We start from the raw sequence: 102,748 nt of genomic DNA on the forward strand, positions 1-102,748 counted from the left end.
GGACCCGTAGCTTAGACTTGTTGTAAATACGTCCTTTTTCAGTGGTAATATTATGTAGATTCAACGTTGTGCCAACGTACAAAATATTAATCCTTTTGAGAATGAAAATATCTCTCTACTTATACTTAATATGTTAAATTCTGCGACTGCGAGACTATTCACAATTTCTGATTTATTGGTAAACGTTCGGCGCGGCGCAAGTCTATTGGCTATTGCGAATAAAATGTCGAATCCGAGTCGAATTAGGCATTGTGAATCAGGCTTGAATTTGTTTAAAAACTGTTCTAACGTTTACTGTTTGTATGTAGTGTACTAGCTTCACCGTCCGTTGTTTTGATAAATGGACAACTATTTTGTAATTTAAATTTGACTAGTTCACAAAATTTTGAATCGTTTACCACCTAGAGTGAAGTAAAGTATATTTCCACTGAAAAATGTCTACTCTTAAAACTGTTCAGATCAATAGATATGGTTGTTGTTAAATATGTAATGTACAGCGTTTTTGTATTCGTCCTGTTGTTTGCTAGTGCTATATGTTGTAATGTATATGTAAAGCTGTGGATTCCCAGTGGAGCGTTGGTTCAGCCTTGAATTGTATCTGTTACTATTAACCTTAGATAATTGACAACCGTTTATTATAAATGTTTATGTGCAATAAATAGAAAAAAATTATTGCTACTTGTAATAATTTTTGTTATCTCCAGTTTTGTTAAGAAAAAAAAAAACATTTGTGTTCGGCGCCATCTAGCGTGTGCAACATTAAACGCTCCACTCGGCGAATCCACAGCATGAGAACGTACTTATTCTGTAAATCGAGAATGATCGATTAAACGTGTATTTCAACGTTAAACTGTTTTTATTTTTATGATTCCTTTAGTAATTAATATTTTATATTTTACACACTTTAAAGTGGATATTTCCATAATCCTACCGGTACTTACCCCAGGATGAAAATGTCAATAACATGTTTGTGTATAAGAAACTATAAGAAATTATATTAAATCGATAATTCGTATGAAAATATAATCATGAAAATATATTACAAGAAAAAAAAATGAAGATACAATATTATAATATTAAATTTTTCCATAAATAGATAAGGAGTCCTAAAAAACAAAAGAATTTATATTGCACTGAATAATTGAGTGGTACTTATTTAGGGTTCATCCAGATATTATGTCATAGGGAAAGTGGAGGGGGAATACATGTTATAGGTATATAAATTACAACTTATAAGTTACAACGCTTAACGCATTGTGAATGAGACTCCAGGTTTAGGGCATAATGTCTTAAGCTTGGCAGTGGGGATGGGGTAAGGGGAAAAAGACGTAATATATGGATGCCCCCTCAGCGTTTTATAGATGTATGTATGTTCACTATCTCACAATTGATGTGCTAACTGACACGGTTTTGGGTTTGTACGAGGTAAGCTGTGCACGTCTTTTGTACTTGTTTTAAAAGGACGATTCTACTTATTAAACCTGTTCCGAATGTAATTTTCAATCTCTCCTATGGAGTGAGAACGAAACGTGATTGCTTTCACTTTAACTGGAATCGGCCTTCAGCAATCATCTTTGTTCATACAACAAACTAATTATTTTTTTTAATTTTACAGACAAGACTGTAAATGATATAGCACGTGATGATTTACCAAAGAAAAGGTGTGTATAAATTTGTATAATTAAGATAATATTTAGTACGATCAAATTAATAAAATCAGCGGAAATATTTCGTGTAGTTTTGAAAATCGCTACAGTTATTCCTTGTGATATCCAGATGAACATGTCAAAAGTCCTCAAGGGTGGGGGGTGAGCTAAGAGTGTAGGGGGGGGTCAAAGGACCCTTTTTTTAGGTTTTTGCTCATAAGTAAAAAACCTGCACAAATAGCATTACGGTTACTTCTAGGAAAATTTTCTACTTAAAATTTCCTCTAAATTATGTCCTATAAATTTTTTTGTACGGTCGATACTTTAGGAACTACAGGGGGGGTCAAATTCCTCAAAAGTGCGAATCTCGAAAATAACACGCATCGAACGTCCGAGACTAAGAAAACAACTTATTCTGATTCAAATACCTGCTATTCACAGATAATTATTATTTGTCCTAGCTGCTATTATTACAAAACGTTAGACTAGTCACCATGGAATTAGGAAGTACTATACAGCTGGAAGGCTTACTTCATCATTTTGAAATATTAAAATGAACCTTACTTCCATGTGCTAAAGTATTATTTTTATTAACTAATATCTCCTTATAGTAGCGAGCACGAGCGAGAAATCGATTTTCTTGGTTTGTCCCTTTCGCACAATTGCCATGTAAAATATACGATAATACATTGGTAGTAAATTGAAAAAAGCATTTTTCGTAGAAAACGATAAAATAAGGCATAAATATTATATAAACGACATGTTTTAATACTGCGCTTTCCTGCTTCAGTTTAATATTATTTAATTTCAATAATTGTTACTAAACTGAGCTTCTCAGTTGTGCGATTTTCTTTTAAAATGTCTTAAGATTTACACATAGGCAAGAAGCATGGTTACACTAGTTTGAAAGGGACAGACCAAGATTAATGACCTCTCGCTCGTCGCATGCTTAATGCACAGTAAGCTTTCCAGCTGTACGAAGTTCTTACTAATTCCATGCTAGTCACTCTTTCCACACGTTTTGTATGTGTGCCTAATATCGAAGAGCTACGAGCGATAAGGACGACGCTATACGTAAGCAGTGCAAATGCTTCTCTTTCCTTTCTTACCTGGCGCGACACAACTTCAGCTATTTACAGGAAAGGCAAAGTGTCAGTTGTTAAGCTATTTGATCAAAAACCAAAAATCAAGGATATTGCCGCCATCTTCTACAATCCAACATCAACATCTGAAGAAATAGCAGAGTCAGGAGAAAGGATGTTTTTGACGATGTATCGTGCAGCCACTGATCAGCTTGATCTTAACAGACATCGATACTCAGTTTTTGTCAAATCCAGCACCAAATCCAAACCAGATCTTTCCTCTCTCCCACCTACAAAAGGATCAGCAAAATTTCACTCATTCCGAGTGTTCCACCAAGTACAAGAGTGGTTAGGTAACGCACTGCCTCCTGAAATGTGGGGATGGAAGCGAGGAGCTGATGGAAACCTCGAGCCTGTTACCACTCATGATCCTCCAGCTCCTGACACCGTGCTGAAGTCAATATTTTGTCGCTGCAAAAGTGATTGCACTGGTAATTGTGGATGCCGAAAAGCTGGTATCACGTGCAGTCTAGTATGCAACGGCTGCTTGGGTTCGTGTACAAATGGCGTACCTGTAGATTTGGTAGATATAGAAGGTGAAGATGATGATGATGTAGTAGAAGAAAATTATTGATTTAATTAAGACTGTCTAATTATTATTTTCTAGTTTTGAATACATTTTGAAAACATACCAATTTTATTTTATTTATAAAACCGTCTCATTTTTTATACCTATATAAAGTTGAACACTCTGTAACTTCTAAAGTGTCGACCATACAAAAAAAAATTATAGGATCAAATTTAAAGGAAATTTTATGTAGAATGTTTTCCTAGAAGTAACCGTTACGCTATTTGTGCAGGTTTTAGACTTATGAGCTAAAATCTAAAAAAAGGGTCCTTTGACCCCCCCCTACACCTTTAGCTCACCCCCCACCCTTGGGGATTTTCGATATGTTTATCTGGATATCTCAAGGAATAACTGTAGCGATTTTCAAAACTACACGAATTATTTCCGCTGATCGTCCATTTTCGGCTTAATTTTCTTAGGCTAATTACCAACAATACTTAGTTTATGTTATTCTCATTAGGGGTGTTAACTATTAGCATAGTAAATTAAAAATGCAACTATAAAATGAAGTGGCCAGTCAACTACAAATAAATTTTAGCTTGTTAGAGAAATGAGGTCTATTTTTTTTTCATCCATTGAACGAAATTGGCGGCGAACACTCCAAGAAAATACGTAAAAATATACTTATGATTTTTTATTGTTACGATTGTTTGGATGGGAGCCGGCCATATTCTTTGTATTGCATTTCGTTCCTTCTAAATGGCCTTTCCGTCAATACTCAATGCACACCCCGAGCTTACGTCTAGATGTAGCCCTACTTGCCTTACCTAACCATCAGACTGAATCTGAATCTGACTGAACACAAAAAAAAAGTAAAAACTAAGTTCTGAAAATAGCATCTATTACTGCAATGTTTTCACGCTAGACGTCAGCACAAGCGTCAAGCACAGACATTAAACAAAAAGTTTTGTTCGACATTAACGACAATTCTCTATACGAATATTCTATAACATGTCGGATTTTGGTCGGATTATTTACCGTATGTCCTAGTAGCGCCCTCTACTCAGACCTTTGCCTAATATTCTCTATTGTATCTGAGAATTATTACCTATTCATTTTTATTTTGTTACGCTTTAATCTTCTTTTTTTTTCAGATTAATATATTTAATGGTGTAGAAAGGGATGGAGTTAGAAAATACCTACTTACAAAAAAAATATAGTCCTAAATATACTTATAGAAAAATTATGTTAACTTATTATTTACTTGGCTTATATACTACGGGCATAAAGGTAAGTTAAAAAAAACTAAAGCATGGTAAAATAGTCAGGTCTGTAGTTTTAAATAATTATAAGTTTATAATTGTATCACTAATACAAAATTGTTAAATTGGTTTTATAAGGTGATTTTGTACTTTTGTATATTTTGATTTAAATAAAAAGATGATTGTTATATCAAGAACGAATTTTATTTATATTTCCATATAACACAACCAAAATGACAAAAATACACTGACATTTTTATGAACGTTATCTTTGTTAGCCATAAATTCTTATAGTGGGCTAAATATCTATTTGATGGCTTATGGTTGAGGTGCCCGTTGTCTATGAGATATAAATTTTGGGAGTTTAATAATAGAGTTCGATATTCTTCTTTGGCAATAAATTTTTAACACCGCCTTCTTGGTTTCTCTTAGCTGCAGAGCGTGTGCTGACTTATTACACAGTTTCCTATTAATGTTTTTCCTTATATTATCTTTTGAATCTGATAGAAAGAACAAAACTTTATCGCTCGCCAAGTATACAAACTCTTTTTCTTTCTTCTGCCTTGTATGGTTCAAAGGACTGCAAATATTTGACACCATTTTAGTAGAACCGCTAACTACCCTCGATTCCATTGTCGTAGACACCTCTGTCATAATAATTGATTCCATTTTAATACTATTTGAATCTTGTATTACCTCTGCCTTTAAATTTTCTTCTTCTTGAGCACTTATACCTTGTTCTATTTCGCTGGATTCTTTACTAACATCAACTTTTTTGTAGCAAATTTTTTTATCACTTTCCACATTTTTACAGCAGCAGTTTTTTGTTTCAATCTCAATTTGATTGCAACAGCAATTTTGCTCTTCAACATTAACTTTTTTGTTATAACAACATCCAGTATGATTTAATGTATTTTTGGACGGATTATCCAAAGGTCTCCTTGTACTTTTTATATCATTTTCCTGATCGTGTTCGCTGTCAGATGTTAAAACTGCCTGCATAAGATGTTTAATTCGTTTCACTTTTTTTCCTTTTCTTTCACAATTCATATTACCTACGATCTCCAAAATTTGTTTCAAAACTTCTTTCTTTTCATTTCTTTGAAGTTTTTTCAAAATTGATACAAGTTTTCGATTTACAATGTCTTTAATGGATTCATTAGCACTCAATGCGTCCTCATTCTTTTCAATCTCTTTCTGAAGGTCGTTTATAACTTCTATTTTATAATGTGAATTAAAATCGCTAGTCTCAGAATTATTTTCTGTTGTATTATTATTATTCGAATAATTTTCCGTAACGTCTTCATTGATGACAATGGAAGAATCAGTTGCTTTTGAAGATGCAAAGTCTGTACCACATGTCATTTCAAAATTTGCTATTTGCTCGTTTGCAAATGTAACTTTATTTATGGAATTTGTGAAATCTAGAGTTGGGCGATGATCATGCAAGAAATGTTCACTATAATTTATTGAATTATCTGTTTTGAACATTCTTGCATTGCTTAGACTATTATTATTTGACGAATTGCAATTCAGTCTCACAGATTGAATGTTTATAGTAATGTTCATATCTTCTGTTTGACCTTTTATTTGGCAACCTTCGTTTTCGTTAGCTGGGCAGGTTTGAAAATAGTTTGTGCTTATGTTTTGGATGTCTGACTTTTCGTCAACATTGTATGCATATTGAGGTTTGATTCTGGATTTGCTGGCCCCTGTATTCTTAAACTTCAAACAGATATTAATTTCAATAATATCTGATATACTTAATTTACGCTGTATTCCACTGTTGTCTAGGCTTTTTTGTTCCTTTATCATCTGGGTTGGGTCCTTATACACGTCGTTTAGTATTTCGTCACAATTTGGTTTTTCAATTTTATTTGCTTTTTCTTTGGAACCTTCTTTTTTCTTCGGAATCCCTTCACGATTCACTCCTTCAATTCCATTAGTTTCTTGTTTTGTACTTTCTATTTCGTCACGATTAATTCCTTCAAATTTATCTGTTTTTTCTTTGGTACTAAATTTTTTGTTACTATTCATACTTTCAATTTTATTAGATTTGTCTTTGGCACTCTCTGATTTAGTCAAAGCAGATTTTTTGTTGTCTTTTCTTTCTTCTTCGTCTTTCTTCGCCTCTTCTGAATTCCCATCCTCTCTAGCACGCATTTCAGAGTCATTTATCTCTTTCTTTGAAGATGATTTTGGTGAAAGCTTTGTATTCAACAAATTACTTGAGTCTTTTTTAGTATTCATATTTGTATTACAATTAGGATCATCTGGGGCACATTTACTAGTTACTATATTTCTTTTGCCTATACAGTTACATTTCTTTCTGTTACTTATGTTAAGCGATCTCTGATAGAATGTTGTAGTAATATTTTTTGGGGACGATATCGTTGCTTTGCTTCTAGAAGTAAATGAACTGCTATTTGGCTTGCAGCAACAATAACTATTAGGATCTAAAGGACATACAGGAGGCGGAACATAATGTCCAGATGGCAAAGTTTCTTTAAGAGGGTCTGTAGATTGAGATGTCGGTAGGACATTTTCTTCACCAGAACAAAAACAGTCAATTTGAGAAGTCTCATCAGCTGTTTCACGTTTCGCGTCTGATTTTTTTGCATTCAAACAAATTGCGTGAGAGCTGCTTGGCGTGACCTGGTGTGACTTTGTTTGGGTCACTTTGGTTTGTGATGGCTCTGTCTGAGAAACTTTAAGTTCTTGTGATAAACATTCAGGTGAACGAGCGTGGCATGTCGGTGAATTTGTTTTAGTACAAATTGGATTTCGTACACTTGAACATTTTTCTAGGCATGGTGGTTGTGGTATTTGACAGATTGAATCAGGATTAACTGTAGCAGCTTTTCTGGGCAGTTTTTCATTTTTTTTGCAGTTACTACAATCAGATACTCCTTTGAATTTTAATATTCCATCTAGAGGTCTTTCATTAATGTCGGTGCATGGATCGGTACAATTTTCGTCAGTTTCAGTACTATATGCAGATATCTTGCCATCGGTATTGGGCTTTTCATCTATACTATTATTTCCCCATTTCGATTTATTACTGCACGCATATATTTTTCTTTTCTTACACACTTCTATTGAATCCTTAGGGCATGTTCGAATATTGCAGGGAGGGAGAGGACTGCAAGTTTTTTTTCTGATTTTGCTAAAGAAATGGTGTGTATGGATTTGTTTCCAGTCCTTTATTTTACTTACTTCACAGCTTCGTTCTGTTGATGATTTGGATGACATTACATTAATAAGGTCTGTGCATTGACCACTATTAGAATAGTTATCCGAACTATTTAATGATATTAACTGCCATTGGGATTCGCTAATTTGAGATGTGTCTAAGTCCAAGCCATGAGGAATTACGTTTCTGCAATAATCAAGTAAATAATTTTCAGCCAGATCACACTTTCTCTGTGGTTGACGATTTTGCGATTCATTTGGATTATCTTGAGATTTCCTAAAATTATAATATCTGCTTTATTTTTTATTAATTTTTTTTTTATATTATTGTTTTACTTAATAACAATAATTGTGCATAATTATGATAAATTTATTTTATGAAGCTCATTTTCTTATTATATAAAATTCGTGTTACAAATGAATGTTACTTACATAGATTTTTCTAGACAAGTTATATTATCTCTGTGTGTTATAACACCAACTTTTATAACTTTAGGTAAACAAGCATTACTTTGCTGTAAAACGACTCCTCTACAGGCTTGAAATATTTGTCTGTTTTCCTTTGTGTCATTATGCAAATAATCTCCTGTATGAAATTTCTGAGCAATTTTGTCATCTTTCAAAATGTTGAAAGATGACTTATCTGACTTATTAGACTCATATTCCACTATGTTATATACTTCTTCATCGGTATATTGATTTTGGTCTTCACTATCTTCTGAAAAGTATTCTTCAGGTATGTGAATCGTTATGTATTCTGAACTTTTATTGGAGTTCCTAGAAGAGGCGGGTAGAAAGATTTCAATATGATTCTTTGATTTAGCTTTAAACTTCTTGCTGTTACTTGGAAATATTTTTTTATTATCGTGTGTGTGACAGTTTTTATTGACTGGAGTTTGACAAATAGTCTTAGGTATCATACAAGCTTTTATGTCTTGTTTAAAATTCACACTGTGTTTTGGATGGTTGTCGTCACGCGAGGTGACTTTCGGACTTAGTTTAGTATTTGATTGTAAAATTATTGAAGCATCGTGGAAGGTATAATTTTTAAGTTCTGAAATAGTATTGCTACTTGTGCCATAAGTTTTGTTGTCCCATCTCAATTGAACACTCTTTTGTGAATCTCCTGAATTCGTTACAAATTTCTTAAGCCAAGAATGTTGCAGAATATTTTTTTCGATTTTTGTGTCATCAATTTTCTTACTTGATGTAATTGAACTACTATCGTCTAGAGCTATTTTGATAACAATGCCATCGCCTAACTCACAACGACCAGCAGTTACCTTTTTTCCTTTAAACGAGCTTTTGTCTTTATTCTTTTTCCTAAAGAATGAAAATATATTTTTGCTCTTTTTGTGGTCTTGTGCTTGTGTATCTTTTAAGTCATTATTTTTTGAGATATCGATATCTTTCTCCTCTAAAAGTGACGCATTGCCAGTTTTTGGTGCATTTGGAATGTTACTTTCGTCTTCAAAATTAAATTTTTTCTCCCACAACTTAAACATTGTTCGTACGTCTTCTGCTTTTGTCTCTTCTTTTAAACTCTTTTCTTTTTTATTGGAGTCTTTGAGTCTTTCCGTTTTACTAGGACTAACTACAGATGCTTTTGGACTAAGAAATTTAGTACTGGATACAGACCGGGCTGTTAAAGAAGGAGGAGAGGAGGTTACTGAAACTTCCTTATTAATCGCTTTGGTGAAATTTTCTCTGCCTATTAAGTCCTTAGAAGATTCTCTTATCCAACTTAAACCTTGTTTTAAAATTTCATTAGCCTTTTCTATAATCGTTGGGCGTCTTAATTCAGATTGAGGCTCACGTCTACAACTTTTACTATTATTCTTTAAGGACAAGCTATAACAGCCTTTTAATTTATCATCGTTAGAAATTGACAGAATTTCAGAAGTATCTGATGTTGAAGATTCTAAATTGTATATACGTTCTATTGAAGAATCCGACGACAATTTGTCACGATTTTTTGTTTCAATAGGGTAATTCTTTATTTTATTAGTTTCTTTATTAGGGTTTGATATTTTTTTGATACCATGAATGTCCCTCTGAACCCTCGTTTGTATATAGCCTTGTTGAGTATTTGGATCACTTCTTTTAATTTCACGTTTATTGAATTCGCAACTTTCCTTTAGCGTGTGTTTATTCTGAATATTTTTTAAAGTATCACCTGTATTTTGATCTGACACCGAGCCTCCTACACACTTTGATGATATGTTTTTTGTCACGTTCAGAACTCCTTTGTTTTCTGTGGACATATCAAAAAACGTTATCAAAAAAGCAATAAAATGATATCGAGACTTTTTTTGTATTAAAGACTAGCTTTCCCTTTGGAATAATTAATTAGTAATTATACTGCTGGTCATTGAATAACGTACCTGGTAAATATACAACAATTTTCTTTTTATGCACTACTTTGATTCTTTCAACGCCTAAATCAATAGAGCTTTGTTCAGAGTTTGTATTCCTTTTAAATATTTGTGTTTTCTTATGTTTTCTGCATGTACAAATAGAACTTCTATAACTCTTTTGACTGGCTTGACATGAAAAGTCCAATGTCTTTATTTTATTCCAACATTTACTGTTCAGTCCATGAAACGTTGCGTCTTTCATTTCGTCCAAAATCTTTCATCGAATGATGTCATACTTTTTTTTACCTAATATTTTTACATAAGTAAATAATACTTCAGTTCTTTACCTGAAAGTTAAAAGTTTTGTACAGTGTACATATGTATAGTTATGGTTTGTATAGCTTTTAGGTATTGAAAATGAATCACCTAGGTAACTTACGTAGGTAAATAAAAATGCTCTACCTATCGTATTTACCTTTAAATATAGGCAATAATAATAAAACATGGCATAAATGTGAAAGGGTTACTAATTACTATCTATCGTCTTACCGTTCGTACGTGGATACTGGATACGTCCCGGGAATTAAGAAAGTAATAATTTTATGACGGAAATATATTGTAGGTAACGTTCTCCGCATCTAGTATTAAAATTATGATTTTATATTACTTTAAAGTTTAAACCTAAATTGAAATTAAGATTTCAATTTTCATCATTGGATCCTTGATTAAAACTTAAAGTACTTATTGTTTATTATCGGGAATAATAAAAGGGCTCCGCGACAAAATTCGTGGACGCCTAAAAGTATTAACAATATTCACTAAACCCAAGAAATTATTATAAAAAAAATTAAAGCTTACTGCTACGATCTAAGTTCCTGAAACTCAGAATATTACATTACTCATACTTACTGAAAATTTATTTAATAATTTTTAGTTTTTTTCCAAAAATTCACTAGAATTTTTCAGTTACTTTTTACATGACAGATGTTTAGATAAATGTCATGTTGAGACTTACGTGAAGAAGTTTAAGAATGATATTATTCTCCTTCCTGTATAAGTACCATAGAGCTTATAGGCAAGTTTGCCTGATAATAATTGCATGAGTGGTTAGGGGAAGAGGATAGAAGAGAGGAGTGGTTATAATATTGTACATTCCCCCCCCCCCCCTCAAAATCTAGATATATAATTAATATACTAGTGACTTGTTGTTTTTGAGGTTAGTAGGTAGCCAATAATAATGTAAAGGGTTCAAAACGCACACCGTCATTATTTTACCGCCATCGCGCCATACTCAGAGACATTTAATTATGATTAACCTTCAATTTAATGAAGAGTTTGACAGATAATGTATGGGGCTTATGTCAAAATTTTGAATTAATTGCATTTAAGTAATTAATGTTCCACTCTGAGTGCGGCAGTTAGACTTACTTACACACGGCCAAAACTCTGTGACTTCTTATTTAAAAATAAATACGCCAACATTTTTATACGAAAACAATAATATAATTTATAATATAGTATTATATTACAAACAGAGTTAGGTTTAATAGAGTTATTCATAAAAATATGGATTGTCTTCAAATCTTTGCTTATCTCCCCCAAAACCTTCATCCAACCGTGTTCTTGGCTCCTGGCTAGAAACACAAAAACAATAATTAAAAAAAGCCTTTTCATTTGTCCTACTTTTGATCAGATAACAGATTCAAAGAGGATATAAGCTACGTCGTAATAACAGTAACAAATGATTGTAAAATGTTTGTGATTCCGACCAAATAACTACCTACCATATCTGTTTGTCTGTCTGTAATGTAATGGCTGCCATACACGCTACGGTCCACCGGAGAGGTCCACCTGTGCAAGTATGCCTGCGCAGGTAGACCGGAATGTGTGTGGGAATAGACCTGTGCAGTTTTTTGAGCCTACGCAGGCGGCGACCGGCGGCGCAAAATCGAAAATCAATTCTTTCGAGTAACTCCTCCGCAGGCATTATTTCACAGGTGACCTCTCCGATATACCGTAACTTGTATGGCAGTTATAACCTCCTCACGCCCAAACCGCTAAACCGATTTTGTCGAAATTTGTTATAGTCGAGATACTTTGAGACCCAGGAAACGACATAAGATACTTTTTATCCCGGAAAAATGTAGGGTTCCCTCTCGCGATAAACATCTAGTAAGATTATTATAAGAGGTTTTGATACTCACTCTCCCAAACCCATTCGTAAGCCTCTATCGTTTGGGCGACTTAGGTCTTTGTGGCTTAGTTCCTTAGATAACACCTTATTCAATGTTTTCGAAGAGGTAAGGAATCTGCTCATATACTCATTTAGTGTTCTCATCTTTTCAAATACTTCCCTATTTTCATTCCCGGACACATCAAAAATATCTTCTATTTCCTTCAAAGCGTTTGTGGACTCGTCTAAATGTATGTCTGTCCACTTCAAATCTGTATTTGATGCTGCCTCTTTAAACATTTTAGTATGTCCAGTATTCATTATTTCATCCGATAGCTTGTAATAAGATTTTCGTTGTTCGTAATTTTGTCTTGAGTTATCATCAGTGAGCCCATCTCTAGTTTTGTCCATGACTAACTTGAGGAGATTGTCCATGCCAATTTTATGATCGTTCAGTAGATGCCTATCTAAAACAGTTATTCTGGAAACAAATTGATATCGTGGTAACTTCTATAACAGACAATTATTTATGCAGCCCTCACCCAACACGTAGAATCTTGCTATTTCTTGCGAATTCTCTTTAATATTTAACTTTCTCATTGCATAAGGTACGCGAGATAGTGATAGAATATGAATAAGTAGTTATAGGTCAATGGCCAAATTCCTACGTGTTCGGTAACCGAGCTACAGTTCTTTCGACTAAGTTAAGTTATATTAAAAATCAACACACCTATCAGCTACTAACGAGCATAGATGGCAACCGAAAGATTCATTAGGCTTTTCCGTCGAAGGAGCTTCTTTTACCACCGCCTCAGGTTTTACCTCTAATATTTTTGAAGGGTACTTGTAATGTGTATTTTCACTCTGAAAACAATATAGGAAACATAATATTATTAATACCAATAACAACCGGTGGTAGGCAACGTAGTTTCTTCGTTCGACTTTTAAAAAGTGTATCATGATACCCATTTTGAATAAAAAGATATTTTATTTAACTCAACAGTAGTACATGGTGAGTACATGTTTCTATCATCTATGTATAGGTATGACGAGTAAGAACAAAACTATTCCCATTAGGTTATTAATTATTGTAGGCATGTTACATGTATGTATAACTTATATTAACAAGAAACAGGTGTGAACAAAATATGGTTTTCCCGCAATGTATAAAGTTCAGAAAGAAAATAATTTATCCTTAGGTATATACTAAGTATATTCTTTTTGAACTCTGCGCAACGCGGAGTTTACTATACAACAAAATGTTTTATACCCGACTACATTGAAGCCAAAATTAAATTAAGAAATTTAAAAAAACCCCCGCCAAACAACTTTAAAAAGTAATGAAATAATATTTACTGCCTTTAAGTTCAAATAATTCCTAACTTGTGTAAAGTAATAATATTTTAGTCCATAATTGTTGTCACGGTGTGTCGGGGGACCGCCAAGTAAACACCAACCTACAACCGCCAAGTCGCTGATTATCTCCATTCGGTTCGCTGTGAACTGATCCCTATAATGTTATGTTAAATCTCAAATCAAACATCTACATTAGCGGTCCCCCGACACACCTTGACAACAATTATGGACTAAAATATTATTACTTTACACAAGTTAGGAATTATTTGAACTTAAAGGCAGTAAATATTATTTCATTACTTTTGAAAGTTGCTTGGCGGGAGTTTTTTTTAATTTCTTAATTTAATTTTATTTCATACTTTTTAAACTTGTGTTGGTTAAAGTGCAGAATAATTCCTATCAACGTAATTACCATCCATCAATGTCCTTTTTACCTCCTCCACTTTGGGTTCATACGGAGCTCGGCTCCTATAGAATCCAGGCGATGCTGCAGCAGCAGCATGTAAATATTTACTGTCTATCTACTTCCTACTGGTTGTCGCAATTAAAATGAGCCCAAACACAAAACCTCTGCTCTAAGTTGGCGAGGAGTTGGATATCCTATTGATTACCAGGTGATGCTGCAGCACCTGGTCAACTTTCCATTAATATGTGTATACGTATATTGCATATTCACAAATGTCACGAACTAGAATGAAATAAGAAACCCATTAAACGAATACAAGTTGCTAACGGCCTTTCATGAACCAGATAAAACCTGATTGTCCAGCACTGAGCAGGCTGACGATGATGAATTATTGCTAAGAACACTCTCGATCATGTCAGCTTTCAAACAAAAAAAACTAGATCAAAATCGGTCCATCCGTTTAGATGCTACGATGCCACGGACAGATACACACACAGACAAACAGACAGACAGACACGTCAAACTTATAACACCCCTCTTTTTTGTCGGGGGTTAAAAATAGGCAATCAGCTACTAACTAATCATAAATGAATTTGGCCGTCAGTGTAGGTATGCTGGACCGCTCCTCATTCCCCAATTTTCCGGAGACTTCATGGAATGTGCTTACATTCATGCACGTAAATGACGTAAATTTTAATGAAAGAGATTTTAATAACATTTTAGTAACGGGTTACGGGACAGTTAAGTACTACAATGTTATCAAAATATCTTTATTGATTACATTACTTGTAAGAATAGCTTGCGTAAGGTGCTAAAGGTAAGGTAAGGTAAAGAAATGAGACCAACAAGTAGATGAATCACCTGATACGAGTATATACCTCCTACGGACAATAGTAACCCCAGAGGCCTACATCCAAATATGTTTGACCATGTCCGTTACCTTTTTGCCAGTGTTTCAAAAACTTACGTCTATGAAATTCTGCTCTTCTGTCGCTTCTTCTGGATGGGAGAAGAGTTTGCTCTTACACAGTCGCATGCGGATCTTATCCAGCAGCCGAGTGGCTGATGGTGAGCGGGTAAGTGCTGCAAGATGAAGATTTCAGTTTTGAATGCAGATTTTGTACTGTATGGTATGTTGTGCTGTGGTGTTATCCTCAGTTTTATTGGTACGTAAGTATTCAATACAAAAAATATTGTATTGAATACTTACGTATTTATTACTCGAGAGACAAAGAAGACAGACTTCGGGGTCTATGTCTAAAATAATTATGACTTCTGCCATACGTGCCAAAAAAAAGCAAGCAAACCTTGTAAGTTGTAGGTTACCTATCAAAAACTTCGTTGTACTTTACCTACCAAACTAAGTTTATTGAATAACTATTAAAAAAAAAGAAGTAGCAGTACAGTATAGTTAAATAAAATTATTGTTTTTCACTTACATCTCAGACTTCTTTTCGGTTTAATTGGAAATACTTGTTCTTTCTGCGACTCTTTTGGTATGGTGTAGAATTTCTGAAAGGTTCGTATTAAAAATTAGTCAAGTCAGATCAGTCCATAAGTATTTTCATTATTAGTAAGTACACACGACGAGAGAGAACGTTAAACGACTACAGTCTACACGTGGTCTACACTCTACAGATGGTCTTAAAGGGGGGCTGATATTCAATGATACACAAAAATGCGTGGGAGAGCCATGCTTCGGCACGAGTGGGCCGGCTCGACCGGAGAAATACCACGTTCTCACAGAAAACCGGCGTGAAACAGCGCTTGCGCTGTGTTTCGTCGAGTGAGTGAGTTTACCGGAGGCCCAATCCCCTACCCTATTCCCTTCCCCCCCCCCCCCCCCCATTCCCTTCCCTTCCCTACCCTCCCCTATTACCCTATTCCCTCTTAAAAGGCCGGCAACGCACCTGCAGCTCTTCTGATGCTGCGAGTGTCCATGGGCGACGGAAGTTGCTTTCCATCAGGTGACCCGTTTGCTCGTTTGCCCCCTTATTTCATAAAAAAAATATACAAGACTTATTAATAAGTAAGGGAGATCCCTCAATAGTAAACAGTATTATGTATGTATTAAATTTAAAAATCGGCCAAGTGCGAGTCGGACTCGCGCACGTAGACTTCAGTACCGTTATAGAGCAAAAATGTGTTTTTTGTATGAGAGCCCCCTCAAATTTTTATTTTGTTTTAATATTATTATAAAATATTAAAATACACATATAATAAAGGCCTTTGTGAAAAATTCAAATGCCTACCTATTGCCATTATTGATATAGAGCAAAAAAAGCCAAAAAAAAATCACGTTTATTGCATAAACCTATAATGCTATATATTAAGTCTATGGTTTATTGTATCTTATGTAGTCAAAGTCAAAATCACGTTTACAAAATAGATCAAATATTTAAGGGGGGCTCCCAAGCCCCCCTTGAATATTTGATCTATGCCCCTCTTGAATATTTGATCTATTTTGTTTATAGTATTTGTTGTCATAGCGGCAACAGAAATACATAATCTGTGAAAATTTCAGAAGTCTAGCTTTAGCGGTTCTTGCGATACAGTCTGGAGACAGACAGACGGACAGACATCGAAGTCTTAGTAATGGCTAACTGAACCCTAAAAGGCTCGCTGAATCCTAAAAGGCTATGTCTAGCAGCGTCAACCATTTCTATAGACTTTTCTATATTATGTAACATATGAGATCATATTGAGAAGAAAAACAGATATCTATATTGAAAAGAAAAGGAAAGTCTCCTAAAGCGAAGTCGGTGAAGATAGACTGCCTTTGACTCATGTCTAGATAAGATCTGGTACAGTACTAACTTTAGTAGATTTTGGAGTTCCGTCGTTGCTGCAGCCGCTGATGTCATGATGCAGCTGCTTGTGCATCTTCAGAGCACTTTCGAAATTCGCTGTGAACTTGCATTTTGAGCAACTGGAAGTGATGACATGGTTAATACTGATGTTGTTGTGTCAGTCTGTCGACTCTTCGCTTCAATTGCTGAAGCGATTCTAAGGAATTCCTTGTTTATGCTATGCGTCTCCACAATTGATGAGACGCAAAGCATAGACGGATACATTTGAAATTTTCGGGTATTGAGATAATATGCCCGCGTAGTTGACTAATCTTTGTCGCGAAAAATGTTCGGTTCCCACCACGATAAACGAACTGCCCAATGTGGTTGTGGTCGCCATTCTATAGTTAGTTAAATTATATTGTTGTTGCTGTATTGTATCTCATAAGTAATAACCTCACTTTGCTTTCTAGCTCTACAATATACCCACCTATACGGCATGCTAAATAGAATTTATCAAAAGGGATTTTATTATTAACATTAGTTTGACGTATTCTGTCTTGCCTCGTCAAATATCTATCCGAATACAGATAAAAATTGGTAATATTTTTAAGTGATTGCATTAAAGGCGAAGATTGTAAGGACTACTATCACTGACCTCCATTATACAAGTACTATAATGGAGATCAGTGACTACTATAGACCTACTTAAAACTTTTTGGAATTCTAAAATGTGTAAAGAATCCCTTTTCAGTATCGTAATTATCATTGTACAGTACACAGCTATTATCTAATATCGATGACCATGCAAAACATAAAATATATATGCGTTATGTTACAGTTTATTGTAAAAAGAGTGAACTCTACCACTTAAATTAATGAATGCTCTACCTTCATTCAATTAATGTTAAATAAAAAAAAATAACCCCAAGTTAATGGAAGAATTAACGATAGTTATAAATTAAATAATAAAGTAGATAAAAGATATAAGGCTAGATTTTCATTGTTCTTATAATATTTCCTTAACAAACAATCTTGCGAACTCTACAATCCCATTCAACTTTATCATTAGAACGTGCGACAACTTCGTACAAAAAAATCACATTCAATTATGATTTTAGGGTTCCGTACCCAAAGGGTAAAAACGGGACCGTATTACTGCGACTTAGATGTCTGTCCGTCTGTCCGCCCGTCTGTCTGTCTCCAGACTGTCTCAAGAATCGCTACAGCTAGACTTCTGAAATTTTAACAGATTGTGTATATCTGTTGCCGCTATTTAACAGCAAATATTAAAAACAAAATATAATTAATATTTAAGGAGAGCTCCCATACAACAAACGTGATTTTTTTGGCATTTTTTGCTCGATATCGATAATGGCAATAGATAGGCACTAGATATATTCACATGAGGCTTATTTATATGTCTACTTCAATAATTATTAATATTATTAAAATAAAATAAAAATTTAAGGGGGACTCCCATTCGAAAAACACAATTTTTGCTCTATAACGGTACGGAACCCTTCGTGCGCGAGTCCGACTCGCCCTTGGCTGATTATTTATTCTTTACGCCGATAAATACGCCATTGTACAAGATTTATCGTGATGAGGTCGCGCAGCAAAGTTAGCTGTGCTCGCGTCGAGCGGGGAGCGCAGGACATTCCACCTTACGGGGACACCATAGAGGTAGGCTCCGGCGCAGAGCTACCTCCGTCGACTGCGCACAAAGCCTCTTTTAAAACCAGTCAACGTTTCTCACCTCTGCGGTTGCGACTCGCGAGTCGCGCCACAGCCTAGCAGTACAAAACCGACCGGCCCCCCGCGTGCACGGCTACCTCGACCGTTTTAAGTATTCACAAAGGAAATTAATAAAAGTTAACACCTTCATGTCTATATAAGTCGCAGTACGAGTGAGTTTCATAATAGAAATTATAAAAACCGGTTAAAGAGGCAGGTAACGGTTATGTAAAAAGTAATGGTGGATTTTCTTTCGCAGGTCGCATTGTTTGTGTAAAAAACGAAGTTTTGTTTTAAAAAAAAGTGTTTAGTAGTCGTCAGTTTAGTGAAATCGACTGTGGTTTGAGTTTATCAGGTAAGTTTTTATTATATAGCGGCCGCTTTCTCTACGATCGCGCTGAACTGTACTCGGCATTTTGTTGAGTGAAATGAAACGTTTTTGTTTCCTTTCTACGTCAGTACATTCTAAATTTGATTTCATTTAAATGATAGAATACGATTTCGTCCAAAAATAGATTTGTAAAAAAATGGTCATCGCAAAAACATGTTGTCCCTTAGTAGTTGTTTTGCTAATGTATTAAAAAACAAATTTATTTTCCGTCGTATTAGAAATTATTTGTGTCAAAATTTTATGATTTTTTTAATGTTGTGGAAATATAACATTCTGCTCTTATTACATGTATGTAATTGAATACGTAATTGGTAGCCGGTTAGGTATATAAATAACTGCGAACTAGTATATTATTATTGTTGTAGCGATTGTTAATATTATTCAAATTAGTATTTGCCACCTAGTGCTCTCATACTATATTAGGTATAATAAGACTCTATCTATCTATAATAGATAAAAGTCTACTGCTAACAATTATTAGAACCGAGCCTTTCTCCCTCTAAGGTATTAGTTTACATGATACATCCTAAAAGCCAATAAACCACTTCTAATAATAACGTAATAGAGGCCTAAAAAGGCCTTTTTAGGCCTCTAACGTTATTATAGTCTCTACTTTTTTGTTTCTATATAAAAATATACAGAAACAAAAAAGTAAAGCCTAGGGCTTCAACAATATTAAGTAACAAGTATCTTTAAAACTTGTAATTGGTAATTGAAAATGGAGAAAAATTAATTGAATTAAGGTAATGTAGCATCATCGTTTTCTGGTTGAATGTATTTAAGTATAAAGGTTTCTTTATTTTTCTGTATCATTTAGGCACTCATCATGATCTCATCAGTTTGTTGTTATACACTATAATAATATTATACGTAACCACTAACCATAGAAAACCCTGCAAAAACCGCTTTTTGTTATGCAACCAGTTGACTGATGTTTTCGGTAATTTTTCGCATCATAAGTTCATAACAAATTATGTTTAGTTATGTTAGCTGGCAATAGATGGCGTTGTACTATCTATTACTAGTTACTACTAAGGGTGGGTTGCACCAACTAACTTTAACTGTAACTTTAATTAACTATAACTTTAACTACAATGCAAAATGTCAAATCTTTGGTCCAAGTTAAAAATGGACGCCATCAAGACGCCATGTTCAACCATAACCATAGAGCTCGACAAGGTTTTAAATGCACGTGGCGAAAAAAGGAACTAACGCTGTCATCATACAAAAACGCCATTTTTGCCCACATTCATTTATAACCTTGTTGGGGCAGCTGTCATCTGTCAATTTCTCCGGTCAAAGTTAATGTTAAAGTTAAATTTAGCCTTAACTATAACCAAAACTTTAACTTAAACCACGCCTCTGGTGCAACCCAGCCTAAGTATATCATTGCTGGAGATTACAATTAAATATTTTAAATAATTATATAAAAAAATCAGGCGGATAAAATACGTCATACATAATGATACTAAAAAGGTAGGTATACCTCACAAAAATATTGTTTAATAAAAGTAAATAATCGGCCAAGTGCGAGTCGGACTCGCGCACGAAGGGCTCCATACCATTATAGAGCAAAATTAGGCCAAAAAATGTGTTAGGGAGCCGCCCTTAAATATTCATTTTATTTTATTTTTAGTATTAGTTGTTATAGCAGCAACGGATATACCTACACAACTTGTGAAAATTTCAACTCTCTAGCTATTACTGTTCTTGAGTTACAGCCTGGAGACAGACAGACAGACGCGCGAGACGGACAGACAACGAACTCTTAGTAATAACTAATAGGGTCCCGTTTTTACCTTTTGGGTACGGAACCCTAAAAAGAGAAGGTTTTCTTCAATCTTTTTTTAGTTTTTCATTTCGAACAACAAGTTGAAACAAATTGAAAAACTTTAGATAATATGTTATATGTTTAGATAGAGTAATAATTCTCTCTAAGGAGAGAATTATTAAGGATAAAGTAATAATTCTCTCTAAGGAGAGAATTATTACTTTATCCAAAAGATTAATTATTATCATTATGTACTACAAACTGCGAAGCTGAAATCGGACGCCATTTCATCATACTCTACGTTTTAGAGAGTTCTAGACGTTAAGTGCATTGACGCACTTTTGCAATTCCCATAGGTAACCCTAAACTCTTCATTATCTAGTGTTTAGTGCAACAATGGAAACCTAATCCTTCTGACCTTGAAGAACAAGTCCACAAAGGTCCTTTATGATGAGCAGGGACAAGACATAGTCCTTGGTCTTAACCGGCCTTGAAGTTTCTTACTATTACATTATAGTTTATATACATACAGGCAAAACATAGTACCGAATAGAGGCATGGTTCTCTGAGTCTAACTGAACTAACACAGTCACACTAACAGGTCGTATTTGCCAGAAATACTAACTCTTGCTTTTAGGCGAAGGAAATCTAAAGAATATTTTTAAAGTTTAATCGATACGAAAAAAAACCTAAGCATGCTACAAAACGCCGATTTTTCAGAAAATACAATCTAATAGATCATAGATGTTACAGGTATGTGTAGCCAACTAAGTAACTATAATATGTTTAGCCGATTCTATTTCGGTTTCATACTTGATTAGACTGATTAGGACGGAGCCCTAAACCTGTTATAAAATTTTATAGCCAGTTTAAGCAATTCCTACTTGTAAAACGTTTTATTTTTATTGCATCTCATAAGGTTCGCCATTTAGGTCCGAAGCATATAAGTACTTATGCTAAACATCCAAGGCATATGACATTGGGTACGGTATCCATTCTAATATTTTAAATGTGAAAGTGTATCTTTCTGTTACCTCTTCACGCCCAAACTGCTGAACAGATTTTGTTGAACTTTTGAGTCCCGGAAAAGGACACATTAAGATTAATCTTATCTCAGAAAAATGTGCGGTATTCGCCCGATAAACGAATTTTAGACCAACGGAGTTGCATCTAGTATTCAAATATGTGATGTTTTGATTCGATATATGTAATATCTATATACATATTAAACACTTTAGTGTGAGTAGTGTAACCAATTGAAAGCATGTAAGCCGAGAAAGTGCCACATTTCTTTTTATATTGATTTTAAAATACCTACTAGCTATTAGGTCCGCAACATACATCCAGTATTTGAATCTTTGGATTTCCACGTCAACTTTTTCGTGATTTCAGCCGCACGTATAAGGTGACCAATGACCATATAAGTAGCTAGGCTAGGTTACTATAGGCAATATTTCCGACGAAAACGATTAACGCTATTCGTCAAACCCATTTAAATTCCGCATTATTGGATTGCATTGTTTTCTATGTCTTTTGTTCTGTTTTTGCCGTTTGTTTACTAATACACGATACATTCTTTTGAAAATTGCACGCGTTTTCCTGAGAGTATTTTACATGAGTGCATTGCCTTGTAAGAACTAAGAGCAACACAGGTGAATGATTCATCTGAGATAAATGTAGAGATTGCGTGAGTGTACAGTTGACAACGTGTGCTGACTACTGGGCGTTGTCAATTGATAGCGGTTGTAACTTGGAGAAACGTGAAGGACAATGTCTTATCCTCTTCTTGAAAGGGACCACTTACTATGTTGACTTCTTGCCGTGAAACTCAATATGAAAGCACAGATATAAATGGTTACTAGGTAAATGAAAGTCCCGGAAACTTTGGTCGTCGAGGATATTCTTTTGTAAAAAAAAAAAAGATATACAGCCTAACATAGAACCTCCTCTTTTTTGGTAATCGGTTAAGAATAGACGAAAACAATACTTAATCGATATTCTTGTTACTCAGATAAAGTATCTGAGTAGTGATCTGCTAAATTCCATCTAAATCCCAAACGTAGTTTTGCGACTCTCCAAGTCACAAAACTACATAATATCAAATACATATATAAGTACCTATGAAGTTTTACAACCAGCCTCTTGGTTTAGAATTTAGCTAGTATTAGACCATTGTATATTAGAATTGGTGTAACAGTTACAACATTTATAATTTATTCCACCCGATAGAGCGGTGCACAGTAGTTAGTATAATGGTTTTTGCACGAACAATGATATCAGAGACTTTCGTGCCTGGCCTTCTATGAAAATGTCTGATTTTGTCGCCGTTGAACGTCAAAGGTCGCTTCAAGGCTTTTGCTGCAACAGCCGTAAGTCGAAGCCATTTTTAACCGACTTCCAAAAAGGAGGAGGTTATATGTTCGTCTGTTTATCCATACTAATATTATAAATGCGAAAGTGAGTCTGTCTGTCTGTCTGTCTGTTACCTATTCACGCCCGAACCGCTGAACCGATTGGGCTGAAATTTGGTATGGAGATACTTTGAGTCCCGGCAAAGGACATAGGATACTTTTTATCCCGGTAAAATGTACGGTTCCCGCGCGATAAACGAATTTTGGCGCAACGGAGTTGCGGGCGTCATCTAGTTTTTGTATTACTATAATTGGTAATTTGGCCGCCTTTCTTTGGTCTCAGGTATCGCATTTCTGTTATATGGTTATTAACATATTGTAAATTGATTTACCCATAATTGTAAAGATTTACTTACTGTTAGTTACTGTTTAATGTCGTGCCAATTTTATAAAAAAATCTTAAAATACTTTAGTTCTATCTATTTGTAAGTATGTTATAAACGGATTCTTCTAAATACAATGCCTAACTTTTGTATGGTCTAAAATCCGTTCTTCTGAATTTAACAATATGGCGTCAAGATTACCGTTACTTTCGGTTACTTTGGTACTACTTACATTGTCATTGTTTTATTACATTACAATGCCTGTACACAATTGTTAGGGAAATGCACATATATGCATTGTATTGTACATTGTATTAGTCATCATGTAGGCTTGAGAAACTCGACAATAACTTTTGAAATTCGCGTAACGGTTTCAAGAATCCTGAACGACATATTATTTAAATGTTAAATTGCCAATTGTAGAAATACAGTTATCCTTATAGAAATTGGTAAAATTAACATAAACCGGTATGAACCATCTTGTTTCATTTGCAAATTCTTCGGCGTTACACATTTCGTCTTAGACATTTTCTATCTCTGTTCTTTTTAAGTAATTTATCACCTGTCTCTGTTGCACGGGACCGTTAGTAAAGTGCTGTTGATTTATTGTCGTAATTTAAAGATCTTAATTCAGCATTTTGGTCTTATACAGTTTTTATATACCCTTTTTAATATTAAGTATACCTAAATCTTAATTATTATTAATGTCCTCAGTTCATGGCACTAAACAAATAAAACATGTACTTATACTTAGTCAGCTTTTTCACGTATTATACCTAAGTTGTACGGCTACAAACGTGAGATTCAATGATTATTATTTTAATTATTAATAATTTTCTGAAAACGTTATGTATTATTCGCCAGTTTCTGGGTTTACTGACAGAAAGATTAGCTATGTCCACACTATGCACTTTCATCTTCAATTTTCGTCATCTTCTTTCATTCAACTTTGGTGTTGGCGCATTCAATGCGTCGACGAACGCAACGCCAATATTGTCATTTTTGTTCAGTTGCAGTGTCTGTCTGATTATTGTAACAGGTGCGACGAGAACATTTTACTGGGTGGAATATGTGCAACTTATTTGGTCATAAGAAGTTCCAGGAAAAAAGAAGAAAGCGAAAGTTTTGGATACGGTCAGAGCGCATGCGTCGCGGGCATGCCTCACGTGCGCTGTTGACTGTGCTATATGCCCTTGATGAACAAAAAAAGGCACAGTTTGGATATAGCTATTTGCTAATTATTTTTCATATCAAAGTGAATTAATAAACTCCTGTCAGTCAAAGTCTCACAGAAACTGAGTGATTCTCCCTGAATCCTGTTAGCCGTTAGGTACGTATTAGCTATCGAGTTATGAAGTTCTCAAGGTAACATGTCATGAATATTTACCGCGTTATTCAACCTATGAAAATAAAGTAACACCTAACCCAGCTAAACCTTTAATTTACATATGTATGTAAACAATCAACCAAATACTTGACACGGTCAGCCGTGATTGCCGTGAACCGAGGACAGAGGCGGTTCGCCCTGAGCCGGCTCTATTGATGCATTCAATGAGTATTTCAATTGATTCCTTACTTCAATAGTATAAAGGCTGTTTTGACGCAAAGTCATACTTAAAATCTCTGTGGCTATACCCACAATTTTTGCCACATTCCTGCATCGCGCTATCGAAGTCTTCTAACGGCCATTCCCAATATTTGATCTATCTCTGGTTTTGCCCTACTAGAGATAGGAATAGCTCACATTAGACATTAGATACATATATTTTATGTCAATTGTGAGCTATTCCTATCTCTGGTAGGGCAAAACCAGAGATAGATCAAATATTGGGAACGGCCGTAAGTGCGTCGGTATATAATATGTCGCAGTCATCTAAAATTCGATTGAATGACTAGCGCGTTCATTGAATGACAGCTGAAATCAATCACGTGGGTTTCGGCCAGGCCGAGAATACCACCTCGCTAGGTCGGAAGATCTTTCTTTGCGGCCACCACGCTTATTGCCACACCGCTATAACAGTATTACACCCCCCCACTGGGTTCAACGTCCTATTAAATTAGCCTAATTTTAGGCAGTGTTATAGGATTTAGGGAGTAAAGGCAGGTTTTGACGCATTTATAATGGGCCATCTCTAACTTCAGCGTCCTAAAAATGACACTTTGGAGACGGCAGTTTATATTTCACTCATTGGAAATGTAAACGACAGTTGAGGTACAAGAAATTGGCTTCAGGATCAAGCATGCACTAACTTATGCTATGGGTCATGAAAGCGATATAGTTTAGGCGCTTCTAATAACCGATATCCTTTTATAACTTGATTAGAAAATAAAGGAAAGTATGAAAGTGAGCGCCGGTAATTATAGGACTGTCATTAGAATGCCGGGCGCGGCGCAGTGAGGAAAGTGTAACAGTGTCGGGTTACGCCGTGCGAACGTCGGAGAACAAAGTAATCTATACCGGAGGTAAAATGTACTGTAGAAATTGATTCAAACAAATGGTGGACCTCATTTGCAGGCTTAATATCGCCACCACAGAAAGGTTTCTTACGGTAGAGTAAACAAAGTGATGGATTTACAAAGGAGTCAGTTTGTTCGCATAAAAAGCTGTCAAGGATTCTATCTTTTCGCATTTCTAATGTGGCCATGCTTCTTTCTTTGATCTTTGGTCGGGTTATGTCGATAGGAATTAGTATATTTTACTGCAATGTTTTCACGCTAGAGGCAGCACCAGCATAGACGGTAAAAAAAATTTTGTTCGACGTTTTACAACGTTTCAGTCAATATTTTGATATGACAACTTTTATATGTGCAGCATGCCGGATTTTGGTCAGATTATTTCTGTATGCGCGAATAGCGCCCTCCTGGAAGCTTTGCGTAATATTCCCTATTCAATTTTATTCGTGATCTGTCTGGGCTTGAAATAAAACGACAAAATTACATAACCCCCCCTAAATTTAAACATCCCCTAGTGGCTTACCTAACATATCTGCTAAGATTCTATCAACTGTTACAAACTGGGAGAGCCATGCTTCGGCACGAATGGGCCGGCTCGACCGGAGAAATACCACGGGCTCACAGAAAACCGGCGTGAAACAACAAACTTGCGCTTTGTTTCGCCGAGTGAGTGAGTTTACCGGATGCCCAATCCTCTACCCTTTTCTCTTCCCTACCCTCCCCTATTTCCTTCCCTACGCTCCCCTATTCCCTACCCTACCCTCCCGTATTAGGTACCCTACCTAATAGAGGAGGGAGTTTACCGGAGGCCCAATCCCCTACCTTAGTCCCTTTCCGAGCCTCCCCTATTTCCTTCCCTTCCCATGCCTACCTCCCCTATTACCCTATTCTCTCTTAAAAGGCCGGCAATGCACCTGCAACTCTTCTGATGCTGCAGGTGTCCATGGGCAACGGAAGTTGCTTTCCATCAGGTGACCCGCTTGCTCGTTTGCTCTCTTATTACATAAAAAAATATATATGTATATACTACATATAAATATATTTAAATATATATGACACCTATAACTTACTAAGTGCCATGTAGTGCCAGTCCTTAAAACCTGCGCACACACAATCTAAAGTGAAAACGTTTTGGAATTAAGGGATGCACTGAAATAGTCTAGGAGTCATACAGGGGGCGGTTAGTGAAAATGAGGATCAGACAGAACGTAATTTAAATCAAAATAGTACGTATTATGATCTCATTACAGCATCCTTGTTCTAAAATGTACAATCAGAAAGGAAATGCACGCGGCGGTCGGATGTATAAAAATTGTTGCTTGTTGCTAAATATTGCCACACAAGTTTACTAGCTTCGTAAGTTGTCGCCACAAAGCAGCTAAATGTCTAGACATTTAGTTACTTTGTGCCTGTGGCGACAACTAGGAGATAGGGAGTGGAGCACCATGGGGGTAGAACCTACTGGTTATAATGTTCAGTTTCTTAGGTTTTTTGACTGGAGTTAATTTTTTTATTAGTGTTGTTAATAAACTGTTAACAATTCGCGTTAGCCAATCAAATTGATAAACGCAAGTAAATAGATAAAATTCGTATTTTTCCCTATCTGACTACAAGCCTAAGTATAAGTAAGAGTAAGTATCTATATTATCTATTTTTTTAATGAAATAAGGGGGCAAATGGGTCACCTGATGGAAAGCAACTTCCGTCGCCCATGGACACTCGCGACATCAGAAGAGCTGCAGGTGCGTTGCCGGCCTTTTAAGAGGGAATATGGTAATAGGGGAGGGTAGGCCGTAGGGATGGGAAGGGAAGGGAATAGGGGAGGTTCGGGAAGGGAATAGGGTAGGGGATTGGGCCTCCGGTAAACTTACTCACTCGGCGAAACACAGCGCAAGCGCTGTTTCACGCCGGTTTTCTGTGAGAACGTGGTATTTCTCCGGTCGAGCCGGCTCATTTGTGCCGAAGCATGGCTCTCCCACGTCACGATCTATTTAAAATAATGATCATAGTCGACCCTTACATCAAAATAATCTGAACTTGTATCAGATCATCAGATGACAGATACTCAGACGTCTGACGAGAAACGTGGGTCGAACAAGGAAGAGACCAATAGATATGCTTAGTACAAATTATTGTACTTATTATTGTATTGTAGGGAAAGATTAGGTCAAATTGTTTACTCAATTCCAGTAGGTAAGACGACACAGTCAAGTTATTTTAACAATTTTTGTTTATGTTCTATCTAAGTCGTAAAAGTATTTAACAAAAACAAATGAGTAATGAGATAAAACGTATTGACAATACGCCCCGGTAATTTATATTATGACGTGTTGTGTGTGGGAATTTTAATCAATATTAAATTTTGTCTGGATTCCAGTAAAAACAAAAGCACAACTGCGTAATTCGCGTGTTGTTTTGACGTAGCGTTGGGAAATTGGTCGACAGTCTCATGTGAGAATGCACCAAGAAAATCTGGATAACATTTCTAATTCCTATTTCGCCAATGCAATTGGTTTATTATATAATCCTCTATTTTTAGATATTTGTAAATACAAGTAACCTATATGTACTTTTAATTTCCATTTGGTGCTTAAATTTAGGTGTTTAAGGTAATATTTTTATGCATTCATAATTTTGGTAATTTCATACAAACCTTTAGATATCGGAATTGAATTAATAAATAATTTTCAATTCGGATTTAAATAAAACGGAAGGATATTTTTGGTGAGGAACAAAATGACGAAGAAATCACGCATAATATCTTTGCCGAGCTATCGACAGTCAACAATAGATTTTCCGGCTTGTTCTTTTGAATTGATTTTATGGCGAATTTGTTAATGTTGATAATTGTGAATGCCAAGGCCAAATTCAGTCGCTAAAGAAATGTTTTTCTTTAATCGAAATTTCAGGTAAGTAATAGAAACAAGAGGCAAATACGAATTACCACAAAAACATGTTTCCAAAATTTTCTTTGAATTTTATCTAAGTAAGTACCTAATTTATCTACTTACACATTTTATTAATTTTCTAAGTGCTTTACTTAGAGAAAAAGTATGCACCCGACACGTGTGGTATGATAATTTACAATAATATTACAACAATTGCAATTGTAATAATTAACAAGATTGCCATGTAATGATGATGTATGGAAAATTGTATTCCACCTGGCATTCGAGTTACGCGATGTCCGGAAGAGCGAACACGGATACGTTAGCAGCATGTTAGTTATTCAATATTTCGCATGTTTATTGGTATCCTTAGGAAATTGGACCTTTAATGATCATCAGCTTAGGCTGATGTCCCTTTTATGGAAGAAAAAACTAACAGTTTCGCCAAAAATCGTGAAAAACTAATTTTTTGGACCTTTAACATTGAATAAAAAATTTTGCACACATGGAAATTATGGGAAACTTTCAAATTTTATTTGTAATAAAATTCTTAACAATATTACCCATTTTCAGCTTGGTGCGAATTTATGCAAGGTTACAGGGGTATTTTGGTCTAACTTGAGTGTACTATAAGCCCATATTGCAATTCTATTTTAGACTATGGATTTTATGTTTGGACTGATTCAATATTTATTGCAAACCGACTGCAATTTTCAAATCGGTTCAGTTCAAGGCGACGGTCTGAGTCATGTCAAAGCTTATGGGTCTATACAACATAAACGTATTGACAAATTGCCATTACATAAAGCACCATTTGCCCGTCAAAAGACCTTCATACAGTTCAAGGATTGAAGACAATCTAAAAGAATGTTTGCGACATAGGAGACGTTGAATTGGTCAAGTTAAAGTTGTTAGAATTTTGTATCTTTTCAAAAAACCTGCTAGGCTTGGTGCCTGCGTCCCACGTACGTCTGTCTAATTAGTTTACTGGTTTGAGCTATAATTTAAGTAAGTACCTAAAGCTTAACTGCTAAAATATCTCTGTACAGAATAATTAAAATATAAGTTGCAAGTATGTAGTAGTTGTCATATACACGGATGACACAGCTGTCACACCTTGCCTATATACATTATACATAATTAAAACATATACATAACATAACTGACCTTGTACGAGACATAGCAGAGCCTGACAAAGAAGTATTTACTTTTATGAGTGACCAGGCAATCAATCAAACGAAACTCAAAGCTCGCCAAATGATTAATGATTTTGGTTTAAAATAGACACTTGGTGCGCTTTGAGTATCTATATATAAATTGTTCAATACCTTTAAGTCGCAGATAGCATTTCAGATAAATGGAGAATAAAGATGAACTTTATGAATTATCCATGTACTACGTCATATAATCACTATTCACTATTAAAAGTACCAAGCATTTAAGTACACGTTTACAGGAGAATAAATTATTAAAGATTATTACGTTGAAGTAAAACCAATTTATATGCGAATACAGAATATAACTACTAACCTACCCATCCTATTAGATCCAGCGAATAATAGATAGGTTGGTAAATATGTACCTACTTCGGTCGAACAAAAACTTCAGTTTCGTAACGGATGTAGTTTTTGCACACGAGTAGAACACCTTTTTTTCTCATTTATGTACTCCATTCAGAGGAATTGTTGAAAAAAGATAAGATTCATTAAGTTCCGTAGCTAAATGCATTCATGCATTAGATTCATTGGTAAATGCATTTAGTAATGTTCACAATCCGAAATCCGAATACTCAATTATGCTTTTACAGGATAAAAAATGCATGTAATGATATTTTGGCACTGCCATCTTCCTACTTAGCGGTTGACCTTAAAGTCGATGAACACGATTTATTTACTGCTCATCTCGACTTGAAATTTAATGAGTGAGAATCGTTGGATAAATATACACCTAACTATAGATCGTAAAATTAAATGACTGTTAAAAGAGGAGAATATTAAAAATAATTTCAGAAACGTGCTCTGAAAATATTAAAAGAATCTAAGCAGCTCCAAAGAAGAAAGTCTAGTAAAGGTCTGTGTAAATTTAAGAAATATTGTTGACATAACGTCCAGGTTAACCAAGACACAGTACAAAAGATATTCTACCGGGCTGCACAAAGCGTAGGAGTCGCCGGTGGTAAAAAGTAAAAGTATTGGCACAATTCCATTATTGTATGGATTGTTGTGGGAGGCGGGAGTCTACGGTCGGAGTTACAAACAATTTAGATCTAAATTAATAAGTTAAGCGACCCTAAATACCGGAGGGCGGAAACGCTGGTTCATTGTTGCGTAAAGCGATTCATTATCAATGACACAACACAACGAGAGGCGGTCACATGTTATCTGTGTGCGAGCGCTCATCATTTTTACATTAATAATCGGTCAGTCCAACAGTGCATTCGTGGTCCGCAGACGTGCGCGGTGCTATGAACATTTCCTTTGTGTAACGTGTCGAGACTCGAGTACGCAACGATTAGTCCGCTTAAAAAGTGAACGTAGTGAATTTGAAAAAAAATATGGCGGACGGTGACGTTCCATTGGTTACGAGTTTTGGTAACAGTGAAGTTGAATTTGGCGGGAATAAACTGTCAAAGCCGACGTCAAGGTTAGTTTTTGTACGATTGCTTGGATGCGCAAATTTGTTTGTTATGAGTAATTCATACATCATAACAAACAAAATGTTTTGTATGAGGGGGTTTTGGAAATTCATAATAATTTTAAGAATCGCTTTTAGGATATCTTAACAAAGAGTACAGACAAAGAGTATATTTACGTGCCTAGGCGTCGTAGCGTTATCAAAATTTTAAGATTCATTGTAGTTTAGCAAGACCCTATTAAAATAATTAGCATTTCAAAATAATAATATGTTAATTGATAAGACGTGTAGAACAAAGAAATAATCGTACTAAGTGCAGATGCAGTTTGTAGCAGATTGGCAGACACTCGAAAGGATTATTTTTAGGCTTCAGTGTATCATTACAAAGCAATCTTACTACCATCCCATCTTAACTAACGTGTGGGAAGAAGTACGGTTCGAATAATCAGGGCCAATTCTCTGTATACTTAATATCTGCTATTGAGGAAATCTGGAACAACAATTTAAACACATACGAGGAAAATTTAAATTTAGATTTAATGCCTGTCAGAGACAAAACCAAAATGAAGGAAAACTAACCTAGGAAAATTAAAAATAAACATTACAATTAAGGCAGTATTTGCAGCCAAATCAACAACATTAATGAGGAAATTATAATCATATAATGCTGATGGATGAATGTTTACTATCCAGGATGACTGTTAACAAAACGTATTGACAGAACCATTGTATGCTTACGGCGAATAGTACATAAGACCTTAGCTTTGTGTGTTTCAACTTTAATTTTACAAAATTCCGCACCAATATTTACGGAGTCTGACAAATAATGCTGTTTCCAAAATGAATGTAAAAATGGTGATCATAATAATGATAACTCCTCCTCACAAATTTGTAGGACCTGACTCTTGAGACAAGAATTTTAACGACATCGCATTCTTGGCGAACTTGGTTTAGATTTTTTGTAAACATTACTTACTTCAACGAAATGTTTCATATTCATATGCTACATGTTTTCTTGTTATCATTGTATTATCATTTTCAAATGTAATATAATCTTTACAATGTATAAGATTATTATGATTTAATTATATATCTGGTAAAGGTATAAAAATTATATTTTAATTCTTTTATTCAGCCAGATGCTCAATCGCGGTATATTAGTCTGATATTGTTTTCTATTCAACCAGTACTTTTGCGTGTCTAATTCAAAACATATTGTAATTTTGTTATTGTATTTGTTAATAAGGCCGTCAGTGTAGACTTAACTAGCATTCATCTTGATCTTTGAACCTGTGGCGGCGTGACCTGCAAGAAACACTAGGTGACTAGGAAAACAGCTTTAAACAAATATGTATTTTGTTTAATGATGTTATCCTAGTTAGGTGGGGAGGCGTTGATTGTTATTTGTTGCATTTAAATCATCAAAATATTTTAAATTAAAAAAAATAATTTTAAACATATCGTAGGTAATTTCGTATTCTATATTTTTCTAAAATATGTTCGCATTGCATGAACTCGTCCTGTTATTTTTTGTTAGTAAAATATTATTTTTTCACATTTTAATAAGCAAACAATATACTCTATTTATCTTAAATATTTACAGACTAGTTATTTGAATTCCTTTCTCGAACTCATTTTAAAACTTTTTATGGTTAGTTTCAAAGTATGCAATGTACTAAAGCAAGTCCAACAGGATCGAATCTTGGACTTGGCTATTCATCAATCATACGCCTTCTACACCTTTGTAGTACAGTGCGTGGTATTGTATACAATTAAAGTATACGTCATTATGTTAATAAGCATAAAGAATGCGATAAAACATACAACGCACCGCTAATAGTAGATGCTAATATGTTACAGTAGGTATGTTTTATGATAATTTTCCTGAGATGAGACAAGCGACAACGACAAAATCCTGTTGGTATTGCGCTGTTATTATTAAAAACAATAAATAGGTTCAAAAATAGAGTTTCACAAGTGAAAATAAGTAAGGCCTCACGTTGCCTCACATTGACATAAAATATATGTCAATATATTTTATTATGTCATATAGTCGTTTTACCTGAGTGGACTCCATTTCAATGGCTTGAGCATTACACCTCCTACCTTCCCATAACACTCTTGCTTGCTAAGTTATAATTGAAATATTTGTTACTTGCTACTTTTCTTATTTTTATTTTTTGTTCATTCTTAGTTAGGCTAGTTAGAGTTCAAATTGAGATCACTACAAACTCCAATAACAATACCGAAACTCCATCAGAATCTTATAGACCTGAAAACGGGGAAAGCCCCTGCAGAAATTCAACATCTGTGTTTGCAGGGCTGGAAGGTTCGGGCTGGGCCAATTGGATTCGATCATGGTCAGATGACAACAAAAAGCTTTTAGAATCTTCATGGCGTAAGTCAACTTTAAAAACTTACCAACCAGCTTGGAAGAGATGGATTGAGTGGGCTAAAAGAAATAACTGTCGACCAAATAGCCCCTCTCCTGAAGAGGTTGCTAGATATATCTGTTACCTGTAGGCCTACTACGAAACCGTTTTGAGACTCAAACAATCGGACGAAAATGTCGCGTCCTGCTCTAACGACGTCATTTCACGTTTGTTAGAGAGGGACGCAACATTGTCGTACGATGGTTTGAGTCTCAAAACCGTTTCGTGGTACGGGCCCTGCATACCGTAGAAAATCTGGCGCCTGCAACGATAGCCGTCCATAAATCCGTCATACTGACTTTTGCTAACCCGGCGCAACGAGACTACATGAGTAACCACCCGATTGTCAAACAGAGCTTAAAGGCAGTGTTTCTAAGTAAGCCATCAGCACATAAGTCGTTTACCTGGGAAGTTAGAAAACTAATAGGTCATTTAATGACTTACGCTATTGACGAAAATAGTATCTTTCAAGTTTCCCGACATACGGCCGCTCTCCTCTTACTTGCGTCCGGGCGTAGGATTCACGACCTGACACTGTTAGATATCGGACCAAACTTAATGAGTTTATTTGAAGACTCTATTATATTTTGGCCAAAATTTGGGTCTAAGACAGACTCAGCTCAATTTAGACAATCAGGCTGGAAATTATACAGTAGTGATATGGAAAGACTGAATATAGTTAAGTGGATTAAGAATCTAATATTAGTTTCTAGAACTAGGAGGGTACATAACTAGTTTGTTCATTACCACAAGAGGCAAAGTATAAGAAGTCTCACCATCAGTCATAGGAGGGTGGATCCGAACCTTGTTTAAGGAAGCTGGTATCATAGCGACACCAGGTAGCTGTAGATCTGCATCTAGCAGTGACCTCTGGATAAACAGGAATGTTAATTTGGATGATGTGATTAAGAGGGGAAACTGGAGAAGTCAAGACACCTTCCTTCGCTACTACTGTAAAGAAGTTAACAATCAAACGTTACCACTAAACGACTCTCATTGTTTAGCACAATCTTTTGAACCTGTTTAGAATTCTAATTTAAGTCTTTATTAAATCAAAATAAATACCTACCGATATAAAGATCTATCAATCACACAGTACATCTAGCCATCGCCGCCGGCAGAATATAAACATATCTCACTAGTGGGTCAAGCGTAGGCTCGAACACCTAAATAGAAACGTTTTTCCCCCAAAGGAAAAGGAAACGAATATTTAGGTTTCATGACATACGGCACAGTTATCGTGATTTGAGGGTAGAAACACACTGCAACTATGTGAAATTCAAAGGGGTTATGTCACTAGTGGCTCAAGCTACGGCTGAAACCTAAATATTCGTTTTCTACCCGTTGGGGGGAAAACGTTTCTATTTTAGCAGCGCGTTTGACAAACAAAGACCTATCTATTTAAACTATTTAAATAGTAGTCTTTGAGGTGGGGGACCTATGAATCTGATATGATCTGCCTATGAATCATTCTCTCTGAGGATAACAAATATTATGTCACATACTTAGGGAGATCGCAGACGACAGACTTTTTGTGCGATCGAGTCTGCGGCGCCTGTACCGCACAAATACTATATCGCACAAAAAGTCTGTCGTCTGCGATCTCCCTTAGTCTTGAAAATCCCAAACAACACAGAATAATAATAGCTTTCATTCGCGTTTCCTTTGCATTGGCTTATAAATCGATACGATTGCCGTTAGGGGTTTTCCCTGAGATGGGGTAATTCTAAGACGTAGGTGTAGCTTACAAAATTACTGACATAGCAACAGGTTAAACTAATGTAAAATATTATATATTCTGTGGCAACAGTACTAAATACTTAATAGTTTATAGATGTTACTTGATAGATAATACCTACACTTAAATCTTCTTAACAGTGGTTATAAGCTTACTTGATTATTACTGCGGAATAATAATATAAATAAAAATATTAAAATAATATTTAGGCTGTTAATTATAAAAACGGAAAACCAAGTCTTATATTATTATGCCTTGAAAGTAAACATTTTCAGTGCTTAGAATTTTATCCAGGCTTCAGGATTCCAGAAAATGTGTATCTAAGTTTACGAATAATAAAAACTATTTATTATTCGTAGCGCTGGGCGCTTTTCGCGGCATCACAGCCTGAACGACCTCATTCGTCGGGCTCTTGTCACTGCCGGTATGCCAGCTATACTGGAGCCCCCCGTTTGGCGCGCGACGATGGGAAGAGACCCGACGGAATGACCCTGGTCCCCTGGAATGTGGGACGGGCCCTTGTGTGGGACGCTACTTGTGTCGACACACTTGCCCCGTCCCATGTCCAGGGAACCTCGAGCTGAGCGAGCGCAGCCGCAAACCAGGCAGAAAACCTGAAACGGCACAAATATCAGAACCTCAGCGGAGATCTCATATTTGAACCGTTTGGGGTAGAAACCCTAGGCGCATGGGGTCCGGGGGCACATAAGCTTTTTAGACAGATATCTAAAAAGCTTATTGAAGCTACCCGAGACCCCAGAGCCGGGAGCTACCTGGCAGTTGGCACAGCGGATAGCAATTGCCATCCAACGTGGCAATGCTGTCAGCTTGCTAGGCACTCTGCCAGATGGGGACGACCTGGGGAAGTTTTTCTTTTTGTAGCTTTATACTTTAAGTTTTTATATATTTGTATATTTTAGATTGTATTTTTTAGTGTTTAGACTGTCCGCTGTATCTTAGTTAATGTGCTTATTATATATTTTAATGTTATAAAATAAATTACATGATTTATTATTCGTAGATCTAATTGGAAAAATAGTGGATTTGACATAGTGCCTCGCTAAGTGGCATAATATGGCTCGTCTTATGGTGCCTTCTCACGGCGCGTATTATCGCAAGCCGCGCCGCGCCCGCTCGTGCCTTTAGAATTTACTTATTTAACGTAGTGACTTAGAGCAAAATGATATCTATTATAGTGTTAATAAAGTTTAATTTTACATGAATGTTTGTCAGCGTGGCGCGGCTTGTGATATCACGCGCCGTGAGAAGGGGTGGCTCGTGCTCGCCTGTTTGCTCAAGCCGCGCCGCGCCACCCCTTCACACGGCGCGTGGCTCGAGCGGGCGCGGCGCGGCTCGTGGTAGCACGCACCGTGAGAACGCAACCACGCCACCACTTCCTTAGGGCGCGTGATATTAAACGCGCCTGCTTGAGCCAGCCCGAGCCACCCTTTCACACAGCGCGTGAAGGGGTGGCTCGGGCGGGTATCCCACCCTGGGACTTAAATCCCTCTGGCGTGATAATTCTATAACACCAAGAATGAGTGTAAGTGAAAAGAGTTTCATATTAGTTAATCACCTATAATAAAAATCTTCGTGCTAGCTATAGCGCCATGTAGCCGCCAAGCAGCAGCATCTGATATTAAATAAATGAATTAATTTAATAAAATTAGCGGCATAGATTGAAATGCAACCTAGTTGCCTAGTGAATAAAGTTGCATTTCATTAAAATTTACTTATTTAACGTAGTGACTTACAGCAAAATGATATCTATTATAGTGTTAATAAAGTTTAATTTTACATGAATGTTTGTCAGCGTGGCGCGGCTTGTATGATATAACGCGCCGTGAGAAGGGGTGGCTCGTGCTCGCCTGTGGCACAATAGACATGACTACTCTGTCTACTTTGCCTGTGGCTCGTGCTCGCTCGTAATAGCTGGCTCGGCGCGGCGCGGCTTGTGATATCACACGCCGTGAGAAGCCAGCCTCACAAGACCGTCTGTCAAATCCCGTACATTTTCGCTGTCGAAATTGTCGAATGCAACTTGTCTAAGTACCCTGCGAATTGCGATGTCTTTGACCCTACTTTGACCGTAAGATCGTGTCGGATCATTCTTCTCGATGCTCGCGTGACGATACGGTTCGGTTATCGGGCTAAGGTTGTATAAATGTTTTATTCAAGACTTTTTTTGAATAAATAGGTAATCTAAAATAGTCATGATTGCTAAATTTTGAATGATAATATTACTGCAGACAGCACATAAACAATAAATAAAATACGATTTATAGTAATTACTAGTGTCTCAGCTCAGTTTCGGCGTGGCCGAAAGTTTCGGCTATATTTTGGCCGAAACCGAAACTATGGCCGAAACTAGATTTTTTGGCCGAAACTGGCCGAAACCGAAACCGAAAGTTCGGTCGGTCACTAGTAATTACACACTAAGTCACTACCAAAATATAATCACACGTTACATTAATAAAGAAATACTCCCAACACCAAGTTAAATTAAATTGAATATTTTTGTCTCAAAGAATGGATGGTCTCTGGAATAGGTTAACTATAGGCATACTCTATTCTATGTTCTATTTCAAAAGTTTCTAAATCTCTAAAGTCTTAAACAGTACCTATCTGAACATCATCTAACTAAAAACTCAGGTACAACCGATTTTGCAAACGGTACTTGTCTTATGTAATGTTAAATGTAGTATCTGAGTTGCATTCCTAATTAGCATCATAATAACATGTGCTCCGATTACGACACGCTATTTTATGCAGGCTAACTTATATTTAACTGATTGCATAAATTCTGAATTGATTTGACGCCAGCAATATGTAAGGCTCAACTCACACAGGGGCAGAGTCGAAGCTACGCGTTACGTTTTTGAACCGACTTCCAAAAAAGGTGGAGGTTATAATATGTTCGTCTGTTTATCTCCAAAGCATATTCATATTCTCTTTTTTTCTTTATTACATAATTTAAGTAGACACTTTGTCGAGCGCGTCGCTATTCCATAATTATATTATGTACCATTGAAGAAATTGATTCGTGGGTAGTCGACGGATCTACTTAATTTGATCGGATTATGTCAATTCAATGTAAATGGCCCCACACATTAACAGGTCGCCGGCAGGCCGTCGCGCCTGACAGTTAATCGGAAAAAACCACAGACTCACAGTTCTCCTGACGATTGTGTAGATTTTGTATAGATCAATGACTGTCAGGCAGCCTGCCGACCAGAGCCTGCAGGTGGACTGTTAATGTACCCTTAGGTCGCAATATTTATTCTGTCGAATGGCGGAATGGGTTTGACATAACGCGACCAAACTACGTAGGTCCACCATCTGCCTATGTATCAATTTCTCTGATAGTACATAGAATTTCCATATTTACATGGTTTATAATGTGTTCCAAATACATAATATTTAATATGAAATAACTTTTTGACAACAAACAATTAATAAATAAACGTGAAACAAACGTTAAACGACTGAATTTTGGTATTTTGACCAATCAAAACGCTTTTGATGGTTTGATATAATATCTTGAGATTTTACTTAGAATGAGAGAATTTTGCTGTTTGATAGGAAACGGGCTGAATCAAAGAACGATGCTGCAGAAAGGTTGCAATAAAATAATTATTATCTAGTAGAATTTGGGATCTTCTCACAATCACTTGCAACTGTTTATAAGCATAAATTAAAACAACTGTATTTTAACAGCTACGTTAATTTCGAGTCTTGTTAAACAATTTCAAAATTGTTTTCCTACTGTTATAATATACAAGATAAATGAAGTCATGAGTGGATGAAGACGACGTTTTATTTTACTTAAATATTATTATAATTTATTAAAGTATACATAATAACTAAGGCCGTTATGTGCCTAGCTGTTGCCATTATTGATTAAGAGCAAACAAGGCCAAAAAAATCAAGTTTGTTGTAACATTCATATGCCCCCTTAGTATTAATTTAATTTTGTTTTTAGTACTTATTTGTTGTTATAGCGGCAACAGAAATACACAATCTGTGAAAATTTCAGAAGGATAGCTATAGCCGTTCTTCAGATACAGCCTGGAGACGGACAGACAGACAGACAGATCGATAGACAGATGGACAGACAGACAGACGGACAGTCATCGAAATCTCAGCAATAGGGTTCCGTTTTTACCCTTTGGGTACGGAACCCTAAAAATGAGTAATCAGCTATGTTGTAAAATGTTGGTTACCCACTTCATCCACTTACGTCTTCAAAAGTTATTTTAATAAATAACTAACAATGGCATATTAATATTTTTTCTAAGCTTCAGTTAACATTAACCAGTCATTATATAAATATATATATAATATAACATATTATGTTATCATAATAATATAATAAACGCCGATAAAATAATGCAACCTGATTCCGGGTATATCTTCCGCGTATATATTCACACGGACAAAGAGCCAATGTCGGCTGTGTCACCCACGTATGAGGAACATACTTAACGAATTCGACAGTTACACTTTTATTGAGCTTTTATCATCACATCAGATAAAGTTTTTTTTTTATGAAATAAGGGGGCAAACGAGCAAACGGGTTAACTGATGGAAAGCAACTTCTGTCGCCCATGGACACTCGCAGCAGCAGTAGAGCTACAAGTGCGTTGCCGGCCTTTTAAGAGGGAATAGAGTAATAGGGGATGGTAGGGAAGGGAATAGGGTAGGGGATTGGGCCTCCGGTAAACTCACTCACTCGGCGAAACACAGCGCAAGCGCTGTTTCACGGCGGTTTTCTGTGAGAACGTGGTATTTCTCCGGTCGAGCCGGCCCATTCGTGCCGAAGCATGGCTCTCCCATATATTAGTGATCGAAGGCTTTTATACTTAAACTAGCTGTCCCGGCAAATGTTTCTTTGCCATAAAGTATTTCGCCCGCATTATTTTATTGAAGTGACTAAATAAGTATGTCACCATGACAACGTCCATCGCTATCCCGTCTCACAAATAATGGTCGCCGTCAGTCTCGAGTTGTAATAATTTCCTATTATTTATTCAACAAATGCACTTATCAATATAAAAAGTACCCAGTAGCCGATTCTCAGACCCACTGAAAATGCATATAAAATTTGGTAAAAATCAGTAAATCCGTTTCGGAGGAGTACGCGGCTAACATTGTGACACGAGAATTTTATATATAAGATATATAACGCCTCCGTGGTCCAGTGGTATAGAGCGCGGCTCTTGACTCGGAGGTCGTGGGTTCGATTCCCGCGTTGGAAACATGTTATTACCAAGTTTGGTTAGATTGTCTGACAAGTAAGATGATCCATGCGTCGGATGGGCATGTAAAAAGTCGGTCCTGCGCCTGATCTCTCGCCGGTCGTGTCGGTCCTCCGTCCCACTGGCTTATGAGAGTAAAGGAATAGAGAGTGCTCTTGTGTACTGCGCACACACTCGGGCACTATAAAATTACTCCTGCGTAGCTGGCCTGGTTTCTAGTAAACCGGCCACCGTCACCGAAACCGGTGTGGGAGTTATTATTATTATTATTATATAAGATATACATATTTACTTTAATAGTTAACATTGTGACTGTCTTTTATTTCTTCTCGCTCAAACCGCTAACGGCTAAACCTATTTGGATGAAGAATGAAAATACTTTGAATCCGTGGAAAAGAGATAATTTTATCGCAATATTAAATGTGCGGTTCCCATGCGATAAACTAAGCGGGCTATGTCTGCACGTTTGCATGGAGTAAACGCAAAGTGGACAATGTTTTAGGGTTCCGTACCCAAAAGGTAAAAACGGGACCCTATTACTAAGACTTTGTCGTCTGTCCGTCTGTTTATCTCCAGGCTGTATCTCAATAACCGCTATAGCTAGAGTTGTGAAATTTTCACAGATTGTGTAATGTGTATATCTGTTGCCGCTATAACAACAAAATATACTGATAACAAAATAAATTAAATATTTAAGGCCTTTTCCCTACGGAGATTCCGCAATTTGCCTTAATTAGAGCCTCATAAACTCATAATTTCAAAGCTACAAAGTTATAATAAAAATACAGTAATAATCTTCAGTACTTATATCAATTATCAACATTCCTTTCCTCGTTTTAAATGTTCTTTTTTTGTTTATTATACTCATGCTATTAGCTTCCAATTTATTAAAATTGAAGCATACTTTCAGCATCTCCCTAGTATTTACAAATTACGTTTATTTGAAACACACGACAATAGATAGACAATTTCATTAACTACATATTCCCCGCTTTAAATTTTTTTGAGATCAATTTTGAACTAGGATAAGTATAAAAATTGGATTTCTGTGCGATCTCGGCATCGCGTCAAATATATGGTCAAGGTCGTTTGCTCGGGGCATGGCCTTAAGGGGGGCTTCCATTCCATACAACAAACGCGATTTTTTTGGCCTTTTTTGCTCGATATCAATAGTGACAACAGGCAGGCAGTTGAAATTTTCACAGAATCCTCAATTATATATTGTGTACTTTAATAATTTTATATTCTTCTCTATAATTTAAATTCATAATAATACTTACTTAAAATAAAAATTAAAGGGGGCTCTGATAAAAAAACACAACTTTTGGCCTATTACGTACGGAACCCTTCGTACGCGGGTCCGATTCTAGTTTTCAGAAAAACTAGAAACCTTTTGTTACCCATAAATAGTCGCCGAAACAGCTTTAAAACAATGACGATGCTGAAATACTGACCGAGCAAGTAGCAACCATTATGATGATCGCGAACCCAAAGTGATGTAACTCACAATTAACAATTTTCAGCAACAAAAAACGATAGCAAGCTGCAAAGGAAATGATATGTCTAGATATAAAGTAATGCGCCGTTTAGCGGATGTACGAATTCAAAGTTTACTTAAGTTGAGTATATTTATTACAAAATAATAATTATTGCTTAAGCCGAAAAACCTTAAGATACGATCACATCAGATAAGCGAGTTCTTCTTACATTGTATTGTATAACTTTCTTAAGTTCTCGGTGCTATTTTTTAATGGGTATGAAAACTAAAATTAAAAGTCATCATTTCTGAGATAGTACGTTATTAAACTTTCAACTTTGTCAGAAATCATAACTTTAAGTAAATTATATTATGTAAAGCTCGTCACAGACAGAGCAGGTAATGTATATTAATGTACATTACATCCCGGGATGTATATCTTTACATTATATTAATGTATCACACACACAACAGGTAATGTAATGTATCTTTCCCTACATTTCAATGGTAGCTGCCCCGCTTGACGCACATTTCAGCTGCTAAAGTGCTATACAGGCTGTTCTTATTTTTAATGTTGTAATACTATGGCCTTTCGAGTTACTTGCTATTAGATTCACTAGATAGTTCATCAGAAGATGATTCGGATTGTAATTTTGATGCGCGCATTGTTACATATTGTGCCAAAAACAGAACGATGTGGATTGAAGATATTTGATTGAAAATAATATAGGCTCTGGGAAACAGACTGCCTGCAGTATCTGCTGTGAAGTGCTGTGCTAAGGTGGCAAGTGGCAACACTGTGTGTATCTGTCTATCATACACATATAATATAATCACAGAAATTTTTGAACACCCTATGAAGAGAAGAGATGTATCGTAATATACAGAAATATATTGAGATGTATTTAGATGTATCAAAATATAAATGTATATTTTCATATAGCTCGGTATCTTAAGATACGAAGATGTAAAAATATACATTATAGCTGCTGTGTGTGGTCTCCTGACGATTTCTATAGAAAGATGTATTGAGATATATCGTGCTATAATATACATCTTTACATTACCTGCTCTGTGTGTGACAAGCTTAATGAGTAATCAATGACTTCTTAATTTATTTAAAACCTCTTTTACAAAGTATTAGTAGATGATTATATTTTAGCGCAATAACAAAAATATTAATTAAATTAAGTATAATAATTTTCGAAATTATCTGTTTCAGGTAAACATCACAATCATAATATAAAGCTGTCACGTAAGTTTAAATGTAACTTGGGATTTGGAATACTATAATTGTTATATAATAAGCGATTAAACTAAAAAGTCTATGTAAGTAAGATTATTTATTTATTTAATTATAAAGAAATTATATACCTGCGTAATATAAGACCGTCTGTAGAAAGTATAAAAGTCATAAATACTACTTTCTTTCTGCTTAGGGCTATGTAGGGCACGTTAGACTTGCGACAGCGGCTGCAAAACGCTGCTTAGTCGGTTACATCAGTTTAGCATCCGGAACCTTATAAGTAGCGAAGCGTCAAGTGCGAGTCCATGTTGCACATAAAATTGACACATCATTACAAGGATGCTTTTCATGAATTACCACCATCTTGTAAAATGACAATTAAAAGCTGTTTCACATTGCACGTGACCTAGTTTTGAATGGGGAATATAACACAAAGGTCGGATCAGAGTACGTTACTAACACATACAGTAAAAAATAATCCCACCATAATCCGACATGTTGCCCACGTCATATCAGAAAATTGACAGACACTTTGTTTAACGTCGAACAAAACTTTTTGTTTACTGTCAATGCTCGTTCTGCGGTTCTGCCTCTACCGTGAAAACATTGCAGTGGTATAATATCCTATTGTTTACTGGTTTAGTTGCCAATGACAATCGATTTAGATTAACGCCCCATGACGATGTTGTCCACGCCACAAAATATCCTTGTAGGTCTGTAAGTGACGAAGTGACAGATATCAAGATTTTGTAAACCATAAAGTTAATATACCTATCGGAATAGGTATATTAACTTTATGTTGTAAACTGCTTTTCTTCGCTATCACGACAGCCTTGTCATTCTGAATCCCACAGTTTTCTTTACAGCGAAATAAAAGATAAGCTTTTTCCACACACTTGGGCACTATAAAATAAGTGGATGTACTTAATTATTATCTTTTAACAAAAAATTTAAACCGGCTTCCAAAGTAAAAACAATATTCTTAAAAATATGATCAAAAAGTATGAAATAATTATTATTCCTCACTAGCGTCTTTTTCGAAATTCGACTAATCCTCAACCAATTCTGTTCTCAATTTTCATTCGTTTGAAGTCAGTACCAGCCCAATACTGAGATACTTGACATAGAACTTAGCCAGTCAAGCTTCAGAAAAAATTGAAATCACTTTAAGTTTTCATATAAATTTCAAGAAGTCCCCTCGATTTCTCATGGATCATCAGATCGCCACTTTTGTGAACATGGTACCAAATTCGAGCTAAACCCTATACAACACAAAAACAATTTTGACAATCGGACCATAAACGGCTGAGTAATCGTTGAACATACAAAAAAAAGTAGGTACATACAGCCGAACGTATTACCTCCTCCAGCCTCCTTTTTGGAAGTCGGTCAAAAATATGCCCCCAGTATAAATTAATGATATCACCAACTCGGAAATTGCTTCCCGGACATTTAATACAGTCGAGGTAGGTCTTCTCTTTACTGGTGAATGTAGCTTGTAACATTATACGTATCACTTACACCTTGGCAATTACTTTTTGATAAAATTAAAAAAAAATAGATAAAAACTCTCTCTATATTATATTAGGGAATATCGCGACAAGTCAGAGCATAGCGCGCCACTAGCACATAGTACATACAGTAAACAATCCGAGTTCCGACCAAAATCCGACATGTTTTTTTTACGTGGGAGAGCCATGCTTCGGCACTAATGGGCCGGCTCGGCGGAGAAATACCACGGGCTCACAGAAAACCGGCGTGAAACAGCGCTTGCGCTGTGTTTCGCCGAGTGAGTGAGTTTAGCGGAGGCCCAATTACCTGCCCTTTTCCCTCCCTACCCTCTAATATATCCATTCCCTTCCCTCCCCTATTCCCTTCCCTACCCTCCCCTATTACCCTATTCCCCCTTAAAAGGCCGGCAACGCACCTGCAGCTCTTCTGATGCTGCGAGTGTCCATGGGTGACGAAATTTGTTCATTTGCCTCCTTATTTCATTAAAAAAAAGTCGTTCAGAATATTGACTTAAACGTAGTAATTATATTCTCTTTGTATTGACAGAAACGTCGAACAAAACTTTTTGTTTACTGTCTATGCTGGTGCTGCCTCGAGCGCAAAAATTGGAGTAATATGTGATAATATGTCCTATTCGATCAAAATAAAACGTACAGTGCTCCCAAAGTGATAATGCGCATAGAAATTTTCGTATTTTTTCGGCAACGGTCGTATTTCCCGAGCGTCGGAAGACGTCGCTGCAAGCCACCGCTTTGTAGCGACGTAGAGACGCCAGACGTTGCTTGGACGTTACCATGGTAACGTCACGGACCACGTCGCGATGGCTTCCCGGTGAGATAACCCCTTGTCTGTCATCACTTAGGCCCGTATAAATAGTTGGCTCTTACCACTAAGAGCTAGCTTAAAACGTGTTTCAAGCTGCTATCCTTATTAATAAACCTCACTTGAGTACAGCTTTGTGCCTTTGATCAAGCGAGTGGGCAACGTATTAATAAACCAAATCTTGCACTCAACTGTACTGTCAAACTGACGCTTGAGCGCGCAACGTATTAATAAACGAAATCTTGCACTCAAATGTGCTATCAAACTGTTGCTTGAGTGCCTAATTCTTGAGTGTGGGCAGACCTTGACTTAAGCGCGCTCAGGGATACCAATTTAGGGATTTTTCCCACAATTAGGAGAAAAATACCATCTTAGGGATACCATCGTAGGGATTTTTCCCACAATTAGAAGAAAAAAATAATAATTTCAAGAGTATTTTCTGGGATATGGAATGCTTATTTTTAAACACAAAATTAATATACCAAGCTGTTAAGTGCGTAATATATATTTAAAATGAATTTACAGTGTTTAATACATTTTGACCTTAAATCGGGGCAAGGATAGTCATCACATTACATTATTCTATTAATTAATATATTTTTAAAGTAAGTATATAAACCGCCTTATCAAGCTTATATAAATACTTAATAATAAATCTTAAATAAACCGTACTCTGCAGATCTAATTTTGCCATAAGTAGGTACTAATAAAGGCTTATGTAGTCTACTGAAATTAATTAATAAACAAATATAAGTACTTTATTGTGCAAAAAAACACAATTAAACTTAAATATTAACAACAATTATTGATAAATAAGACATATAGTACACAAAGGCGGCCATATTACATAGAAGCAATTTCTTCCAGGCAACCTTTTAACATTCAGTGATAAATCCAGGAAAATGGTGATGTGCAAAGTATAGTTACTTAAATTAAAAACTATCAAAAGCACAAAATTTAAAGCCTTAAAATACATCAATAAAATTATACAATAAAATAAATAAAAAATATACTTACTAATAAATACAATACATACAATAAAATATTTAAGTTAGGAAATTACAGGTTTAATGCCAACTAGTAAGGTTATATTATGTTTCATCAGTTACATTATAAACTCTTAGCCACAGAAACAAAACAAAATATTTAAAGTATCTTCTAAAAGAAAATGAAAATTGTTATTGAAATTTTTAATATTTAAAGTATATAATATATACTGTGTCTGTGTTATCAAGTTCTAAAGTAAAGAAAAAAGGTAAACTTAAATCATTTACTTGACATTTGACAGTGACAACAGTCAGCTGTTGACTTCAACGCGTTCCGTTTGACTGAACGTGTTTTATAAAATATGTTATAGAGTTATGAGTTTTTTCATTTAATTTAAAAGAAAATGAGTTAGGATAATAAAAAAATATCAAGGTTAATTACTTTTGGTAATTTGTGTTATAAATATGTGAGAAAATAAAGATAATATAGTAAAATTTTATTTTATTAATAAAATCGATTTTTAATCGTATAAACGAAACGTAAACGTTCCCCGAAACGCGGGACTGAGCCTGTCCCGCGCGGGACATTTAATTTTGATGAAAAAATCGGGACGTCTGGCAACGATGTATGTGCCCCCCGGCGCAGCCCCCCCAACTAAGGGCAGGGGAAAAGCTTCCCGCATATTAATCAAACAACACGCAAAATCTGCATGTTTAGTTTTGGTTAGATTAATTTCACTTTTAATAAATAACTTACTTTGATTCTAAAGAAGGAGTAAAACTCAACCCTAACGACGCAACACCATTTTGCTTAGCAACATTACCAGGGGCGGCGGGGGGTTTGGGGGTTTGGCGCCCCCCCAAGTACCGGCTGGGGGCATATTAATCAAACGACACTCAAAATCTGTATGTTTAGTTTTGGTTAGATTAATTTCACTTTTAATAAATAACTTTGTTTGATCCTAAAGGATAATTAAAACTCAACACTATCGACGCAAACTTGGCAACATTACCAGGTTGGGGAATTGGGGCATATAATATATCTGCAAAAACCGTATTCAAATCGGATCAGTAGTTTTCGTGTTAAAGAAAAAAGTTTTATACAAAATCTTGCCCCCTCTTTTGTCCCCTAAGAGGGGTGAGGGGAAAAATTTTATGCACCAGTAGCTCTAGCACGGTAACCAGTGGAAATGCGAAAGTATAGACAAACTGTGGAGATGTGGTGGAGATAAACTTAAGGTGTCGTTCCAAACTTTTTTCGTTCCGAAAAATTCAATTAAAATGCCACTTTATGACAGACTATAGTCACAAACTATGAAGATAAACTTAAGGTGCCATTCCGATCTTTTTTTGTTCCAAAAAATTCAATTCAAATGCCACTTTATGACAGAATCTAGTCCTAAAAATTCAAATAACATGTTACTTTATGCTATACTATAGTATATACTATAGTCTGTCATAAAGTGGCATTTTAATTGAATTTTTGTCGGTCGCGATTAGCCGCGGTAAAGATCGGAACGGCACCTTAAGTTTATGTCCACAGTTTGTCTATACTTTCGCATTTCTACTTTTCGCCGTGCTAGCACTTTCCAATTTAATATCAGTAGATATTAAATTGGAAAATACAGTTTATAATATGATGTAAGTTTATTCAAGAAAAAAGTTTGATACAAAATCTGCCCCCATTTTGGTCCGTTTGAGGGGTGGGGGGGAAAAATTTTATACACCAGATATGAAGTTGGAAGAAGACAAATATATCTGCGAAAACTATATTCAAATCACCGTTATGGCATTTGCACTCACTCTTTATTCAAGAACAGTAAACAGTTTCCACTTGTTCACATCGCTGGTCAGTAATTAACTAATTACTAATTAGGCAAATAATGCTAACCGTCGGGTGTATTGTAGCGTGCTTATGCGACCTAGACACGGTTAGTGTGTCGCAACCGCTCTTTAGTGTTCACAGTTAGTAAGAGGCAGTTACATGGGCTTATGGTAGCTGTTAAAGGTACCAGACTAAAGGTTAATAAAGTTAACTTTAAGAAAATTTTCAATTGTAGTGTTGGAAGATTTAGCTTGTATTTCAAGCTGGTGGTCAGGAAAAATATAAAATACACAATTGAATATTGATTGATCTTATCGTTTTTAAATATAAAATAAAGGGACCTTAGACAAGAAATATCGATTTACTACTAACTACTAAAGGATAAGGAAGGCGTACCTTTAACTGTAAGCCCTCCTTATTCTAAAGTATTCGTACGTAGAAAGTCCGGATAAACAGGACGTCAAACATACCGTAACAAATAAGATTACTTACCTTGTACTACATAACCGCGACAAAGTTCTAAACTTTTAAATAGAATTCAAAACCCATCTTAACTGTGGAAATAACAGACAAATTAACAGAATTATCTATTCAATATTGTTTCGCAAATCGTAAAGATCGTAGGCACTACTTAAACTGAGTACAAACGACGTGTGCCGGACAATGGACCGTAGAATAAACAATTGACGAAGAAAGGAAAAGATTACCATGAAGCTAATACAGAGATTACACATAATATTACCACAGTATAAACCAAACAGTAGGTTCACTCAGCCTTGTCGCACAGCAGCAGCGTCCTTGAAATCAAACTACCTAACAGAGGCAAGGTTCAGGCGCAAGCATAAAGTTAATATACCTAGCGGAACATAGCAACAATCTCGAGCTGTCAAACGAAACCTAAATTGATATTTTACATCTGTGTGTGAAAATTTGTTTACGTATACACTTACACAAGCAGCTTTCTAAGAGATTAAATTGTCAACGTGCCGATAAGTGCCGACTGGACGTCGAAAAGATGAAAAAAATTGGTTCTGCTGTCATGTATCACACGTCTCTTTTTACCACGCAGTGTTACTGATAGTGACATCTCGCTTGCTCAGCCCTTTGTTTCTCTATTCCGCTGGGTATATTAACTTTATGACGTGATGCTCTATTTTTTTGCGGCTGCAAGTTATCTGAAATCACAAGAATGTGTGCGTCCTCGACTGTGTCTCGTGCGGTCTAGTTTGTCAAGCTACTGTACTGTATTATATTACCTTGAAACAATTTGTAAACAAAGAGCTGTAAAGATTTTGTCAAGATTCGCGTGTGTTTGTGACCTCAATTTTCTGCTGACTATCACTTAGCGACGCCGCGCTAAGCAATGTTAGGTCATTATTGTTCAAACACACATTATAATTGTTAAAATTGACATAAACTGTGTGACCTCTAACGGCTTCACAGGTATCTGATAGTAGAATAAAAATAATACAAATAAATAAAAGATTTTGTTTTATGTACCTAAACAAAGGTATTATGTTAACTAGAGATCGCCCAATGGTCGAAATTCGACCTTAGTTTCAACGACATTAGGATTACTAATAATATAATAATATATAATAATATAATAATATCTTTATTTAGACCAAAAATAGGATATTACCTATAGTTTGTAAAAAATATTGACTTTATCTTTTTTTTTTCAACTCTTGTCTCTGGGACTTAGCTGATCTCAGACTGGCCGTGTAAGCATTGCATTGTCTAATAGTATCTTAGATTCAATAAAAAAAACTATAATCCATTTTCAAGTTGTCAACAGACTTCAACCATAAATAAAAGAGTATAATTCGTATGTATAGGCTTGTCACTAAAAAATCTGTAATTTCTCATGTGTGTGTGTTGTAGTGTGTGTAATGTTTTATTTGTTAAAAAAATGTATGATAAAAGCATAATTTCAAAATAATATTAGCTCGATGCACTCCTTCACCATATAAACTATAACTGTGCAAAATTTTATGCACCTACGTTTCCCCATTTTTTGTAAAAAGGGTTACAAAGTTTTTCGTTCGCGTATTAATATTATGATGATGATGATGATGTGTTCCACTAAACTCGTATTTTCTTAAACTGTATGACTTATGTTTGTGATGTAATTATTTTATGTTTATAATCAAATAGCGCTACGTCACATAAGATTTAGGTGTTTAATAAAGAGTATTTAAATAGGTCAACAAGGGCGTCGCCAGCCGATGGCGCAGGGGGGGGGGTTTCAAGTTGACTTTACCTACTACAATTCATACTTTTCTCATTCACTACGAATGAGAAAAGTAGGTAAAGTCGACAGCACATGAAGGTTTTCACTTGTACTACGAGCCTTACATCTACAGCGATTGTAATAACAGTATCTTAGTACTATATAAATATATATTCTGTGACATAAAGCTACGGGCACGAGCTCTTGACTATGCAATAAAAAACTTGTAAATAAGTTATAATAACATTGTATTTTTTTTAATCATCAGATTTTAATTTATAGTGGTCGTTGTTTGCATTATATTTGGCAACTTTTTTAGAATCTCTAGGGGGGGGCAGCTGCCCCTCTTTGCCATTATGCTGGTGTTAATTTTCAGTATTTGTTAATTAGCCTCAAAAATTTTTGTTTGCCAGTCACACTCATATCTCATACTCTACTCCACGCATGATGAACCAATATGTACAAGCGATCACGAACGTGAGGCATGCTTGTTTAAGATTTTCCACGATCGCAGTCGATTGTATATACAGCTTCGCAATCATGGTAGCTCGTGGTTTTCCACCATGATTCACGTCCAATGTGCATAGACTCTAAAGTTAAACGTCAACTTATCTAAGGGCCGGAACACAAAAACACGATGCGACGTCGTGTCGTGGGAATCCACGACGAGCATCGTAAAAAACTACGGCACGACGTCGCGTCGTAGAAACTCACGATGAATTTCTACGTGAGTTTCTACGACGCGACGTCGTACGATGTCGTATCGTAGTTTTTTACGACGCGCGTCGCAGATTCCCGACGACGTCGCATCGTGAAACGACGTCGCGTCGTGATACGACACGACGTCGTATCGTGTTTTTGTGTCCCGACCGTAAATCAACTTACCTAGTTGTGTAAACCTTACGAGTACAATACAAAGACGAAAAGTACTTTTCTACTCTTGTAATACAAGTAAACGTTATAAACCAAACCACGTAGATAATAAGATAAAAACTTGGGCTAGACAAACACTCTCTACTTTCTAATTTTTTTGTCTATGCACTTGATCTAGGCTTCCTAGGCTCAATAGTACTGACTTGGCGTTGCTACGAAACCGTCTATTGTGTTGCGAATACGGCAGGTACTCAAAATATAGTGCTCGTAAAATTTAATCTCGAATATAACCTAGATCTACTCCAAACAATCCTAGAGAGCTTGTTTAATATTGCTTTAACGTCCGCTGCGGGCAGAACAAATGAGGTTTTGCCATTTATGCCGCTACAGACGTGGAGAAATACGCTGTTAATAGTTCGCGATAAACGGATATCACCAGGTTTAATGAATTCCTAACTTTAATTTAATGAAGAGTTAGATCCATAAATTTTCTGTCAAACTCTTCATTAGTTTACGAGATAAACTCTTCATTTGTTTGTGCCGTACTTATTGAAGTAGAGTCGTGGAAATTTAATTTTCAATCTGCGAATTTACTCAACTTCGGTAAAATATAGACGATGTACGCTACTATTATAAATGCGAAAATGTGTCTGTTTATTACTTCTTCACGACCAAACCGCTAAACCGATTTGATTGAAATTTAGCATGGAGATACTTTGAGTCCCGGGAAAGGACGTAGGATACTTTTTATCCTGGTAAAATGTATACTGGTTCCGCGCGATAAACGAATTTTGTTGCAACGGATTTGCCGGCGTTATTTTATATAATTTAGTAGATAAAGTAAGTTCGGGTAATGGAATATTGTACTCACGGGTCGTGGGAGTAAACAGTTAATTGCTGGCAACACAGATAAACGAGAACGAGACGGATTTGCGGCTTTATGGCAACACAGTTCCCACAGATTATCGCGGTTATATCATACGAACGCGGAAAAAATAATTATAATGATTAGTCGAGACTGCGATACGATACTAATTTTACTTAATAGGTCTAGTCTAAGGACTAAGTATTGGGAGCTTATCCTCAATTTCAGAAATAGGGGAACTTCAAAGCTATAATTAAACTCTGTGCTAGATGATAGCATCTTCATCAGGACATTAGTATTAGATCATAATTGTTGTAGAACCAAAATAATCTAATGTCCGGTAACCGGTTGCTGAAGTTTATCTTATATATTTAAACGAGCAATTCTTGTATATATATATATATATATATATATATATAATTGGAATCTCGGAATCGGCTACAACGATTTTCATGAAATTTAGTATATAGGGGGTATCGGGGGCGATAAATCGTTCTAGCTAGGAATCATTTCTAGAAAATGTCATTCTATTCGTGTTTTGTCGAATACCGAGCAAAGCTCGGTCAAATAGCTAGTATTATATTAGATGAGTGATGACGCCCGCAACTCCGTTTCGTCAAAATTCGTCTACCGCGCAGGAACCTTACCTTTTCCGGGATCAAAAGTATCCTATGTCCTTTCCCGGGGCTTAAAGTATCTCCATGCCCAGCAAAATCGGTTCAGCGGCTTAGGCGTGAAGAGGTAACACACAAACAGACAGACAAACGCCTTACAATATTAGTGTGATTCTCTATAGCGCTTAGATTGGCTAATGTAATTGCCAATCGGCAATCGATAACGCTGTTTAGTAGATCGCAGAAGTTTTCAGTAAGTAAAAAAAAACTTCAAAAACCGGATATAAATCGAACACACGAGATTCGAGAATTTAAAAGTTTTTACATTACTATGTCGTGTGTTCGATTTTCAACCCTAAGGGCTCCCACAGTCTACACATAACTGCGAATATTCGCATCGCATCGCATCGCAAATATCTGCGAGAAAATCATCATCATCATCATCACTACCATAAACCATTATAGAATCATGTATCGTTCCGTTTTGACCCTATTATTGGTAATTTTCAGTCTTTTATTATAAGTACATCACTTAAACTGCGGGTAAAACCGCGGGGCACAGCTAGTTCATAATAAAAAATGACATTACGATGCGATATGAATTCGCAGTTTTGTGCGGGAGCCCTAAGCTAAGTTTCAACCCAAAGCGAATTTTTTTGCGATTTTAAGTTTCTCTGGTCGGAGAGTTTGCGAATAATAGCTCCTAGCCTGCTCGTTTATATTATGTATACCCCTTAGGGAAAAGGTGCTGAGAAGGTTGCTGCGTAGATCTCAGATACCTATGTACGTGACAAGACTTCTACTGAACACGCACTTATAACACTGAGCTACTTAAGAACAAACTAGTTAAACAAAAGTTGAATGTAATGAAAAGATGCTTTCCAATTTCCCTTCCCAAGCAAAGCAGGTAGTGGCAAGGTATGTAGTAAATATGATGCTTCTTTAACATAATTTAAATAAGCCAACTGTCATTATGAAATATAAAATCTAGATTTTTGACCTTTGTCCTAATTAAATATCAGTAGACTCGAGGATGTTCCAATTTCGAATTACAATTGCATTAAACGAGATAAAATCATAAATTATAATTTTATCTAGGTTTGGTAATTCATTAAGAGGAGTCCACACCGCCTTTTTTTGCATACAAACGTTGTCCCCTGTTTCCTCCCTGGATAATGCTAGTAGAGTTATAATTTTTTTCCTGAATATCTACGGCCACTACTACAATGTTTCTTTTTTTTTCATAATTTAATTATTAAATTAGATATGAACGTTTAAAAACCCAAAAAAATGACCAGATTTTCCGCTGTGTTCAAACATCCAGAAAACAGATTTGGCTAGATTATACAAAAAAAATAAAACACAGCTCAAGGCTTTCTTTAATCTTTTATGAAAAAAGTACTTAAATCGGTTAAATTTGGAAAAGGAATCTGAGGACAACGAATCGTTGATTTTCTGCAGTTGTCTCTATTGCGTTCTGCGGTATGGGCTTGAGGTAAGGGAGACAGCTGTAGATATTACACGTACTTTTTTTTTCATTTCTCTAGACCCTGGTGTATCCTCTTAATACTATAAATATCTCGTTGCAACAGTGCAACGTGCGCAGTTGCCTTCAAACATTATGTAATTTGAGGATAGTATTAAATATTGCAAGTTTTTAAGACTGTAAAAGATCTTTATTACGCATTTTGTTCTCATTATTATGTAGCTTAATCATTGTCACGACAGAAAAATGTCGTGTGATCCTAAGGATGACTATATTTTCTGGTAGATTTATTTAATTTGGGCTCTAAGTTACAAAGTTAACTTAAAATATGAACATCGCGATCAAAATAAAAAAAAATATTGATATAACTTTAATAAGTAGTTAAAAGTTTTTGCTTTAGGCCTGCGTAGTGCGTAGGTCCTAACTACATCCAACCTACGTCCTGAGTCTAAAATTTTTCGCTGGCTCTGAAAATTTTTAGTAACTGCGACAAATTTTTAAACGTAATCTTTTCAAAAACGGTGTAGTGATGCTTGTTCTTTTGCTTAGGTAACGTATCGTAAAAAAAATATAGTCACATTTGTAATGGCGGGAGAATGCGACATATTGCTTTTCCAGTTCTATTTTTAAACGAGACAGGGCCGCAAGACCGTACACACGGTACCAGGGACCGCGTCTTTGATCACATGATTGGATAAATTGACCCAAATTCTATATCTATAGAACTGGCCTCGCTTATATCCGTGGCTTCGCGTGCTAGTAGCTGGCACGAAGGTTAATTCTGTTTTTCTTTTGGATCATCGGTCAAGCGCTTGCCTGATGCTATCTTTACCAAAGACCTACTTTGGTTAGCTTAGCCGTAAGATCGGTAACATAATATTTATTATTTATTTCAGCTGCTAATAAAATATTATAAACAAAGTAACTTTAATAATCTCTACTCTTTACTTTTTATTGCTTGATAGTTGATAGATGTTGTGTTGGAAACTGAAGCAGACAAATCCTTTCTTAAAAATTAAGTTATCAAAGTTTGATTACAAATCCATCCTTGTAGGATGTTGCGCTGTCATTTTTAGTGTCATTTGCGAGACCCCTGTTTTACACACATGCCTAGTCTTAACATCTTTCTATTATTTTGCACGTAGCCAAACCATTATCACTGGCGTCATATCGGGTGACTGCTGTTTTATCCATGGCCCCGTGACAATTTCATCCAATCGCCGAAATATCCTTGTAGGACTGTTTGATTGTGGTTTTTGCAGTTTCACATCATAAAAAACAATCATTATCGTAGACGGTACTCGCTCCTGTTTTATTAGCCTGTAATTCTATGGCTTTCACTTTTATTGTTTCTTGTGATCGTTTTTCTCGCATCGACTAATTTTAGAACCTATTGTCTAGACTTAGGAATTGTTTCTAAACACGTATACAGTGATTTCTCAATATTCTTGCGGTTTCAATACTTTGATTAGTTTCAATTGACTACACTCGATTAACCCATCAATCCCCAAGCGTCAGCCGGCTGTCGCATAACAATTGAAATCTATTGTTTCTGCGATACCAACGATGGAGGTGCTCACATTACTTAATTTAATTAACCCCGACAAAAAAGAGGGGTGTTATAAGTTTGACGTGTCTGTCTGTCTGTCTGTCTGTGGCATCGTAGCATCCAAACGGGTGGACCGATTTTGATCTAGTTTTTTTTGTTTGAAAGCTGACTTAACTGAGAGTGTTCTTAGCTATAGTTCATCATCATCAGCCTGCTCCGTGCTGAAAAATCGCGGTTCATCTGGTTCGTGAAGGGCCGATTAGCAACTTGCAGTCGTTTGGTGGACTTTATTGCATTCTAGTTCGTGACATGAATATTTATACATTAATGGAAAGTTGACCTGGTACTGCAGCATCACCTGGTAATCAGTAGGATACCCAACTCCTTGCCAACTTAGAGCAATGGTTTCGTGTTTGGGCTCATTTTAATTGCGACAACTAGTAAGACGTAGATAACAAATAAATTTTTGCATGCTGCTGCTGCAGCATCACCTGGATTCTATAGGAGCCGAGCTCCATATTATGAACCCAAAGTGGAGGTTTCATGTTTGGACTCATATTGACGGCCTCATCCAAAAGGACACTCCTAGATGGTATTCATTGGGATATAATATTATGATCCTATTGATAGGAATTATTCTGCACTATAACCAACACAAGTTTAAAAAGCATGAAATAATATTAAATTAAGAAATTTAAAAAAAAACCCCCGCTAAATAATTTAAAAAGTAATGAAATAATATATTTTACTGACTTTAAGTTTAAATAATTCCTAAGTGTAAAGTGATATTTCAGTCCATAATTGTTGTCAAGGTGTGTTGGGGGACCGCTAATGTAGATGTTTGATTTCACATAACATTATAGTTTAAGGGTCAGTTCACAGCGAACCAAATCGAGACAATCAGTGACATGGCGATACAAAATGCAAAAGACACTGTTGGCGGTCCCCCGACACACCGTGACAACAATTATGGACTAAGATATCACTTTACACTTAGGAATTATTTAAACTTAAAGTCAGTAAAATATATTATTTCATTACTTTTTGAAGTTGTTTGGCGGGGGGTTTTTTAATTTCTTAATTTAATGTTTGCCTTATTGTGTTTTAATTTCGAACAACTAATATAGGAATGACAAAAATGTAACACATTGCCATCTTGCTTGCCCGAATAAAAGCTTGAGAGTTCAGACACTTGCCTGAAATTCCAGCATAGGTATCCGTCCCAGGTATAAATAGTTAGATCGAATTATTCAATTCTGAACTCTCTGCGTTTGGGATAGGGTACACTTTCGTCTGCAGTCGGCAAAGGGAGCGTGCTGAGTCATAGACAACTAAACATAGACACAAAGTTCACGACATTTAAAATCTAGACTTGCATTGCATTTCATAATACATTTTGACATTGAAATTCCTCTATATCTTTTATTGTTGCTCAATAAATTGTAGATTCTAAAATAAGTAAAGTAACCAAATAAGTATTATTTTTTAAGATTATAAACTGCTCTTATAACATGTATTCTTTTAAGAAAATAAAAATATTTACTTAGTACTTATAAAAAAATTGTGTAAAGAAAATATTATTAATTTTGAAATACGTGCTGTATAAAAGACTTCAACGCGCGACGTTTTTGAAAGAAGTTCGTAGTGGCGACAAGTTTCTTATAATATTACATTCCTTTTTTATTCTTCTTACATTTTATATATACTTGTGGGATAAGCGTGGTGGCCACCAAAAAGGAAGATCTTCCGACCGAGCGAGATAGAGAATTGTGGGTACCGCCACATACTTACGTACATAAAATATGTTTAATATTTCTATCACAATAATAATTAAAACTGTCTATATGCAAAAAATATGAGATATGATATTATCGTAGTCACCTACGATACTAAACAACCTACATACTTATTATAATATAAATGTACAGTCTACCTAAGCACCCACTGCTCAAATAAAGTGTAACAAAAACTATAGTCGCCAGAAATTATAAAAAAAATATCTAATATACCTGTCATGCCTTTCATGAGGGTAGTTCCGAGTTCGAAATGTGTACCTACTTCTTTCAAAAGTACGTGGTACATTATACTTAATGAGATGACGCCCGCAATTCCGTTGCGCCAAAACTCGTTTATCGCGTGGGAACCGTACATTTTTCCGGGATAAAAAGTATCCTATGTCCTTTGCCGGGACTCAAAGTATCTCCATGCCAAATTTCAGCAAAATCGGTTCAGCGGTTTGAGCGTGAAGAGGTAACAGACAGACAGACACACTTTGGCATTTATAATATTATAGTATATATAGTATAGTACCTCCTCGCGCCTCCGTGGTCTAGTGGTATAGAGCGCGGCTCTTGACTCGGAGGTCGTGGGTTCGATTCCCGCGTTGGAAACATGTTATTTCCAAGTTTGGTTAGGACAATGCAGGCTAATCACCTGATTGTCTGACAAGTAAGATGATCCATGCGTCGGATGGGCATGTAAAAAGTCGGTCCTGCGACTGATCTCTCGCCAGTCGTGTCGGTCTTCCGTCCCACTGGGTTATGAGAGTAAAGGAATAGAGAGTGCTCTTGTGTACTGCGCACACACTTGGGCACTATAAAATTACTCCTGCGTAGCTGGCCTGGTTTCAATGAAACCGGCCACCGTCACCGAAACCGGTGTGGGAGCTATTATTATTAGTATAGTACCTATATAGTATAGTAAGTATATAGTATACAGGGTGTAATAAAAATGAGTGATAATACTTGGGGAAACTCGTGACGCTCGGGCCTTTGCCCATACAAAAGTGAAAAAAATTTTTCGTCTTTCAGCGCTGCTACTTATACAGTGAACTCTCTACAAGGAACAGGGACACACCCTAAAGTATTATCACTTATTTTTGTTACACCCTGTATAGCTATATAGTATGGATGAGATGTATAAGAGGAAACTGGAAAACTAACCAAAGGTACCATTTGAAGATATCTCCGCACGAATAGTTCTGAGAACGCTGTTGTTATGTTTTTTATTAGCCGAACGTGTTTTATTATTCAGCTGACATAATATGGCCTTGATTTTTCAACATAATATCTCGACTTGATGCAGGTTGCCAATCGCCATTTTATGAACAGTTGATCATGAATCAGCCCCTAGTGTCTTTTCGACTTATCGAATATTTTTAAGTAAGTAATTTAACTCGCGTATTTTATGTAATTTTAATACCATAATTAAGAGCTCTAATATTTTATTACTTAGGTATTTTTTTTTTAATGAAATAAGGGGGCAAACGAGCAAACGGGTCACCTGATGGAAAGCAACACCCATCGCCCATGGACACTCGCAGCATCAGAATAGCTGCAAGTGCGTTGAGGGAATAGGGTAATAGGGGAGGGTAGGGAAGGGAAGGGAAGGGAATAGTTGAGGGTAGGGAATAGTTGAGGGTAGGGAAGGGAATAGGGTAGGGGTTAGGGGATTGGGCCTCCGCACAAGCGCTGTTTCACGCCGGTTTTCTGTGAGAACGTGGTATTTATCCGGTCGAGCCGGCCCATTCGTGCCGAAGCATGGCTCTCCCACGTATGGTACTTGGATGTTCTCAAATATGAGAAGTATTTTAAATCTTAATTGAGAAAAAAGCTAAACTAATGCATTCGCTTGGATTTGGTTGATATTATTTCTTCTTGGTGTTAACCTCATTATTAATATTTATATTATTTTATATTTTGACTTTTCTTTTAGACCAGAAGTAATTACAAAGACGTATACCTACTGGCATACAGTACAGCTGTGCAAAATCGTACATATAAACAAACCGACAGAACTGGTTTTAATAAATTCATGTCCGAGTGATGTCAATTGGATTCGTTATCGACAAACTTATCGATACTTCATAGAAAATAACTACTATTTTGTAATAGTAGTTATTTTCTATGAAGTATCGATAAGTTTGTCGATTATATATTAATACTTGTGTATTAATATAATTTATTGTTCAAACCTGGTTCAAACCTATAAATAAAATTGTATGTATCTAAAATCTTCATGCTACAATTTAAATGACGTGATTAAGAAATAGTTTTATTGTTAACACCAACTTATTTTATCCATATTTATTTATTACACAACGACGGAATATTCTTGACTGGTATTTCCCTAATTACACAGATTCTCATCTGAGACAAAAAGTCGTGATAATTTGCGTGTTATCACTGATCTCCCAGTAGTTTGGCGTCTGCAATTATCTCGTTAACAGATGTACGAACAATTACACGTAATTTATAAGTTCGATGTGTCGAGATCCTCACATCATAATCAACGTGCAATGGATTTTACCTTTTCGGAATGCAATGCAATTTTAGATTCCGAAATAATTGGCAATTATGAAAATTGCTCGAATATTGGCAATGTCCATACTCGAAACGTTTTCGTCTAATAGCTGGCTACTAACATTTCTAAGCATACAGATGTAAATTGCACAATTTTATGTTGTTTGCACATAAGTTTGCGCATAATTTTTGTAAAAACATGTTTTCATTGAATGTCAACATTCAGTGCCATAAAAAGATAGCATTTTGTTAACACAACTCGTTAAATACTAGGTATCATAAACAACTGTACGCTAAACATTTAATGAATTAATAAGTATATACATATTTACGCCGAAAGGCGAGCTATTCTGCTCCTATTAACGTCGCAGTTAACTACTTCGTTTACAGATAATGGAGTCTGAGATAGATACCGCTTATCTCTAGTTATTCCTGCATTAACCTTAAGGATGACTCGGTAAATATCCCACCTTGGATGTGATGTTAGACGACTATTTTTATCGACTATCGATATTTTGTCGTTTCCATTTCTTTTAGATTTTTTTTGCATGATATACCTAGTTCACGGTACGCATCCGGATCAATGCAAAATTGCCGGTTAATATCTGCAATGCGATGTAAATACGATAAATGCACGACCAAGTTCACAAAACAAAAAAATCATCGCATGTTCAAATATGACAAACGCGATCTAAAAATATCGTCACCGCAACGAGCATCGCCTGAGGAAGGAAGTGGCTGATAAAGTTGTGGAAAAAACTACATTTCCTATAAAAGTATGTTCGGAATTAAATTATTATGACGAACTTCCGATGAAATTAGGAATATTATGATATGACAGGACATATTTATATACTTAAATTAGCGTAAATAGATAAAAGATGTTACAAAGGTTCCACGCGTGGTATTCGTGCGGATCATGAAAAAGAAAAAGATTGGGATAAAGGAAACGACCTCATTGCCCAGTTGATAGGTCGGTCCGCTGTCACAGTGAACTAGATCTCTAATCAACCGCAGACAGTCGGAGTGACCCCAATGACAATTACAATCCTCAATAGTTCGTGGTTTTTCCACAGAAGCAGAAACTAGATACAGTTAGTCTACAATACCATGTTATAAGCGTAATGAATGGTTTAGTATTGTTGTACTCCCATGATAATATACAAGTGAATGCAGGTAGGAATATGAAAAAATACAGTACCTACCAAAAAGTAATTTAACCTGCATGTTAGTGATGTCAAACAAAATAATCTAACTACAGGATAAGAGATTCAGCCATTTAATTTATTGACGCAATGGGGCTAACAGCTAAATACACGAGGATAGGGGCATTAATATTCATAATTCTTGACCATATCGACCGCGTTCAAGTTATGTCTTGAATATATTTCACAATAAAGTTAATAGCCCAAATCATCGACATCGTTGCCCAATGTCACATCCTTACGTCGATCCAAGTGTGAATGAACACTTGCATCAGTGTGCCGCCGCGCGCCGTGTCAGCCCGTACTAAGTACGGAACTAGTTGGCTCCCCGGTGCCGAGAAGGGCGTATGTCACGTAACCACGCGATTATCCACTTTAATACGCCGCGATAAAGAATTGTGAAGTTATAGAACATGGTTGCGGATGAACTGCGTTCGGAATTGGTGCAAAGGTAAGCTTGACTTTATGTCTCGGTTCGATCTCTATACGCTTAAAATCACTTTAGTCTCTTTAAATAGTTCCTTCGTTTTGTTCGTATGGTTTGTTGGCATTTGCTTCGTGTCTTTCCACATTTGATTTTGAACAAATTAGAATTATTATTTTTACAAAATTCCCTACTTTAAATCTGAACCTACCTCTGTATCCATAAAGTTCTCAATTATTTCCAAACAAATTCTTGAAGGTAATCCGGATTTAGCTAAATATAAAATTGAATCATCTTGTAAATATCGATGACGTACTATAACGGCTATTTATATAACGTACCTTTACGGTAATTAATAAAATAAAAGTACATAATTAAATGTTATTAGTGTTAAACCTCAACAAATGAAAAAACTAGTTAGCAATGAAGGTAGATAAAAATCTGTGACCTCCAGTTCGAAAAAAGAACTAAACGTTTTCGTTTGCAGAGATGTTGAAACGGCTGTTACAATATTTAACCTCTTTAACGGTCGAACTTTTAATTTCGTTACATCCTTATTGCATGTCACGTTAGTGAAAGTAATGTCAGTATTTGGGCGTGAGAGTGACGTCCCTACTCTCTGCCCCCAAACGTTTTGAATAACTAAAGTTCTTCCCATCGTCTAAATGCTTCTAGATTCTTGTTACAGATCCATCATCATTATTCTATGTAGCGCAAATCTTTATTTTCCAGTCGATCTAAATTTTAGGTTAGGTTAAGTGTTAGGTATATTATAAATCATATTGTATACCTATATCATAAAGAGAAAGAGAGAGGATGGAAACTCAACCTTATTATTTTATAAATAATAAGATGTTTGTTTAAGTTTAGTATTTTTACATTAAGTATTTTGAATTTTCTGTTATCATATTTTGGTTGTCTGGAAAAAACCGCTAAAAGCGGTAAGGCCGCCTATTTGCTATAACTTATAAGTATTCCTTGCCTTATGTTGTTTTTGTTTTTGTTATTTTTATATTGTTTACTTATATGCAAATAAAGAATTTATAAATAAATAATTGCTCTAGGAGCAGGATTTAGTAAATAAAAGTAGGTATGTAATTATTATATAACAGTAAGTAATCAAATTCTAAGTACGGTCATAATAATACAAATTACACATACGTAACCCCAAAATATGAAATGGTATATTGAAATATTATGATAATTTAATGGGTAAATATACATACAAAAATTGAATTCGCCAGTTTGCGAAATACGCGAAACAAATAATTAGGTAATCACTAGCAACTGATAAAGAACTTATAGAGAAGAAAAGTGTACTTTTAGCAATAACTGTTGAAGGAAAGTTTAAAGATTTTTAGATGCGTAGATATAAATTACGAAATACATGGACAATGGGCATGGACAGAAGAAAAGATACGGACTTAATTAAAATGTACTTACTTATAAACAAGTTCCTTTTATCCAATTTCTTCCAATATTTTCTACTAACAAACAATATAAACCGTAACTAAGCCTTCATATTGATGATTTTTATTACATACCTACTTTGAATTTTTTAAATAATAATATGGTGATAATACAAGATACTAAATTGTACAAAGAGTAGATAATGTTTATGGTAGTTAATACCCGCCTTGTTTAAATTCTACTAATGTATCCGAAGTAAACAGGTAATGTTTTATGAAATTTTTATTGGAGGGAATTCCATAATTTAGTAAACAGTATTATGCGTCACCGGTCCCACTGGACACACACACATTCACAGAATACAAAATATCAAATCTCAAGGATGATGACAATGACCTTTATCAGCCGGCGAATAACTGTTTTAGGTACATCGAGGAAATTGATTTCTACGCAGTTGACAGACCAACGCACAGTGGAAAATTTGGGTCCTTATCGGATCAAAAATCTGTAACTTCAAGGTTTTTCATCGTATTGTATTGAGATTTGGCACATGTATACAGGGATATACAAAGATTTTAAAAATAATCAATTTTTGTATTTTTTTTCATTGTATACATATTTATTTTAGGTTAAAAAAAAAGAAAAGATAAAAAAGTAATACGAGTAGTTTATTTTTTATAAATAAGTACTAATATGAGTAAAATTATACTTATCACACAAGCATAATAAAATACATAAAATTATAAAATCGTATAGTACCTATCTATGCCTCACACCAAACTAATTTATCTTAGATTAGACAAATCTTATAATATTATTGGTTTTATTCTAGGTTTTAGTTACTTATAATGTTATATCTAATTGTTATTATCCTCGCTATTCCTAACTAAAATTACTTCCGGTGTAAATGTAGGATCACCTTCAGGTACCACCTTCAAAAGACTTAGTGCCTCTTCATCAAGATCCTTCACATTTCTCACATAAGGTTTTCTTAAACTTGAAACGTATGGATCTGAAGTATATAGAAGCGTTTTAAATACGTCTTCATTTGTAGCTATACGGGAACATTTTCTGTTTTGCTAGCACGGCGACCAGCGGAAATGCGAAAGTATGGACAAACTGTGGAAATAAACCTAAGGTGCCGTTCCGATCTTTTTTCGTTCCGAAAAATTCAATTAAAATGCCACTTTATGACAGACTATAGTCACAAACTGTGGAGATGAACTTAAGGTGCCGTTCCGATTTTTTTTAGTTCCGAGTAATTCAATTAAAAAGCCATTTTATGACAGACTATAGTTCTAAAAATTTAAATAATATCCTACATTATGACATATACTATAGTGTGTCGTAAAGTGGCATTTTAATTGAATTTTTCGGAACGAAAAAAGATCGGAACGTCACCTTAGGTTTATTTCCACAGTTTGTCCATACTTTCGTATTTCCGCTGGTCGCCGTGCTAGCACTACTGGCATGGTGCAGGCGCATATTTCTGTAGTCTTTATTGCGCGACTCTAGTGCATCTTCCGACAGTTGCCCAATAGGAAGAACAGAAAAATGTTTGATCACGCTTTCTCCGTGTATAAGTAATTTGTGCACGGAGGATGGCATGTAGTACCAATCATAGTTACTAACATAAATTCGCGCAGTTTCTAAGGCATAAACTCCAAATTTTTCGGGATCGATCATCATTCCAGAAGATAGAGCTTGTAAAATAATATACAAGCGTTTAATCAATGTTTCATCAACACCTGTTATGTTCGCCGAGCAAGTGTAATTGTAAAAGAACCTTCGTGCTGTATTTCCATCACTTGAGTTTCCACTTAATTGACGAGGTTTGTCGATAATTAATCCTAGCTCTTCCCTGAAACGTTTTTGAACAAATTCCTTCTTTTCTTTCTTCAATTTCTTTTTTTCTTCTATTGTAGCAGACCAAGTCTTAAAGTCAAGATTGTAGCAAATGTGTAATACGATTTCCATGCAGCGAATCCAGGCATGCAATGTGGATAATCCATATTGGTAAGCACTTTCATTTTCAGGTCTAGCAGTCACTTTTAATAGGTCATTCATAAGTCGAGGAGTAGCCCCACATATCGTGCACGTAGAACCCGATGGAGTTTCTGTTAGGACCTGAGCCACCTTACCATCAATCATTGTTAGAAAAAGTTCGTGCTTCACATTTACTGCAACACCATCTTTGTTTATTAATGACGGGCGTAAAGATTCAATTTGTCTGGTAATTTCGTCTACAACTGCCTTAGTTTTTTCAGGAGTTTCTTTACAAAATTCAATAGAAATGGGTCTACAATAACGAACAGATGAAGGTACTGGATTTTGCCAAATAATGGCTTGTGAGAGGTCATCAATTAATCTAATGGGAACTAATGAAGTGACGAACAGATTGGCATCTGAAATAGTTTCCGATTCTTCTGGCAGTTTCTGCTTGTATTGACTTTGGCCAGATGAACCATCACATCCCCATTTACAGTAAAGGATTAAATTTCTGTGTTGTTCTAGGAAAACTGGATTAATTTTTAAAATTCTGGCAACTGTGTGGTCCAGTAAGTCTTGTATATTAATCACTTTAGCATAAGTATTTGTGATTTCGATTGTAGAAGATGGTGGATAGCAAGTTTGTTTTATTTCTTGTATTTTGTAATATGGGGGAAACATTGTACACTTTCTTTCGTTGGTTAAATTTCTTAGGTACATATATTGTGCTTTAGTTAGATCCAAATCAATAAAAGCACTCAATGCTTCTGTATCAGATAAAATCTTCATTTGGTTTGACTCTTTCCACATAGTCGAGAAAACTTTTTTCTTTTCGCTCTCAGAGTTTCTTAGCTCTTCAACAAGATGAGCCTCTGCATACTCACCTAAGGCCCGCAGTCCTTGCAAAAATGCGTTACAAATGTGCTCAAACCCATATTCTTCTAGTAAAAGAGTGTTTTTCCTTTTCTTTGTTGATTCTGAGGAGTCTCCATAAGCAATGCACGGTCTTCCTCGTTTACCAGAAGTTGATGGCAGTGAATGTGCTTCAGACTCCGGAAACTGTACTGAATATCCTGACTCCAGCCAGCTTGTATTATTTCGAATAAATTCGTCCTTTTTCCGTGATGCTTGAGCCCAGCGCTTATTGAAAGAAGGCAGAATATTTCTTTGAATGTCACCAATTACAAAACACAAGATGTTTTCAGAAACATTTAATGTTTGCTGTAGAACTATGGACAACGATTCCAAGGTTCTGCCACGCTCGATATAGGGAATGATGAAATCGCCCTTAGTACAGTTGAAAGTTGACATTTTAATGGAAATAACCAATTTAAATAAGTGTCACTCAATATGAAATACACGCTGAAGTGTGCAATTTGAAGATATTTGCTTCTCCTTATATACTGGTTTTTTAGATATGAAATACGTACTAATATGAATGTTATGCATATATACACGACGAGTGCAAAATAGATGATAAGCTATTGCTATCAAAATATTGTGGTTAATATAGTTTTTGTAAACTATGTCAGCAGTAACCGCAAAAGATACCGAATTATCTACTCCGACCGCTATCACATTTTTTCCCATAACTGATGATGATTTTTTTAATTTTTCATTTATAAATAGTTAGGCTATCAAATAACACATAAAGTTGCGCGTCGGGAGCCGTCGGTAAATGTGAAAACCTTCGACGAAAAAAAAGAAAAGTGAAAAATAGGGTATGTCAATTTTTAAGTACTTACTCAAAAATAAAAAGCATATTAAAAAAAGTTAATAGCTCATTATTAAGAACATAAAATATCATTTTTAAAAATGTATAAAACCGCATGCATGAGCTAAATACTTTTTTCACAATATTCATTTGAATTACGTGTATGCAAACATTTGAATGAGCCATCCGCTACTTCAACTTACTTCAACCTATGAAAAAAAAATATTTATGCAGTTTTAGAACAAAAAAATGTCTGATTAGGATTATTTGGTTATTAGAGTATCGAATGCAATAAATATTTCATTCAAATTGTGATATTTTTAAAATCCATTTATGATATGCTCTAGTTCTACCATTTTCCATAGCGCAACGCCACAATAGACTCTGCTGGGTTTGTACGTAACGCGACCAAACTACGTAGGTCCCCCATCTGCCTAGGAATCAACTTCTCTGATAGTACATGTTTTACTATGAGAAAATATGCATTTATTATTAAAAATTCAAGAAATGGGACTAAAGGATCTAGTTTGTAAGGAATTAAGTTCAGCAATGGGCATTGTCCAAAAAAAATCGCATGTACTTTTTAAATTTTTTTTCTGTTAAAATAGGGTATTTTATGAATATAAATTAAATAATTTTGAAATTGATTGGCTAGTTTTTTCTCAAAAATTTTTTGAGAATAATTGACCTCTGCAGTATGTTTTTTCCTTTCAATCTTATTTATAATGGCTGGTTCGTCAAATGCAAGTTCTCATTATGTAAAAGCTGATACGAGAAGCTTACCAAAAGTTCTAAATGTAATGTTGGTCGAATTTATTGCTAATTTAACGCCATTGAAGGTCAAACAAAGGTTAAACATATTTGTTCAAAAATATAAGTAACTAATGGGTATTTTTTTTCGTTTATATACAGAAAAATGATCACTGACCTTATTCCTCGAAATGTTTTTGTAATGAGCAAAATAAAAAAAATGGACAATCCCCATTGTAATTTGTATGTTCACTTCAGCAGTTGCATATTTTAAAAGTTCCTTATTATTTTCATTATTCTTCTACCAAAAGCCTTCATTTTATACATCTAATTAAGTATACTGCGATAATGTGTTGTATTTTAAGATTTTTACAAAACATTCCGAAATTGTTGTATCATTATTCACTTTGACCGAGCTTTGCTCGGTATTCGATGACAATGACATTTTCTAAAAATGATTCCTATCTAGATCGATTTATCGCCCCCGAAACCCCCTATATACTAAATTTCATGAAAATCGTTGGAGCCGATTCCGAGATTCCAATTATATATATATATATATATATATATATATATATATATATATATATATATATATATATATATATATATATATATATACAAGAATTGCTCGTTTAAAGATAAAAGATAAGATTAAGTTACTCAATTTCATATCTTCAAGTTTTTGTAGAGCGGTCAACTGGGTATCATTGATATTATAATTATGTACACCTTTCAGAGTTATTACTGCTAACAAGATTACATTAACATACGGATTACGAGGATTCTCAGTTTGTCTTATTTTTTCTTATTTTATTATCCCCCTCCTCCCTCCCTCCCTTATTAGGAAGTCCCAACTCCCAGATATACAACGCGTAATAAAACTAACTGATATTATTTGACGACCTCCGTGGCTCAGTTGGTGGGCTGTTGGTAGCTCAAGCCGGAGGTCGCGGGTTCGAATCCCGCCGACGGAACAAAAAGTTTTGAAAGTTCCTGGGTCGTGGATGTGTATTAAATATGTGTATCACATTTATTATTCATAGGTATCATATAATAAAAATCTTAAATATAATTATGTATAGTATAAAAGTATTAAATATATTTCCGTTGTCTGGTACCCGTAACACAAGACGTGTCCTTCAGGTACTTAGCCCGGGGCATGGGCAAGCGCCCCAGCGTCAGGAATTTTCCTATACGAAAATAAAAAAAAGTTACTCTTTCAGCGCTGCTACTTTGACTGTGACTCTATACACATACCCGTACACAACCTAAAGCCTTGTATAACTCTAAAGTAGTCTAAACGGACAACACAGTGCTAAGTACTCATATACGGTTATGATCGATAGTTTTACTTCAAATCGAGCAATAACCACCGTGTGGACCGCAAAACTGACAGCTCGAAGGCTCGCTAAATATGTCAAACATGTCATTTCCTTCGATTCAGAGATTGTGGTTAAACTATCGAGCAAAACCGTATGTGAGTACTTAGCATTAACTAGAGTCATACACCTCGGCGGTTACTGGTCACCGTCCCTAGGTTGTTCAACTCGACGATAAGCCCTAACAATGCCCTGGTAATTATAAACAAATCGTTGCATTCTACATTTCCTACAAAAGATTACTGAGTAACTTTGTAACTTTCCCGCTAGTTCCAACTTCCAATTTTGAAGGATTACTTAGAGAATGAATTTCTTTTTGATTTAAGACTACACTAAAAATCCAGTGTTTTATTTTTCTCTTCATTTAAAGGCCATACATCGTACGATGAAGTCCGCCTAAACGTGTTTTCTTTTCTAAAAAAAAAAAACACTTTTTTTAAACCGCGGAGAGCCATAGGCCATAGCAGCAACTAGGAGGAGGGACCAGGAAAAGTCATAAAAATTAACCGTCAGAATTGCAGTCAGAAGAACAATTTTGAAAATTGAGTAATGGGCCAAGAACAGTTAGATAATTCGAGTCATAAAGCGTAATGATTGCTCGGATACAAGAGTTAAAGAACTCTGAATAGGAGGAAAAAAATTTAAACGGTTAACAATTCAGTTCCGTACCGTATATAATAAGTTCATACTTCATTATACCGTTTAAAATGCTGACGGTTTGCTTAACAATAATAAGAAATAATTAGTTTATCTCATATTACTATTGGCAGTTGCAAACTTAGGATGTGTTTACAAAAAATGTGACAGAAGTTTTAGATTTGTTCTAGCTCAAGCCAAAACCTGAACCAATAATTATAGTATTACCATTTAAACACTTTTTAAAAAGTAAAAAGCTCATAATCGAAATTTATGTTGTTATACCTATTTATATTTCGCTAGGTGACCCGGTCTTCACGCCCAAACCGCTCAACCGATTTTGCTAAAATTTGGCATGGAGATACCTTGAGTCCCGGGAAAGGACATAGGATACTTTTTGTCCCGGAAAAATGTACGGTTCCCGCGCGATAAACGAGATTTGGCGCAACGGAGTTGCGGGCGTCATCTAGTTAATTATAAGGTTGAAACACTTACGGATTTTGTCGTGGAGCACTTTTATTAATTCCGACGTTTCGGCTGCTTTTTGCTTCGGAACGCAAACAAAAATTCATGAATCTTCGGGTAGTTGAAGAACTTCAATGAATGACGCCTGTCACCTCAGTCCATCCGTGACCATGGCCGCTGTAAAGCAGCCGAAACGTCGAATATAATAAAAGTTCTCCGCGACAAAATCCGTAAGTGTTTCAACCTTATAATAATACCATGAGAGATACTCGCGTAAACTTAAGAAATCATTATGAGACTTACAAAATTTAAAATTAATTATTATTGATATAATAATGAACTCTTTATTTGCACATAAAAAAATACAAAATGCGAAAGAGAAACAATTTTTAGGAAGAGCGCAAATTGGCGGTCTTACCGCTTTAAGCGGTCTCTTCCAGACATTCATAAAAAAGGATATTTAAAAAGAAATAAAAGGATTATGACAAACAAAGTCTCTTAAAACTAAGTTTTTTTACGTAAAAGATATAACATATAAAAGTAATGTTTTTATTATTCGTAGTATTATATATATATATAAAATAAACTACATAATTACTTACGATTTACACATATAAAGCATATAATAGTAATTAATAATCATATAATATACATACTTAAATATAATACATATCATAATATCTTATATCCACTAAATATGTTCACATTGAAAGAGTTATGTCCAAGAAATGATTTTTTAAACGTTTTTTTAAGATATTATAGATTCAGAATTTTGGATAGATTCGGGTAGTGAGTTCCAGAGGCGGATAGCGGAAATAGTAAAAGAAGAGTCATAGAAAGAAGTTTTATGAGCAGGAAAGGCAAGAGTGCGTTTGTTAGCTGAAAGTAGAGTAGGATTATTATGGCCCAGGAAACTGAATTTAACTTTGAGATAGTCAGGAGTTGTAGGATTGAAAAGAATATTGTAGAGAAGGTGAAGAATATGAGAATGACGGCGTAATTTAATCGGGAGCCACTTAAGCTTAGACCGATGTTCTGAGACATGGTCAAATTTGCGGAGGCCAAACACGAACCGGATGCACAAATTTTGGAGACGTTGGAGGGAAGAGAGAAGGAGTTCATTGAGGTCACTGTAACAAACATCAGCGTAATCAAGGATCGGAAAGAGTAGAGATTGGGCTAGAGTGACTTTAGTCTGAACAGGGAGAAAATTACTCAAACGTCTGAGGGAAGCAGAGGCGGCAGATATCTTTTTGCGAACTTCCTGGACTTGAACATTCCACGACAGAGTGCGGTCAAAATAGACCCCAAGGTTACGCACTGTTGAACTATAAGGAATGATCGACCCATTGAGTACAATATTTGGTAAGTTGTTCCAGTCAACTTTGGCTATCAATTGTCTACTACCAATAATTATACATTGAGTCGTATTAGGGTTAAGGTCTAAGCCATAGGCCTTGCTCCATTTCAATATTTTTTCTAAATCAGCGTTAACTAAAGAATTTCCATGAGCCAGCAAGGGAAGCAAAATTTGTCTATAAACCTGTAGATCATCAGCATACATATGAAAAGAAGAAGAGATGTGACGGGAAACAGAGTTAATAAAAATGGAAAATAAGAGAGGAGAAAGCGCGCTGCCTTGAGGTACACCGACAAAAATGTTATGCTAGAAGAAGAAAATGTTATCAAATTTAACACGTTGCCGGCGTCCTCGAAGGAAACTGCGAAACCAGTCAATTACAATAGGGGATAAATTAAGAGAGCAGAGAAGAAGAAGCAAAATATCATGATCTACAGAGTTAAAGGCGTTACTAAAATCTAAGAGAGTGAGGATAGTTAAATGTTGCTGATCCATACCTAGACGAATATCGTCAGCAATTTTCACCAGGGCTGTTGAAGTGCTGTGACCGAAACGAAAGCCAGATTAGTGAGGATCTAATAGATATACCTAGATGATATTTTGTATTTTTAGCTAGAGTACTCGTTGCGTCGATTCGTGCTATGGAGGCTGGTGTAGCGAATAAGTATTGCATATTTAAATATCTAAATACCTAATCAATAACACAGATAAACAATAACATGGATGGCGTGAGAACGTATCTGTGAATCGATCACGAACGATCACGACACCATCAAGGACTAAGTGTATGTGCGTGAAACGTATTTAAATTTTTATAATTAGATACAATATAGTCAAGCATGATCATACTTAGCGAAACTATTGTAAATTGTTTGTTGATTATATTTGTTTATCAGAGAAATTCGTAGATCATCAGAAGATACGGCTATTTCATATTTGTGACAATCAGCTCAACCAACACAAATATTTTTAGCACTAGATGACGCCCGCAATTCCGTTGCGCCAAAATTCGTTTATCGTGCGGGAACCGTATTTCCGGGATAATAAATATCTTTCATGTCCTTTCCCGGAACTCAAAGTATCTCCATACCTTTCAGCAAAACCGATTTAGCGGTTCGAACGTGAAGAGGTAACCGACTGACAGACAGACACACTTTCGCATTCATAATATTAGTATGGAAGTATGGACATTAGAGTTATGAATTTCATAGATGGTCAAAATATACAGCGGGTTTTTGCGACTATCAGCTGCCAACTCGATTTCTTTTAGCATATCCTAAAGAGTAACAGTAAAATACTTTTCTTTAATGTTTCAACAATCATAGAAATCTATATCTATACTAATATTATAAATGCGAAAGTATCTCTGTCTGTCTGTCTGTCTGTCTCGCTTTCACGCCAAAACTATATATATATATATATATATATATATATATATATATATATATATATCTATGTATATATCTAGTAAAGGATAATAATAATGAGATAGTGCTTTTTGCTGATGACACTTCACTTATTTTTAAAGTGAAGCGACAACAGTCGAACTACGACGAGGTAAACAGTGCTCTCTCAAAAATAGTACATTGGTTTAATGTTAATAACTTACTTTTAAATTCTAGTAAAACTAAATGTATAAAGTTTACTTTGCCCAATGTTAGGCAAGTCCAAACCAATGTGCTATTAAATGATGAGAAGATGAATTTGGTAGATAACACTGTATTCCTAGGTATTACACTTGATAGTAAATTACAGTGGGGTCCTCACATTGCTAATCTAGCAGGTAGGCTCAGTTCTGCAGCATATGCAGTCAGAAAAATTAGAGAAATTTCTGACGAAGACACGGCACGATTAGTATATTTTAGTTATTTTCATAGTAGGATGTCATATGGAATCCTTTTATGGGGAAACGCTGCCGACATTAATACAATATTTGTGCTGCAGAAACGAGCCATACGTTTGCCACATGTCTGCTTTAGAATCTCTGAGAGATAAATTTAAAGAAATTGGTATTCTAACTGTTGCTTCTCAATACATTTTGGATAATGTAATATATGTTAGAAAAAATATAAATAAATTTAAAGTTAAAAGTGACATTCACTGTAGAAATACTAGAAATAAGCACAAGCTGGACATGCCAGTGATCAGACTTAGTAAAGTCAGTAAATCTTTTAAAGGTCAATGTATACGCCTTTACAATAAAATCCCAGAAAACGTTCAAAATCTTTCCATTAATAAATTTAAAAAAGTAGTCAAAGAGCGTTTGTGTGCCAAAGCTTATTATAAGGTCAATGATTTCGTAGAAGATGGCACATCTTGGGAGTAGGATGGCTTCTTGCAAGGCTACTTCTACATTATTATATTATGACTTACAATTATGTATGTTGACATTGTATATAATATTAAGTTACAAAATTGTAAACTTTATTTTAAAAGAATAATTTTTCTCTCACTTTTTTGGTAAAAAGTGGAACCCGTGCGAGTTTCTTACGCCGGTTCTTCTCGCCGGGGTAGTTCCCGAACCGGTGGTAGGCATCAGGTAGACATTCTGAAAAAATTTGATTCAAATTTACTCAGAATCAGAAATAAAACATTTTTTATTTTTATTTATTTATTTATTTACTACGGAATCGATTGTAATGAAATTTTGTATACAGATAGTCTAAAGCCTGAGAAAGGACATAGGCTACTTTTTTACTGGAAAAAAGGGTTGTTAGGGGGTGAAAATGCGTAAATTTGTTCAAATTAAGTTAGTTCCAAAATTTAATAATAGATGGCGCCGTGCGTCTCTTACATCGCGCTGACGCTTGCTCAAAAATTTTTCTATAAGACGTGGTATCAACTTACAAGTTTCGATTTTTTTCGATTGTTATTTTTATTCGACGTTATTAAATAACTCAGTACTTTATATGCAGCGACGTAAGCTTAAACCTATCATTGATGATTATAGTTTATGGGTAAAGTTGTGTAATTGGGGGGCTAAATAAGCTTTAAAATTTGGCATAAAATATAAAGTTTAATTTTAAAAAATGAAATAATATGTGCACACTGCATAGCTGTTTTGATTTAAGGGGTACCAGGGTTTTTTTATAAAAGCTTTTGACACCAATTTTGTTGACATCGCGCGCTATAAACTGAAGTCCACGCGGACAAAGTCGCGGGCAACAGCTAGTCTATAATATAATAGTCAATAGATTATTGACTTTCGTAATTTGACTTCTCTTTATCGAAGTCAGTATCTGATCTTGCCTCTAGGCTTTCTAAATTGGTTTGAGCAGATTTATAATAACCTACTTAATTATTGTATTTAAAGCTAACAAACGCAATGCTTTGTATGCAATGCTGGCTATTAATAGTAAGTAATAAGTAATTTTACTTCTTGTAGTTTTGCGTTATCGAGTGAAATGTTACGGACTCCACAACACAAAAAGAGTTGTCGATTATTATGGTATGTACAACGAACTAGATATTACACCATACTTGATTCACGTAACAAAATAGGTTTTGTATTGTGATTTGTGACTATTACGTCATAGCTCAAAACCTTAAAGTTATTTGATAACTACTGGATTTCTGAATTATTTTTGTTTTTATTTGCTTTTTCTTACATCTTATAAAAATATTTTATATTATTAAAGATATCTTATTTTAACAATAATTTTAAAACAAATAATAATATAAGTAATTAGTGTGTTTATTTTAAAGGATTTTAATATTTATGTTACATTAAAAATTTGTCCTCTCTGACTTTGTTACAACTAAGGACATAATGATAACAAAAACATGATTTGAGGAAACAAAAACTATAATTTTGGAATCGGTTTTTATCAGTTTTTGTTGGACGTTATAGTTAATTAATTACTAATTACTAGTTATCTAAGTTTACTTATTACTGGCTATCCATATAGGTATAATAGGTACCGTATACATCTCTTGTAAGTTGTAGCATTAGAAGAAAATATTTATAGGCAAATGGTGGGATTTGGTCGGGTTACGTCAAGTCAATAGGATGTATAATCGCGCGATATACTTCAATCGCGGCGTTATTATCGCAGCAGTGTGTAACTACATGACCATCTTCATACAAAATGAAAACATATATCGCGCGATATATCGCGCCTGTCTGCGGGAGCCTTAACTGCATAATATGTTTTCATGCTAGAGTCAGCACCAGCATAGACAGGCAAAGACAGTAAATAATATTTTTTTAAGAGCCTATGCTGTCCCACTGCTGGGCAAAGGCCTCCCCCAAAGTCTTCCAATCCTCTCGATTCAACGCAGCCGTAGGCCAACCTGGCAAAAAATTTTCTGTACAATAAATGACAACGTTTCTGTCAATATTCTGATATTGTGACGTGTGCAACATGTCGGATTCTGGTCAGATTACTGTATGAGATAGTAGCTGCTCTCCTGCGACCTCTGCTGCGACCTTTTGCTTAATATTACCTATTTTACTTGTCTGCTTTTAAATAAATTTCTCTAAGGCTCAATTCACACCGGAATGGCAGAGGCGAGGCGAGCAGTTTCAGTGAAGATAAAGTTTAAAATCATATGACACTGAAACTTCTCGCCTCGCCTGCCATTCCGGTGTGAATTGAGCCTAAGTGTGCATTGGCGAGTTTAATGCTTTGTGGTTTTGTATTCTAGTCACTAGTGGTTGTTTTCCCAAAAAAACAACAGATTAAGCTTAATATACTAGCTAGGTATGTACACTGCATATTTTAGCAAAGGCATTATTCCATTCACTTACTTAAACTATACTGAATTTGATATTGTTAAAATTAGGTGTTTTTGCGTTGTTGCTACAAAGTCAGTCGGGTCGGGTTACATAAGTGACTGGTACGTATTGCGCTGCATTGTCCACGTGGAATTTTAATACCGCCATGATTTATCATGTCCTAGGGGCGACTAGTTGCAGTTGTGAATTCACTCTGATAATCACAGTTTGTATCCTATATTGCCTGATTACACCTAGCGAGTATGGTGGCCGAGAGTCGAGACAGTACTCTCGGCCGAACGGAAATATAAAATAAAAAAAAATCCCCCCGTACGTAATACAGAACAATTTTTACATTCTGTTTTCCTTTTTACAACTTATATAGTAGTAGACTAGTAGTACTCAGTACTCAGTATGTTTAATATGGATGTGCTCGGTGGGTTAGGTTAGGTTAGGCCCATATGGGGGTAGGGAAAAGCCGCTGCTGCTTTGCATTCTTATTCATCGATGCTTACTTGGGGGCTGTTCCGAAATCTGATGTCTCGGTAGACAACCTTTTGTCCAATCTCACTAGCTTTAATGTTAAATTTCGAAAACACCTAAGCTGTGATAATAATTACTCCGCCTCATTTATCTTATTTAGACAAAAATATATTTTACAATCTACAATTGTGTCACAACTGAGCAAATAAGGTTAATTTCTGTATTTGCGCAGTCTGATAGTAACGAAAACAACGAATCTCTTCGGTACGCTGCTATGAATAATATTTACGTTGCACTAAATTTTTTGCGAGTTATTATATTTTTTTGTTTATAATTTTTCCGTAAAATAACGTTGCTAAAGGATTTATCCGTGTTATTTTACTTAATTTACCAGCGTTTTCATTCGAGCCATACCTCTTGGGAACGTAGGATCAAAACTATTCATGGCTCGCAAAAACGTTCTGAATCTTTTTCCTTTGATTCTTAAACTAATATTCTTCTCTGTTGTTCCAGAATGTCCAACCTGCTCTTCTGGCAGGGGAAGGGTAAAGCAAATGGCACACCCAACGGCAGAAATTGGATCCACGCACCAGACGCGCTAGTTAAGGGCCATGTTGCATATCTAGTTAAGGTAAGTGGTGGTCGGTGGATAGATTAAAAAAACAAAAGATTAGATTAAGGATTGACAGTCTCTGTTCCTATGGGAGAAAAATCCATTATTTGTCAAAGCAAAGACGTAGTTTAACTTCATACTTTATCAAACGTATCGCGTGCACATGTAAGAGCGCTGTAAGACGGATGTCTGGATCTGGAAGGAGGGCTACTTGTCAATAGTCAGTAGTGGCGTTATGGTGGGGCGACCGCCCAGGGTGCCGGATAAAAAGGTGTGCCAAAGGAAAACAAATGACGCCCCTTTTTTAACAATACCAGCACCCTGGGCGCCGAAGAAATCTCGCCCAGGGCGCTAATAGTGCTATAATCAGCACTGTCTAGTCTATAGCCGGTCCTGTAGGTCGTTGGTACCAAGTACCAACAACCTACAGGACCAGAAAAGAGGGGGTTGATAGGTCACCATAATTCTATAAATAGATGTAGGCCACATCTGCTGTTGCAGTGTTGACGCCCCCACGACAGACATCTGGTGGTCGCCACTCGCCACGTGTATGATAAGCACGTGTAATCACGATACTATGACAAAAGATTGAACAAAGACCATTCACCATTATTATCTCGACTTCCTTAACGTCAGTTTGGTCATAGGTTACTAAATTGTTTGCTTTGGGTTCATTCTCTTAGATTACTCCATTAAGGAAACTATTTATGCCTTATAAACCCTTTGTCACCTGGGTTCCGACTTACGGGAATGGTCAGTAAACATCGCAAGCGCCATGCAACACACTTTTGATTGGATTCTTAGTCGGAACCCGTTAGCTTACTTAGTCTGGATCTCATGGTTGCATATATTGGGTTCAAATAACAGCACATTTTGATTGAAACGTATTTCGTCACAATCGTGTAATTATTATTCTAATGAATATTCGTTTACCTTCCAGTTCCTAGGATGTACTCAAGTAGACCAACCCAAAGGTATCGAGGTGGTGAAGGACGCCATCAAGAAACTGCAGTTCACGCAGCAGCTGAAGAAGTCGGAGACGAAGGATGCCGCCAAGTGCAAGAAGGTCGAGATCACAGTGTCCGTGGACGGTGTGGCGATACAGGCAAGTTGTTAGATAACATTATAATAATAATAATAATATCTATGGATGCTTCACACCAGTCACCACGTCAGTCTGGCCCCGTGCTAAGTACCTGAAGGACTTGTGTTACAGGTACCAGACAACGGAAATATATTTAATAATTTTATACTATACATATATTTAAGATTTTTATTATATCATACACATATTGAATGCACATCCAGACCCGGAAACATTGAAAACTTTTTGTTCTGTCAGCGGGATTCGAACCCGCGACCTCTTGCTTGAGCTGCCACACACTCAACCAATTGAGCCACAGAGGTCGTCTTCCATTCTTTGATACATTTCATTCAGCCCGATTTATCTAGGCAGTATAGACCATGGCGGCGGGAGAGTTCGTACATAGAGGCGGCAAAATTAAAGTGGCCTATATTCATAAAAAATATAAATCCGGCCCTGATTTCATTGCAGTACATTTCACGCAGTGGGGACTCATTGGTAGTAGTTTTATATACCATCAGAGAATTTTATTCATAGGCAGGGAGACCGTTATTTGGTCGGGTTATGTAAATTTCTCTGATATTAGGTTTTCATACGCCACGTTGACGTGGTTTTGATTTGAATCGACGTACCTACACCTACACTTAGTAGTCGAAAATTGAGTATTAGGTAAAAGACTTCTTGTTGTTAAAATTAGATTGCAATCTTAGCGCTATAAGTCGGGCATTTTTGCAAAATATTCTGCATTTTTAAAAACAAAAAATGCCCTTCAATATTAAATTTCGTACGTATTCGTACATTCAACTTGCTATTTCAAAATGTAAAATTGGTCCATACGCGAATTGTTTGAATATTATTCAGCAATTTGCGTCAGAACAAAACCACATTTTTTCCAAATCCTCCCCCTTTTCGGAACTGTTTATGAGTAATCACGATAAAGTGATGAAACACAGTTTTATATAATTGTAATATATTATTTGAGTCACGAACTTGGGCAGACTACGCGATTTCACTTGCCTACGCTACGCAACCAGGTCTGGGGCAATGAAATAATACCAAACTACTTAACCATTAAGGAGTGAGCACACTGAGACGGGCCGTGCCGGGGCTCATCGCAAAAATCCGCCTCCATACAATTTGTATGGAAGCGGATAATCCGCGCGCGTATCGCACGCTGTGTCGGGGCGCAGCGGATTTCCGCTTCCATACAAATTGTATGGAGGCGGATTTTTGCGATGAGCCCCGGCACGCTGAGCCCCGGCACGGCCCGTCTGAGTGTGCTCACTCCTTTACCAGACAGCCTGGGGCCAGCACTCATTGCTCAATCGTATTGCAATCTGGACAAAATAGGTAAAATTGGCCTTGTTCGGATGTTTGGTTTTCCCTTTATTTGCTTCTTTAGGAGTTTACTAACCTACCTACTTATCTTGAAAAGTTTTCTTTGGAGTAAATAAGTATCCACCTCCGAAGTCCCTGCACAGGAAACGGTTAGGCGTGTTATTCGTGTACAATATAATGTAACAAAATTGAGCCAATGTAAGTTAGCCCATTTTGTTGTTAATTGTTATGCTCTTGTTGGCTCAATTTCGTTTTGTTAACTTCCTGCGTAAATTAAGATTGATGGCCTAGTCTCCCAATTAAACATCATGCATTAAAAAGCTCTGAAGTCCTAACTAAATACTGTTGGGATATAATAATTATTATTATGTTGGTACTTTGCACAATATTTGCAAGCGATAGAATCATAGGAAAATTGTCATTACAGAACTACTTTAACAGTACTAGGACTTATGAATGCTTACATTAATGTACTATCAGAGCAGTTGATTCCTAGCTAGATGGCAGACCAGTAATTGTGGTCGCGTTAAGGGGGCGACTAACCCCCTACCCCCCGACTAAGTAAGTATCTTAAAAATTTCTCTATAGAAAAAAATCACAAAGATGCATCTAATTTTCACGAATTTTTCATTTATTGCCATAACCGTGCATTGAACTAAGTTAATATTTTAATATATTGTATAAAATTCTATCATTGAGACCGACCCAGCGGATTTTTAAAATGTAAAATGTTGTATATTTATCGAGTTATTGAGAAAAAACTAATTTCGCGATGAATCCGCTTCGTCCTTTTTCACGGCATATGTGGGCGTGAGTGTGAAGAGAGGACGATGTTTGATTTTTTGGGTTAGTCGCCCCCTTAAGTCAAACCCATCCGACCGCATTTAAAGCCGACCAAACGACGTAGGTCTGTCAACTGCCTAGGAATCAATTTCCTCGGGTATACTTTGATCCCATCTTCACTTATCTCTTCTTCAACTTCTAGAAGACAGAACAATAAAAGTTAACTCAGTAAGACCCCACCTAGGTAGGTATATCTATTAACTGTAGTCTGTAGCGGACGGTTTTGCAACTGTATCAATTACCGAACCGTTTAGAAACCAGAGTTTATGTATCTCACCTGTTTGTTCTTTGTTATGACTTAACAAAAACGAAGATGTCTTCCGGCCATCTTCGGGTCAGTCAAATTTAACGAAATTATTTAATTTGTGCTTTCCAGTCAGAATTTAATACCAATATTACTTATAGTGAATACTACTACTAAGTACTAACAGCAAAAGCTACTGTTATTTTAGCTTTAAGGCAAGTGTAAAATCGAAAATTACCCGGCTCACTTAAAGATATAATAGCACGTCAAAACTTGTGCTACATACCTAACAGCAAAAGCTACTGTTATTTTAGCTTTAAGGCAAGTGCAAAATCGAAAATTACCCGGCTCACTTAAAGATATAATAGCACGTCAAAACTTGTGCTGTTATATTTTAGTAAACTGTTTTTGTGTTACCATCAACATGACTTGCATTGCGCATATCAAACAGTTTTTACTTTTTACTTCTTTCTATTCTTGCAGAATTTTAGACATTGATTGATTTAAACTATTTTACAACATTAACATTGGTACTCGTTGTCTAATTTACTTACTTACTTGAAGTCTTTACTTGATCTCTGAAATCAACCTTTCTTCCTTATAAACTTTTTCAATTTTTCTGTAAACATTTCTTATTCCACAAAATAGACATGGGTTTATTAGCGACCACGAGTGTCGTCGTCACTCGTCACTCGTCAGTCGTCAGTGCTCTAATATCCCGTTATTTCTGTTTACCTAATAGGCCTGGAGATACTGACACAAAATTCTTGGTCATTTGTACCAGTATGGCGGTTTTACAGGAGTATAATTACGTAAAGGCAAAAAGGAAAATGATGGTCATAGCGCTCGCACTGGCAGCACAAACGCGTGGGCGTTAATCGAACGTGTCGGATAAATAACGAGTGTCGAACTATTTGTTCCACAAAAATGCTTGTATTTTCAGATAGTCGAAAAGCGTAATGCCATACTTGTCGGGTGCGGCTTACAGCCCGCCATACTTTAAAACCATACATTAATTTTAATAAAAAAATTGAACCATTTGTACCAGGCTAATTTTTGCATAGCTAATCATCGTCGAGTAGCCATTCACGGAAATCCTCTTGCCATACTTTTCCGACAGCGCCCAATGGCCGCCATACCACTGCAAAGGTGTAATTTTTTTTTCTTTTGCCAAACGATTTGTACCACCCTGAAACTTTTTTTAACAGTTCCCTGTATGATTATAAATAGGACCCTGATAATGCCATACCTGTGGGAGGCAGCGAATATGAACAATATAATTTCAAAATCCTAAGATTTTATATGTAATTTCAAACGGGTTTTTCAAGTATGGCGCCACTTTGTCACGGGCTGTAAGCCGCACCCGACAAGTATGGCATTACGCTTTCGCCTACTTATTTTTTTTCGACTATCTGAAAATACAAGCATTTTTGTGGAACAAATCGTTCGACACTCGTTATTTATCCGACATGTTCGATTAACGCCCACGCGTTTGGGCTGCCAGTGCGAGCGCTATGGCCATCATTTTCCTTTTTGCCTTAACGTAATTATACCCCTGTAAAACCGCCATACTGGTACAAATGACCCAGAATTTTGTGTCAGTATCTCCAGGCCTATAACGACTTACCGTTGAACTTATTTACAATTCTCCTTTTTCTTAGTCTTTTATTAAAGCCTTACTATTTAGTATTTAGGTACAATAAAGCCTACTTATTTTATTTGTAGCCTTACTATTTAGTATTTAGGTACAATAAAGCCTACTTATTTTATTTGTAACCTACCCCTTTAGAAATATATTTTGTAAGCACCAGCTGTGCATTTAATAATAATTAGTTGTTTAAACAATTTACACAATATATTTCTATAGGCTGCTTGGTCATAGGCAATCGCTAGTTGTCTATGACTAAGCAGGTATGCTAAACAATTTTGTTGACATTCGAACAACAAATAAAAATAAAAAACCACATTCTTTACCGTTTTCAATGTCAGCTTGGTTAATGATATTAAAATCGATTGATTATTGGTAAATAAACAGGAATTCTAGTGTTGTAATGTTTTAATTAGAATACTTTATAGCGCCTGGTCAAAGACAAAAATTAATGCCCTTAACTTTGTTTACTGATTTAACGTGTGAATGTCATGATCTTAACCAAAATCACAATGTTGTCTACTTGCATTTCTCTCATCATCATGATCATCATTATTACCGTTATGCCGTTGGTTTCGATCTAGTCTAGTCTGATATTGTTTTTAATACTATGTTCGTTTGTTATTGTATTATTCTCTTCTTCCAGGAGCCGAGAACGAATAACGTGATGTACCAGTTCCCGCTGCACCGGATATCCTACTGCGCCGACGACAAGGGCGCCAAGAAGTACTTCTCATTTATTGCTAAAGGTACTTTTAATCATAATAATTACCTCCCATACAGGTCAGTGGTCACGAGCCAAACGTCTAGTGTTTTCGTTGCTTCTAATCTAATTTCTAGTTATTGTGAAATATGAGTGAAAGCAAATAGGAGCTGGATTCTCAGGCCGAGATAGATCTTCAGGCAGAGTTAGATTGTATACTAGATCGGTATACTTACTAGGTCAGGCCGAATCCCCCGTAGAACCCAGCTGAATAAATACCGCCAAAAAACTGAGCTTGATTCAGACCTCTAGCGCTGATTGGTCCGCCACTTCACGTGTCCTTGGGCAGAGACCCTCCCGGGTCCGGGCGGCCAAATGGTAGTCTTGGAGCACTCCAGACCATTCTGATGTGTACCCGTACACATCAGAATGGTCTGGTGTGCTCCAAGACTATCGCACTTCAGGATCCATCTCGGATGATTTGAATTAAATTCCAGCGTTCGCCAATATGATAAGGATAAAGAGAAACCTCCATCATACGTGTATATTTCCAGGTGGCAGCGTCGCCAACGGCATGAACGGTCACGACGGCGACAGCGAGAAGCACGAGTGTTTCGTGTTCGTGTCCACCAAGCTCGCCTCCGAGATCACACTCACCATCGGACAAGCCTTCGACCTCGCTTACAGGTACAACATTAACTGGCCGATTCACGATTATCGTTCGGATTCGGAAACTTTACCGTGCGGTCACTGGTCAATGCCAAACGCGGCGAGCGTTTGTTGGATGTCGCGTGTTGAAGTTTCCGAATCCGTATTGTGAATCATAGTATCAAGACAATCTACGAATTATACAGTCAGCCATACATGTGAAAAGCAGGAATTCATACCAAATGTTATATACCTAGTACCTACATGTAAAATTTCTAACACTATAGGTTGCCGTGGCTATCTACTAATTACTAAACTACTTTCTAACTAGCGAAATAAACGTATAAAGCAATAATAAATTATTATAAATATTGTAATATTGTAATAATAAAATACCTCAGCTTATAATGAAGCGTGTTAAATTATACCTACAGAGTTTATAGGTATACCTAATTAGGCGATATACAGGTTGTTAGTGTGAAACCATTGATGGTTTTAAGGATAACGGTGTTCACCCGAACAACCTGTATAAATGACATAAAAATTATACTCCTAAAAGGATGTACTTAATAAACTATGTGTGTATAATATTGCAACTATCGCCGACATCCCCAAGGGGCAAGGATATTAAAGTCGCGCGGAGCTATACAGTAATTTCGAACTTTAATTAAAGTGTGGTAGATGTCAAAATAAGTAAATAAAGACTTATCATTAATCAAGTTATGTTTTGTTTTCCAGGCGGTTCGTAAACGACAACGGCAAATACATTGAGATGCAGAAGCTGACGCTACAGAACAAGAAGCTCGAACTACAAATGAACACGTACAAAACGCGCTTACAGGTTCGTATAAGTCGAAATTTAATAAAAAATGTCAAGCAGTAATCGAACTGATGATAAATGTTATACTCACAAATCGACCATGTCGACTTTCTGCCAAAAATATAGTTTTAAAGGTACGCGCACAGTTTGTCGGCGCGTGCCGGGGCGTGCGGGGGCGGATCGAGGCTCAGCGCAGCGCAAAATGCGCTATAGCACACTATTGCCGGGTCGGGTCGCATCGCATTGACGGATTTTAACGATTTTGAGCCGAGGCTTGCCCGGCCGCATCCCATCACATCCGCGCGCCGCTTACTATAGCACACTGTTGGCGGGGCGCAGCGGGTCTTGTCGGGCCGTGTCGCATTGACGGAAATCCGCCGAGCAAAAATCCGCGCCGATGCGCCCCGGCACCGTGTGCGATACGCGCATGCGCTTCCATACAAATTGTATGGAGGCGGATTTTTACGATGCGCCCCGGCACGCTGAGCCCCGGCACGGCCCGTCTCAGTGTACTCACTCCTTTAAGGTGATCGCATCAGCACGCACAGGCCGAACGCGCCGCATTTTAGAATTCGTTGTACCTATGAGGTGAAACCTCGCACATTCGTCATGCACCGTACGCGCCGCATTTCGTGTACGATGCGGTGCGTTCGACGCGTACGGCACGTACGGTGCTGACAAATTTGCCATCTGCTTCAATCAGTTCATCATAAGTATTCTATAATTTAATTTTAATCTTTGCAGCTACAGATGATCATAGACACAGATACAAATCTGTATCTCTCTATTTCTCAAGATTGTGAAACATAATTGCGAAGTTGCTTCTGACATTGGCTACGCGTTACAAAAGCCTTGTCTTTATCAGCTATCGCTTTAAAAAAAAACAATTACTTTTTAAATTCCAGGAGCTGTCAAAGATAACGTACCGCGAAGACCTGTCGTCGTACCTCGCGCGCAACAACCTGGCGGACATCGCGGAGTTCCGCCCGCCGCCGGAGCTGGAGAAGCAGCTGTCGTCGCTGACGCTCGCCAACGGCTTCAGTAATGGCACCAAGTCGCCGGAGAGCGGTATGTTTTGTTTCGGGCTTTGAAGGCCTCGAAACTGTGATAGACTATAATAATAATAAAAGCTCCCACACCGGTTTCGGTGACGGTGGCCGGTTTCATTGAAACCAGGCCGGCTACGCAGGAGTCATTTTATAGTGCCCAAGTGTGTGCGCAGTACACAAGAGCACTCTCTATTCCTTTACTCATAATAGATAGACTATACCTATAGGTCTGCATTTATGTATAGGCAGTATAGGCCATGGTCATGACCATGGCGGCAGATTACGTACATGGGGCGGCGAAATAAAAGTGGCCTATAAGTACTCATAAAAAATAAAAAATATAAATCCGTCCCTGGTCTAGACATATCGTCCTGGTATATGGGCAAATATTGAAACAGCCGTGATTACATCGGCTGTGAGAGCCGTGAGAGCGGGATTAGTATTCACTGAGGCCGGTGTATCCGGTCGAGCCGACCCACCGTCCATACCTTCCATTGTCTTTCTACAGAGCAAAGTTGTTGGTTGAGACTGAAGGGCAGTTCTGCAGCTAGAGTCAGATTTGAGGTAGGGTAGCATTGGTTACAGCCTACAGGTAGAGCAGAAGTAAAAAAATTGTCATAATTTATTGATTTTCTAGGGTTTTGATATTTATAAGGTAGGGCATTGCCCCCCTCTAGCTACGGCCGTGCTGAAGGGATTGCACATTTCAAAGTTGTTGGGGGAGGGAGGCGGTAACTAATCCTTTCAAAAGTATTTTCTTTGAGTATTTAGAAAGAAACAAATAGCGATAGATCAATGTACAGTTACTAAATGCTATGTGACTTTTGAGATAAATGTTGTTATATTGCAGGCATGGACGCGGTGTCGAACAACTCTGGCGACACGTTTAGCTCCAACGACCACAACCTGCTGCTGGCCACGCCGCCGCCCACGCACAACGGCAGGATCAACGCCACCGGGTAATTATCACAACTCCCACGTTCATTTCAACCTACCTACATACGTTCCGAGTCCGACGTATAACTTTAGAATTCAGGGCTCTCACACAAAACTGCGAACTCTCACTCGCATGGCATCGCATCGTCTTCTGTGTCTGTCTTCTTATGAAAAAACGGCCGTGAATTTACATTAACTTTGCATCAAAATCTGCTCCTGCGCAATCTTAATCTGGTATTGGGCACCGCCTACAGGGGGTATTGTACTGGGGTTATATTCTCAAATGTTTAAGAACTGTAAATTAAAATATTACAATAAATATAACATGATCGATGACGTCTACAGTTTCTGTACAATGTATGTAGGTACATATTGTAGGTATACTTACTTCCACCGATGTCTTCATGTATATAAGCTTATAGGAGTGAGCACACTGAGACGGGCCGTGCCGGGGCTTATCGCAAAAATCCGCCACCATACAATTTGTATGGAAACGGAAATCCGCTGCGCCCTGACACAGTGTGCGATACGCGCATCCGCTTCCTACAAATTGTATAGAGGCGGATTGTTGCGATGAGCCCCGGCACGGCCCGTCTCAGTGTGCTCACTCCTTAAAACCAACACTAAATAACTATACGTGTAATTACAGCAAACAGTCCGGCGTGACGCCGAGCAAGAACCCCACCGTGGGCACCAAGCTCGAGAACCTGCTGCTGCATTCAGACTCCGACAGCGGTCAGTACATATTATAATATCTACCTACGCAGATGTGAGACGCGGTCGCAGCCTAAAAATGTGGGACTCATGTTGGGTTACGAACAATAATAAACCGCGTGGAAATAAGACAATGACTATGAATCTAGTAATCTAGATTTGGGGGTGTTAATGTCCCCGGTGTGTCACAGTCTGTGACTCACATACTTATTTGACGACAACTGTAACCGCAGTAGCTACTTTGATGCTACCTTTTATCATTATCTTCTACGAAATAGTTTGAAATTTATATTAATTGTTTTCAAGCTCTTATAAAAGACACGGGATATCGAATATTTCTGGTTTTTCTTCATTTCCTTCTGAAATCCTGGTTTAATACAATAATATGTTGCACAGACTTCGACCCGCGCGCGTGCGAGTCGGAGCCGGCGAGCCGCTTCACGTCGCCCGCCATGGACCACTCCACGCCTCCACCGCCGCTACGTGAGTACCAAAACTAATACATTCACAAAACTCCTTAGAGCGCTTACAGACGAACGTGTCGGCGGCACGCGTCGGCGGCAGTCGACGGCACGTGTCGGCGACAGTCTACGGCAGCCGTCGACAGTTTGTGACGTAGCGCGTAAAGCTAAAGGTCCACAGGTCGGTATCGTAAGCAACGGACGTCTTGCATCAAACGGATAATTTTTTTACAGTACGTCCACTGTATCGGTAGCGTACGGATTACCGACTAGCCAGTGTGTTTATCTTCAAATTAGTCCAAACAAAGTTCCTAAGTCAAAATTTCTGCTTTCGACTTTTCCATCCACACCCCCCTTTTGAGCATTCATTTATTAGGCTAGTCGGTAATCCGTACGTTGTGGACGTTCTGTGAAAAAATTATCCGTTTGATGCGAGATGTTCGTTGCGTACGATACCAACCTGTGGACGCTTACCTTTAGGCGGTACGTCACAACTGGGGGCCTACCACCACCTCTACTAAGCGACACCGTTTGACTGACAAGCAATATTACTTTAACGTCAAGTCGATCTTAAAAAAGCTGATATTTCACAGCGGATTTAAAAATGTTTTGCATTTTTTACTGTTTTTTTAGAAAAATTATATATTTAAAATGTCAGTACGGTAATGTTATTGTAATCTTACAACAAAGTGTTCTGGAAACATGATAGTTTTAGGATAGGTCGTGGTAGGCTTCATTTTACCATTTATATTGATATTCATTTTACCACATATCCTGGTCATACTGCTAGTTAACATAATATGGCAATTACTAATTTAAAAAGTCGTTAAACTCTTCTTCTCGATCTTTATCATGTATTGAAGATCCCTGAAAAGGAAGTCATATATTCCATCTAACCTTTAACCTTAATTTATCTTTTTCCAGTGGCGCCCCCACCTAAAGCCTCCAAACGCCAAACGCCCGCGAACGGCACGGCGCCGATCAACGGAAGCGACTTATTCGGGTCCGCGCCGTTCGTCGCCAGTCCGCCGCAGCCGGCCAGCCAGGTGAAGCCCAACTACGACATTAGCGACTTCAACCTCCAGACCTCGGTGTTCAACACCAGCATGACCGGCTACGACCCCTTCGACACGCAGAAGGCGAATATCTTCGGCAACGGCTACGGCAACGCGTTCAACGGGTTCGGGAACCTCAGCGAGAAACAGACCGTGGAGTTGGACAGCAGCTTCAACGGGTTCTTAGACAAGACCATATCGGAGATGAAGGTAATTTTAATGTATTTTATGGTGTAGGTTTATTGAAACTTTAGGTTATGTTTGACTTTTATCTGTATCAAATGTTTAGCTACGTTATCATTCGATTTTGAAAGCCCGACCTCTGGACTCATGCCGCAGTAATGTCCCAAATTGCTGTAAATAAGGTGCTACTAGAATGATGAACCATAAAAAATTAGGGGCATTAATAAATAAAAGCTTAAATAAAAATCATGTTTTCTATTTCAGGATGGGTTCAGCAGAGGGATCAGTTTTGGAAACGACGATTTTTCAATAGATAACCTGGATCCCCTGAAGAAGAATTGAATTTAAATATTATTAATTAGTTGCAATTCATTTGTAAATTCTCGCTTTCGTTCACACAATATAGTTGTAAAATTATATTGTTCTAGGAAGATTCGATTTAAGCGTTGCGTGAACTGGAACGACGATTAAGTGTTGCCATGATATTGGTTACAAATAATATCAAATAAAGTGATAATAGTTAGTATTTCCTATTGGAATTATTCTGAAATTTTATTGTAGAATCTCGATGACGTCTTGTAATTTATAATTATTATATTTCGTATTTTAACAACTCAACTTTCGCTTATATCGGCTTAACCGGGACTCGGTGCGAACTTACAAAAAAAATAAAAACAAACTGTATAATAAAAACAAAAATAGAAATTGATGTATCTGTAAGTTTTATATTTAGATAAAAAAGATAATTTATATTTAAGACGTTAGTGATATATAAAAGTGTTAACAAACAGCGTTTGTAAAACTATAAAATATGTCCCTCAAATGATATGCTCGTCAAATTGTCGATACGATGACAATCTACCAACGAGAATACCTAGATATAACGATTTAGTAGTACCTATACAAGTTCGCACTTTGTCCAGACTACTTTTAAATCAGCTCAATGCCATTCTTGTGCCTCACTTTTTTACACATTTACAAAGAAAAATTAAATTATTTTTATACGACGAAGATCTATAAAAATATTGTAAATTAGGGACCAAAACGATGTTTGAAGATTCCTCGAATATTCTGTGATAACTCTCTTAAATTGAGGTTCTTCAAATAATACAATACCAATTTGCCGAAGGGCCTACTCGCAAAATATGATAGAAAATTATTTAGCTGTATAAAATTTTATACAAATTCCATTTTAAAAATTATGTTATTCTAATATATAATTACATATTATCTATAATCTACTTATAAAATATTATAGTCTACAATGTTCTTGCTATAAAGTTTTACCAGTGACGCACATTTTATGAATAATGCACTTATTTTATAAAGTATACTTTTAAGAATAAATTTACTGTAAGGCCCTTTTGTATAAAACAAGCCCAATTTTGTGTAAGATCGCCTAGAATGGCATTGCAGCTTTAAAATAACATTCCAAAATATTTTATTATGGTAACTTTTATCCTGTTAATTTTAAGTGATTTTATAATAATTATTGTATATTCTGTTGTATCACCATCTCATAGTGGAACGTATTTTAATTAATTAAGGCCAAAAGATATACATTAATGTGTATTTTCGATAATAAAATTTATGTTTGTATAGCAGAGTCTTCTCATTTTGTTATACTTACCTCATTATATACGGCAACACTGGACACACGTCACTATGGCAAAATGCAAAGACGATATAAATTATAGTCTCGTCAAGAAAGTGAAGAAATTAAAAAGTGACAACAACGTAGTGTCATCCCTTTTTTCTTAGATTGATTTGAAAGGGTTGACACTACGATGTTGCCACTTTTTAATTTCTTCACTTTCTTGACAAACTATACGTAACAACAAAATTATTTTCGTGAAGTAAAAATTAAATTTTGTTCATAGAATTAGAACTAGAGAGAGGGAGAGAGAGAGAGAAACAAGATATCTGTACAGATAAATATTATATATATTTATTATACATGGAATGATTTACAGTATCATAAAAGTGAATTTTCACAAGTATAAATAAATAGGTATACAAAAATATTTTAGAGCATTGTAACTTCGTAAAAAAATGGACATCCTAAACGCACAAGTACGTGTTGAATTAAAAATAATAAAATCTACAAATAATATTGTGGACATTAAAAAAATGTTTGGAACTCAGTACTTTTAATAGTTGCCAAATACATAAAGTAGCAATAGACTTGTAACAGTAAATGTTTCGAGAAAATTGCAAAGCTACAGGTAGAACATTTACTATTCTATAAATTAACTGTTATAATTTACTCACATATAACACAATTTAGTGTTTTGGTCTAATTTAGATAATTGGAAATAATTGTACGTTGGTATACTTACTAAAGTAGGTATACACTTATCTAAGTTCTAAACTCCACAGTTTAGGATCTAAATTCTTAAAAATTCGTTTAGTTTTAAAAGGGATATCGTTGTTGAGATGCAAGTACTAGGTAGCCTCGATAAACTTTCAAATAACCAATAGGTAATAACAAAATACAACATCTGATATATTACGTATAACAGTACGGTAGAAAGGTCCACCTTCATTTCAAAACATTCGTAGTCGTAATGAAAAATTCGCGTTAACAAAAATAATAATAATCTTAATAAGTTATCAGTCATTAGCGATAAAGCCTGGAAAATATGACAATCTACACACCAAATGGCAAGGAGATATATTTCACTATCTAACATCTAATTAGTAATTTGCCACCTTTAGTTAAACTAGTAGGAAGGTATCCATTCATTAATACATCAACCTGCCTAGCACAAATCGACGTCGCATTTTGATCCATTTTCTTTTAAGCTGCCTTTAGACGACGTGACTATGACCGCGACATTTCAGAAGTATGTCACGTAGGTACTGTACTGAAGTCTGAAATGATCTCGACATGATCTTTAAACTCATAGAATTTACCCGAGCAATCCATCCCGAGACCGCGTCAGGTCACAGTCACGCTAATCTGGACCCGCCCTAGGTCGAATCATGCTAGATCATTACACTTAGAGAGACAAGAATAAAATCTAACGACCAAACGATAAATATATCACAATTTTCCAAGCATTCACCGTCGTATTTAGCGTACTTAGGCTACAATCGCGTCATTTCTTCTTCTTCATTTGCTTCATTTTCTTTTTCTCTTCCCTCTTCTTTTCCTTTTCCTTTATCGATTTGTAGAGCTTGTAGCCGAAGAATACTGAAAAGATAAAACAAATTAATGCCTTCGGCCTAACAGCTACAACAATATTTGACTTAAGTATCTACACCCAACGGACCTCACTATTATTAATGAGGCCCTGTAGTTGTTATTATCATAAATGGGCAATTGGCTTAACCAACATATGAAACAAAACAAAGACAGCAACATGGATTAGATTAAAGGTGGAGAAAGTAAACATATTTTAAAAAAACAAAAAGGACCTAATAAATATGTACTCCATTCATATCTGTTTACGGCTCGGTCTCGAGACCAGATTAATGTTAACATGGTCTTAAAAGAAAATGAAAATCAGTACCTATTTTGTGGTGTAAATGAAAACGACAATGTATGGCGAAACACAATCTTCGAATAATAAAGTCGATTTCTGCCACTGGACAGCAATACTTAGTACCAAATTCCTGATTGGGTTTGGTATAGAGGCAGTTTTAAAAATGGATAACATTCTGGATGAAATTTAAAAGAGCTAAAATATCCCCATAGATAAAATACAGAAATAAATAAAATTATTCAACATGTCGATGATGTATTGCCTAACGATCCTTATTTTGGCCTAGCTCTGGCACTCTGCTTTACGAAATACCTACAAACACCCTAGAGTTAAACAATACCCAAAAAGTCGAAAGAATACTGCGAATCTTCATGTCATACCTATCAGCAAGAAAACGATAAGTGCTGCAGCCGCCATCATATACAGTTGCGGCATCACCGCACCTCTGATGGCATCCTCTATTCCGGACATATCTAGCGGAGTATTCTGCAGCTTCAGAGACAGCTTGCTGGCCAGAACGTCCTTCAGCTGGGTGACAAACTGCTCCTTATCCTGGTCCGAAAACGCCTCGTATTGGTCCATAATTCCTTGCAACTTCTGGCGTATTTCCTCCGATTCCTCGTCCTCTGGCTGCGTCGCCACCATCTTCTGCAGCATTCCCATTACGTCGATATTCTTTATGGACTCCGATACTTTCTCTGTGACTATTTTTCCCAACTCCAGCTTCATACCCTCCTCACCCTCTACGTTTACATCGGCCATGTTCTACAAGGTAAGTGGAATAAACCTTTATTCCTAATTATTTATAATATAAACAAATTATTATATTTTTACTGCTAAATAATAATTGAAAATATGAGATATGCGCACTCACGGTGCCATCCCCGACTGAATTTCTCGTTTGTGCGAATGTATATTATAGTAAATGCACTATGCACCGAGGATGAGTTTTCTATTTTCACCGGCTAAATTATGTCACGGCCCGTCGATCTTAAATCTTATTTTCATTTGGCAAATAACCAATACGGTTAACCGCAAATAGTAGCCGCTTACAATGTAATATAAAATATTAAAATCATTTTAAAACAATATAATATTATCTACATCTAAAGACAATTAAAATGTATTTTTTACATTAATTTCAATTACAAATTAATGCCTCAAGCAATTTAAAATACAATTATTTTCGAACTGCAGGTATTCAAACTAAATACTTAATACCTCGAAAGACTTAATTAACTCAACAATTTAGCCGTGAAATGTTGACCCGATTAAATAATAATTTCACAAACAATAACTTACGGTCACTGTATCGACACCTTGAGATAAACTAAAATATAACAAATATCGCGAGTGTATTTGAAATGGCCGGCTACGTGGTCGCTGATAGCGGCCGGTGATAACAAGTTTGTAAGACAAAATGTGTTGCCAACAACAAAAGTAATGAACTACACACATACTGTCAGTAAAGTAGTGAGTAAGAAAGTTCCCCACGGGTCTTCTTTAATTAGATACACCTATAGAGTATAAGCTATACCTTGATTTAGAATCATGTCATAGTTTGGAAATACCCAAAACCCATGTTTCAGAATTATGTAGTAGCCAGTAGTAAATCTTCTGACGGTTCCTTTCTTTTGTCTCTGTGACTTTCCCTTTTTGTTTGCTCGTTTCTGCTGTCTTACTCAGGTCTTCTTAGGGTATATTACCGTGTCCATAATTGCCCAAAGCAATAAACGCCCATAAATGCCCATTAAAACATTATTACATTTATTATACAAATAAACATTGGGTCGAGTTTTACATTTTGTTTTTCTTTCAATGAATATGAACATTTAAAGCATAATACTGTAGACTGTAGAGGTATAAAATGTAGACTTTGAGAATAGGCTAGATGACTATTTTTTTCCTTATTGGTAATTGAAAGACCCTTAAAAAATAGAAACATCGCTGAAAGAATAACTCTGATAGCTTAAAAATTCACCAAGATGTGACAATTCAAACATCTCATAAAATAGACCTGCCCGAAACGCTCCATACAAAGTGCTACGAAAGACTGACGTCACTCTTTTGTAGTTTGTCCGCATCGGGTGACAACTTTGTTCGATAGGTATATCAAATATTGCGTTTATGAAAGTGGTTTCATAACAAAAGTTGCTTTTAATTGCATAAGTTATCGATTGGTATACAAATATTAAGAAATTTAATTGAAAAAAAAATCGACTTGATTATCTAACTTTGAAGGCGCTTAACAAAAAAAAATAAAAATGCTATCGAGCTGAAATTTTGGGAACACTTATTTTTCACCGTGATTTCTTTATTTTATTAACAAAATTCGCTAATCTTTGACCTTGTCATCATGCCTATTGAGGGCAAATCAGCTTCGAGTCTTTTACGGTTCTAATCAGAGGGCACCACAAGGTATTCTCTTCTTTCTAAGGCAGCATTGGCCGTTGTTCCTTGTAGCTTGGTTTTACGTAACGAACCATGTTCTAATTAAAAAATCAGTTAGATTAAAATACGTTACGATATCTTAATTCTTAAATCAGCGATAAGTAATTAGGTCTTATAAGATAATGCTGAGTGTTTCCACCCGTTTCGGTCGCTGCAGAATTCCTTAGGCAGTGTCAGGTTGACATCATAAGAGGACTGCCAAAACCACTTGTCGCAGTTTTTTCATCAGAAGCCTCAATTTTTTTTTATCTTGTATTTGCATGGTCGCATGAAGTCATCACTCATCACAAGTGTCCAGTGCATGGCAATCAGTTTATAATACGTTTAAATAACTGTTACATCTTTCGCCTTAACTCTGACGCTGGCAACTCCTAAATGGGGAGGCTTACGCCAGTGTTGTCACATCATTTAAAACATTTTATAGCAATGTGATCATGTCCCTACTCTCTACCAACAAGATGGCAAAAAGTTATCGAACAAAATGGCATTTATATACAGTGTGTAACAAAAATAAGTGATAATACTTTAGGGTGTGTACGTGTTCCTTGTAGACAGTTCACTGTGAAAGTAGCAGCGCTGAAAGACGAAAATTTTTTTTCACTTTTGTATGGGCAAGGGCCCGAGCGTCGGTCGTTCAAGGCTGCTACTTTCACAGTGAACTCTCTACAAGGAACACGTACACATCCTAAAGTATTATCACTTATTTTTGTTACACCCTGTATACTTTAGTCAATTGTAAATAAACTGTAAGTATAAAACCCTTTTGAATTTTTATATAAAATGCGAAGAAACTTTTTCCCCAACCTTATACTTTTTAAAAGCTTTTATTTAACTTGCTCTGTATGTATGTAAGTATGTAAGTTCGGGTGAAATTTTGGAACTCGATTTTGAAGCAGATATAACTGCCTATTTAACCGATTGAGCTGAAATTTTGCATAGGTATGTGATTGACATTACTCTCAATCCAATATGGCCGACCATCCAAGATGGCTGGCGTAATAGCTCACCGGTGAGCGAGACACAATAGATTAACAATAGTTATCCAAGAATCCACGATCGAAGGATTAAAATATGAAAGGGCTTTTTGAGAGTAACTCTTAAACGAATGCAATGTCATTATACAATCTACATCTAATATGGCGGCTCATCAGTCATCCAAGATACGGGAATAGTTATTTTTAATGCACTTCTGCAGTATGGATATCAAATGAAAGGGCTCATTGAGAGAAACTCGGAAACAAATGTCATTCTACGTCCAATATGGCGGCTCATCCAAGGGGATTAGTTATTTTTAAAGCACTTCTGCAATATGGGTTGGTAGGTACTACTAATATATATTCTGTGATATGGGTATCAAATAAAACGGCTTATTCAGTAAATTGAAAAGTAATAGAGTCAAGTCGTGTCGTGTCGTGTGGTGTCGTGTCGTTACTCGTGACGTGACGTGTCATGTCGTGTCGTGACGTGACGTGACGTGACGTGACGTGACGTGTCGTGTCGTGTCGTCTCGTGACGTGACGAGTTGAATCCGGTCACTTTTGTTAAGTGAAATTTAACTTTTTAATCACGCAGAAATAATATAGATAAGGGTTTTCACTGATCAAAATAAAACGGCTTATTCAGTAAATTGAAAAGTAATAGAGTCAAGTCGTGTCGTGTCGTGTGGTGTCGTGTCGTTACTCGTGACAAGACGTGTCATGTCGTGACGTGACGTGACGTGACGTGACATGTCGTGTCGTCTCGTGACGTGATGAGTTGAATCCGGTCACTTTTGTTAAGTGAACTTAACTTTTTAATCACGCAGAAATAATATAGATACGGGTTTCAAGTACGATTTCTTTAGAACTTGTTAATCAGATTTTAACAAAATATTGAAACAAAACAAGCTACAATCAAACAAACTAAAGAAATCTAGCCAGAGAATAACTAAAAATCAAAAAATAAATAATAATCAAAAAACGTTTTGGAAAAAAGCTTTTATTGTAAAAATACTCTAAAAAGTATTTAAATAAAAGCTTCTTTTTTCAAAAAGTTTTTTGATTAAGTATAAATTTTTTTTCCAGCCATCTCAAGTCTCTGAAGTAGCCTCGGAAAATTTTTAGTTGTTGCTACTTGCCTTTGTATGGTATTTGAGTTCACAACTCTTATCTCGGTTATCCGACATAAACTTTGACACGAGCCCATTTCTCGAAAATTCACTTACATATAATTAAAAAAATTAGCAGAACGAAAAGCACAGCCATATATGTCCCCGCGCCTCCGAACAGTTTGGGCACCCCACCGGACAGCATGCTCCTGAGATTTTCCCGAAGCTCCTCATCCATCTCCGTCGTCTCCAGCATGTCCAGGATCTCCTTGGTCGAGGGCAGCTGGTCTCCGTCCCCTTTGAGCATCTCCTCGAGTTTCTGCAGGCTCTCGGCGTCCATGTCCGCCATATTGCTCGTTCTTGAACCAGATTTGTACTTGGAATAAGTCGCGAGCGCCGGCGACGCGAGCACAAATGTTATCTGTTGATTACGTTACGAAACGTGGACATCCACGTTGAAATTCCGTTCAAGCGCAAGTCATAAGCGGAAGCGTTTTTTTTTTGTTTTAATTTTTTTTAATTGATTGCCGAAATAAAAAAACGCTAATAATTATTTTTATAGTGCTTTTTTTAGTCTATCGAAATATGAGTATAGTAGACCGACAAGGCTTTAAATGATCGTGGAACCGTGGTGGAAAAGGAACTAACGCCGCCATTATACAAAAACCCCATTTTTGACAGTTCTGCTCTACAGAAGTTTTGTAAAGACTTTACCGGCAACGCCCCCGCCCATGTTCATTTAAATTTAAAAGCCTTGTCGGTCTGTAGCAAAGTATTGACAATTGTGAAAAGTGAAAATAATATAGTCTCTGAACTCTCGCCTCTGAACACTTTTACTCTAGTAGTGAGATATCAGATAATATCGAGAGACTAGACCCCCTTTAGTCTTTATTTAACATTTTATAAAAGTTCATACTTTGGACCACCCACCATGATATCATTTTAAAAACAAAATATATGAGATAATATTGTACACTATGTTTTATATAGAAATCCACAATGAGCTTCGTTTTTGACCTTCATTCTTAAGCTTAGTTTTGTTGTTGATTAATTTATAATGATTATAAATTATATTATTATTCATACCAAACAACCATACTGTGCTCCTACTTTCCATAGACATTGTAATTATTATTACAAGGAGTTTTACTAATTCGTGATTTCCAAAACCTTGAGGTAAAATAAACTATTGTATTTGTAATACACATTTGACACAACATAAAAACAGTTCTATTAAGTATACTATCTTTGTACATTAAATAGCCTATGATCCTTCACGTGGTCTACTTCATATCTGTGCCAAATAACAGAAAAATTGCTCCAGTAGTTCGTGAGATAAGCCCTTTCAAATAATTTCCTCCTGTTTTTTCCACATTTTCCTCTATTTCTTCGGTCCTATTAGTCTTAGCGTGATAAAATATAGCCTATAATCTATATCCTTCCTCAATAAATGGGCTATCTAACACTGAAAGAATTTTTCAAATCAGACCAGTAGTTCCTGAGATTAGCGCGTTTAAACAAACAAACAAACTCTTCCGCTTTATAAAAATGGTATAGATGTAGCTATATTATTTAACTTATTACACATCTCAATATATTGAGTTGAGTAATAAGTTAATTCTGAATTTACATGTAAAAATTTGTTGATTGTTTCTAGTTAATTTTATTAGTTTTAATTGTATTTATTGCATAACTGTAAGTTTTTCTTGTGAAATAAAAAAAATTAGTACAGTTTCAAATCAAATATGATTTCAAGGACCACAGTTGTTCCTTTCCTACGATTTCCTACGATTTCTTGATCTTATCTTATCTTATTTCTTATACAGGGTGTAACAAAAACAAGTGATAATAATTTAGGGTGTGTACGTGTTCCCTGTAGAGAGTTCACTGTGAAAGTAGCAGCGCTGAAAGACCAAAATTTTTTTTCACTTTTGTATGGGCAAGGGCCCGAGCGTCACGAGTTTCCCCATACAAAAGTGAAAAAAATTTTTGGTCTTTCAGCGCTGCTACTTTCACAGTGAACTCTCTACAGGGAACACGTACACACCCTAAAGTATTATCACTTGTTTTTGTTACACCCTGTATATTATATATATATATATATATATATATATATATATATATATATATATATATATATATATATATATATATATATATATATATATATATATATATATATATATATATATATATATATATATATATATATATATATATTATTATTATATATATAAAAGAAAGTCGTGTTTGTTACAACACTTATAACTCGAGAACGGCTGGACCGATTGCCATGGTTTTTTGATTTGTTGGATTTGTTTCCGTCCCGAATAGCAGAATACATCTTAAAAACAATGAAAACTCGATATGTGTAATGATTAATGAATACTTTATCTTCTTCTTCTTTTTTATTAATGGCTCCTTTGTTATAATTTTATAGATGCTGATTTGTTTATTACATGTCAAACATTTGTTGTCCAATCCTGTCAAATAGTGTAACAACTATTTTTTTTTGGAGCTTATGGCCTGGTTGCTGAGACCCAGTGTTGTAAACTGACCGTCACATACGATAAGTGACCGTCATTTATAATAAATGACCGTCATTTAAAGTCATTTATTGTCAGATAGGTCAGATATAATAATTAGTACGTTTTACTTGGTGTGACAATAATTTTGTACAAAAATTAAGTTTTGAGCATACTCAAAACTTTATGAATGTAAAGTAAAGTAGAAGAATGTAAAGTAGAAGTGTATGTTAGTAGGTATCATACCTACTAACTTTCTAAAGCGAATTAGTTGGTAACTAGCAACTAAACTTAGGAGTAAATAAATAAAGGTTTTTTTCAAGTTTTATTGTCAGTTATATTTGTTGCAAGTTAAATACTTTCCTCTTCTTCATCTTCATCTACTTCGTCAGTCCTGTCGATTCCTTGGATCTCAAATTCTAAGGCATCGACAGAAATGAGGAAGTCCGGTTCTGTGTCGGAATCATCTGGATTTTCTTCTAAATTATCTAAGTATTTTAAATTTTGCCTCACCGTTTAAGACTTTAAGGGTTATATATATTATTTCGGAATTACACGAAAAACAATAAACATCCGTTATTTTTTTTATTAAAATTTCAGTTAAAAATTTAAGGTGCAGTACGTTTTAGTATAAAGTGACAATAGTGAAAGTGAAAGTGAGAGTGAAAAAAATAAAAATTTATACCTACTTCCATACTAATAATATCATAAATGCGAAAGTTTGTCTGTCTGTCTGTCCGTCCGTCCGTCTGTCTGTCTGTCTGTCTGTCTGTCTGTCTGTCTGCCTGTCTGTCTGTCTGTTACCTCTTCATGCCGAAACCGATTATGCAATTTGACAATAGAATATCAATAGAAAACCATTGAAAGAACATGGGGCATTTTTTGACCGACTTCCAAAAAGGAGGAGGTAATACGTTCGGCTGTATGTATCTTTTTTTTTATGTATGTTCAACGATTACTCAGCCGTTTGTGGTCCGATTTACAAAATTCTTTTTGTGTTGTATAGGGTTTGACTCGAATTTTGTACCATGTTTATAAAAGTGGTGACCTGATGATGGGATCCATGAGAAATCGAGGGAACTCCTCAAAATTTATATGGAAACATATAGGTACGTCAGGACCTAGTTGAAAATCACAGTGCACAGTTGCTTAGGCCAGCTCCTCTTTGTATGAGCTCCGTGATGCCACCAAACCTTTTATTGCGCATGTCCAAATCATGTCATGCCAATTGCCATGGCAACGCCAACTGTTTACGACTTGACCGTAACCAAATTTAAGCAACTTGTTGGTGGCGTTGCCATGGTTTGACATGATATGGACATGCACAAGAAAAGGTTTTGTGGCGCATGCGCCAAAAATAGAGACAATTGACGGACCGGCGACCACCACAGAATACCGAGTACAGACTATAATACAATATTTACTTCTATTTCTTTCGAACAAGGTGCAAAATGCAAAATCATTGTTTGAGGTTTCATAGATTCGGATGTTTCCGTGCTTACGACAATTAGCGAAGATTTGCATGCGCAGTATTAATTTGGGAGTACTGTACTCGTATAGCTACTTTTTAAGAGGTGTCTGGGGGCAATAACCATATTTCGGCAAAATGTCCAGAATTTACGTCGTGCTTAACCGGCGACGGCTATTTAGGTGATGACTTATGAGTTATGGCAGCCCTATGCATGACATACCTAGGCCGGTATAAATAGTCAGTACTCAAGATGCATCTCGGTCTCAAGACGTGGTTCGACTCTATGATTGGTCCAAATTTTGACAGCCAAACAATCACAGAGCCTGAACCGTGTCTTGAGACCGAGATGCTATTGATGAGTACTGACTATTTATTCCGGCCTTAGTTCAAATGTTGTTTTACAGTTTAAATTTAATATACCTAGCGGATTCATAAAGTTAATATACCTAGCGGAATAGAGAAACAAAGGCTGAGCAAGAGAGATGTCACTATCAGTAACACTGCGTGGTAAAAAGAGATGTGTGATACATAACAGCAGAACTCTTTTTTTGACGTCCAGTCGGCACAATATGCCGCACGTTGACAATTTAATCTCATAGAAATCACATTCAATCATGCTTGTGTAAGTGTATACGTACACATATTTTTACACACAGATGAAACCAATTTCGGTTACGTTTGACAGCTCGAGATTGTTGCTCTATTCCGCTAGGTAACTCCTTCTACTAACTTAATGGTTTGTCATAAGTTAAAATAGGTTCTTCCATCGCCCTAGTTTATTATTATGTAAGTATGTAATGAGAGAAAATACAAAAAGAGTGTTCACTAAATTTTTGATCTTAACAAAGAAAAAAAATCTTAGTTTATGAATGGAATACAATAATTTATGTACAAATAAAAAGTCTAACAAAAAACACTAGTGTTCAGTTGTGCCATGGTGAAGGGAGTTAAATTGTTTAAATTCATATATCCAAACATCCAAATACACAAGTGACAAGTATGTAACAAAATATAATAAATAAAACTTACCCGATAAGCTGATCACAATGATGGCCGGCAGGATAAACACTGAATTTGAGAAAGCGTGCTCTAATGGACCGTCCTGGCCCCCACTTAAATCAACCATTTTTAATACTTTATAATAATACTGCAATATTCGAGCAATTTAAAACTCAGATCATTGAAAATTTTTCAGC

General features: G+C 36.1%; 4 protein-coding genes across 10 annotated transcripts; 1 reads left to right on the plus strand and 3 right to left on the minus strand.

Annotated features, from left to right (window-relative positions):
- Positions 1-4,816: 4,816 nt before the first annotated feature.
- Positions 4,817-10,718, minus strand: LOC121739820. Of its 2 annotated transcripts, XM_042132400.1 has the most exons (5): positions 10,657-10,718; positions 10,135-10,454; positions 8,183-10,004; positions 5,255-8,027; positions 4,817-5,138 (listed from the first exon to the last, which is right to left on the minus strand). In XM_042132400.1, the coding sequence occupies exons 2-5, from the start codon at positions 10,367-10,369 to the stop codon at positions 5,079-5,081; spliced, it is 4,890 nt and encodes a 1,629-aa protein (XP_041988334.1). In that variant the 5' UTR covers positions 10,370-10,454; positions 10,657-10,718; the 3' UTR covers positions 4,817-5,078. The 2 variants fall into 2 exon arrangements, with proteins under 2 accessions (XP_041988334.1, XP_041988333.1); XM_042132399.1 differs by having other exon boundaries at positions 4,817-8,027.
- A 924-nt stretch (positions 10,719-11,642) lies between these two features.
- LOC121739628 lies at positions 11,643-17,386 on the minus strand. The gene is made up of 7 exons (XM_042132134.1): positions 17,322-17,386; positions 16,860-16,971; positions 15,482-15,554; positions 15,010-15,125; positions 13,011-13,144; positions 12,312-12,761; positions 11,643-11,741 (listed from the first exon to the last, which is right to left on the minus strand). Exons 1-7 carry the CDS (start codon positions 17,330-17,332, stop codon positions 11,660-11,662), a joined length of 978 nt encoding a protein of 325 aa, XP_041988068.1. The 5' UTR covers positions 17,333-17,386; the 3' UTR covers positions 11,643-11,659.
- Positions 17,387-18,633: 1,247 nt separating this feature from the next.
- LOC121735193 (PTB domain-containing adapter protein ced-6) lies at positions 18,634-90,951 on the plus strand. 4 transcript variants are annotated; one of them, XM_042125934.1, is made up of 13 exons: positions 18,634-18,741; positions 18,828-18,923; positions 77,706-77,823; positions 78,746-78,910; positions 83,609-83,711; positions 84,220-84,352; positions 85,052-85,154; positions 86,039-86,201; positions 87,033-87,141; positions 87,768-87,853; positions 88,229-88,315; positions 89,218-89,558; positions 89,796-90,951. In XM_042125934.1, exons 3-13 carry the CDS (start codon positions 77,707-77,709, stop codon positions 89,871-89,873), a joined length of 1,485 nt encoding a protein of 494 aa, XP_041981868.1. In that variant the 5' UTR covers positions 18,634-18,741; positions 18,828-18,923; position 77,706; the 3' UTR covers positions 89,874-90,951. The 4 variants fall into 4 exon arrangements, with proteins under 4 accessions (XP_041981868.1, XP_041981876.1, XP_041981852.1 ...); XM_042125942.1 differs by lacking the exon at positions 18,634-18,741 and having other exon boundaries at positions 18,804-18,923; XM_042125918.1 differs by lacking the exons at positions 18,634-18,741; positions 18,828-18,923 and adding an exon at positions 31,209-31,449.
- A 573-nt stretch (positions 90,952-91,524) lies between these two features.
- Positions 91,525-94,740, minus strand: LOC121735215. Of its 3 annotated transcripts, none has more exons than XM_042125964.1 (3): positions 94,557-94,740; positions 93,400-93,784; positions 91,525-92,727 (listed from the first exon to the last, which is right to left on the minus strand). In XM_042125964.1, the coding sequence occupies exons 2-3, from the start codon at positions 93,779-93,781 to the stop codon at positions 92,633-92,635; spliced, it is 477 nt and encodes a 158-aa protein (XP_041981898.1). In that variant the 5' UTR covers positions 93,782-93,784; positions 94,557-94,740; the 3' UTR covers positions 91,525-92,632. The 3 variants fall into 3 exon arrangements, with proteins under 3 accessions (XP_041981898.1, XP_041981889.1, XP_041981906.1); XM_042125955.1 differs by lacking the exon at positions 94,557-94,740 and adding an exon at positions 94,322-94,478; XM_042125972.1 differs by lacking the exon at positions 94,557-94,740 and adding an exon at positions 94,241-94,258.
- Positions 94,741-102,748: the final 8,008 nt, after the last annotated feature.

The sequence above is a fragment of the Aricia agestis genome, chromosome 2 (genome assembly GCF_905147365.1).
Source record: "Aricia agestis chromosome 2, ilAriAges1.1, whole genome shotgun sequence".
NCBI lineage: Eukaryota > Metazoa > Arthropoda > Insecta > Lepidoptera > Lycaenidae > Aricia > Aricia agestis.

Coding starts and splice junctions, on each gene's coding strand:
- LOC121735215 (XM_042125955.1), bottom strand. CDS start 94,477: ATGTGTGTAGTTCATTACTTTTGTTGTTGGCAACACATTTTGTCTTAC. Junction 93,785..94,321: donor AAGGTGTCGATACAGTGACC/GTAAGTTATTGT, acceptor CTTACCTTGTAG/AACATGGCCGATGTAAACGT. Junction 92,728..93,399: donor TATCGTTTTCTTGCTGATAG/GTATGACATGAA, acceptor TTATCTTTTCAG/TATTCTTCGGCTACAAGCTC.
- LOC121735193 (XM_042125918.1), top strand. CDS start 31,361: ATGGCGGACGGTGACGTTCCATTGGTTACGAGTTTTGGTAACAGTGAA. Junction 31,450..77,705: donor CTGTCAAAGCCGACGTCAAG/GTTAGTTTTTGT, acceptor CTGTTGTTCCAG/AATGTCCAACCTGCTCTTCT. Junction 86,202..87,032: donor CACCAAGTCGCCGGAGAGCG/GTATGTTTTGTT, acceptor GTTATATTGCAG/GCATGGACGCGGTGTCGAAC.
- LOC121739628 (XM_042132134.1), bottom strand. Junction 13,145..15,009: donor AAGAGCAGAATTTCATAGAC/GTAAGTTTTTGA, acceptor TATTGTTTTCAG/AGTGAAAATACACATTACAA. Junction 11,742..12,311: donor TTACGAATGGGTTTGGGAGA/GTGAGTATCAAA, acceptor TTGTGTTTCTAG/CCAGGAGCCAAGAACACGGT.
- LOC121739820 (XM_042132399.1), bottom strand. CDS start 10,369: ATGAAAGACGCAACGTTTCATGGACTGAACAGTAAATGTTGGAATAAA. Junction 10,005..10,134: donor AATTGTTGTATATTTACCAG/GTACGTTATTCA, acceptor ATATGTCCACAG/AAAACAAAGGAGTTCTGAAC. Junction 8,028..8,182: donor ACTTGTCTAGAAAAATCTAT/GTAAGTAACATT, acceptor TTATAATTTTAG/GAAATCTCAAGATAATCCAA.